Source organism: Chionomys nivalis, chromosome 10, assembly GCF_950005125.1.
Source record: "Chionomys nivalis chromosome 10, mChiNiv1.1, whole genome shotgun sequence".
NCBI classification, from domain to species: Eukaryota; Metazoa; Chordata; class Mammalia; order Rodentia; family Cricetidae; genus Chionomys; species Chionomys nivalis.
The window spans coordinates 59,247,193-59,391,371 of record NC_080095.1 but is presented as its reverse complement, the minus strand read 5'-3'; positions in this window follow the sequence as shown (position 1 = coordinate 59,391,371).

The following is a 144,179-nucleotide window of genomic DNA, read 5'->3' as shown; positions in this document are numbered from 1 at the left end:
GAGACAAAAAGGGAGAGCTTAGGCTGCAGGCAGGTAGGAAGATTTGCCTGCCATGGCAGTGGAGGAATGAGGGAATGGGCAGGGCTTCTCTGTTAAAGGGGCAGAACAGATCATTACATTCCCATCTCTTTTTTTATAATAAAAAGGCAGAGGTTAGGCACAATAGGTTAAAGAATTTGGGACAGCAGATTCCCAAGACTGCTTCCTGCCTATTTGTGGGTGTCGTCTTGTGGGAACCTGAAAAGCCTGGGTGTTGGTCACATCCTGTCATACCAGGTCCCTTTGTTCCTGTGAGATGTTTGTGGTATGGAAATATCTGGTATCTCTTACACATGTTTAAGCTGGATCCTTTAATTTGGCTCCCTAGAACTCACAAGAATTCTTTATGTTTGTGAAAACATAAGTTTTAGATATATGCATTGTATAAACAGTAGCATATTTATGTCAGAATGACTATGACAAATGTTTTTGCACAATGAAAAGTATCTTTAAGAATATGAAAGAAAGCATGAGAGAGATTTTGATAGCATGAACTTACACTCACACCTTTATAACTTGCAGGTACATGTCTTAATAACTTGTATTTGTATTTTACTGAAATGTATTTGGTAAGGTCCTTTTCAATTGACAAGACCTCTCAGCTGTCAAACTGCATCAGAGATCTTTGAGAAGAAAAATTTTACTTGAGGAGTTATTGATTAAAAAAATGACAGAGTACTTACTTGGTTGGCACCTAGAACTACTTCTCAGAGTCCTCTATGGTCGCTGAGAGAAGTATTTGCCTTTTGCTGTTTACTGTAGGGCTTGTCAGGCACAAGAAGATCATGTGGGCTAAGAAATCTGTAGGAAGAGGGCCTATCTTCACCTGAGCAGCTAGGCTGTCGATTCCAGCAATTCTGTTCACATCTGGAGACCTTCAGTTTAGATGAAAGGCAATTTTGCCCAGTGGTCAGCACTTGGCAGTTGAAGCGAACTACAGATGGTCAACGTTTTGTGCTCATTTGTCTTCTGTCTTCTTAGGAGGAAGTACAGTGCTGCTGCTATGAGCCAACCTGTCTCTTTTTGCTATGAAAAGTTTTTTTTTAATAATTAAATATCTAAACGGAATATTTTCCAGATCTCTGAGCAGTTGAGGGCTGCTTATCTGGTAAAACTAATGTATAGAATATGCTTGGAGAGCTGAGTCCATGCTTGACTGTACTGGCTCTCAAATTAACAGGTAGTATTCATACTCGTAAAAAGACAGAAAGAAGAAAAAAACTGCTTGCAATAGAAGGTTAATGGCAGAACTGACTATAGTGGAGAAGAGCTTATTATATTTTAAAGCAGAATGGGATTGAATATATAGTATTTTACGTAAAAGACTTCAAGTACATACCAATTTAAAACATGAGACTTATTGCTTTGTAGTCTGGTATCAGGATCCACTACCCACTGCCTGCAGCATGGACTCATGTCCTTCTGTCCATTGCTGTCACCCAGTGATCTGCAGCGTTTCTGACTCTGCAGCCACTTGGGGACCTGTATTTTATTTTTACCATAACAAACATCAAATGGTAATTATTTATGTGTTTCAGTCTTATTGCTTATTTCAAGTACTATATTTAAAAAACTGAAGCAAGAGAAATTTGTTTTGATCTTATACTTAATGGAATTTTCTTCTGTAATACTTGATGTTCTCCACTTTGATTCTGTTTACTATTTTTTATAATCTCCACTGAAGTCCATTGTTGGAGACCAGCTTTGACAAAATACCACTTACCAGGGTAAGGGCATGGGGATTAGCAGATAAGTAAAGAGTACAAAGAAGCTCATAAAAATAATAAAACAGAAAACAGGATAGTACTGGGAGGGAGTTCCAGTGAATACTGAAATACCCCGTGTTTAATTTTCCATAGAGTTTTATACTTCAATACAACAGAGGGAAGAAGACAAAAGACTGCTTTTAACATGATATAAAGGACAATCAGAACAGTTATTTGCTTGATACTTTGAAACATCAAGTCATTGGCATTCTGTTGTTTAGGCAGTGAATCCATCCTAGACAACTTAACCTAAAGGCAGCTACTCACAAGGTCAAACCTCCTATTTCAAAAACAGGATCAGAAATTTGCCAGAATATCTTGGCTATTGGCCAGAGTGGAGTAGATCTACTGTGTGGGGCAATTTAAAGTCAAAAAGACCAAGTAAATACACCCTGTGTCAGGATATGTAGCCATAGTTGTTGTCAACAACTTTGAGCAAGCTAAATCTCTCTGACCTTCAGACAAGGTGGAAATAGGCTCACGTTTTTGAGCTTCCACAGTCTATATTATTACATCTCATCATTGTGGTTGATTTCTCATGTTACCTTTTACAAAAGTTCTGGAGTTCACCTTTTCATCATAAATAAACATTAACTTATTCGTTGGTCAAAAGGAAGTAATATTCTACCACATGTTATAGTTGTTGAGTTGAGGAAGCATGTAAATACAAAGATGGTAATTTTGTTGGTGGTGAACATTTTATAAATGTTTTCTCTAATTCAATCCTGTCAAGCAGATTAATTTGTGTTAATGGAAAATGTTAGATACATAATGTTAGACTGAATTTTGTATTTAACAGTGGTTAAAATTGCCATTGGAGTTTATTTCAGCCAAAAAATTTGCAGAGATATTTGGAGGATAAAATAATACATAGCAGATATGACTCTGATCTTATATATATAAAACGAAAATACATTGATATGTATTATCTAAAAATAAATACAATTAGCATGGCATAATTGGCGAATGAAAAATAATCTAGTCACAGTAGAATAAATTAGTATCTTCTATTTTATGATTTTTAAAAATTATTTTGGCATATTCACTTCCTGGATAAATAACATGGGTTACATAAAATAAACCATTGTGCTGCTTTTGATTCCGCTTTATAGTAGAAAACTCATTAAAATATTTGTGCTGTGCATATATTAACTAACCAAATGTACATAAAATTAATTTATCAAAAGCAAAGCAGACTACATTCTATTATAGCAAAAGCAGATTGTGATGTACATTTTTTAGATTATGTCTCAAAATAACTAATAAATATTATAAAGCAGACTGTCCTAAGAACTCAAGTCATAGCATTGCTGGTGTGAATGGTTGATAGACTTAGAAGGTAGAAAAAGGCATGGCATGCCAGGTTTTCATTGTGTTGTTGTTTTAGATGTGTAATCCTGACATTTACATGGAAAATACCACTCAACATGAAAGCAAGGGTCTTAATTTAATTTTCAGGAACAGCTGGGACACACACCTTGCAGGTTTGCTTTAAAAGACAGCAATTTTTCTTGTGCTGTTCCAAACAAATTTTAGGATTGCTTATTGTTTTGTCACTGGATTTCTACTAGACATGATTTTGCATCAGTGTTAAGGGAGAAATAACTTTTAGGAGTAGACTTACAGTATCATCACGATAGGCAACCTTTTCTAAGGGATGCTTTCTAATCTAATATTGGAGAATCATACTGCTTATAAGAAGGTTTGCTTGCTTATAATCAATTTAAAAATTCACAAAATTATTAAGTCAAAATGATCAATTAAAATGTTATATCTGAATTGAATGAGGTCTTACTATTTTCTCTCGAAAACTGTGCAATGAATTAATGTACATTATGAATGTCCTTGTTTGAGTATATCTTGTCTGGTTTTAAAAAGAAAAGAAGAAACTATAGTATACCAATATCTAATAAATGCCAAATTCATTTTGATCTTTTCTTTATCTTTTCATTGATTGTCCATAATAATTCTCAGGAGGTATTAAATAGAAAGGTGGTATAAATTCACTTTATTTAATAGAAATAGAATTTAAATTAAAGTTGTTTTTATATAAGAATAATAAAATCTAACCAAGTCATTTGATTCTCTTGTCACTTACAAAATGTCTAAATATGATTGTTAGTAGTATTTAATTACAAAATGATGACATCTTTGTTTATATAGAAATCAGTATTAGATACAGGGATTAGGACTTGCATTTTAAAAGACAATAGTTTCTCTCTTTCTTCCTCTGTGTGTGTGTATGTGTGTTTCTTTGTATGTAATTTGTATCCTTTAACATCTCATTTTCTGTGTGTTATTAAATAACTATTAAATCATTCTTTTTTTTTTTAAATCATTCTTATATGATAAAAAAGGGAGAAACAAAATGACTGAAAGATTTGGGTCACAGAAAGACATATGAGAAGGTCATAAGCATAAAATATATGCAAAATACATACAAATATAAATATAGATATAGATAAATATAGATATAGTGAGGGGTATATAAAGTTGGAAGAACTTGTCGGAAGTAATTGCTATTAAGGGTATAGGGGCCTTGGAGAGGAAGAACAGTAGGTATGATGTTAAAACTCATTGTACACATAAGAGTTTCAAACTTAAGTAAAATACATTACATATTGTTTATGAGCACATATAAGTGTAATTCCCATTCTTGGTGAAAGACGTTCTTTTGCAGCAGATGGAAACAGCTACAGAAATCCACAACTTGTCAAAATTCTGAGAATTAGTGACATGTAGGTTCTCAACCTGGATTGATACTTCTATAATGCAACCTCTACATCTCTGAGTCTTGGAACACCATGGAGGAGGGAAGAAAAGACTGTAAAAGCTAAAGGACCAGGATGCTACAAAGTGCCCTAAAGACATGACATGGAAACTACAACTATGAAATATCAACTATCACTGCTAAACGACATTTTCATAGTGATAACAGCAGTTGACATGCTAGTATTGAAGGGAAGAATTATAAGGTCCCATTCATAGATGACATTCCACAAACACTCAGAACTTCTCCTGAAACAGGTTTATTGTATCCATATATCATACATTTAATAAAAATATCTCTTGAATCTTCAAAGACTGAAATTGTGGCAGACATTACAATGAAATTAATACCACCCATCCAGACAACTTACAACTATGTACTTAACCTGTTGTTCCAGTGCATTTTCATCCTGGTTGTTTTTAACCTGCCTTAAAGAAAACAATGTATCCAAACTTATTATGCCTTGGATTTTCCTGCATTCAGTTTTTACAACTTACGCTAATATAGATTTCATCTTAAGTTATATTTTCTTCTATGTCCTTGACCCAGAATAATGCCTGTGTTTTTTTCTGATAATTGATGACAACAGTAAGCATAATGAAAATAAAGAAAACAAACTTATGCAACTCATACATGCCATAAATGTTGAAGAAACCCATGTATAAAATTTGATAGTCTGCTTATAATAATGAGCACTTTGTGGTCACTGGGAGTCAGTTAATTACCTTTTTCCTATTAAAGATTTCTCTGAAGTACTCCCTTTCACATACCATATTTTCCATGCTGTTCAATAAATATAGGACAGAGTTCATTATGCATATGTGCATTAATTTAAGGCATGCACTCACAGACACAGGCAGACAGATCAAAGATGGTTCAGGATCCAGAAACTATAGATAGACAGAAGAAATGGAACGAAGTCAAGATTTTAAACTTGGCTTTGTTCCTGGTTCAATTAATCCAAGAGAAAATGCAGTATTTCCATTCCTTAAATTCAACACCAAAGCATTTTGATGCCCCTGAAATTATTGTTTACTGTAATGACTCAAAAACTTACACAATGCCAGGTATTCACCTTTAAACACAAGTAAATGCATGCATTAGTGAATGGGTTCAGAAAGTGTTGTGTATGTGCTTGTGTGTGTGTGTGTGTGTGTGTGTGTGTGTAAAATAAATGCAAAAGCTAAGATCATGAATTCATAAGAGTGTGGAAGTGAGTTGAGCAGGGTGTATGGAAACTGATGCATAGAAATAATGTCAAATAGTAGTAAAGTATAAATTTTGTGTATAAAACACATAAAATGCAAATTTAAAATTTAAGATTAAATCCACATAATACTTTATCTGTCAATGATATTTATACCTATGCTATATGCAACAAAAGTGAAAGCATTTAGATCAATTGAAGTGCATATTATTTTTCCTTACTGGAAGTGAAATACCACACATGTACAAGAATATCAATAAATAATTAAATATTTTTCAACATTTCAAATAATAATTCCCTCTATAATATTCATATATACTAATAACATGACTTGATGAAAACTTATTTATGGAAGCAGAACAGAATATAGATCCTGTTAAAGCAAACATTTCAAAAGAAATAAACATAGATCTAGGCAGTTCAGTGGCGTGAAATGTACCTAGAAAAACAGGCAAAAACTCACACAGAGAAGGACATGAACAAAAATTCACATAAAAAGGAAAAAATATTATAGAGCTGTTATCAAACAGAGCATTGATTGAGCTGCATAAAACAATGTTGTGAAATAAACCATACAAGTAAAACAAATGCTGTATAATACTCAACTGTTAATCTGAAAGAATTTAATTCATGGGACTTTAAGTTAGAACACTGGTTTCCACCTCCTTGGCAGAGAAAGGGATGAGAAAAAAAAATGATGAATGAAAAGAGCATCACAGTTAGGTGAATGAACTGTGTGATATACAAAAGAACCCAGTAAATATAATTCAAAATAAGGAGTGCGTACCCCGCGTTTAACACGATTTACTACAAATGTGAATCAAAACATTACACTAAATCCCTTAAATATGTACAAAGATTGTATGTCAATTAATTAAGTACTATTAAAGTTTGAGGTTATCTGAATCTGTGGAAGATCAGAGCATGGACAGGACAAAGCTTTGGCACAGTATCCCAAATGAAGGTTCAAAGCTACCCACATTTGTTCTCCCTCCTGCCATGAAAATGGTCATGTTCTAGTATGGAAGTTCTTATGTACAAAGGGCCATTTTATTAGCACTTGGTCTTCAGGTAAAAGAAGCCTGCTCTATAAATTTAAATTATGGGTATTTAAAATATCATCAAGTTACTTTTATGAATTTACTAAAATTAAATGGCTTATTTTTTTATTCTCTCCCTTTTGGACTTTGTATTTCCTCAATCTTTTTCTTTCTTTTTCATAACACAATATTTAAGGGGTAGAAAGTGGATTTCAGTGACTAAATAAGCTTCAATCTCATCAAGGGTAATTTGATGACATAAGTGAGAACACACTAATAGTAGAAAGACACTTAAACAAAGGTAGTAGTCTGTTATTCCATATGAGGTCAGAAATAAGAGGAATAATAGCGTAATTGCAGAAATACTTTAACTTACAGCAGGCTTCATAATACTACCTTGCAAAGTTTAATGTGGACACCATAATGGTTTATTTTAAGAGCAAATATGAGTAGGAAAATATTCTCCTGTAAAGAATAGATGAAATTCTTTGAGTGACAGGGCTAATTAAGGTCTAGGGGGAATTTATGCAAGGATAATAATAAGCAGAGATAAATGTTGTCTTAATTTACCCTCCAGGTTTGAAAAACGTGTTGATGCTGGTTTCACTAAATGAGCAAACCAGCGTTAAACCCCCTTTCTATATACAGTGACAGAAACAGTAATCTCTGTCCCAGATAGTTCAATCTCTGTAATTGTTAATAGATTTCTCTCTGCTTCCTTAAGTAGGTTAAGAAAATCCATTACACTGCATTTAAAAATAAAGTGTGCCGGAAATTCAGAATTTTTCTTTTATGCACTTCCACTAAGTTTCTATTTTGGTATGCTATGAGACAATTGTTGAAGACTAAAAATAGTTATTATCACATGTACTTTCTCAAGTCCAAAAGATATCTTGAGTAATAGAAATTATCCCATAAAGACATGGTGTTTAACTTTACTTACTTTCAGCAAGTATGATTTTATATAACTGAAAATTATAATAATAGGTACAAAGGTTCAATCTTTCTATGATACATAAATATGACAATTTGGCAAATTTAAACTGTTCACTGAAATACATTTTTTACTATATCAATGTTATATATAAAATTACACGCAAATACACACACATATACATATATATATATATATATATATATATATATTATACACTATTTTTTTCTGGTACAATTGGAGAATGTTATTAGAACTTTTAAAACTTAAAATCCTTTTTATTTTATTTTTGGTATTGCACAATGGATATTATTGACTAGAAACTACCACCTACAGTTTTAGAAACAGTGAAAATGGGTGTTAAATAGTGCAAAAAGAATGTCCTAACCAAACCATTGGCCACATGCTGAGATCATGTGAAAATTTTATTGTTACGAAGGGAGTTCAGTGAAGATGTATTTAAAAATTACAAACTGAAAACCTGAACACACAATTACAAAATGCAAAGCCCCTAAATTATATTTGCTCCTGATTTATTAATACCATAATCTCCCAATAGTTGGTTAGGTTCATGAAGTCATGTTATGTGATAATATCCACTGAAATCTAGCAGATAAGCTAATTTATAAAACTGTGGAATAGCGAATTTATTTCAGTGACACAGTTATATGTGTCTGTGTGATGCACACATACTTAACTTGCCATACTTTATCTCATAATGTATATAATTATACATGCATATACACATATACATACACTTATACATACATGCATACATACGCAAAGACACTGAAGTAAATGATAAAATAAAAATATATGGTTTTGTGACTGTGAATAACTTATGCCCACATAAATAAAGCATATGATCACACAGAATGCACTACTGTGATATATTTATAAAGTCATATGACATTATCACGACACTTGTAGCAGCACTCACAGAAACACAGACAGTATATTTTGGTCTCCAAAACACTGAAGCAAAGTTCTCTCCAGATTGGACAGAACAATTTTTTTAATACTTTCTTCAGTGTATGGAAGACTAAATACCATTATAACTGTACAAAAAATGAATAATACATAGTGTGTATATATATATATATATATATATATATATGCTTTCTAAAGATAGTAGCATTTATAAATTAGAATTAAATATACTTTTTGTTTGAGAAGTCCATAATTTTGAAAAATCAAAGTATCAAAAACGGAATGATGTCGGACAATTCTGTATTCTGTCAATTACGTTGTAAATAAATGCTGATTGGCCAGTAGCCAGGCAGGAAGTACAGGTGGGACAACCAGATAGGAAGTAGAGGTGAGTCAATGAGAAAAGGAGAATTCAGGGAAGGTGGAAGCCCATTCCTTCCCAGTCCTGTCCAGACACTGAAGAAGCAGGATGTGACCTGCTCTGCTGAAAAAGGTACTGAGCCATGTGGATAACATAAATAAGAATAATGGGTTAATATAAGTTATAAGAGTTAATAAGAAGCCCGAGCTAATGGGCCAATTAGTTTATCATTAACATAGACCTCTGTGTAATTTCATTGGGGCTAAGCGGCTGTGGGAACTGGGCAGGACAGAAACCCCAACAAGCAGGCCCTCATGTTACAATGGAAGACAATTGTAGAATAGAGAAAGGAAAAATGATAATTGATGTATAATATTATATAATCGTATTATAATCTCAAAATTAAAAACTGAAAAAATATAATCTTACATATTTCTGTGAGCATTTTATTGTGCAATGAGAAACTATGACTAAAATTTTATATTAAAGATAATGCTAAAAATACATGTCAGAAAAATAAAGATATAATAATCCTCTTAATAGAAGAAATGAGACAACAATTGAAATAAATTACTTTATCTTTCTCAATTTTGTTGTTCATAATACAATGTTTATGCTTAGTTGAAACAGAGGAAGGGCAAGCAATTGTAAATGATTAACTCATGAAAAACTATGCCTTATATACAAAAAGCTATGACTTAATTGTATGTTCGACATACTACCATATAGCTAGGGAACTTGAGGCGAAGGGAATATACTTTGGACTATGAAATTGTACACGTGATGATTGACAACTCTGTCACACCAATTCATAGGGCTCATCATGTATTCTGCTTTAATTCTCTACTATCAGTCAGTATCCATAAATTGAACGTGTAAAAACTAGACATATATGATAAGATTATTTTTGATAAAGGAAAATGCCCTGGTGGAAAGGACAATGGTATGTGGGTGAGGGGGCAGCACCTTAGTGATTGAGGAGCTCAATACAAAGTGATGGGGTGTGAGGACCCACAGAGTTGTGGGTCTGTACTACCTTTACTGGATCTCAGAGAGTTGAGCTTATTTTCTCTCTCAAAGTTGTTGACAACAGATATGGCTACAAATGAGAGATTCTAAGCTAGGATGTTATTAATTAATATTTTGGGTATAAAGATGGATCCACTCAACCTGGACCAAAGGTTGGAGAATTCAAACCTATTCCTTGTATCATGTTAATGAAGTCTGTTGTTGCCCCTCTTTTTTTGGAGTCAAATACGTAAGTGTACAAAAAAAAAAAAATTGAGGCAGAGTCAGTATTCACTGACTGTCCCTCCCAATGTTGTTCTGTGTTTCTGTCTCTTATTTCTCTTACATCTCTGTTTCTTTTGAAAAAAAACTAAAGACAGAAAACCAGCCTGGCAGTGTTGGAGCTTGCCTTTAATCCCAGCACTCGGGAGGCAGAGAGGCAGAGGCAGGTGGATCTTTTTGAGGTTAAGGCCAACCTGGTCTACAGAGCTAGTATCAAGACAGACTCCAGAGAAACCCTGTCTCAAAAACCAAACCAAACCAGACCAAAAAATAAATAAATAAATAAATAAATGAAAGAAAAAGAAAGAAAACAACAACAAAATCCACAAAAACAACAATAAAAATTAGTGTTTATTAATTCTAATTCTCATGTTCCTACTCTGTCCTTTGACAATGGAGTAGAAAAGTCACTTTTGTGGGAAATTTGAGAGCAGAACATGGACTTTGAAAGCTGATACTTTGGGTGGTCATAGTTGCCCATGATGGTCTGTGTTGTGTATTCTTCTCCACAGCCTTCAGGTATGAGAAGAAGACATTACTATCCTCATGACCACAGCTGAAAGAGGAGTGATCCAATCCAAGAGGTTTGTTTTTCTTTTTCTTTTTTTTTTTTTGACTATTTGCTTTTGTTTTTGTCTATAGGTAAATGTTTCATGCTCCAGTTAGGTTTTGTGGTGAAGCAGATACAATGTGAAGATTGAGGATCTTATGCCTTATGAACATGGGAATTTGCTGGTTAATGTGTTTTTTGTAGAAAATATTTAAACACCTTAGAGAGGCAGAAAGACAAACTAAGAATCTTTCAGTTTGTGCATCATTTATTTGTGTCATCAAATGCTTTAAACTTCCCCTTTAAAGGGTTTATTATTTTCTTAAGAATTATATGTGTGCCTGTGTTTATGTATATACACAGTAGTTCATTGCCCACAGAGGGCGAAAGAGGATATCTCATACCCTGTGATGGAGATATACATGGTTGTTAGATATATTAAATATTCATACTGCCTAATACTTTTTGAAGTTTATGCTCAGTTTTTAGTTCAAGCTAAATGTGTGTGCAAAAAAAAAAACATGCATTAACCTCTTTTAATACTGTTTCCAGATTAGCTGTATTTAATGATATTACAGTCATTGGAGATCGTGACATATTTAAAACAAAGTAAGTCAAAAACAATCACAAGGAATAATCAACATTTGAAAATTATCTATTTGTTATGGAGTCAGGGAACAAGGACTTTCGAGTGAGTCATAAAATGCTAATTACATTAGCTTTATTACAATTGGGATGTCACAAAAGCAGAAGGGCCAGTAAAACATTTTGTGGGCTGGTAAATATTTTAAATCTATTTGCATGGTTGACTGATATAATTTAATAAATTTGGTTTCAAAGAGTCCCTGGCCAAAAGCAGTAAAACATAATATGATGGCACAATAAGCCAACTAAAGAAACAACACACAAGCAAATCATTCATTTGATGTTAGCCATTCTGACAGGTGTAAGACGGTACATCGGTGCCCTTTTGATTTGCATTTCTCCAATGGCTAAAGCTGTTGAACATCTCATTAATTTTATCTCCGTCATGTGAGATTCTTCTGTAGAGAATTCTCTGTTTAAATCTGCACCCTATTTTTTAATTGGATCATTTGATATTTTAATGTCTGGTTTCGTGAGTTTGTTATATATTTTGAAGATAAGCCCTCTGTCAGATATGGGGTGGGTGATGGTATTTATCTATTCTGTAGGCTGCCGTTTTGTCTTACTGATTGTGTCCTTTGCCATCAGAAGCTTCTCTGTCTCAGGAGATCCAATTCATTAACTGTCAGTATCAGTGTCTGTGCTACTGGTGTTATGGTCAGGAATTAGTCTCCTGTGCTAACGCATATTTCCCACTTTCTTTTCTATCGGGTACAGTGTAACTGGATTTATGTTAACTCTTTGATCCACTTGAACTTGATTTTGTTCTGGGTAATAGATATGAATCTATTTGCATTCTTCTCCATGCCATTATCTTGTTATACTAGCACCATTTGTTGAGGAAACTTTCTTTTTTCCATTGTATATGAAGTTGAGTACTGTTTTTTTGAGGTCTGTGATGAGTTGTGTCGAAATTTTGATGGGGATTGCATTAAATATGCAAATTGCTTTTTTTTTTGGTTTTTCGAGACAGGGTTTCTTTTAAGATGAACATTTTTCCTATGTTAATCCTACCTATTCATGAACACAGGCGATCTTTCTATTTTCTGATATCTTCTCCAATTTCTTTCTTTAAAGACGTGTTGTACAGGACTTTTACTCATCTGGTTATAATTACCCCAAAGTATTTAGTATTATTTGTGGCTATTGTGATGGATATTGTTTATCTAATTTCTTTCTCAACCCATTTATCATTTGTAAATAGGAGAGCTCCTGAGTTTTTTGACTTACTCTTGTATCCAGCAACATTAAAGAAGGTGATTATCAGTTGTTGGAGTTTTCTGGTAGAATATTTTGTGGTCACTTATATAAACATATCATCTGTATTAAATATAAATGTTTGACTTCTTCCTTGCCAAATTGTTTCACCTTGATCTCCCTTTGTTGTCTTATATCACTCACTAGTACTTCAAGTACTATATAGAATAGATTTGGAGAAACTGGACAGCCTTTCCTTGTTCCTGATCTGAGTGGAATCAATTTGAGTTTCTCCCCAAGTAATTTGATATTGGCTGTTAGCTTGTTGTATATTGCTTTTATTATATTTAGGTATGCTCTTTGTATTCCTGAACTCCACAAAACTTTTATCATGAAGCATGTTGGGTTTTGTCAAAGGCCTTTTTAGTACCTAATGAGATAATCATGTGTTTGTTTTATTTTTCTTTCAGTTTGTTGATATGGTGGGCTATAAGTCTATTAAAATGATATGGTTCTAATTTAATTTTGGTATGTGGTACTGATCAACAAAATTGTCCATTTATTTAGATTTTCCTGTGTTAGAGATGATGAGGATTAAGGGAATCAGTCTCCCAATGTTGGTGGGAGTGTAAACTTGTCCAGCCACTTTGAAAATCAGTATGATGATTTCTCAGAAAATTGAGAATCAATTTATATTACAATATAACTATAGCAATCCCAAGTATAAACCCAAAGAATAATCAATCATAAAACTAGGACACTTGCTCAATTATATTCATAGCAGCGTTATTCATGATAGAACCTGGAAACAACTTAAATGCCCCTTTCCCAAAGAATGGGTAAAGAAATTTTGGTACATTTACACAAGGGATTATTATTCCACCAAAAGCAAAACAAAACAAAAAACAATGGCATAATGAAATTTGCAAGGAAATGAATGGATCTAGAAAAAAATCATCCTGAGTGAGGTATCCTAGACTCAGAAAGAAAAATATGCTGCGGGAGCTCCTTCTGCTCCTTCAGCCAATAGCCGTTGAGATACCAGCCCACATGGGCATGGTTTCTTTCTTTTTAAAAAGCCATGGAAGCCCTCCGAGCTCTCCCTCTCTCTCTTGCTCCAGGGACTAGACTCCTTTCCTGGCTGTCGTGTAGGATGGTGTTCTGTAAGTTTTTTCCCCTCAAAAAAGTAACCCTTTAAATCCAAACTGGTGTTAGATTGTTTTGTGCTTTATTGCAGATGTATCAGTTTCGTTTGGCATGCCACAATCATTTATTTTTTATATTACGATCCACCTTATACCATTGAAATAGTCTCCATCTTTTGAAAAATATAGCATCTTTGATGAGGAATGAGGATTACCTTTAACTTTGGGTATAGGGAATTGAATATGGAAAGCAGAAAATTTACTGGTCCAGGAATCTTGCAGTAGTATGCTACACTTTCATTGTGTCTCACCTCCTGACACAGGTAGTTGGCTATACATACAGTACAATACCTGCATTTCTCCTATTGAGTGCTATTTAAGACTAATCAAACAGCTGTTGCATAAAATCCAAGATTAAACAAATAAAAAATGAATGAAATAAATGAGCTTTTAAGTTTCAAAGAATGTTTGAATTGTAAAGAGATAGCAAAGTAAGTCAATAAAGGCTTCAATAAATACTTTATGACAAAATATATATGTGTATGTGTGTAATTATTAAGAGGTTAACAAAGGATATGAAAACAATGATGAGCTACTACTACACATTCTGAAGCCATACTAATAGGGATGACGACTGACCTTGTCATAAACTAGAAAGCTGAAATAATTGGAAGTATCATCCAGTGTTAATGATAATATAATGGTTAGACAGCTCATAAACATTTAATATGTATCCTAAACAAAAGTTGCTGCATCATTTTCTACTTATTTCCAGTAAATCAGAGGATGCAAATGTTAAATATTTATCAAGGTATGCACAGAGGCTGTGTCTCTAGTACCCCCAAATGAGAAAAGAACACTGATGTTCAGGAGGGAATGAATAATCAAATAAACATCCATGCAGTTGATTGTAAATGAGTAATAAAGTATACGATTAATGTTAGAATAGATGAATCAGAAAACACAGACACTTATGTGTTTGTCACATGACTGAAAGTGAAAGTTACTTCACTGTAATAAATAAGAAGCAAGCACAGTATAGGATCTGTGTGAGAAATAGAGGACCGGAGCTCCCATGGTGTTCTAACTTCAGGATAAGGAAACGTTTCTTGATTGTAGTGTTGTATTGCAACACTATCGAAACAATGTGGAAAATGTCATTAAATTTGATCTTCTACAGATGGGAAGTTTGTGGTGTTTTATTAAATAATTATGAAAAATCAAGTATTATGATATATTTATGGATATGTATATATTCATAAATATAAATTGATAAAATTGATGTTATTCTGGATTTGACAAATTGTATCATGTACTAAATGTAATAAAGTAATAAAGGGGATTCTTAAAAGAAGTATTTGTTATATATGCCAGTTTCTTGTAATCATCTCTAATTAAATTATTTTGCCTGCATGTCAGAAGAGGCCACCAGATCTCATTACAGGTGGCTGTGAGCCACCATGTGGTTGCTAGGAATTGAACTCAGGACTTCTGGAAGAGTAGTTATTATTCTTAACCTCTGAGCCATCTCTCCAATGGATTTTTCTAATTCAGTTTATCCACTATTTTTGTGCTCCTCCACTCACTAAATATACCCATAATTTACTCAGTTACAAAAATAAAAAGAGTTGTGATTTTCTGTCCACTCTATAGCTGCCTGTGATTCAATCTTTGAGAATTTTACAGTCTTTATTTTTTTTCCTTTTGTTTTTTCCCTTAGTCTATCCATCTGTAATTTTCACATTATGAAAATTACATCATCATTCCCTTGGGGCATGGAAATAATCCTCAGTTTCTCTTTATTCTTCAGCTTATTGTCTCTGGCAGCATCATTTCTACCATTGCTTCTGAGTATCCTGGGGATAAAGTGAGTGTTTGATACACCCCTTCTTAAAGTCCAGCTGCTTCTTAGTATTTACAAAGCTGATTACTCATCAAGAACCTCCCAAATGCAATGCATTGCTTAGCATTCTGATTTTCAACAAGCCAAACATTCAATGTTAAAAATCACATAGTAAAATTATGTGTGAGGCATCATGAAAACTTAAATTTGAGGAAAATAATCCTTTGCCTGATCCAAATCTGAGATCCAGAACACAGGGATTATAGAAAACCACACTCCTTAAATGCATTATTTTATGTATCTAATCTCAGCACTACATAAATAAGGAAGTTGGGTCTAGAACATTGATAAATGTTGCTGAATGAAGAACAGAGCTATTTATAACGTATTTTTTTTTTCAGAATACTGTTTTTTCCCCATGGATCAAATGAATTAAAAAACACAGTAACCTATTTTTAAAAAGCACTGTAATTTACATATTTACACCAGTAACAAGTCAGAGTGCTACAGACTGGACAACATTCTTCTCAGTTGAAAGATGAAGAAAAGCCGGGCGGTGGTGGCACACGCCTTTAATCCCAGCACTTGGGAGGCAGAGGCAGGCGGATCTCTGTGAGTTCGAGGCCAGCCTGGTCTACAAAGGGAGTTCCAGGACAGGCTCCAAAGCTACAAAGAAACCCTGGGGAGAGAAAAGTGTGAAGGAGAGGATGAGGGGAACTGGGGGAATCGGGGTGAATGGGGATAAAGAAAGGTTGGATAGGGGAGCAGGGAAACTCATACCTTAGGTAAGGGAGCCACCTAAGGGGTGACAAGAGACTTGAACTTGGAATGGCTACCAGATGCCCAGGGCAATGTCCCCAGTTAGTTCATTGGGGCACCTGAGGATAGGGAACCTGAAATGAACCTATCCTATAATCTTACTGATGAATATCTTGCATATCGCCATAGAACCTTCATCTAGCGATGGATGGAGATAGAGCCAGAGACCCACACTGGAGCACCGGACTGAGCTCCCAAGGTTATAATGAGGAGCAGAAGGAGAGAGAACATGAACAAGGAAGTCAGGACCATGAGGGGTGCACCCAACCACTGAGACAGTGGGGCCGATCTATTGGGAGCTCACCAAGGTCAGCTGGACTGCTACTGAAAAAAACATGGGATAAAACCGGACTCTCGGAATGTGGCGGACAATGAGAGCTGACGAGAGGCCAAGGAGAATGGCACAGGAACTTTCATCTGGCGATGGATCGAGAGAGAGACAGAGACCCAATTTGGATCAACCGTCTGAGCTCTTAAGGTCCAAATGAAGAGCAGAAGGAGGGAGAACATGAGCAAGGAAATCAGGACCACGAGGCGTGCACCCACCCACTGTGACAGTGGAACTGATCTATTGGGCGCCCACCAAGGCCAGCTGGTCTGGGACTGAATAAGCATGGGTTGAAACTGGACTCTCTGAACATGGCGGACAATGAAGGCTGATGAGAAGCCAAGGACAATGGCACTAGGTTTCGATCCTAATACATGAACTGGCTTTGTGGGAGCTTAGCCTGTTTTGATGCTCACCTTCCTGGGCCTGGATGGAAGTGGGAGGACCTTGGTCTTCCTGTAGGGCAGGGAATTTGGACTGCTCTTCAGTAGCGAGAGGGAGGGGGAATGGACTGGGGGGAGGAGAAGAGGAGTGGGGTTAGGGGAGGGGATAGGGGGGAGGGGGCAATGTGTGGGAGGAGGGGAGGGAAATGGGAAACGGGGAGCAGTTGGAAATTTTAATTAAAAAAGAATAAAAAAAAATATATAATAAAAAAAAAAAAAGAAATAAAAAAAGAAAAAAAAAATAATCTTTTAGAAATTAAAAAAAAAAAAAAAAAAAAAAAAAAAAAAAAAAAAGAAGAAAAACTAGAGAAAGATAAGGTTGCACTCATTTCACAATCTTTCTTTTTGCTTCAAGATTGTTACTACCTTTAATTTCTAAGTCATATTCATTCCACTTGCTGAAGGAACCTGCATCTGTGCCAGACTTGTGTGGGAGGCTTGAAGCTGTTCATACCCTTTCTCCCACGTTTTCTTTGCTGCTTTATATTCCTAGATTAGCTAACCTTCAAGAGGAACTGTAAAATTAATTCTATATTCCACAAAATAGAGAAAATAATAAGCTGCACCAAAATACAGAGAACTATAATTAACATCTAGATTCTAGACTATCACTGCAAGATGTCCTCTTTTCCTGCAGCAGTTATTAGTGAAAGCCTCCTCATAATGTAAGACATAATTCACTATCTAACAAACGCGGTTTAAATTTGATGCACAGAATTAAAAATAAATGACAGAATAATGGCATTTTAAAGGCAATAAAATTGAATTATTTTCTAAGTAAAAGATCCTAATTAGTTTCTCAATTACATTTTCAATCTTTTTTAGGTAAAAAATTATTGTAATTACTCATTCTGCTTCATAGTTTTAAACTCATTAAATATTAAAGTGATATTGCCAATTATCCTGTTTGTTTAAAGAGTAAATTATCATGAAAATCACTGAGGACATTCATCTCTAGAATCAAATAAGAGATGCATATTTCTGATGATGAACACTTTTATTTACTTATTTATCTGAGCTGAGACAAGCTTCGTTAAGACAGCATCGAGATGTCACTTATGTACATCAGTGTTCTATAAATTTAGGTGAATAAAATTGCATTTCCAATAACACAAAGTATACTAAACAGTAAAATATAAATTAGAATCAATAGAGTTATGGAAAACAAAAATAATTTATGAACAGTATTTATCTTAAGGTTTTCAATTTTTTTCAAGAATTTTTTTTCAAAGCAATATATGCTTTTGTGTTACTTCTTTTGTTTATGTGCTCTATTAGTGTGCTTATTCATTTTTTTTTGGAGGAAACTTGATGACCAAGAACATACAATTCAGGTTGATGCAATTGCAAAAGTTATAGAGAAATGATAGTGTTTGATATTCACTCTTAGTTTCAATTATTCAAAAAAAATCAATTTAGTGGTGTCGGGCCTGTAGTCCAAACCAGTTCTCTTGGCTTTGTGTGTCCTCTGCTGATATATAATATTGACACCTCTATCAATAATCAGAGAGAAATAGGAAATGAGATTACTAATTTATATCACATTTAAAATATAAAGAGAGAAACTCTGAAATACAAGAGTTATAAAACAAAAATACATGGTCACTATTGAGATGCTGGTGTGTGTGTGTGTGTGTGTGTGTGTGTGTGTGTGTGTGTGTTGATGGTCTGGAAGCCTCAGAGTCTATCCAGATAGTTCAGATCCCTATCAGCACTCTTTGTTGACCAAGAGAACTAGCTGATAATACCTTACGGGGGAAGTGAGGCCAGAGAAACACTGGCTGACTGCTCTTAAAGAAGACTTGTGCTTGATTCACTGTACCTCCATAATGACTTACAGCCTGTACCCCATTTTCCAGAGAACCTGATGCCCTCTTCTGACTTCCACAGGTAATAGGGACACACAGTATAAATAGATATACATGAAGATAAATGTACATACAATACAAAATAATATGTTTAAGATTATATAGAAAATATTATTTACAAGATGTAGAGAAACCAAACTGGAACTATATATTTTCAAGACAAAAAACTGCTTAGAAATCATTTTTAAATTAATTTTCTAAAATATTTCCTTGTTTGGCAGGAATGAACATGGAGTGATAGCCATTAATAACTATTAGCATAAGAAAATACAAGAAGAAAACATGTATAAGCTATTTATTGTAGCTTTTTCAGTAGAGTTTTTTACAATAATGCTACTGCAGGAAGAATATGAAAAAAAAGTAAATTATCTATTAATTTGAAGCAATCTTTTACAAAACTCTAACATTTGATTTCTAAATATACATACACATACCTATATCTATATTCATCTACATCAGATTTGAAGTGGTATTTTCAAATCATTGTGTGATGTCAACAGTATTCAATTTCATTGAAAAGCTCTTACAAAATCTTTGATAGAAATATCTTTCTAAATCTTACTGAGAAGATAATGACTGATTTTCATGTTAATGATATGACCCCAATAGAGGGCAATTATATCTGAAAGCAAATCAAATATTCATTAGCTCTGAATAAATTTGTTACTTAGCTACCATTTTGAAACTTAAAAGCCAATTTTAAATTTATTTTTCCAGGATGTTCTACTTACAAGTTAGTCCATGCTTTAAGAAGTTATTTCTTCGCAAATCTAACTTTATTATCTTAAGTTATTAACTTGTTTCAACATCAAATTTACATAAAATATTCATATTCAGTATGATGTATGAGAGGACCGAAGTACAGCATGCAGTTCTTGGACTGATAAAAGCATTTTATGTACTAAATTCTGTCTGATGGGACCATACCAAGAAAAATGATATTTAATCAATTGCTTTCAAGCCTGTAAAAGTTGGTCCTAAGTAGACAGATTCCATTTGTGAACAACCTTCAAAATGCAGGCATTCGGGGAATCTGCATGTATTAAATACCTGGGAAAACAGAAACCAGCATCCAAAGAATAACTATAAAGATATATTTCATGTTATTTTCATCTTTTTTTTTTTATTTTATTCTTTTTAGGATTTTTGATAATTACTGAAAACCACCCTGTGGTGACTATTACAAAGATACACTCTTATGACTTCTTTGAAATTATAAGACTTCTTTCCCTGTGTGCTTCCAATATTTTCTCCCCAAAAGGCACACATCAACTACTTTTATGAGCGATGGAAAACACTGTGAGTAGAGACTCAGCTCTCAAACTGAGCAATATCACATGCTCATCAGACTTTCTGAGTACGACTCTTTATTGTTCTTTAATTTTTATACCATATTGAAGAATTGTTAATCTTTTTTTTTTTTATAAAGACCATTTTTTACATGTTAGATATTTCCTTCTAAAGAATTAACAAATATATAATTTCTTGCTTGGAACAATTTATCTTGAACATAGCCTTCCTTCCTATCTTTCATTTCCTTTCAAGAATTTCTAAAGGGATAATCCAGGGATAGAGACTTTAGGACAAACTTTAGGAAAGTGTGAAGTTGTGGTTTATGTTGTATATATCCTCCTGATTATATATATAATATATATAATATATATACAAATTTATGTTGTATATAAATGTTTTATATTTTCTTCTGGAAATAGATTTAATTTACTAATGTTATGCTTCCATAAGCTTTACTCAGAATAACAAACATGAATATGGAAATTCACACTTTTTATATGAATACATATATTATATATTTGTAAGAACATGTTCATTTATTTAACAAATTGGCAAAATATTTTAATTTATTTAATGAATAGTAGTTATCTAAATCAAGATGTAAGACACTGACATATTTCAAAAAGAGTGCTAAGCTACTCATATTTTTTAAATTCCAGTACAACCTTCAAACAGTGATGCTTTCACCAAACCATTCACATTTTTGATCATACATTAGTAGTCAGAGCTTACCAATAGCATCATTAGGCTAATGCACAGATACAGGATGATAGGTCCATTTTATAAAAAAATAAACATTTAAAACAGGATGTTACCTACAATTTTGGAAATTTTTACAGAGCTATCCTTGTTATCAACTGAGAAGAAAAAAGCCATTGTTCAAACTATTTTCATAATATCTCACAATTCTTTTTGTCCTCCAAATATACTGTGGTTCAAAATAGTAGCTTGTATTCTAATTAAGCTATTGATCTGTATTTCATGATGCATTCTTTTATGCCAGATTTGGGGTAGCAGAGTAAAAAGTACTTCAAGTTTGAGGCCAGACTAATCTTTATGACAATTAAGTATACCCTGAGTTATTTTACCTGTATACTGCTACGAACAAGACTCCTAAAACAAGCTTTATGAACTATCTGTATAAGAAGTATCTAATGTAAGTTACAGGCTAGACAGAGCTACACAGATAACCTGTATAAAAAATGTAGTATCCTACAGGCAAAGTGTGTATATTTTGTTTATTCAAAGCTACATATGCATTATGGAATAAGTTAAAAGTAATTATCTCATGTTAGAAGAGTGATTCAGAGGCCCTACATACTTCATGTGCATGTCTATGATATCCACCACACTTCCATATCAGATATTTATGTTTCAGACAGATTAGCAATCACATGATTTTTATCATGCTGTCTAATCCAAATCTGGGGTAATACTGGATTCTACAAATGAAGGCATACCTTTTAGGAACTATGTTCAAACACTCTTCTTGCAAAGTGTGTGAATGTGGCTGTACTTTGTTAACTGTGTATGTTAACTTGAATCTACAGAGTCTCAGAAAATTAACCCCACCTTATGGATCTTGGCAAAACTGCACATTCAGGCCTTGGCAATAGTCACTGGAGTTTGGAATTGTCATGGAGTAGGTACATTACTTTAACAAAAACTAGAACATTTATATAACTTGCATTGGTGAGAAACAATGTCCACATACTACTTCTAGCTATAGTAAATGGCTCAATCCTTTGAGAAATTGTCAAAATTAAAAGTAGTAATTATTCTGACTAAAATTTCATTGTAGAAATTTAATCTGTGGAGTACACATGTTAATAAACATGAATGTACAAGAATTAAAAAAAAGAAAAATCCTTGTGTCATTAAAACAAGAGCTTGGCATGCACTTGTCTACTCTACTGCTTGTCTAGCCTGCATTAGTCTGTAGATTTGATGACTATCATTGCCAATTCATTTCATGTATCTATATATAATGAGTGTGTGTGTGTGTGTTTGAAATTTGGGAAATAAAATGGACTAAAATTAACATTTTAATAAAGTCATGTATTTCTCATTCATTTATGCTGTATTATTGGATCCTTATACTTCCCAGTTTCTGAGTTCTTCTGCAGCCCATTTAGACTAGTTAAGTGATTAGGATATGACTTTAAGTTTGCTTTTGTGTCTATTCTAGTATAGCACATCACCCTAGGATAGTGAGGTCCTTCTGCTGATCTTAGATTCCCAAGCACAATTCTTTTATTGTTTTTATTTATTTATTTATTTATTTATTTATTTATTTATTTATTTATTAAAGATTTCTGCCTTCTCCCCACCACCACCTCCCATTTCCCTCCCCCTCCCCGATCAAGTCCCCTTCCCTCATCATCCCTAAGAGTAATCCAGGTTCCCTGCCCTGTGGGAAGTCCAAGGACCACCCACCTCCATCCAGGTCTAGTAAGGTGAACATCCAAACTGCCTAGGCTCCCACAAAGCCAGTACGTGCAGTAGGATCAAAAACCCATTGCCATTGTCCTTGAGTTCTCAGTAGTCCTCATTGTCCATTATGTTCAGCAAGTCCGGTTTTATCCCATGCTTTTTCAGACCCAGGCCAGCTGGCCTTGGTGAGTTCCTGATAGAACATCCCCATTGTCTCAGTGTGTGGGTGCACCCCTCGCAGTCCTGAGTTCCTTGCTCGTCCAAGCACAATTCTTAATCACAGCAAAATAACTTGGTTTTATCAAGATGTGTTTCCTTGTATAATACTTTCACAAAGACTCGTAGAGAGGAGTTCTCAACGGAGGATTAATCTCTCATCCAGCCTCTCTAATATTAGTAAATATTGCTAGGGCCAGATCATTTTGCCTCTGACTCCTGAGAACGGGAATTACAAGTGTATGCCTCCTGTCCCGGCTAAAATATCAGGTTTTTATGCTGTGAAAATTTAAAGCCCCTTCCTCTATTATTTCTCTTATAAATTTCTAAAAATGATTCAGTGTTAATGATCTCCTATTATCATTTTCAAGTTCTTATTGATACGCATATAGGAAAATTCTTGTGAATCATAATTATTTCAGCAGCATTGCAAAAATTCAAATGAAAGGCTTCTTAGCTTGAAAATTACGTTACTTTAATAAAGTTCTTTTTCCTATTATTTCACATTTCATATTCTTCTTTAGATTCACATATGAATATATCCTGATCAGTTGCAATATTCTTTTGGGGGGGTTGATGAAATTTGTACAACACAAAATAGAGTCTAATGTAATTATATTACCTCCACTTCATGAATGTCTGTAACGCACAATGGAACATCAGAACAAGGTGACAGATGCAGTTTGTTCTTGCAGTGTGTTATAGAAGGCAACTATATGTGGAATGAATACGAACCAATAAAGCATCCAAGGGAAGAGTAGACCAAGAAGCCCATATATGGATCAGGTTGAAACACTAAGCTTTACAGAACTTGACGTTGCCTCAGGTTGAATGACAAGCTAAAGCAAGCTATTATATAATGTCAAAGGTAAAAGAATATTGTAGTTATTTTTAATTTATTCTTAATATATTTTTTAGATGTGTGTCGGACTTGAAATTCTGTACAAGTGAAATCTTGATTTATGTTGTAATGTTATAATTATGGAATTTAACAAATATTTAATGAGGTATTCAAACTATGAAGCCATCCAAAAATTATTTTTCTAAAATCTTAAGCATATTTAACAGATTTTCTAAGGTTAACTGTCATAAAGGTTTTTTTTCATATCATATAAATTGTGACCTAAGAGAGGGAGGCGGAGGGGAGTGGGGTGTGGGGAGTGGGAAAAGGGGGATGGAAAAGGGAGGCGGGGAGGAGGTTGAAATTTTTAATAAAAAAAAATAAATAAAATCTCCAAACATGAACTTATTATCAGAATAATCATATTAATACTGTGCAGAAAATATCTATTAGGTGAATGGAAAGTGACTGAGACATTAAGTTCTGTATTATAGGCAGAATATCCTGCTGATAAATCTTAAGAAGAAGTAAATCAAAGAAAAAATCATAGGCCTAGCAAGTTATGGATGACACCAATACATAACGCTAAACTAATTGAAAAGAAAATCAGAGAAAAAAAGTCTTTGAGGTTCCTATAAAAAGACAACGAAGTTTATTCTCTCGCACTTGTGTTATTCTCTGATATCTGTATGAAGGTGTCACAAAATTTCTTATTCTGAGTTGTTTTCTGACAGAACTTCAAAAATCACATGTCACTGTTAGCAATAAACAAAATTAAAACCATTCTAACTTTGTAATTATGACTGCTCTCATTTATGGGAAATTATTGAATGTAAAGAAATTTGAAAGAGAAAGAAATTATTTTGTTATACTCTAAAATGTCTTTCCATGAAAGAAATGCTCTTTTTAATTTAAGTTCAACTACATTTTTCATTAATTTAACTTAAAATCATATTGCTAATATTATTTAAATAATGCATTCATTAAGTTAAATAATTTTCATATTATTATATTTTACCTATGGGTTTAGGTATTTGTAGCATATAAATCAAAAGTATATTATAATGGTATATGTTGACATTAAACACATGAATAAATACACCCCATTCTATCATGAGAATACTTAAGACAAATGGCATAAGGAGGGTGAAATATGAAGAACAGCAAGGGATTTGTTACCATAGTCAGTAGGGTGAGAATTGCTCACATTAAGAAAACAGCTCTTGAGGCAAGGTATAAATTGAGTATGATAGTGAATGAGAGAATCTCTGAAAAGCTCCCTACTACTGCCCCCTTTAAAAAGGAAAAATAAGAACTGCAGAGAAAAGATAAGAAAATAAAAAGTAAAAAAAAAAAAAGCGTTTTATAAAAATGGAAGAAAAGCTGAATTACGATAATATAATGAGCATTACTGCATTACAATAGTCTGTATATTCTACTGAGTAATATAGAAATTAATTGGGAATATGCATCAAAGATATGAAATGGCATGTATATTTGAGGAGGACTGTTTGCCTGCCTCCTGTGTAACAGTACAAAGGGACAAAGATGAAAGGAGAGAAGTACACTTAGGGACAGATTGTAAGATTTCAGAAGTCTGAGTGGTAGTGATCAAACATTCTAGATCATCTTCTATAGGCGGAGGCTCTTCTTTTATTTCCCTGCCCCCCCAGACTTGAAATATCATACAGAAACCATTTTATTTACAGCACTGTTTGGCCAGTAGCTTATGGATATTTTTAGCTAGCTCTTACATATTGAATTAACCTATTTCTATTAATCTGTGTATCTTGCCAGGCAAGTGTAGACTTGCCAGGTAAGATTTTAGCTGGCATCTTTCTCCTTAGGTCACACATGGCATGTCTGTGACACTACCTACTCTCTATATATATATCTCTGTTCTAATTTCCAGTCTGTCTTTGCTCTGTTAAGCGATTAGCTGAAACAGTTTCTTTATTAACCAATGGTAATAAAGCATAATCACAGCATACACAGGGGAATCGCACATCAAACATACACTAGCAGGTATTTGTCAGACAACAAAAGTCTATCTTTCTATTTTCTATCAATTATCGTCAATCATTCAAGAATACACACACATACATATCATATACATATATATATATATCAGTCTATTGTCTGTTATCTTTCTGTACATATACCTATTTTTTAGATTTATCCCAATAAACACAGAAGAATATGCATATATATATATATATATATATATATATATATATATATTGCCCTTAGCATAATATCTTGGGTGCAATAATAGAATCATTGTTATTACTTATTTGTATAACTCTGTATTTTTTATTCCCTTTATAAAGAAAGAGTCAAAATACAAAATTTTAAGAGTTAGGCTATTTCATAATCTATCAATTGCTTGCATATGTAAATGGAAAATTTTTTTCTCAGAATGTTACTGAGGAATGCTTTTGTCTTATTGAAAATAAGCAAAAATTTTTCAAATTTGTGTGGTAATACTTTGTAATGTCATTTATAGAAGCAATTGATGTTGGAATGTGCAAATTTCTACCTGAGACTATTGACTTATAACTATTATCATACATTACATTTTTGGTTGGTTAATGGTTTCTTTTATTGAAATAAGAAGTTGTCTTGATTATAAGTGAGAACCACACTTATTAGTGGGCATAAGTGAAAATACTCAGAATGCAGTTAGGGACTATTTATGATTGGTAGTATGCTTATTGTAGGTTCTTCTTCAAGTTCCATGATTTGGTAGTCACCTAGGATTTCAGTACCAGTCACAACTTCCCTCTTGTAGAGTGTGAATTAAGTATGATAGAGAGATTTTTTGTTACTATCAAGGTATAGTTTCCACTATTGTACAATTAAGATTATTGTAACATGTTAGCCATTCTCGTGATTTATAAGCAGTTTAATTAGGTAGTACTGTTGGCTGATTATCTGCTTTTGCAGATTGCATAGCATCTCCTAGAACTAGGGAAGTTAGTCATTACGGAGGAACAATTCAGGTCAGTTCCAGCTCACGGGTCTGAATTTACCTTCCTCCTCTGTGAAGCAGCCAAGGGCTATAGCAATAGATTGTAATGTTTTCAAACCTCTTGGACAACTGACCAACAAATTTAATGAAGGCTGTTCATGCTTTGTGATAGGGTCCTTATCATATGGTCTTTGACTCTTGGGGTTATCAATGTCAGCCCAAATGAAAAAATATAAGGTGTTATATATGTATATTTTTATTCATTGAAGACCTACATGTATTGTCAGGTGATTAATAGTATGATTTTTTATCACTTTTTAGATATTCTTATTGGTACTTTACCATCCAATCTTGTTTTTCTGTAATTACCTATCTCTCTCCCTAATTAGAGCACTGTCGCACCCACACAGTTTTCTTTGGAGTCACTGTAGAAATCAGAAAAGTAAAAAGACTACATTTCCTGAGCATGCAGTGGAAAATCCCCAGAGCTAGGGCGTGGCTACTAGTCAAGGAGAGTGTTATATAAGCTGACTGAGAACAAAGTAAAATTGGCATTCTTGCTTCAAGAGTGACCCATGTCTCTGTGTTCTTTAATCCCTAACTGTATTTCCAGGTTGAATAGGTGCCACATGCCAACGTTTTTAAGTAATGAGCAACACCTGCATGAATATGACAGGAAATCATAATAGGGTAAATCTGGGTTGAATCAAGGAACCCCTTTAATTTCACCACTTTTCTGTTTTGATATTCATTTCAGAACTTTCATCTGCATTTTGCAAAAGTCTAGGACACTCTTCTACAACTGTAAGTGAGCACTGAATTTAATATGTATTTGGTGTAATCCATGTTTTTTTCAGGTTAATTTTTCTACTTGATTTATATTGAAAAATATCTCCAAGAGTTTTAAGACAGGAAGAGAATATATTGAGAGCATAGATTATTTTGATTATGATTTACCTACAAAATGAGTTAAATTGCTTCTGATCAACAAGATATTTAATAAGAAACCAGTTACTGGTGTGCATTTAACAACTAAAAAGGAGATGCATCCTTTCTTCCTTCTGACTTCAATATTCAAAATATAAGTTTCGTTCAAAATGAAATACATAGGATTTTGAATCATCTTCTTCTGATGAAGGCTGGATTTAGTATAATAAAACAACACTGAGCATGCTTAACATGTTTTATATTTTGTGTTTTGTTTCTTTTAATGACTCGTCATAAAAATACAAGAAAACTTGGATTAGAACAGAGAGGAAAATGGAGATTAAAAGCAACATTGGACTTAGGCTTTGGAATCATCATTACTCTTTCACATATACTGGCAAAGTACCTTGCCTCTCCTCTTTCTTATATTACTTGACATAGTGAAAATCACAGATTTAAAAGTACATAATGGCTTGTGCTTCCTGAAAATTTATATAAGACATATAAAAATGTGACTTTTGTAATATGCAGAAAATGTCATTTTCCTGAAGCTCAGTCAGTAAAGGTACTTGCTGTCAAGCCTAATTTCCCGATTTCAATTCCCAGAATACACTGGGTAGGAGAGAAGTTAATTCCAAAAGTTGTCTTTTAACATCCATTAAGTGCTCTCTCTCTCTCTCTCTCTCTCTCTCTCTCTCTCTCTCTCTCCTCTCTCTCTCTCTCCCTCTTTCTCTCTCCCTCTTTCTCTCTCTCTCTCTCTCTCACACACACACACACACACACAATTAATTAATTGATAGATATTTTAAATCTTATAATAAAATCATAAATTGTAAGTGCTTTTTCTATGAAAAGTCAGTACAAAATAAATATGAAAGTCATGGGAAGAGCTTTACTCCGTGGGTGGACTGTTACTGGCTTTTAGAGGGACTATCAGAGACTTTAGTGACACATAAAAGATAAGGGGAAAAATTTTAAAAATTGTTCAGTATATTTCTGGCAATGAGAAACCATGGGAATAATTTCCCTTAGGGAAAAGTATAGTTCAGCGTGCATTTTAATTTCATCTCTAGTAAAAGGAAGAAAAAGAAAACAAAGCAGATGATATTTCTTATACTTTACTAGAACTAGCTCTAATTTGGCAAAATAAATAAAAGATGACAACTCTGGAAACTTGAGCTGAACTACTCCTTTGGAATAAATGGTGCAAGTGTTCAGAACGTCAACTTTTTCACCTGAACTCATGTGATCTTTTCTCATGGTTTGTCCCCACTTTATACATCATGGTGTAGGTTCAGATTTAAAATACATTTAAAAAGAATACAGTATGACTTGATCATTTGGGGCTTTTATTGATCATTTATTTAAATAAGAAGTAAGGCAGAATATTTTACATGAAGTCTTACGTCATTCTTTTTTGAACTTTCTGCAAATTTCACCTCTTCTTTCTAATCTCCCAAAGCTTGAAGATGACTGCATGATAAAAGCATAATGAAAACTTTAAAATACAGGTTCTTTTTCCAGTGGGTGATATAAAAATCAGTAACATAATCTCTTCACTACTATATTGTGTAGACATTTCAAACAGCCACCATTGAAAGAACTGGGACTGTACAAACCCTGGGAATTCTTCTGGTTTTGGTGCTTAGTTGACACTTATGACAGTTTCTTAGCAAAACCAAGCATATTGTTAACCTTTCACATCTGTCCATGATCATTATATTGATACCCTCACAATCACCACAAGTGTGCCCTATTCTTTTTTAGTATTCCCAGTGAGAAACATGTAATGTACATTATTTCACTGAATCTTCAGGAATTTCATAGAGTATAGCTACAAAAAGAAAGTAAGGCTGTATAGTTAAATTCTCATTTTAATCTCAACTAAAAGTTTGCACTGAAGAATCGTACTCCTGTCCATATGGCTTCACTCAGGACATATGTGAAGACCAGATACCAGTTTAAACTGAACTTGGTGTGTTGGGAAGTGGCTTCTTGGTAACAGCAATTTTGACTTGTGTGAGAGAAATGAGCAGCAAATTCACTCTGTTGAATTTGCCTTTTTGAAACAACAGCAAAGTTCAAAAGAAGTTATTAGGAGTCATAATCACCAATGTTCTCTTTTCAAGAGACAGGGTCTGTGGGATAATGAGTGATAAGATACAGGATATAGTACACTTTATCCAGCTACCTCAAGTGTAAGATACTTGATCTGAGCAGATTAGAGAAAAACATACTAGAGAGTTAACATAAGGGCTAAGAATCAAACCAACACTGTAACTCCCCTACGCCAGTTACTAGAATATTAGATAAGATGATACGATGAAAACACAAACAACCCTCACCATAGATGTTCCTTCTTAAGGCCTGGAAGACTACTGAGATTTGTAGCTACATCAAGAAAAGACATTTACAGAGAAGCTTCTATTAAATTCCTGAGAAGAACTTTGAAATAGAAATTGTCAGAGGCAACCATTTGTTTCACTAAATGAAATTCAATAAAATATGGCATTTAAGCTAAAGAAAGATGGTTAGTGTGCAATAAGTCTGCATTGTAATAATCCTTCCAGAGATCATTTCTCCAAAGACAGTCATCCTGAATTAACTCCTGTGCTAAGCTGCTTACATGTAAGTCGAATTAGCTCAGCCATATTTTATTCAAACAGATCCAACAATTTGTACAACTAAATAATTCATTTTAATTAATATTTGGAATATTGAGTCAGCTTTGTTCAGTATCCAAGCCTTTTATGTTTCCCGGGGCTGCTAGTCTGACCATTTGATGATCACTGGAATAAGTTGGTTTAAGAAAGCACAGTGCTATTCTTCTTCCAATTTTGGATACTAAAACTGAGAACTGTGTTGTAAAGTAATTAATTCTTAGAGTTTTCAGAAAACTAAAACAAGCAGCCTCTTCTTTCTTAAAAGAGCATATGTGCTACATGTATATTTCCTATAGTTACTGTAGCCAACAGTCACTTGTAACAGGTGAAAAAATAACCAAAATTAACTTTTATAGCAATAAGAAAATAGTAAAAACTGGTAAACCAATTTCTTTAGAAGCAAATTCCAGAAAAACAAACTAACAAACAACAACAACAAAAAATTTTTGAGACATTTATATTGTATTTGTGAACCAATATATGACCTCCAGTCATTGCTTGTTTTTTTTTCTGTTAAATTAAAGCAATGGATATTTATTCAAATAAAGGATTTTTTTTATCATGATGATGTTGTTCACTGGAGATGCATACTAGGTTTAAACACTGCTAAGTTTGCAGAATGACCAATAAAATGAGAAGAGTAACATTTCCTCAGTTTCTACTGGTACTTAAGTTTATAAGCATAAGCATATTGTGGTTGAAATATGAAATGCTTCCTCCACATGCTCATATAGAGAATACTTGGTCTCTAGTTGGTGACCCTGTTTTGAAAGGATATGAAACCTTTAAAAAAGAACCTTGATGGAGTAATTATGTCATTCAGAGCAGGCTTTATAGCTTTCTTTAATAATATTTTTTTTTACAAAATACATTCCGACTATTTTTTCTTTTCCAGAAGTCACTTCATATCCTCCCACATCCTCACCAATCCAAATCCACACACTTTCTTTCTCCTTCTCATACAATTCAAACAGGCATCTAAAAATAATACAATAAAAACAAATCAGAATAAGACAAAAACAAGCAAATAGAAAAAAGATTCAAGGAAGAAGAACAAGTGACAGGTATAGATGAATAGAAATGCATTTTCACATACAGAAATTTATATTCTGATTCCAATTCATAGTCTTTCTGCTTGTCTCTGTATTGATCTCTGTCCTTCTCTCTGAGTCTATCTGTCTTTCTCTCTTTGTCTATAGCTCTCTCTTCTTCCCAAGTATGGATGAAAAATGACCACTCTGTTCCCTTAATTTGTTTTTGTAGGGGTATTCTATTATAGCAACAAACTAAGACAATATGCAACAGGATAAATAGAAAGTAGACTATCATGAACTATACATTTGGGATTTTTTTTTTTGCTTGTTGTTTTGCTTACTTATAATTACTATGAGATCTTCTGGTTGACAGCTGATGAAAAAAATCTATATTTATTCTTAGTGTGGTATAGGAGGTCCTTCTGTCTATGTGTTGCTTCATTGGTTAGTAAAAATAATTGTTTTGGGCCTGTTGATAGGGCAGAACTTAGGTAGATGGGGAAAATTAAATGGAATGCTGGGAAGAAGAAAGGGGAGTCAGAGAGATGCTACGGAGCTGCCGCCAGAGTATGACATGCTGAATCTTTAGCTGGAAAGCCACTGCCACGTGGTGACAAAAATTAATAGAAATGGGTTAAATTTAGATGTAGGAGTTAGCAATAAGAAGCTAGGAGCTAATGGGCCAAGGAATGATTTAATTAATACAATTTATATGTGCTTATTTTGGTTGGGGGGCAGGACGAGCAAGCAGCCTCCCTCCTGTTACATCAGCATTTTCTAAATATTTTCATACAAATAAATGATATTAAGAGAATTGTTTTATATAAATTACTGATTTGCTGCTTCATTTCTAGTTTTATTTCACATGTGTAGTTTGGGCTTTTCCCAGTTCCATGACCATCACATTTCACTATTATAACCTTCCCTATATTCTTCCAAGCAAGCAAAAGGTAGAACCCCAACTTAGAAACTAAATTACATTTTAGACAAATATCCCTAACAAGAGAACCTGGACAAAACTTATCAGACACGTAAGAAAATGTGTTATTTTGCATTACTAAAAGGACTGGTCAATATCAACTGTCACAGAAATGAAGTAACAGAGAAAACTAAGCTATCCGTGTATCTATTTTCTTAAAGACTTCCTGCCAGAGATTGCGAATAGTCTCCTGGTTCATCATCTAGTCATCCAAAAGCAGTTCGATAATTGACAAACTTCAGTTCAACTCTGGGAAAAGAAACACATTTTTTCTTTACATGATTGATTATTTTGCTGTACTCTATTCTAGGGAATTATTGTAATTTTAGGTTTTGTGGATTCATATTATAATCATCGTTATCATCATTAGTATTAGTACTAGTGGTGTTTTAGTATTTTAAAATTTTTGGTCCTTTTTATAATAGCAAAGAAGTTTATAAGTATTTTCATCTTGTTTTGATTTTTGTGCACTTTTGGCTGAAGTGTCTCATATACATTTCTTCACTGCAGACACTTCTTTGGTTTACTGATTGTCAGAGCCAGCACCATCTTATCATCATCACAACATCACCATCATCATCACCATTATTACTATCATCAGCATTATAATTGATGCCATTGTCTTGTCATCTTCATGAGAAAGGCTTACTTTTTTTCTACGGAACTTTGCTATTACTTCCAGAATCAGATCACGTCCCAAATATACCTAAGAGGCTCACACTGTCCTCCTTTCCATCTTCTGACTTTGCACACCCCCAAGCCACTAAGTACTTCATGCTGGGAATTGAACCTGAACAACATTTCTTCAGTCGTAAAATTACAGGTAAATTATTGATTTAAATTCAATGATTTCAAATGACAAGTGGCATAATTTATATTTGAAATGATTCTTTTCTTGTCCAACGGTATATGAAATGTTACCAATTTTAATACTAATTGGATAAAACTGGGATGAATAAGAATCCATTTAGGAAAGACAATGCCAATGATGTTTAATAAATGAGGGCATAAACTGAACTACACACCAGCAATGGTACAGTTTACTCATGTTCATTCATATCAGCAGTAACTCAAGGGTACTAGAAATGTCCCCAGTGGGCTCATGCCACCAAGAACATAGTATTAACAACCATAAAAAGGGAAGATATATAAATAAGTAAATAAATAAATAAGCCTTTTCATTATACCTAAAACCTATACAAACCTAGAATAAAGTAGTTGCTACCATCAAAAGGACTTAGATTTAAGATGTCATTAAGCCTATTCCCATTATTAACTTCAATTTCAATATAAATGTACCAATTCTTTATATATATATATATATGTAATCATATTATATCATACATGCATGTATATTATAAATTTAAATGAATTTTCACACAGAATTTTTCATTATCTTTACTGAACAATCAGCCCACACCATCTGTCTCCTTTATCACCCATACCTACCCTCTACCTCCTAACAAACCTTTAGTCTTATCATCATTTCTGTTCATTTTGTTTTGTGACCTACTATGTTAAAAGGTTTGTGTGTGTGTGTGTGTGTGTGTGTGAGTGTGTGACTATTACCTTAGAGCTTTCAATTTCTGCCTGAACTGTTCAGTTGTGTGTACCACACTGAAGGTAGATTTCCCCTCAACTATAACATTTTGAAAACAATTCTTCAGTAAAGAGGGGGATCTGATCCCCTCTCCTTTCCAGGATTGATTGCTGATGGGCCATGAACGTGTGGTAGAATCCGTACAGGTAATCAGCTGTGATGAGTTAAAAGCTGAAGGTTGTATCAAATCTAGAGGATGGCATTTTGCAGCCTGTTACCTTGTATCTTGACTATGTTCTTCATGCTGCTTCTTCTCCAAGGTTCCATGAGCTTTAGAGAGTGTGTTAAGGATGTCTTATTTAAGGCTAAGCCCTCAATGATCACTAATTTTCAGTATCATGTGCAGTCCGAAGTTTTCACATTCATCTCCATTTGTTCTAAGAAGAGTTTTCTTTGATAGTTCTGAGAGAACCTTTCATTTACACAGAGATTCATAAGTCAGCTTGATGCTATATTAACTTAATTAAATAGCAGTAATACGTTCCTCACCTGTGCCTATACCTTAATCAAACCCGGCTTGGTATCTGTACATACAGTTCTAGGCATGGATCTCCTGAACTCCTGCGGGAAAGCTTCAAATCCAACCACAGTGAAGTTAGTCAGCACCAGAATAGTCAAACCACTATTGTGTATAGACTTCCTGTACCACAAACTGGTCTTTAGCCTTTTTAGGGTTCACAGGAGGACACACCTAATGATATCTTTTCTCCTCAAGTGTCATGGACCACATCTTCAGACACACTGAATGGTATATAAGGGATGAAATTTCCAACCTGCCTTCTCTATACCTTACAACCTCTTGCAGAATATTTGATCGCACTGTAGGAAGATGTGTCTCTGTCATTCCTCATCTGCCAAAGGCATCTTCTGATTGGTTTAATAGAGAACATATTAGCCAATAACTAGGCAGGAGAAGATAGGCAAGACTTTCAGGCAAAGTTAGGAACTCTGGGAAGAATGTAATGTGGGAGATTTGCCAGTGCAACATGGAAGAAGTCAGATGTACAGTCTAAGGGAGAGGTAATGAGTCACATAACAGATGTCGATGAATATAAACAGATGAATTTAAGTGTGAAGAGAATCAGGAAAAGAATCAGGTTAACATCTCGGTGTCATTATTTGGGAGCTGGTAGTCCAAGGAAAGATCCACTACAACAACCAGGTTGTGCCTTCTTTAATATCATCTCACCTTCTGTTTATGGTGGGAAAACAAAAGAATAGAAAAAAATGTATGTTTATCTTGGGAGCCAGCAAAGCCTTCATGAAAAACTCTTGAGGAGGGATGTCACAATTATAAGTGAGTCCTTGAGTTCAGTAACTCACTGTTTCTAAGAACACTACCTTCTAGTGCAAGTGAGATGCCTAGTTGATTGTCTATTTGACACAACCCAGGGCTGTCTGAGAATGGAACCTCAATTGATGAAGACTCATCATGTCGGATTGGGCATCTCTGCATGTAAATGTCTTGATTGTCAGTTAATGTAGGAGGGACCACCATTATGTAAGTGGTCACATACTTTGGGAAAGTGTTTCTGAGATGGTTAAGGAGGAGGGGGAGGGCAAGCCTTCCATGGTCTCTTTTATGTAGAGCATTCTTCTATGATTTCTGCTTCAAGTTGCTGTTTGAATTTCTACCTCAACTTCCTTTAATGATGTACTGAACCTATCAGGTAAATTTAAGTCTTTCCTTCTTTGTAATATGTTTGGCTGTTTATTTGTCATAGAAAGAGGATGGATCTGGAACACAGAATAATACCTTCAATAACTCTAAGAATGTCTTTTCCATCTGATTACAGGATAGTAGGCCTTCATATTGTTTTGTTATACTGGCTATGTATGAGTTAATTATTCATTAGCTTTAGATACCCTCATCTTTCCACTCCTACTACCATGTACCATGTTTAGATGTTTCAAAAAAAATTACTCCCACTCTTCACTAGTGCCCCTATTATACTCATGAACCCTTCCTGCCTTCTCAGAGATTTCAGAGTTTATCTTTTTCTTTTTGTTTCTGAGGGAGATACAGAAATGTCCTGGGGTTTGTGGTGGTAAATAAATAGATCCACCAAGGACAAGAAAATTATTATTGGATACCCACTGCCACTGATGTAGTAAGCCAATCAAACAAAATTAATATATCCTGGTTTAATGAACAGAGCAAGGTGACCTTCAGGAGGGCATGAGAGGAATCACATGGTAAATATGGTAGCCAGATCTTAAGAGGCCTATAGGCATGGTCTTGAGAAACGCTGGGAAGGGGCTAACTCTTGGCAGGCTTTCGAGGGTGTGCAGGGTCTGGGGAGAGAGAGAGAGAGGTGGGACTTCCAACTGATCATCCCGGACTCTTTGAGTATATGGGTATCAGGGGCTTAGGTGAAGCTTCCACCAGAACAATTCAGACTTGTTGTGTATATGGTTGCCAGGGACTCAGGTAGAGCTTTCAACAGAACATTCCAGATTCTTTGAGTATATGGATGTCAGAGCTGATGTAGAGCTTCCACAGAACATATCAGACTCCTTGGTTATAGGAATGCTGGTTGATGTCTAGCTGCTTCCTGCAGGCATGGGATGATGTGCGGAGGGAGAGTCGGAAGTCAGTGAACTCTTACTCACCAGGAAGTATGGGTGCAGAAGCATTCAGTTAACTACCATCCTGGAGATATCAGGCATTTGTTCTTTGAGGAGGAGGGAGAAGGCAGGCCACAAGGAGAAAAAAATGATTGTTATCATCTAGCCCTATAAATAGGGCTGGCCATCAGTAGCAGGAAGAATCCCAGAAAGAGTGGAATGAATAAGTGTCCTGGTTGTGCAAAAGAGACAAGGAGAACGAGCAAGACATGAGAGCACAGCAGAGGTGCCCTTTATTGGGACATCTTGGAAAACCACGGCCCCTGACTATGTAGGTACCTTCTTCAGCCTGGAGAGATGGTAGCAGCATTGGAGGTTATAGCATTCCAAATCAAGGGATAATGTGTTCTTTGGAAGTAGATGAGAAATCATATCTGCTGTTTTCCTGGAGGTGGATAATGTCTCTATCCATTCTGTAACAATGTCAACAAGTTAGGAGATAATAGGGTTTTTATGAATGAGAATGTGTGAACACTTGCCAATATTCACCCAGTTGATATCTTCAAAGTTGTTTCAGGGGCTGTCACATCTGGAGGGCCTAGCTGGTGCAGGAGCTGGTGTTTCTGGGGGGGGGTCCCTTTTGGGTTTGGTATTGGCCCAGGCAGGAAAAGTGAACCTGAAAAATACACTAGAAAATGAGTGGGGTCAAAAACTGGGCTGTGGAGACTAATATTAGTTGCTATCTTGCCAGATTTTTTTTGACATAGTAGCAGAGTTCTTTTTCAGGAACCTGCAGGTGTCTGTAAGACAGCTGGAATAGATTTACATCTTGGTGTATAGCAAAGGGCTATGACTTTGGGTTAAAATACATGAACATTTTTAGAAGATAACCAGAGGAAATTTAAAACTCTGATCCTCTGAAGTTACATCTGAAATCTCTTAATCCTCACCTATAAAACCTGTAAAAGAGGCACACCTGTCTGTAGTTTTAACAGGAAACCTAACTAATGAATTAATGAGCTGCAAGTACCCTAGTTACCAAACGCCATCACATAGATCTGAAAGGGATAAATAAGTGAGCAGAAAAGTGATACCTTTCCAGCTACCTAGGCAATCCCAGCTCTCCCCATGATGATTGGGGGACACAAGTCTCAGAAGCAATACTTGTCTTTAACTGGCAACGCTTCTGGGGGGAAGGGATGTTGGAAAGTTGGAAGACCGGCTTACCTGTCTTGATAGGAAGGGACAGTCGATTCCCAATGTCCTGTTGTCCAGGCCAGGCAGACTCTAGGCAGCTGCGGTGAAAGACAGGTTTTTTTTTTTCCATGGTATGACTGGCTTTGTCACATCTGAAGCAAACTGCAAGGTGGAGGTATTTCTGAGGTCATTTGTATTCTTGGGGGAAATACAGAATGCGGCCAGAAACTGGTGTGTCTATCTATCATAAGAAACTTTTTATTAAATGCCATACTCTCAGGAGTATCAGGGTACCATCACCTGTCAGGTATATCTAAATTGGACATATTAGTTAAATTTAGGCGTACAGTTTACCTAATCAGTTACAGTTTACTCATTGACACTGATAAGAGGCAAGAAGATTAGAAGGAATATTTCAGTCTCTAGCTTTCACCAATGGTCCTGAGATTTAGAGCATAATCCTAATCTGTAGAAAGAAAAAACAAGTTTTGATACTGTAAACAATTAAGAGTTTTAAATCAGTAATATCAAGTGGTTTATTATTAGGTAACAAATCCTGGCTGCCTGTAAGGTTCATCCCTGTACATGAATGTTAAGGTACAGTTTTAATATCTCAGTAAGCCAACATTATTTTAAATCTTCTTTTATAAAGTTTGTTTTTAGAACAAAATAGGAATTATCAAACAAAAATATATCCTAACCCAAAGTATATTGAAGACAAAATGACTCCTTGGTGAGGCCAGTCCACATGGCTACTCTTACTAATAATGACAGTGAAGTCATATAACCTCTGCTAAAAGGAAGGAATCCATGTGGCCAACCTTTCTAAAGATGTGGGAAAGTCATATGACCTCTATCTCTGGCCTTAGCCAAAATGGTGCCAGCCCATGTGTCTGGCTAAACTTATAGTAGTGAAAGACCACTTGATCTTCTCCAGAACAGTTTCAATCTGGAGTCACCAGCCTTACAGATTTTAGAACAAGCAGACATTTACACATAGGCATAAAACAAGCATTTTGCGGTCATATTATTCACATATTTCCATCTGTACATACGGAACAGACAGGGCTTTGAATAGAAACAAAACTATTTCAACAAAAATATAAACAAATCTCTTCCCAGAAAACCGTGTCAGATGACTGACTTAAACATCTTACAGTAAGAGTTTACAGTATAAAGCAGTATAGAAAAGCATAGGAAAGACAGTTCCTACCCATGACACGTGGCAGGGCCTTGTCAGCTTCAGTACTAAGCTCAGTGTGACACTGGAGCCTGGAGAATGAGGCACTGTGGAGGGCAAATGAAAAAGCAGGAATAAACAAGGAAAATGGACTTGCTATAGGTCGAATAGGCAGGTAGAATTACAGTATGGTACTTTAGGAGAGCAGGCAGAACAGGCAGAAGGTACAGATCTATTACAGCAAGAATCCCTGCCTGGTCAGATAAATGCCACGGAAGCCTGTTGGGCAAAGTCAAACTGTGTACCTTTTGGCAGGCCCTGCCAAAGGTATGTCAATAAGAGAACACAGGAGGGACAAGATATTTACTGGGTTTGGGGAAAAGGAGCGAAAGGCCATCCCAAGGGAAATACATGAGAAGCAGGCAATCAAACTAAAAGGGAACAAGGGAGTTGGGGAGGGAAGAGCATGGAAATGAACCAAAGGTGGCACAGAACAGGATGGGAGGAAAGAGCAGGGGAACTGGGAACTGGGATCTCAAAGGGACAATTGGCAGAGGGCCAGGAGCCACGTGGAGAACACAGCTGGCTGCAGCCTAAGCTGGGGGTGTCCCAGGCTGTTGGGGGAGGGGGGGGGCAAACAACCATGTATTGGGCATGAAACCCAGTGTGGCTGCACCAGTCACCAGGGAGACAAAGGCAAAATTAGAGTGGGCATCCAAGAAAGTAACACGGCAGAGAAAATGGGAAAGCAAGTGGATGGAAGCATGAAATACTGGCAGGCAGAGAGAGAATCAAGGGGATGGCCCACAGGCAGAAGCTGGGAGCAGAGAGGAAGGGCAGAGAAGAGACAGACAGTGGAAACAGAAGGGGAAGGAATGTAGTACTTAAGAACCTGCCTAGGGTAGCTCAAAACAGCAGAAAGTGAGACAGCCCCAGTTTGGATATATTTCTGGGTGTCTGGGGAGCAAACATGAACCTGGACGTATCCTTTTAAAGCTGGAGGCAAGAGACGATGGCAGAGCATCCTATGAGATAGTCTGAGGCAAAAATTGTAGGAGGTTTAGGGTACCTCTGTGTGGGTTGTCTCCCAGACTAGGAATCCTAAGAGTCAGGGACTGTCCCTACCCTAGAAAGGGGCATTCATCTGGCACTGCAGTGATGTGGCAAGTGGACTGGAAGGTGGAAAAAATCCTGAATCCCATAAAGGCCATTGGCTTGAAATTGTTAACTCACCGAGCAAATCTGTCCAATGGCAAGGAAGGGAAAGTGGTTTTCCATGGCCACATTGTCACTGAAAAACTCAATTCTTCTTATGTTTGGCACAAAGATGATTAGTTTTGGATCCCTGCTTATTGGAAATCTGCTGCTATAAGGTAATAAGCTAATCAAACTGAATTAATAAATTCAGGTTTAATAAACAGAGCAAGACACTCCTGGATGACCTTCAGGAGGGCAGGAAGGGAATCACATGAAAAACAAGGCAGCCATATCTTAAGAAGCCTTGAACAGCCCTGGAGAAGGGCTAATCTTGGTAGGCTTTCAGAAGGGAAAGGCCACTGTTTGGTGGACTCACTGAGGGGGGGTCAGGGTCTGGGGGAGAGAGAGAGAGGTTGAGCTTCCACATAATCATTCGAGACTTCTTGGGTATATGGTGCCAGGGACTCAGGCGGAACTTCCACCAGAACAGAAATATGTCCCCAGATGATTGTTCTAAGAAAGAACTCTTCTCCATGACAAGTTTAAAGTAGGTTAGGTTGCAGATTTCTTTTTTATGGATGATTATTTTCTTAGTTCTCAGTCCCTGTGTGTAACTCAACCAATTGGCCGCTTCAGTTGGTCTGTATTGCTGGAGCAGAAGAATCCCAACAGTCACAGGGAGAGATTAAGGATTTTCCCAGTGGGCAATAAACTATTCTTTATGCTTTCCTAAATGTCTCATGGATTCTTATCACATCTTTGACATAGCTTGGGTAACTTACTAAAAATTTAAATGTATGAAATTAGGGTAGAATCTTACATTCTCTCCCTCTCTTCCTGTCTCCCCTCCTTCCCTCTCTCCCTTCCACCCTTCCTCCCTCCCTCCTTTCCTTTCTCTCTCTCAACTCCCTTCCACCTCCTCCCATGTCCCCTCCTGCTCATTCTCCCTTTCTCCTTTTGTATGTGATTCTACCATTATTTTAGATATCTGTGCCACCAGAGTCTCAAAGCACAAAGGCAAAATACAAAAAATAAAAACAAGGCCATCCTCCTATTGACTGAGTTATGATCCTTTAACATTGCGTTTCTAAGGTAATCAGTGTGGTGCAAAATGTATTTGGAATAGAGACTTCAGAAGGAAATAAATATATTTCTGTATCTTTTCTATTTTTCCCTCCCATCTTTTCCCTTATAGCTCCATTTCTTCATATTTATTGAGAATAAAATAATCAATTAACAAGCTTATATATGAAATAATTTTGAAAAAAATACAACTATTGACATTCATGTATACCTTTCTGTATTAGTGATGCTGAGTAACATAAATTAAGATTTTTTTCTTGGACCAGTCCTGATCCCTTATAAATCATCAGCTAGAAATTTAGGCAAATAAATGCACAGTAATAGGAATTCTAGGAGACAAACATCCAATCAACACAAGAAGTTTTTTGTTTAAAAATATTTTCCATTTTACAAATCAGCCCCAGTTCCCCCTCCCTCCCCTTCTCTGGTCCCCCACCTCTGCCCATCTCACCCACCGTCCACTCCTCAGAGGGGATAAGACCTCCCTTGGGGAAGTGAACAAAATCTGGCATACCAGGTTGAGGCAGGGCAAAGTCCTACTTGTCAAAATTATAATTTAGTTTTATTTCTCTTTAAATTACTAAAATTTAAGCAATATTTCTATATTTTAAAATTTGATAGCTATCCTCGTATTTTTTAAAGAGAAGTAAGGTGATCAAATATGCTAATGATAGATGCACTATTTCTATGAGAATATTTTGACAGAAGATGTGCTTTTTGAAAAATGAATGCAATAGTTTCTTACTAGTGTAAAACCATGTTTGATGGGGACAGGGATAACTGAACTGATCTTGCTCTGGATTCTCAGGCTGTTGAGAAAGAGAAGTTATAGTTTATAATAGTTAACATAGTGAATGGGAAATTCAAAGGGGAGACTGTTTAATTTAAAGTTCCAAAATTTAATGATACCACAAAAGAACTTTAGTTGCATTCTTAAGAAAATACACTTGCTTCTTATTTATAAAATTATCCTAGAAAGGAAACATGGTGGGTAGAGAGTATGAGTGTGGTGTGCATGTATGGGAATGTGAGTGTTCTTGTGCATATGTGTGCCGTATATGTGTGTTTGTGTGGGTGAGCTGCATATGTGTGTGTTTGTGTGAATGTGTTTGCATTGGGGTGTGCAAATATGTGTGGACGTATGTGCACCTGTGTGTCTGTCGGGGCTATGTTGCATGAGTGTGTGAGTGTGGTGTCTTTGCTTATGTGTGTGCATTTCTGTGTTTTACATGTACTCACAAGTTCATATATATGTGCAGGTTTTTGTTGAAGCATATACCTATGTGTGCACCTGTGTAAGCCAAAGGACAGTGACAGGTGTTTCCCTCAATTACCCTTCACCTTTTTAAAGGCGGTGTTTTTATTAACCTAAGCTCACAGGTTAGGCTAGACTTGTCCACCTGTCAGCCTACAGGATCCACCTGTCTTCACCCAACATTATGGTTACAGTGTGTGTTGTGTTGCCTAACATTTTCTCTGGGTGTCAGAGATTATTCTGAGGTTATTGTCTTACTTACCAATCACTTTACAAACTGATCCATCTCCTCAGACCCATGATCATGTCTTTACTTAAGTAATATAACTAAGATATATTTGATAAATCCTTGTCTTTTAATATGTTGATATTTGGTGATCCTGCTATCTGAATAAAAAAGCAAATTGCTGTTTTGCAAATTGAAATTTTACTAAAAGCCATATGAAATTGAGGGATTAAAAAGTCATAATCAAATACCCTAGAAATTAATACCTCCACAGTGCATCAAAGCCCACAGTGTATAATTCTGCAAAACAGTGCCAACGGCTCAGTTCACAATAATGATGCTCAGAGTAACAAAAAAAAAACAAAGCTGTAAACATGGCCTAATAAAATAAGTTATCTAGAGACGCAGAAAAAATGTATTCTGTATGAAATGTTTTGTACGGATCTCATGGGATTCCTTTCAGCTCCACAGCTAGACTGTCTTTCATAACTGGGGCTGTTCTCCTGGGATAACCCTGGTGGGTTTTAGCTTTGATAGAACAGAACAGAAGCAATGAGGATATGGAGCCTGATTGGATCCCCACTCCAGGGACTCTGCCTTGTAGGCTGCTCAGTAGAATTTCAAAACAAACAAAATGCAGGGTTTTTGAAATGTAAGTAAAATAGGCTTGAAAAATCAAAGGAAAGATTGCCTCTGCTTGGTGATATTGTTGCTGTTTTAAAATCAGTGTCCTAACCTCCCAACTCAAGTCACACCTTTGAGTTAATGACAGAAAGTTAATAATGATTCTCATTCAATTAGTGGATTCCGATTTAACATAGATTAGATAGTTAGTATTTCTTGCTCTCGGAATTACGGTATGGACTTAATATATTTACTCCTATAGAAAATACATTCCATAAAGTGGTCAGATAATTCTATAGGACTTCAGAATATAACAGAACAATAAGTCATGTGCATGCAAAATAGCACTTTACCAAACCTGGGTTATCTTTCATAGTAACTCATTATTTTTTTCATTGTATGGGACTTTCTACAAATTAACCAAGTGCTCTACAATTGAAGCATGGAGCTATATCCTTAGCCCATTTTGTACTTTAATAAAAGCTCTCATTGCATTTCCAAATGTGGCCTTGAACTTTTGCTGCAGTCCACGCTGGGTTAACTCAAAAGGCAGACCAAGCTGGCCATGAATTTGTGATTTTCTTACCTCAGTCATTGGGACTTTCTGGAATTATAGACCTCTTTATTACCTGGATAAAAAGAGACTCATACAATAATTTGTATTGAGCCATTGTGAATAAAGAATAAGAATCCGTATTCATGGCAAAGCTATGCATGAAATTAAACATTTACTTCAACATCATTTAGTTTCAAGATTTTCTTCTAGTGATAAGTTACTATATGCAATCATATACCAAGCACTAAATTTTGATTAAATTACAAAGAAAACAGAGTACCAGAAAACGTTGAATGTTTTCACAATACCAATACATGTTCATATTCATTGAAAACATAACAAATATTGGAATTACTTTAATGATAACACGTTGTTTGATTTTCTTCAAAAATATTTATGTCCATTACCTTTTATTCTTTATCTTGATAATGTTGCTGGTAATCTCATTTCCTCTGTCTTGCTAGCCTCCAATCTTATATACTATCATGTGACAGGAATTCGAAAATTTAGTTTTTTTTGTTGCTGTTGTTGGTGGGGTTTTTTGTTTACTATTTATTCCTGATTTTCATCCATATGAACTAATGGCAAAAAACTTTCGGATAATTAAAAGACTATATAATTCATAATTTTTTTATTAATTTTTTTACATCCCAACTGCAGTTCCCTCCCCCATTCTCTTTCCGTTTCCTCCCACAGCCTCCCCTGTAACACCCTTCCACTCCTCCTCCTTCTCTGTTCAGAAAGGGCCAGGCTTCACAAGGACATTAACAAACCATGGCACAGCTCAGTAGTTAGGAGCATTGGCTGATTTTCCAGAGATCCTGATTCAATTCCCAGCAGCCACATGCTGGCTCACAACTGTCAATAGTGGGATTTGGTGTTCTGTTCTGGCATTAAGCTGTACATGCAGATGAACAGTCATATACATAAAATAAATAACCTGTATTTTTTAAAGTAATACCCTGTTGTGTCTTCAAAAATAAAATGAATACTCATGCACAAATAAACAAAATGGAGAATAAGTAATAATATCTACAATCTCACATGCTTCAGCAAAATAAAATAGTAATATTAAGCTTAAATTTTTCAGTCAAGTTTTGAATTTAGATAACAAAGTGCTCTTAGAGGAAACATAGAGAAATAGTGAGGACAATTTGCAGTATTCAGAAAGAGTGAACTTGAGAGACATGGGTAAATTTTCATAGGTCAGTCAGGTGCTGTAAGTGAGGCTTAGACCATGATAAATCTCAAATAGAAATTTTGAGCAATAAAATAGTAGTTCACTAATAAGTAATTTTTCTTGTCATTAGCTTGGAAAAGTTGCTGCTGTATAACATTACCCATAAGTCCATAGATAGTTATAAAATGTCTTATATACCTTGATAGAACTTCCCATTCAAGAGGAAGAAGTGTAGAAAAAGAGGGGGTTTGCTGGACATAAGCAGGCATTGTCTCTGCTTGCATTGAGTGCAGTGTAGTCAACATTCATTTGCATATATCATATAACTCAGATTAGAATTTATTTTTAGGAAAGCACTTGAGATATATACTCAAAAATCCAATCTGAACTTTATTCTCTTAAAGTGAAACTTTAAGTTTCTCTCTCAACAGTGTTAATTTCCTGTTGCTCCTCATTGAGGGTTAGTGCTTTATGAGTTTCTTTATCCTTGTTGACATGTTAACTGGTACATTGTACAGATGATAGAATAGATCTTGTTTAGTTGTGTGTGTTATGTTTGTGGTGGCCTTTTTTTCCTATAGGTACAGCATACCTGCCATATACAGAAGAGACAATGTTACACCTGAGATTCTTTTCTTCTGGCACCTAATAACCTTTCAACCATATTTCATTAATTTTCTAAGAGCTCTGAGAGCAAGTAGAGTAGGAAGTCTGTCGTTCCTTTACCTCTGTTCTCCTCTAAACTCTCCGTATGCCGCTCTTAACTTCATTTCCTATTCCTTTTTTCTTTACAACTCACTGACCAATTAGAGCTGTCATTCTGTACGTCCACTGGTGCATGGATAATCTCCAAGGAAACAAATGTGTAGAATGTCAGTCTGTCTTCTGAATATGCATCCTTACACCCATAGATTGGTGCATCTCTCATCCCTTTTCAGTTAACAGAAAGACTCCCAATGAGTTTAAGTGCAGAGAATAATTACCTGTGACTATCGCAAATAGCTATATTTTGCCTTCATCACAAGAATAAGGGACACACTGAAAGAGAGAACACTATGTTAATTAGAGCCAGAAGTTAGGGAGAATTGCAGCAAAATAGTGACTTCTGAAAATGGTGGGGCTATTGGACCTATAAACTGACAGAAGCTGTGGATATCTACGTAAGACCTGCACAGTATCTTTTCAGTCAGCACTTCAACATGGGTGGGGGAGGGGTTGGTTAATGGTTCTGGAGGAATGAGAGCCAGTTTTCTTTGTGGTATTTTCTGAATATAAAACACAAAACACAAACACACACCAACAACAATATCAATAAAGAAAAAAATAACTGCATAATTGCATATGAACTTCAAGAATACATTATTGCATTATAAAAGGTAGAAAAATAGTGAATGAGAAGATATAGATATTGTTAACATTGAAATGAAGGGATGGAGTATACATTGTGGAGCAGGCCTCAGACAAACTAAGGCCTGAAGGACTACAATACTTGGATAATAGGAGAATTGGTTGTTGAAATGTTGTAATGAAAACTTGAAACAACAATATCAATTAAGATTAAACAACACATTTTCCTAAAAAATATCCTAAGCTTAATATTTCATAAGATAAAGTAGGAAATATAAATGTTTGGATTTGATTGCATTCATACTGTGTATGACGCAAACTAGGATATCCCCAAATGAGCTATGATAATTTTGTTCCTCTGACCGTACAACTCTAGTTCAAAAACTATTCATGTCTTTTTGATCAGCCATTTTAAATAATCAATGCAAGTCTGGCTTTATGGGTCATTGTCTCACAGAGAAGGAAAATAATCTTACTGCAAGACACAGGACTTGGCAATATTGGTAGTGTGAGTCTGAGCAGCATCCTTTAGTGCCTGGTACAAGCTGGCCTGAGTCCATCCACAGTCAGAACATTCAGGATGGAAACTTAACCAGCAAAGGTATCTCTACTAACAAAAATAAATGTTAATGAGATTCAAAGTGCAAAGTATTACATGCCTATTATTTAGTATATGTTACTTAATACACATTACATATGCTTACATATTATAATATATTTTATTATATAGCTATATATTCTATTTAATAAATATTATATATGGCCTATATATTTTATAATAATATATACGTATGTATTTTATATGTATAATAAGCATATATATCTTACTAATGCATTTGAATAGATCCACCAAAACAGAATCATTTTTGTGTGATTCAAAAATCACTCCTCCTGCCTTGCCACACTTCATAACACATTTTTTCAATTTTACTTCAATCTTTCTCAATTTTTCCAGTGTCCTATTAGTTCAAAAGGCTTGGTAGCATTTGTATTATGTTGTGATTTCATTCTAGTGAATGCTAGAGCATTTTTATTGAATTTCATGGCAAACAGAATCTACAAAGGGGAACTGTTCTTTACAAACAGTGTTTATCTTCTATCAGAGGAACACTGGGCATGCATCCAGGGACATTTCAGTGAGAATAGCCGTAAAGGGGGAGAACTTAACTCTATGTGCTTCTCCAAACGAATGCTATTGACGAATAATACACACCTTAGTGAGGATTCGCTGATGGAAATCTACTCTAAATTTTCCTGGAAACTACAGATCTAAGACCTGTGGTAAAATCAGGTGGATTTATATTTATGTTAGATAGATGTAATCCTTGGAAAACGACAGCTGTAGGATAAAGCAACAAGATTTAGATCTCTATTAAGTTTAATAAAAAGGCATTTTTGAATTTTCTGTTGTAAATTACATGAAAATAGGCAAATAAGCCATAGATAGTGCAAATTATCAGCACTGTTAGCAATTAACCAGCTCGCATCATTTTATTTATTGATTCAGGGAAAAGTACCATTTAGTGTGCAATTTAGTGGAAAGTCCATGCAGGGAAATAACAACAGTATGCAGACATGAACTTCTAATCCTAGGTTTTCATTCATTCTTAAACTAATTCTATACATCTGAAAACAGTGGGTGGCCCCTGCTGGCAGCAGGAGGAAGTGTGAGCTACTGCAGAGAGCTTGTTCATGAACTGCTTGAGCTGACTTAACATGAAGAAGCTCCTGTCACAAATGAAGCAGCCACTGGGAAATCCAGGAGTGTTTTTGGTTTAAGGTTGCACTGATTTTTGACAGAAACGTCTCAAGTCTTTGTTATTCCCTTCCTCTTAAATGACATTTCTCTTACATTTAAATCTCTTAAGAATCAAGAATTGAAGTCTTGAGGCTGCCAGGAAGAAACGTGTAAAAATATTGAGTGTCACATTTATCACTGATCATTTATTCTCTAAGCGCTGTTGCGAAGGATACCATTACTATTGTTTCCATTTTAAAGGTTAAAAATCTATAAAACTATTGACATTTTTAAACTTCTAAGCAGGCAATAATCACTACACACACACCTAAGACATCAGAATTTGTCTGACATTTAACACCCCAAGTTTAATTCTTTATTCCTCAAAATTTCCAGTCACTCGTCAATAAAGCAATGAAAAGCATATGGTTAAAATGGGTACAAGAGAAAAATAAATCCAGTTCTTAAGGATTTTTAAGTAATACTGCTTCTGTGACCTAACCTACTTTTACACTAATCTATTTTAATATGTTGGACTGCTATATGTTCATATGATTTTTAAAATGCAGTCAAAACACAAGGCAATGCAAGACTCAGGATGAGACAGAGGAGTGGGGGAGGGGTCCAAGGCCTAATGAATCAATTTTAATGAATCCGTCATCCAGAAGGCAGTGGTTTTAGAAGTACCATTCATAGCTCTGATTTCTTGACCTGGTTATGATGGATCCATGGTATATGGTAGCTGGTTTTATGGCTATAGGAGTGGAGAGAGTCACCATGTAAAGACCTGTCCAACACACCTTTTGATTACCCATTTGAACTAGGTGGTATCACCAGGTTAGAGCAAAGGGAAAGATGTGGTAGACTTGGAGTTCAACTATTTATCTCAGATAATATCATGGAAGGCCTCTATGGAGGACTGGAGATCATTTAGTAGATGAAGGAATGGTTCGAGTTCTACAAACTCCTGGTCTATGAGCCTGGAAAGCAATCGGGGATATCTCCTAAACATAATCTAATAGGGGATAGATTGTTACCTATATGTGGTGTAACAGCCTAAAGCAAAGCCAAAGGGAGGAAGTCTATCCACCCTTCACCATACTTTAATGACCGGCTATTTGTTGTTGTTATTATTATCATTATTATTACTAATGTTGTCAGATATCCACTAAAGAAGACTACTCAAACACTGGTTTAAGCCTATAGAAATTCTTTATTAGTGCTTTAGAACTACAGTGGGTGTTCAGGATTCCCGTGTAACCCCACACCATTCTTGAGTGAACTATTAAGCACAAAAACCATGTCCTAGGTTGAATACTTCGTTTAACAAGAAAGCTGGCCAGAGACAGAACTACGGAAGCCAAAAGCAAGGTAAGTGCATGATCAGACTTCCTCAGACTATGCACTCGATAGAGTAGGTTTTGGATTTTGTTTTGGTAACTGGTCCGCTGTATGTGGAAGAACTCCAACTTTACTTATTCAGGTCAATCTCACCCTCACTAAAAAATAAAAGAAGAATATAAAAGAATAAAAAGCATCAGTATATTTCATGCAGTTAGGTTAAAAAAAATTCAAGTAACATTGAAAAAATTTGAGCTGAGGTTTAAACAATCTGTAGAATACCTGATATTATGCCTTAGTCTACAAAGTCAAACTCTTGTGAAGTAGAGAAAATGAACCAGTACTTTTGTGCACAGGTTGTGCTGCAGATCAAGCCCAGACAACCATCCTCAACAATCCAGTAGAAATAGCCACACTAAAAGTGGAAAGCAGAAATGAGGGTCCTTACTCTAAGTTTCAATATTGGAAAGAGAGAGAAAAAAGCTAAGAAAAACCCTAAGGGCTGTCTTTGACATCCTTACACGAGGTCAAAATTTTAATACATTGTCAAATATTTGTACATCTGAACAGTCCCGGTCAATGTGTGGTTCTGAACATCACTATCCCATCATTATCTGGGTTTTATTCTCATAATGCAGAACTATGTGAAATCTGTTTCCAGAATATAACTTGCCCCTCTGGCTGACACCTTTCTCCTTCCCTGGAGAAATTGACATTTCTTTGAATCCATTGTTTTAATAGTGTGAGAGTGAAGTTTAGAGATATAAGAATCTCTATAGAAAGAAAATCCTCATTTTTGTCTGGCCAGTTACAAAGAAACTGACATGGAACTAAGTTTCATCAAGACTATGAGTGAAGACCACTAAAAAGGAACAGTAAAACACATTAAAAATAGAATAACAGGGACTTACCAGAAAAGAAGGACTTTACTGCAAAACCTGGAGAGGAATCATTTTTAAAGGGAGAGTTTACAACAAGATCTAGAGAATGTTCATCGTGGACAAGATGACTGGAGAGGCCCTGAGGAGAGAGCTGTCAGAGAAATCTTCTGACCAAAGGAAAACATCTTATTTTTACAACCTTTCAAGCAGTAGCAGCAAGTTTCACAGCGTTTGATTTAGCCTGGGTTTTAACACAAATGACAAGAAACATGGAGGAACAAGTACTAGGTAGGATCATAAATTGCGGTCTAAAAATCGCAGCCTAGAATATCATCTTAACTGTCTGTTCTAGGGCGGGAGTTCCTGGGAGGACCAGGCCTGATTTCTCAGGCTGCTTCATTTGGCTACTTAAAGAGACCAGTGTAGTACACAGATTGACCTGTAATCTGCCAGCACACACACTTTCTTTTATCAACACTATAGGCTTCATTTATCATGCATCTTTTCCTCTAATTTCTAAATTTCTGCCAAGATTAGTGTCCTCAGTTCTATGAAAAATATTTTCATTCGGACTGTAATTTCAAACATGAAATGTCATCTGAACATTAAAACAATAATTAATGACCATTCTGCCTCAATAATTTTTCAGGGGAATCTTCACAATGTTTGATTTGTTAATATTTTAATAGCAAAATCAAAATAAAGATATTTATTTAATGTATCTATATGGGGAAGAGGAATAATGAGATGAAATGGCCTATTGGTAGTAGCCCACTTTCACTAGCAATTAATGTTAGAGTTCATGATTTCGCTGCTTTCCTAACATTTCCTTAAGTTTATTTTCTCATTGCTCTTTTTCTAAAGTGTTCTTCAGAAATTAAGTATTTAATTGTATTAGGACTTTATAAATTATCTATTATAGGATAAGTAACTTAGAATAGATAGCCCTTTTTTGTCTGAGCTACCTTTTTGAAAGTTATATTCAAATCTGAAATTGCCATTTCATTTTATGTTAATGAGAAATATAAAATATTTGGGAGAAATTTGAATGCCACTTTGGTGTTCATAAATAGTGAAAACTCTTCTTTAATTTCGATCACCTGTTGTTGTAAGCATGTTGTCATTACCTGTGAATGTGAACTGGTTTGTGATTGTCATGTCTATTCTTGGTATATAAATGTAGCCATAGGTTGTTCTTGGCTAGCCCCTATTATTGAAGGCAGTATATACTAAGGACAAAGCATTGGAGCCAGCTTGAGCCAGATCTATCCTGAAAGTCTCTTTCCAAGGTCTAACTTCATAAAATACTATGTAAGTTGAGAAGGGAGGGGAACAATCATACAGTTCCATTGAGCTCTAACACATATGACAATTACCAGCATGGCTATAAAGGTGCAAGATATGACACTCATATGTTGGTGATAATCAACAGTTATCTAATTGGACTTAAGGCCTGTTATATAGGAAAAAAAATCATATCTGATACAGTAAAGTTAGTCATCCTCCTGGGTCTAATGAGGTTATGGACCTTAGAAAACAATTCACTACAATTAATTAAATCACCATAATTCTGTACTGTATTCTTAATCTTATCTAAGCTCCTATATCTACAGCTTAGAAAACTTGGTGGAAGATATTACAGTATGAGAGATTTCCACAATAGCCCAGAATGGAATATAGCAAAGGTTTATTTATTTGGAAATGAACTCACAGAAAAAGTAGCCATCCACAGTTCTGTGTGTGTGCTGGGAACCAGAAATGAATCCAGCAGCCAAGAGACTTTCGCATACTTTAAATCTGCATATGTAGTACATGAGCCCACACCTGAATTGGCCAATATCTTAAAGGCTATTGCTGAAGAAGTTGCTACAGCAGGAAGATAGGTGAAAAGGATCATAAGAGATAGAATACCCAGAAAATCTGCTGTGAAACAGTTTTTCCTAGAAATGACTGAATAAACAGGACAAGAACAATGACCATTTCAAAGAACATTATAATGTTAAAAAAGAAATTTTCATTTCTCAGCTCTAGACAAAAATTACAGGTAGTTAATGAATACAAATAGAAGGAGAATTATCCTCTCGAGGGAGTGGGTCACTTTACTAGTTAGTTGACCTAGGTAAAGTATTCAACCTTGACCTTATACACACCATCAACAAAATTTGACACACCAGGTTACAAATATGTATATTTCTAAACACACACACACACAATACACAAGCTAAAACATGCGAAACAAATATAATAATAAAAAAAACTTTCGTCTGATAGTGAGATAGTAGATGGGTTCGATGAAGAAGAGCTTGGAGTTGCTAGAGGGAGAAAAGACAGAGAGAAATGATATAATTCTACTTCAGTTAAAAATATTTATACTCTTAATGCCAAATTTAACAAAAACTGAAAGAAAATACATATGAAAGCAATCCCACCAGCTTTATCCAATCATCTGAAAATCAGTCTCCACTGTGATAAAGGTCAGTCTTGGAAGGTTGACCAGCAACTGGCGTATAAAATAGTAGCTTGAGCCACTTTGACATAAATGGAAAGATATCTTAGCATGTCAGCTTGCATAGTTGTTGAATAATAAAATAGAAAATTTTATCAGTTATCAATTTGAAGAGACGTGGACTCCAGGTTTATCACTCAATTTCCTTTACAGGTGATCTATGCGTGTCGGTTATATTGATAATGGGGCCTCAAGGGGTGATACACTGTGAAATTCTTCCCCCTTCCTTCTTTCCTTTTTTCCTCCCTTTACTAAACTTTCACCCACTATTTCCTTTTTGCTAAATAATATGCTATTTAAAAATTTTTAGACCCTGTTATTAAAAGCATCTTGTTTGACACAGAAAAGTTTGTAACCAAAGTGACAACAGAGTTTCTAAGCAATTTGTTTTAATTTTGTATATGCCTGTTAAATTAATCCTGCTTATATTGAGAACGTTCTTCAAAGAAATTGGAAACTTAAAATTTGAAGTAAGTAGAATATACAAAATCTTATAAAATCTTACAAAAGTCTAAACCACACCATCATTTTTACAATTCTCGATAGCTTCATAAAACTATGATAAATAGTAAAATTATATAAAAATTTAATTGTTTTTTTAAGAATAACGTATCCACATTAAGTCATGTATACTGAAAAGTTCAGTGATTACATTATAAACTCAAACACAAATGCATCTGAACACCATAATTTCAATGTCATATCAAATACAAATCATGTAGTACAGATTTCTTCCCATTATAATAATCAACAGCAAGAGGGAAAGGCCATTGGCAATGATCATCAGGAGGAAATGAAACCAAATCATCAATGGACAGAATGAGAACCTCGTAGAGATGACATTTCACAACTGTGGGTGTGTTCTACAGCAGCAATTCCTATGCACACATGTTCTTAGTTAGGTTCTTGTGTGTTATTTGTCTTTTGGGAGTTATGAATGTGGCCATGCTGCCAGCTGTGGAATGGTGACTGTGTGTGGTTCCATCTTCTCTTAATTTCCTCCTCCAGTTAATGTTTCTATTTCCTTTTCTAGATTCGATCTTGATCTTTAATTATGACTCTGTAATTGTCCCTGTGGGGAAACATCTGCTGGTGCTACCCATTTGTTCATTTGTTGGGTCAGATTCCCTGTGGACTGTGTTATATCTTGTTGACATTGAATTTTCTAGTTGCCTTTTGATGATTTTCTACCCTGAGGGTAACACAAGGATCAGAAATTTTAGTGGTCTCATAACCTATGGCAACTTAGATGATATTTCCTTTGTAAATGCCGTATTATTAGATTCATAAAATGACTTCAGTGAATGAGAGCTAGCAAATTATTTTACATTAGCAGTCTGGGCTGATAGTAATTTTACAAATCTAAGTTTCAAATATATGTTTTTGTTATATTGTTTTCAACATTCAAATTTTTCTAAGCCCTTTATAATTTCTATTGCCTAAATTGTATTTACCTTTAAAACTTTGTTTTCTAAAGATAATCTTATTTCTCAATGTTATATTCTTTCATTCAAAAAAATCAACATTACTTTGTCACATAATTAATTATAACAATTATTTCTGGGTCTCTAAGAAGAATGATATCCTTTTACTTGTATTGACTACTAAGTTTGTGATTTGTTCAAATATATGTTTTGTATCATCATAATAGTATTTTAATGTTGAATTTACATCATTAAAAATTTAAACCTTTTATTGAGATACAAAATTCAAAATTTAAGTTTGTACTAATTTTAATAGGATATACACATGAATGCCAATTCTATCATATTGTTCATCATTATAATATTCCACAAAATAACTTTGTACAAGTACTTAAAAGCATGAATTAATAAATATTTGAATCATAGATGAGGAAATTATTATTATTCCAATGGTTTTAGAGAAAAGTTTTATATTTTTTATGTTTTTACTTCTTGGGTTATTTTTGTTTGTTGTTTTGAAAAAGTTTTTTGCAATTTATCTTGGTTAGCCTGATTCTTACTATGAAATTTATTTTCCCAAAGGCATGCTCACCAGGTTTTATGGTCTTTCTAAATACAGTTATTCACAATAAAATCTTAGATAAACTTCAAATCCCTCATTAAAGTTAAATATTTATCTGAAACATATATGTGCTCTAAACTGAATGAAATTTATCTGATCATTCTTGGTTTCCTAGAAGAATCCGCATGGAGATATTTTCACAGTGGACACCCTTACACAGTAACTTTATAACCACAAACACTTCCCACACAGTTACTGAGGAAATTCATCAGGAACATCACACATAATCCTAAAACAAAGCTAAAATGGTCTTTTTAATCTAATGTATGTGTATTAACATAAATTTTCTTATTTAAAATATTTATTATGTTAAAATTAATTTCTTATTTGCACATTTGGTGGTAATAACATTTCTTTTACACTGATAAATTAAACAATACCCATTCTATTTTAGTGACTCAATTTAGTTTTGCTCATTTGCAATAAAAATATCCTGTCCCAAATTCACAGCTTGATAACACATGTACATAAATCACATATTCTCCAGCTGTTATTCTGATCAATTGTTATTGAATATGCAATCAAAAACTTTATATTTAAATAGTAATTAAAAAGGTTATTTTAAAAGATGACAGCTGATATATATGTATATATACATATATATATGCAAAATAAGTATTATACTTTCATTAATTTTCCCATTTTGATGTATAAATTCAACAAGAAAAAAATATATGAGAATCTCATGTTTTCCAGTTTTGTTTTGCATTGCCAAGAGTAAGAAATTTTGCAAATGAATAACAAGTTTATTTTTCTCTCTGTGATCCTATATTTTAGCTTAGGCAAAATTTCTGTTGATTTTTTTCCTTTTTCATATATGTTCTTCTATATCCATATATGCTTTATACTTTATTACTGCAAAATACTGTGTTTTCAATATTTAGTTGCCCTGCATGGACAAAATCCTATGTTCTGTCTCTAGCATTGTCTAAATGCAGTGCGGTAATCTATGCCCATTATCTCAGAACTTGAACGAAGAGAGACAAAAGAAAAAATAAGAAAAGATATAAAAGGTTAAAATTATTTCTTCAATTATCTGGACCATATGTATTTTTGCCATCTGTTTCATTATGTATTCAAAAGATACGTGGTATGTTATTTATTTAAAAATAAAAATGTGTATTTCATAATTTTAATAAATTTAATATCACATAATATTTCTACAAAGTTGATATGTATGTGTGTGAACCAATTAAATTATTTATGAAACAGAAATTTACTATGAAATGGATGTACCCAGGCATGACTAAATTAAAACTACATGTTTAGGTATACTAGGGAGCTATAAATGACAGAAATAAAGAGGTATAGTGTATGTTAATACTTTAAATCACTTTGCATTCAAGGTCTACTGAATCTAGGTACTGTCATTTTTATAGACAGTGAAGATTGAGTTTGTGGATGAAAAATTCCAGAAGAAAACATAGTAAGGAGACTGTTAGCAATAATCTAAAAATGCTATGGTGACCCATCTTATAGTTCTAATAGTATAAATATCTGTCACAGTATTTATTATTTATTTTAGCATAAAATATTAATATTTTCTTATTTTTAGAAATAATGGTTTAATTATTTGAAATTTTAAAAAAAATTAATAAGTTAAATAGATACCTGGTTTGAGTGTACCTCAGTATTAAAGTGTGTGCTTAAAAAGCCTTAAGTCCTGGCTTTAATAATTGATAAAATAAAACATAAAGGAAACAGAATAATAGAAAGGAGGGAGTAGGAGGGAGGCCTGAGAGGAGGAGATGAAGAAAAGCAGAAGACTGAAAACAAAGAAGGTGAGAAGAAAAGAAGCTCAGAATGTTTCAGAATAGTATCTCTTTTTTTCATTGAAAAAATTTCCACCTCCTCCCCGCCTCCCATTTCCCTCCCCCTCCTCCCACTCCTCTCCCCCTACCCCCACTCCATTCCCCCTCCCTCTCCAGTCTGAAGAGCAGTCTGGATTCCCTGCCCTGTTGGAAGTCCAAGGTCCTCCACCCTCCATCCAGGTCCAGGAAGAATAGTATCTCTTAGAATTTTTTTTTTAAATAACTTTAAGCTGAATTTCAGTTGCTCTTAGCAGAAGAAACCCTGACATTTGTTGTTACACATCTGTGCTTTGTCGATAGCACCCAAAGTAACACTGAATTGTGACTGTACATTTAATTTTTTCAAGTTCATTCTTTTGGGTTTTTTTTTTACTAGCTCTTGTAGACCAGGCTGGCCTCCAACTCCCAGAGATCCGCCTGCCTCTGCCTCCCGAGTGCTGGGATTAAAGGCGTGCACCACCACCGCCCGGCTCAAGTTCATTCTTTTAAACAACATAAACTTTAACTTAAAAGTTCCTAAAACAGTTATTAGAAACTATTAATAGTTATTCATGAACATAAAGTGTATATTTGTACATATTTAAGAGTATTGTTAAATTATTTTATGCCCATTTGATAAAACATAGGATTAAAATTTAATGCAATTCATAAGCATATTACAAGTAAAATGTAAAGCACTGCAATGTGTAATAAGCTCCAAATTTTAAGAAGAGAACAAAGAACATTAAATGTCTCATCTACGGTTTCATGTTTTTTGAATATTAAATATTCATTTTAATGTATTAATATAAAATATTTCCAATTAATACATGCATGGTCTTCTGCTTGAAATGGTTGGTTTACAAGGAGCTACACTGTAAAAAAAAAAAAAAAAAAAAAACAAAAAACAAAAAAAAAAAAAAAACTTATTCTTTCTCTCTTAGTAGCTAAAAATACCGATGGCTCCATGTACAGCCTACAGTAGGACTGTGTGTTCAGTTCTTTGAGTTCTTCTCTACTTGCTGCAATTTGCTATAGCTTGGGTATGCACAGGTTTTCTGTGTCTACTTCTGATAATTCATATATGTAACTGCCCTGCCATATTCCAAAGATGTTTCCTTGTAGTCATCCACTGTCTGTATCTCACACACTCATTTACTCTCTCTTCCACCATGATCCCTGAGCATTGGGTGGAGGCTGTAGAATACTTGTTTCCTTGATAACTCGTTATTCTACAGTTCTCTGTTCTCTGCACTTTGGCTAGATGTGAGTCACTGTTAATTACCATATACAGAAAACGCAATTCTCTCATAAAGTGAGAGATGCATTGTTCTATGCCATTATGATAAGTCTTTGGGAGGCAGTTTAGTACTATGACTGTTTAGCAGCACAAAAATATGAGGTTGTTTCCTGGGTTCTATGACCTGTCTAGCTCAATAATAGTGAAAGGTATGGGTTTCAGCCTGTGTAACAGGACTTGGATCCAAGAAAATATAGTTGATTATTTTCATGTTGTTCATATCTCTATTGCACTAGAGTGCCTAATTTTTAATGCCAATAACTACTGTAGCTTGAAGACTATATAGCTATCGAACAGGGTTTAAGACCCACTCATCAAGGGATCCTTCATTTTCATGAAATGGAAATCATAACAGAAGACTACAAAATATATAGGTCAATATAAACAATAAAAAAGAAAATGCAAGTAGTAGATTATGTTCTAATATTTATTGCTTCATTAGCCGTAGGAAATTGGTCAATTCTCTAGTACCAGGCATACTTTGTTTACTGTTTTCAAAAACAGAACAAAACGCCGAGCGATGGTGGCGCACGCCTTTAATCCCAGCACTCGGGAGGCAGAGGCAGGCGGATCTCTGTGAGTTCGAGATCAGCCTGGTCTACAGAGCTAGTTCCAGGACAGTCTCCAAAGCCACAGAGAAACCCTGTCTCAGAAAAAAAAAAAAAAAAAAACAGAACAAAACAAAATGTGAAACAAAAAGCCAACAACCAATAATACAAGGATAAAAGAGATTATATCACCTTAAATATCTTTCAACTTAATACTTCCCTGTGATTTTCAGACGCATCATAGATATATTGTAGGAACTCTTCCATTTAGTTATTTGTCTGTTTATTTTTCTTCTTTGTTTCTGATTTTTTTTTCTTGTTTTTTAAGACAGGGTTTCTCTGTGTAAAAGTCTTAGCCATCCTGGAACTTGTTCTGTAGTCCAGACTGACCTTGAACTCATTGAGCTCCACCTGCCTCTTCCTCACTAGTGCTGGTATTAAAGGCATACAACACCAACACATATCCTCTCTTTATTTTTATTACTATTTTGACACAGAGTCCCTTGAAATCATGTTGGCCTCCAGCTTACCACATAGCCTGGGATGGTCTTGAATTCCTGATTCTTCTCTCTGCATCTCCAAAAGTACAAAAATTATAGTCATGGATCACCATGCTTGCCTTAAGAACTCTTAAATTTATTGGTCAGCAACTTCCATATTTGCTAAGATGTAAAATCTCTCTTAATCAGCTTTATTATAGGTAACATAATGATAGTAGATTATAGTCACTGAATACATTAACACTTGCATAAATGCAGCCTTTTGTTTTGCTCTATAATAAATTACATTTGGTGAACAAAATATGATAAATTGGAAGTAAAATTGGAAAATATTTGCTTGCAAACATGGCTTTCCTTAATGAAGTCTTTGGCTTGGATGAAACAGTACAAATGTGTGAGATAATCAATGAACTATGAACTCCTACTGTGAAAGACAGTATTTTCTATTAAGTATAATACTAATATAGGAGAAGTGAAAGGTCAATATATCAAAATAAACCCGGATAATGGATAAATAACAAAGAATATGTACGAATCTTACTTTCATTACTGAGTTTTATCAAGGAATTGCAAATCATTGTAAGTTTTCTTATTAAAAATCACTTTTGAATATAATTTGAATAAAAAACACTTGTGATTGACTTTAAACACATTAATGTAATTAAGCTGAAACTTCCATATTTATGATTTTATTACATTGCATAAAAACATTTTATAGTTTCTTCTACCACAGTACATACAACATCTATATCAAATTTGTATTGCAAATTCAAGACTAATTTAATCTTCAAATCTACAATGAATCTTGGCCAGTTGCATAAATAGATTCATTAATTGACTGAATGTTACAAACACATGTTAATCTTTTCTTTTCCCCATGACTCTATAAAGCACTAAGAAAAGACAATGGCATTCAATTATCATAATTAAATTTGTATTAATATGTTACCCTTCGTTAATTCTGTGCTGTGTGAGTGTATTTTAATTAGAAATATAATCTAACACTTGAAAAATGCTTTCTTCAGTAGAATTTTACAGATATATAAGGGAAACAAGGGCAACAGCAAAATATATACACCACAAATAAAATCTCATTTGAAATAATTTCTTTTAATGACACAAAAATTGTTATAAACCTTATTTCATCTTCAGGGGGCATTAGCTCGTAATTAGATCTTATAAAATGGGATAAGAAATAAAAATTTCTTTCCCTGACACAGCATGCGCTTCAAGAATTAAATTATGTTTTCAAGGTTCTGGAGGAAAATAGTATAATCATATAAGCAATTAAAGACTGATAGAGTGATGAACTTAACAAAGAACCTCAGTTTCTATTTGAGACCCTCCCCTACTAATATTAGTCTATCACATAAATACTTAGTATTAACTTCATTATTTGAAGTAAATGATGGACTATATACACATGTATTCTGGGTTTATGCATGGTAGCCATGCCTGTTGGGGATAGAGTTCAAACCTGAATGGTTTCTTTGTTTGTTTGGTTTTGTTTTTGGTTTTGTTTTTTGAGACAGGGTTTCTCTGTAGCTTTGGAGGAGCCTGTCCTGGAACTAGCTCTTGTAGACCAGGCTGGCCTTGAACTCACAGAGATCTGCCTGTCTCTGCTTCCCATGTTCCGGGGTTAAAGGTGTGCGCCACCACTGCCTGACTCTGAATGTTGTTCTTAGTGCACCATTCAGCTTGTTCTTGAGGCAGGGTTTCTCACAGCCTGGAAATTTACTGATTAGGCAATTATTACTTACTGGCAGTGTTCTAACTGATTGATTCTGACTTCTTAGGACTGAGATTACAAGTGAGCAAATACGACATCCTGGCTTTTAGTTGATCTTGGTGCTGGGGATTGCTTGAGTTCCTTATGAGAGTACTGCAAGGAGTTCACCAACTTGACTTTGCCTTAGTACTATTTTCATTTATAATAATGCTAATATAAACATTTCTTTAATTATATATATTCTCAGCATTTTAAAATTTTAGTAATTGTCCATTATGTAAATTATATAGAGAGACAATTTTTGTTTATTGAGAAAGCTCTTTATTTCAATAGAATGTATGCTATCTTTGCAAAATATCTTTCCGGTGCTCAGAGTTGAATTCACAGCTTTATATATGATAGAAGAATATTGTGCCACTGGGCCACAGATTCACTCTTGTTTTAGAGATGGGATCTCACTGTGTAATTAAGGTTGTCTTTGTACCCATAAACATCCTCCCCCAACTTCCAAGTTCTGAGGTTTATAGACCTGCTTACCCTGCCAGGTCCACAATTTCTTTCAACTGTCAACTTGTCACAATACTTAAATCAGAATGCAAAATAATTGGTTTAGGAACACACAGTTGGAACTTCATGGGCAATCAAATTTCTTAAACACTTTTCCCTTGATTATGATACAAGAAAATATTATTCATGACCAATAGCAAGAAGCAATAAAAATTAGCTCATTTGAAGTTCTAATTGTATATCTATAACTCAGTATTGGAGGGAAGAAATAATGAGAACATTCCATCTGACATGTGTTAATTATATGTCATAGGGTTTTCCAAATAAATACTGCACTTAAGATTTAAAAAATATTTTAGGCTATAACTATGAAATATGCATTTATTACTAGTGAATATGTGATAAAAGATTTATCATGTTATATTAACCTTGGTAGAATTTATAAAGATTTTGCTGTTCTGTATAGATAGGTGGCCAACTCTTACAAGAACTTGTAAGTGCTTTTGTAATTTATTACAGTGTTGTGCAGCAAATTCCTCTGAAATTGAAACATTCTATCTCCCAAAGAAACTCCTTAATACAGAAAGTAAACAGCTCAAAATAGCTCAGGAAGTCTCTGAAACTGATCAGATTCCCTGAATTCCTCCTTTCCAAAGTAAGAAAGACAACTGAGGGTTATGCTGAGCATAACTTTTAGACAAACCAAGCTTTAAAGAAGATTGTGATTAAACCATCTGACTGGAAAGGGTCTAGACCAATTATGCCACTTAGAAAGGAGACTCTCCAACCTATTAAGCTGCTTTCATGCTGGAAAATATATATTAGGATCTTAGATTTGTGAACTGTCCCCCATGCTTGGTGACAGCTCTCTTTGTGCCATGTCTGCTTCAGTAAGTAACCCCTCATCTATATTCCTTTAAGTAACCCCAATAATATACATTGGTTCACCAAGTTGGACTTTGGCGTTATCTATTTTTCACTTTGGTATGTCACAGGCTCCATTTCTGGATTGAGTAGACGTATGTGTCATCTCTCCCCAGGACATATCTTCTCATGCAAGCAAGAGTAGGACACAAAACATAACGCTTGTCATAGTATCTGAAGCCTGGAAGATTCCTTCATTAGCCACATTCCTTTGTGTCCATTTTTATGTGTCCATGAGCATAGAAGAATATAAAATATGTCATTTGTCTAATAATAATGGTTCATGAAGAAATTTGTTTCAAAAGAACAGATATAGATTATTTTATCATATTTTAAAAATAACATTTAATCTGCATAGTAATTAGGTAGATGTGTGTGTGTGTTTATTTTTAAATAAAGAATAAAATCTTGGCCAATGTCTGGCAAATAACATTGCTAATACTGTTCAATGTCACATCAAAATTTTGACTGATTTTTATTTCTACTATTATATTTATGTTGCAGTGTATTTTTTGTTCGCATGTTGTATCTGTGTGGGCTGTTTTTAGGTACATGTATTTATTTGCATATGATGAAATCAGAGGATTATGTTCAGTGGGAGATGCCAGGACTGGCTTGTATCAACTCAACAACTCTAGAATTGCAGATACCCAAGGGCACATCCTTCATAGCAGTCATCAGTCACCAATAATTCCTCTGATAGGATGATACTTCGTGAATCTCTTTCCTATCAGTGCGGATATTGTAGATGGTTTGTCTTGTACCAGTTCTGCGCATGCGTTTCCCATTACTGTGAGTTCATTTGTGCCAATGTATTTAATTACCTTTCAGGACAAATGTCTGCTTGCTCCTGTTCTTGGAGTTTTCTCCTCCCCTTTTCCATGATGTTTTCTGAAACATGCAGATAGAGATTTATAGTCTGGATGGCATATTGAGAACGAGTACCCCTTAGTTTCTGATTCTTCCATGTTGACTAATTGTGGGTGTCTATATTGGTTGTTATTTAGGCAAAGGGAGAAAATATGAGAGGTGAGCTACACAGGGAGCTATGGAACTAAAAATGAGAAATTAAAGGTCAGTTCATTAAGATGCCCATTTAATAAACAGATTTTCCCCTAAGGGCTGTGACCTAGAAAAACATGGGTAATATTAACTTTTCTTTCTTTTTATTTATTTATTTATTTATTTATTTATTTATTTATTTATTTATTTAAGATTTCTGCCTCCTCCCCACCACCGCCTCCCATTTCCCTCTCCCTCCCCCAACCGACTCCCCCTCCCTCATCAGCCCAAAGAGCAGTCAGGGTTCCCTGTCCTGTGGGAAGTCCAAGGACCTCCCACCACCTTCCAGGTCTAGTAAGGTGAGTATCCACACAACCTAGGCTCCCACAAAGCCAGTATGTGCAGTAGGATCAAAACCCAGTGCCATTGTTCTTGACTTCTCAGCAGTCCTCATTGTCCGCTATGTTCAGCGAGTCCAGTTTTATCCCATGCTTTTTCAGACCCAGTCCAGCTGGCCTTGGTGTTGAGGCAATCTTTATACCCAATCAAAAAGTTTTTAATTACTCCATAACATGTGTACCCATGCCTCTATTTCATCAGTGGTAATATGTAGCCAGGTTAGTCCTTAACATATATATATATACATATATATCAAGGTAAGGCCACATGTTTTAGTTTTTGAGTACTCTTCTACATGGAATATTATTTTCAGTGGTGGTTCCTTGCACAGCTGTATGATGCTGCTCCAGGCAGTAACAGACTTTTTAATGAAAATCCCAATGTTAAGTGCAAGATTACTCCCCATGTGCAATTGCTCAGAGATGCCCTAGAATGTCCCAAATCAACACAGGCCATGATCATTTTTCTTGATTGACCACTGGGAAAAAAAGGTGAGACTCTATTGCAGAATTTGTCATGTAATTTTGTTATAGGCATAGAAAATTAATGTGAAACAAGGCTGGAGATTCCTCCTTGATGGCCAAAACTTTTAAGATTATAGTGCTGGGAGGTGTTATCCAGGCTACTGGCACAGAAAACACATCAGTACTCTTATTCAACTGTATACTTTTACTCTAATAATACCAATCTTGCAGGTATAAAATACCCACTGGAATAGCAGTAATATGACTGCTTGGAGGTTAAGCATCATATTTCTGATTGGATTAGAGTACTATTCCTCAGAAGGGAAATCATATCTAGTACTATATTCTCCTTCTAATACCTAAACCTAGCAATAGACCCTAGATAGCAACATACTATTGCTGTTTTAGCAAATGGACAGGCTATTAATCTGCTTTCTACATATAAAATGTTACAGTTTATGCCTGAAGATTAATGTTAATCTTAGCCTTGGGCAGAGAAGTTGCTGTTAACTTTGAGGGGTGGCTAATGAAGAAAAATATAACTGTTCAAAATATTGAGAATAAATATCTGTTGAGAGCTTAATCCACCCTAAAATGGACACATATGTAACACACACAGCTCAAGGCTTACATAAGAGTTCAAAAGAGGGAATGGATATATTTCAAATCTGATAATGAGGAGAAATAATACAAAATGATGCTTTTCTGGTGAAACATAGCTGTTGATGTCATGAAGATAGACCAGCTATGGATACCTGCTACTATTCAGGTTTCCACATGGCTGAGCAAGGTGCCCATGACAGCTTATTCCAACCTGAACTGCTATTAGATATTAATGGTTGCTAGGTGAGAGGTGGTATTCTCTTCACTGAGATAAATATTTTTCCTTATGCTCCACTAAGTAATTCTCTATCCATGCGGAGATACAGGACACTAATAAAATTTAGTAGGTTCACAAGATTAAAGTAGGCATAAAAAAAAAACCCTACAAACAGAAGGAAAAAAGGAAGTGAAGGAAGGAAGGAGGAAAACTAGTTGGGAAGAAGATACAGAATGTCATCAACAGTGGGAGAGTCAGACAGAAGGAGTGTGAGCATTCAACCTTACAAATGTGTATGCATTTTTAATTAATATTGAAAGCAGCCAACTTGCATTGCAGCTGGATATTTAAAACAATGTACTCCCATAACTTATCTGCATTAGTATGCCCTGTGGACATTTTAAAACGTTTGCAGAAACATGAACTAATTTTTAAATTGTTTGAGCAGAGTATATAGTGTCACTGAAGGGTCTATATTGTAAACATTTGCCATAGTTGGTAATAAGTTACACCCACCCATGGGAGCTATTGTTTGACAGAGCATTTAAAAGCATTTTATTTTCACCAGTCATTTAAACAGTCACAAAACAATTAGATTTTTGAATATTGACTAACCTTAATTCTTTCATAGTAATTTTTATAGCAAACAGTAATCTCTGTTATAATTTTTAATATGTATGTATTTTATTTTAATTTTTAAGAATTATATTATTTTTATTGCACTTATGTGTGTTTGCCTGAGTATATATTACTTTTGTTGGTATACACAGTGTCCAGATGAATGTGTCAGATACTCTGCAGTTGGATTTACAGGAAACTGAACTGCCTGATGTGGGTGCTGGGACCTGAATTGAACTTAGGTCCTCGAGAAAAACATCAATATATTTTAACCACTGAGCAATCATCACAGCTAAAATATGTGTTCTTTCATTATAAGTAATTGTGAAACATAATAATGAAATTCAGACTTATTAGTTTGTAATAAATAAAATCTTAAAAATTTGAAACTGCAATGTACTTTTTATAATTTTAATTTGTTTATAGTTTTATTTACTTTCTCTGTGTCTGAAGAAAGACTGAACTTAATGTATACATATTAAGTAGTAATAAAACTTGAGAAGAAAGCTAGGGCAATAGGCCTATTTAGAGAGGTGTGACAGTTTGCGGTGCCACTGAGTGTTATTAACAAAATCTATGGGTTCTCATTCCTTAAGGATAACATGAACTCGGTACAGAATATAGCTCTAAGGTCTCTGGACATCCATGCGACATAACACAATGAGGTCACTCTTACAAAGTAAGTCAATAATGGAATGTACTGTAACCCGATGTTTTGGGAAGAACAGAGTTCCAGAAGCTGATTGTGTGGCAAGATTCACTAACTTTATGTCAGTAGGAATTAATATCTCTCACCTTTCTTTGGAAGTTCAGAAAACTGTTGTATTTGCCACACGTAGGGTGAACCTAAATCACATTATTTTATTCATCGTTTAAAAAATTGGCATTTTTCACAAAAGGGAATTGTTAACAAGTATCATATTCTTATCTATGAAGTGATAATTTATCATTACTTATTATGCATTATTACATCAACAAGCACTAATTTAGCAACAAGTTTAGTTTAACACTGATCTAGGTGTGAAATATAAAAGGTTTTTGTAATCACTTGTAAATCAGAAAACTTTAGCTACATTACAAAGAATTATGCTAACAACTGCAATGTTACTGATTAAGCATATTTCATAATGGTGTTGGATGTAAAACTGATATTTTTAAGTCACATCTTTATATATAATGCCTTGGTCATCTGAACATTTACTGTAAGAATAGTAATATGATACCCTATGACCTGACTGCCAATGGCACTGAACTCATCACTATCCCAAAGTGAGATGCACTGCTTAGAGAAAAAACACAACTTAAAAGATGAGTTTCTTGTACTTTTCCTCAAATTATTTCTAAAAATCAGTGGAAACAGTAAAATTCTCTTAAGAATTAGATACTAGCCGGGTGGTGGTGGCGCACGCCTTTAATCCCAGCACTCGGGAGGCAGAGGCAGGCGGATCTCTGTGAGTTCGAGACCAGCCTGGTCTACAAGAGCTAGTTCCAGGACAGGCTCCACAGAGAAACCCTGTCTCGAAAAACCAAAAAAAAAAAAAAAAAAAAAAAATTAGATACTAGATAGCCCTTGGACATAGGCTAAAATAAAATACTACTGGTCTACAAACAAACAAAAAACCCTGATAATATATCTCCTTATATTCTGCTATACTCAGCGATCAGTGCCTTGCTCAGCCATCATCAGAGAAGCTTCCTCCTGTAGCAGTTGAGAACAAATACAGAAACCCAAGCCAGACATTATGCAGAAAATTAGAGACCTTGGAACATTCAGTCCTAAATGTAATGTATATGTAGTCAAATCCCTACCCTCAGAGCTCAAATAGCTCTGCGGAAGAAAAGGCAGAAAGAGTGTAAGAAAGAGGGAATAGAGGACACCAAGAAAACAAGACCCTCTAAATCAACATGATCACATTTCATATGAACTCTCAGAGACTGAGGCTGCACGCACAGGGTTTTCAAAAAACTGCACCAGCTTCTTTGTGTATGCATTATGACTTTCAGTTCAGTGTTTTCCTGGAAGATGCTTGAGTGTGTGATACACTACCATATTACAGTGAAGGAATTATAGAGCACAAAAGTACATGAGTTGGAAATACCATTTACCATAGATATAGAGTAACAAAGAAATTATAGAAGATAGGTTTGCAAAAAGATAGATTGATAGAGAATAGATAACTATAGGTAATTGATAAATGATAGATAAATGACAAATAGATAATTCAATAGATGTATAGATATAGCATATGATAGATAGAGGGTTGATTAGAACTCACCACGGCTTAGGCAAAAAGTTCCCTCCATAGGCATTCTGAAAGATGAATCATGATAAATAAGCTTCAGTCAAATTACAAAGTACTTGGAAACTGAAGTCCCAGAGGTGTGCTGTTGAGTGTCTCAAAACCTAAAACCCTAATATTCTGACACAGAAAGGCAGGAAAACCGTCTAATTCAGGCTATTACTCAGCAAATATAATACTATCTTTCCATGCCCACTGAAAATAGATCTTCCTTTCGCTAGTCACTGATTCAGATCACCACATATTATAGACATGTATGTCAGACATAATGTAAAATTACACTTTATCAGTTACTCTAGTTAAACATATGAAAAATTAGCCAACGAAGGTGTTTTTCTTTCATACTGTGAATCCCATATCTGGGAAAGATTGTCTACAAAAATGAAATATTTGTTATCTTAAGCACATTATTCTTAACATTATTTTGACAATCTAGACATTTTCTTAAGAGTAAGAGTCAATAGTTATACCTACTGTGACCCTCAACTATTTATATCACCCTAACACTAAAACTTATGGCCTAGATACTAATGTAAACCCAAAATATATTGCCTTTGCTTATCAACCACGTTGTTATACTCTCTAGAACAAAGCACAAACATTCTCTGATTTACACCTTCTGTGTAAATTTAATGATTTGTATTTATAGTAAAGTGTTAATAACAGACTCTAAATAAATAATACTTCTTCCAAACTTTCTCCAGTAGATGAGAAATTATAAATAGCACACATAAATGATACATGTGTCACTTCATAAAAATGAGGTGTAAACATTTGAATAAAATAAGATGTATTTTAAATCCAAATATTCAAACGAAAAATTTTATTTCCAACTGTGACCTGTTTTCTTTTTCCTATTTGATTGGTTGGTTTTTGTGATAGAGATTGAAGTAAGGTTTGTAGAAGCTAGGAAAGCCATCTGCTAATGAACTTTAACTGCAGCCTTTGGAGGTGGGGTGTTGACAGGGGTATAGAGCAAATTGTCCTTGAACTCACAATCTTTCTTCCTCCTTCTCCTTACTGATCGGATAGATTATAGACATGTGCCACCATTGCAGACTACTGACTTGTATTATTAAAGGCAACAGTGTACATCTCCCTATACATAACTCTATCTAAATAGATAATACTTCTTTGGGCTTAAAGTTAGAGAACAGAACATTTAGGCTTAGGTGGAAACAAACTGAGAAATTAATGATATTCTTACAATGTACAATTTTGCCTGCTTTTATATTTTTCTGATATGTATCTCTAAATGACCTTAACTTTGTCTTTTCAATCAAGTAGCACCCTAAAATGCATGTTGACAATAATGATGAATTCACATTTCTTGAAGAGGTGCCTTTCGTGGGTCCTGGTAATAAGATATAGAAAGAAAGATGGAGTGAAAGGAAAAACATAATATTAGGAATGGAGAACCCAAGAGACTTGAATGCTCATTTGTGTCGTTGGTAGAATCAGCAGTATATTCCTATTTCTATTGATCTTTGGTTGGTGGTCATTAGTGAAGGGCAATAACCATTTATATGCTAACCTATGCAAGGATTATCAAATTGAATGACAAAGCTGTGAGTTCCAAATATTAAAACTTGAGTACTTGGTGTGCAGAGTTATCGGCAGAGATATAGCAAGGTTTAGGTCACTGTGCATCTCATGTTCTCCCTGTGTGGAGTTTCTCTTTTCTTCATAGTTCGTTTCCTTCTATGAGAGTGTCCTACATATTAATTCTATAGGGAGCCTGAGCACAATACACTGTCTCACTGGGAGGATTGGATATCTGTGTCAACCATGCTACATAGTTCATTCATGTTTGTAATTGAAGAAGATTTTCATAGTGAAAAACAAGAGTAGTGTGATGAGCAAGGTATTAACGAATGAGATTTTGGAGAATTACATGTGAAAAGTAGTAATCCCTTACATTTTCTGTATTTGGTACATGCTAATTTTTTCTGTGAATTTTTCAGCTATGCTGTTAATTTCTTCTATCAGCAGTAGGTTCTCAGTTACATGTTATTCCACAACATTTACCTGACATCTGTACCTTAACTCTCATTAACCTGTGTGTTTGCCCTTTTTATTTCCAGGACTGTAATTCCCTTGGGTATAATCAGATTTGTAACTCCAATACTTGAGAAATAATGAATGGATAAAAACTCATTTATTTCTTGGGAGTTTCTTCCTGTCATATCAAGCTGAGTTGGCATTTATATAGTTATAAGGGATCTCAGTATGGACATTTATAATTATACCAAGAACAAGGACACTTTAACCAAAGCAATCTAATTAGAGTTTTAAGAAGAAAACTAAACTCAATGATAAGAATACAAAATTTCCTATATGCTCTTTTTGTCAGGGGAAAATTAGATTATTTTGTATTTCTCAAACTACTGCCTTACCTATTTCACGGACATCAGCATTTACTAATGATGTATATTCAAAAGATATTACTGATCTTTAAAAGATAGTACTTAAACATGGTCTATCAACATGACTGTGCAGATGTGAATTGAACAAGAACACAACCACTGAATGTCCCAAGATGAACACGGAAAAGTTTATGGGGCCTCAAGTGCACATAAAGAGCTACAGGCAACTAGAAAAGACAAAAGCAGGAGAGGTACTTTTCTTCAGGGAAGATAACAGCAATTGGTCATCCAGACCCAAACAGTCTTCTCTGAAAATATACATGCCTATAACACTATGAGACTGAAAAGGTTATATTTAGTAATATATATTTATATACACATGTGTGTGCAATAATAATTAGTGAAAGAAAGTACCAATTTGAAGGACATGGTATATTCTAGGGTTTTGAGGGAGGAAAGGAAGCTAGGAATACTGTAATTATATCTAATTTAAAATTTAAAATTAATTAGTCTAGTTGCTTAAAAAATACTGGAAATGAGTAAGCAATTACAGAGGCAATATGACAAAACAGTAAGCCTGCACAAATATATGTATTATGGATAGAATCAGATGAATATAACCATATAAAACATTATGTGGTGAACTGTAGGCTTGACAGGGGATAACAGCTATTATAACTGTTGGAAATGATTCGACATCGTTACTAATTCAAACTCATTTTATTCTAAATAGATACAATTCTTTATAAGAAGTCATCTGCTATTTTGAAACCCATATCACTTTCATTCCTGCTTGCATTTTGCTGCAGTAGAGGGTTTAACTGTTTCTTTGGCCTGTTTTCGCTATCTGTCTGGATTATTAAAATGTCATAGGAAGGTCATTTGTCTAGATTATGCTGCTTCATTACACAAATATTAACGCTACTTGAACAAGTTTAATCATTCTGCCTGCTACCTGCTCTATGCCTACAAAAATGTTCAAATTGCCAGAGTCAACATGAAAGGCTAGTGATACTAAATACAAGCATGGGCAAAAACAATGCCAATAAAGCATTCATCATCATTCATGGAAAATGATAGAGAAATATGAAACACATTAGTATTTATTTTCTCAAACACAGACAAATATGACTGCTGAATCCATGCAGAGAAATTTTATGGCAAGTCTTAGATTTTGTTCATGTAAATCAGATAGCTGAGATATTATGATGCCATGACCCTTAGGGATTCAGGAACGTGTAGGAAACAAATTTTTAAATAATGTCTGTTATTTCATAAGTAATTCTTATAAATATGTGCTTTTGAAATGTGTAACATAAATGGGGGCCTGCTTGTTGATGGGGATTTTGTCCTGCCTGGTACCCCACAACTGTTTAGCCCCAAAGAAAATCACACATAGGTCTCCATAAATTGTAAGCTGATTGGCCCATTAGCTCTAGCCTCTCATTTCCTAACTCTCACATCTTGATTAACCCATTTTTCTGATCTATGTTAGCCATGTGGCCCAGTACCTTTTTTTTTTCTTTAGGGGGCAGCTCACATCCTGATGCTTAAGTAGTCTTGGCAGGAGTAGGAGGAATCAACTTCCTCCTTCCCAGAATTCTCCTGATCTCATTACATCATTTCTACTTCCTGTCTGGTTTTCCCGACTATATTTCCTGCCTGGTCAATCAGCATTTATTTAAAACATGATTGACAGAATACAAACAGTTCTGCACCACTTCCCCCTCTTTAAAAAAAAAAAAAAAACAGAAATAAAAAAGGAAAATATCCGTAGTACATTTTTGGGAATATGGGCATAGTATTCCAGGCTACTTCCAGCTGGTTGGGGGTGCTGATAATCTTATGGGGATCTAAAGAAAATTTAGAGTTATGATCAAGTCCTGACTGAAGTATCCCTTGAGTCTTGATCATCTCAGGCAGCAGTGTTGAACCTGTTCTGGATTAAGAACTCAGACATCTGGGTCATCTATTTCTGCCGGAGATTTCACAGGTGGTCTTCCTTGATTTTTCTTAACTTTGAATAAATCCACAGCCTCTCATTTTTTGTGGAAACAAAAGCAAAATCTCTTCTCCAAAGTAACATACCTTTTGACTTCAATTTTGAAGCCAAGGTATATTCAAAATACCTATCTCAGAGAGACTGGCAACAAGATTTCATGCATGAGGCCACACCCAGATCTCCCTTCTTCCATCAAAGAAAATTCTTGAGCAGAGGAGTTTACTATTATAGAAAGCCACAATTGGTCACTATACAAAGAACTACTAGCTCTGTGATTCCCAGCACCAACTGATAAATGTACATCTCAATACTTAACAGATGAGGCTCAGGGAACATGGCAAAATGAGACAGAAAGATGTTAGGGCAGATGACAAGATGTCTGCTGAGATAGTTACAAGCAAGCTGCAGACATAAAGTTCTCAAGAGCATGGTCACCTTAAAAATTCCTACACAATGACAATCAACTTAAACACTAATCTGTATAGGGATATCCCAAGTTTTGACCTGTAAATGAAGGGCCACAGTCACTTAAATTAACTTCTGAAAGAGGCATAGCAAGTATTGCCAGGGGATGATGCCCTAATAAGGGTTACACAATATCAAGCTGTCAGTTCTAACCGTGTACACACATGGACAACAACAACAAACTCAGTTGGCTTTTCTCTTCCTCTATATTTCTGAATACTCCGTGTTGCATATGTAAAAAAAATGCATCACATTTATTGGAATAATTTCAGAAGTTCATAAATTCAAAAAAGTTTGTGGGAAACGCAGGAGGGATTGCAGAGAATTAGGGAGGGGTGGAAGCAATGTAAATAAAATACTTATTGTATGACATTTGTAAAATAAAACATTTAAATATATAAATAAATGCATATATCTTTTAAAATAAACATGTTAATAAATTTCCACTTTCATGAAATATATCATAAAAGGGAAAAAAGAACTTCCAGAAGGATAAATTTTTCATTGCTTCTCATTACACATATAAACAAATTTTAGTTATCATTTAGATGCCTTGAATATATTTGAATATAGTAAGTAAATATTGTGATCCTTGTTATATATTTGAGTGATGTGGTTCTGCTCATTAGTTTAATTCTATATTAATCTGAAAAGGTATAAGTGGGAAGGTCAATTTTAATTTAAGGATCACTAAGTGAAGTTGACAACTTTGATTGTGACATTTAACCTGCAAGTGCATAACATATTTGTAGACTAAAATGATAAATAGCTAACCATAAACAAATTACAAGTGTGATCATCAGAACCATAGAAGGTGGTATTTCTTGTGTCTTGTCAAATTGAAGCACATTGTTAATTGCTTCTAATTTTTCCCCATGATTTCAATAGCGCCACAATTAAGTTTGCATCTCAAATGTTAAATTACTGAAGTGTCAAAGTATTTTTTCATATTTCCACGTGAATTTTTGCCTTTATTTTTGAGATGGTATTTTAATTGCATTTCTCCCTTCCTTTTCTCCTTGCAAACAATTTCTTATACTGTTCCTTACTCTCCATCCACACATTTTTAAAGTGTTTTTGACATCCATTTTATTTACTGTTGAACTTTATCTACATGAGTACAACATTTACATCAATTCCACCCAATTTCTACCAGTATATCTCCTCCTATGCTCCCTTTCCTCTCAACTTCATCATTTCTTTTTAAAATTAATCACACACGCACACGCACACACACACACACACACACACACACATGCAGGTGTGCCCACAAGGTGTCTAACCTTGCTTGTCAAGGTTACTTGATTACATGTATGATCAATTAAATCTCAAGCTGCTGCTGGGCACATCTGTGAATGATTTTCTTTCATGTTTTATTTGAGCTGAGAAGATACAACCTAAATCATGGCTACACTTTCTGGCAGCATTCCATATAAATGATCTTGGAAGAAGAAAGAAGTTTTTGTTTGTCTTCCCTCACTCTTGATGCCAAGTTCATCCATAATCTTCAGAGGTCTTCCGTCAGTGGTATTCAGGATTCCAATGTAAACTGAAGACTATCAGTTAGAGCTAATGGGCCAGGCAGTGGACCTGTTCTCCTTGTAACAACTATCTGAGACTTTTAAACTTTTTGAGTGATCACCTAATAGGTTCTTGGCCTTTCTGTTGGGAGACAAGCATTGCTGATCTAGCCTAACCACAGCATGTAAGTCACTGTTTAAAGATTCCACTGGGCCTCTGCCTCTGTTTCCATCTGTTGTTGGAGACCCACATCGGAGCACTGGACTGAGCTCCCAAGGTCCAGTCGAAGAGTAGAAGGAATGAGAAAATTAGCAAAGAGGTCAAGACCATGAAAGGTTCATCCACTGAAACAGTTTACCTGAGCTAATGGGAGCTCACCAACTGCAGCTGGACTGGGAAGGAACAAGCATAGGCCCAAATTGGTCCCTATGAATGTTGTTGACAGTTGTATGGCTGGAGCAGACTGACGGGCCACTGGAAGTGGCACTGGGATTTATCTCTACTGCATGTGCTGGCTTTTTGGGATCCTATTCATGTATAACTTGCTCAGCCTAGATGTAGTAGGGAGGGCCTTGGACTGTCCAGAAAGCAAAGTTCCTTACCCTCTCTTAGGATAAGAAGGGGTGGGGTGGGAGGGTGTGTGGAGGGAATGGGAGGAGGGAATAGAATAGAAATTTGGATTGGTATTTTTTTTAATTATAATAAAAAAATTTCACTGAACAATCTAGCACAGGAACCATACACAGAATAGACAATATTTTCCTCTTTTGACAGCTATTTTGTCATGGTATGCACTACAAACACTATCTCATGGCAGAGGTCTTGATCAATGTCTCTTATCTATCCTTGCTTTTGACATTCCTTGAGATTTGTGTGTAGTAGCTGAGTTGTAGATGCGTCACTTCAGGAAAACACCCCATAGTCATCAGTCCCTGTATTTTGACCAGTTTAGATTTCTACAATAGTCTCCATCTGTTGCAACACAAGTGCAAGTGTCTTGAATGAGAAGAAACCTCAGAGCCTTCTTTTCGAATGTCTGGTCAGAATAATGTACACGACTCACGTAGTAATGATTATTGCCATTATCTTCGTTTGTGCCCCAGAACCTGAAGGTAAGAACTTATTTTTGAAGATACCATATACTTCAGACAAAGATTTTAAAGAACTGAACTAGAACTGATCCAGAATCCCTCTTCTTGAGAAGTAGCTCTCATAGCATCTATCGTAAAAAGAATTAAAATCTTGTCTAGGTGTAAACCTAGGAAAAACAACAATGGATAACATTCAAGATACACACAAAAGTGCAATAGGGGCACTTTTATCACCAGGACAACCAACCACCCTCATTTGATTTAAGACCCACTGAATAGGAGATAATTCCTTCCTGATACTGTAAATCTAGCCAACTAGTTATGATTTATGATGCCATGGACCTTAGAGGAGTTCTTACTTCTGCCATGTTCCTAAACCAATATAATTTTCACTTGCATTCTAAATACCTGTATTTAAATATGTATTTAAGGATAATTAAAGAGATATTAGAAATTAGGTAGCCAAATAAAAACAATACTAGAGTTTCTAATAATATTCCTGGTAATATTGTCAACTCCTTATTAAATATACTTTCAATTTTGAAACTATTGTTTAGGCACTAAATTCCATTATTTACCTTAGAAGTCTTTAGAGACTCTCTGAAATAAAATATTTGCTATATTAAAACCTATGAAATAATAAACTTAACTCCCTCATATAAGCTACTCTAAACTTTTGTGTCTTAAATTTGCATATCATGATTTGTTTTTATTTTCATATGTTAGTGATTAAGAATTTACTTGTATAAGGTACAAGTCCCGTATTCAATTTTTAATTAAGCTAATTTGTCTACAACATAAGTCTTATCGCACGTTATTTGGCAATGAAATACAGTATATTCTTGTTTTAGATTAATATTCACAGTGTATACATTTTTCAAATAGAGCTCTTAGTGTTTCAGGGCAAGGAAGTGTGCACCTGTGCACACACATTTTCCTATTTCATTATTTAAGGGACTGTTTAAATTGCAGTTAATCTAGAAATCTTTCTATTCATTTTATATTTTGTAGCTTAATGGAATATAGATTTGTATATTATTCCCTGAATTTCTTTGGTAACTTATATATATATATTTCCCTGTTATTTTCTGACTGTGTTAATCTCAATCATCTCTGTCTTACTTTTAGTTATATAAAGTTCTTTGATTAATTTTCTCAAAAAACTCTCTGAGATATTATCTGTTTTCTGTTTCTAATTCCTGTTCCTATTTCATTAATATTTTTACCTTGATTTTTATTATTTCTAGTTCTCTACATGATTTAGGTTTGGTTTGCTGCTCGTCCACATTTTCTGAGATCCATAACTAAGGCATTTAAATTTTTCTATTTCATTTTTATTTTTATGGAGGTATTTAGAGCTAAAGTTTTTCTGTTAGAACTGCCATTACTTTATCTCAAAGGCTCTGTTTTGTTAGAGTTTCTTTTTCCTATGAGTCTAGGAATATTTTGATTTCTTGTCTGACCCATTTTTCCTTAGTTTTGGAATCATTTAATCTCCATGAGTATGGCTATTTACTGGGAATTCATTTGTTGATTTTAAACTCTATTGAATTGTGGTCAGACATTTCGTACATAGAATCATTTCAGTTTTTCTGACTTTGCTAAAATTTATTTTCTGTGTTGGTATGTGCTAATTTAGTGAGGCTTATATAGGCTGTGGAGTAGAATATAATTTTGTTATTTGGGTAGAATAATCTGTAGATATGTGTTAGATACATTGGATGTATTATGCCATTTATTTCTGATATATCATTGTTAAGGTATTATTGATATTACCTGACAATTAGAGAAAGTGGGGTAAGGAATTCACCCATTATTATTAAAATAGAAGTTAGTTAATCTGTGCTTTTTGTTAAATCCAATAGTAAGGTTTTCATATTTCTTTGACAAAGTTTATATTGTGCATTTTGATAGTGTTAAATCCATCTCTACTCTTAAGTCTGGACTTGCCTTCATACCTAATAAACTTTGTGGCATCCATTTTTTTTGTTTGGTTGGTTGTTTTTTAACCCATTAAGTCCAATTTGTACTGCTTACACAATTTTACAATATCCAATCTCTATGGGATCATTGTTCACTTGACACGATCAACACTTTTAAAAAAGTGAATCTCTCTCTTCCAGAAGTTATAAATTGCCAAGAGCATCTTAGGTACTTATCCCCACTCCATGTGCTGGGAATATGTCTGGTGTGAGCTACACAGGATTGTGCATGGTATCACAATTGCTGTGGATGCATGTGTGTAGCTTCCTTTCTGTGAATGGAGAATGCAGTATCTCTATATTTATCCACTTCTCCCAAGCAGTGAACTGTTCCAATCTTTGTTCTGTCTTCCACCAAGATCCCTGATCCCTAAGAGGAAAGGATATGATGCAGATGTCCAATTTAGGTCTGAACATTCTGAAGTATCTTATTTTCTGCGCATTGTCAAACTGTGGATCTCTGTGTTTGCCACTATCTATTGGAAAACAGGCACCTTTGATTATAGGTGAGACCTGCATTAATCTATGGGTATAATGAATATTTGTTAGGACTAAATTTAATAGTATTTCTATGTAGCAAAATAGTGGTAATAATTCACCCCTGAGACTTAGAACCTGCCTAGTTTCAAATCTTCATCTGGAAATGATAACAATGAAGTATTTCAACTTCCAGAGAAATGCATAAATCTCTTCAGAAAAGGACTGGTTACTCTTGTAATGTCGGTACCACTTTTGCATCAGTGGGCAATATCTTGCCAGGCTACATATATTGTAGTTTGAAAGGTTCACAATTAATAACTCACTCTAGAAACTGGACTTTTTATTTGTTTACACCGTGATATCTAATAGTGGCAGTTTAAGAAGTTTATGCAATAGTGGATAAGTTGTCACATCAGTTTTTTATAAAAGAGACTTTAGTATTATTTATCTCCTTGTTTTCCCTCCTCATTTCTTTCCTCCAATGATCAATTTCATTCTAACTTAACTCTTTATATCTCATTAATTCTATATAACATTTATGTCATTGGGTTCTGTCTCCTCTCTGTTGAAAGGCCGCGGTATTCCTTAGCAATATCCTATGGATAATCCAAATGAAACATGCACTTCTCATGACTCAAATCCAACATCCAAAAAGGAAATACATCATTTCTAGATCTAGGTTTTCTCACTAATAATGATTGTTTCCAGTTCCATTCATTTTATTGCAAATTTTATAATATTGATTTTCTCTGTGTAAATATGCAACTTTGGTATCCATTAATCATTTGGAACTTCCTCCATTTTTCTGGCTATTCCAATGAATGTGGAGGAGGAGGTATATTCATGCCAGTATCTAGGGTCCTTTGGATAGTTTCCAAAGAGTAACTCAGCTAGGTCATATGCTTATATCTACTTTATGTTTTCTAAAGAAACTCCACACTAACTTTCATAGTAGCTGTAAAAATATGCACTCTTACTAACAGCAAATAAGAATTCCCCTTTCTCTAGATCCTCAGCAGCATTTATCATTATTTATTTTTCTGATCTACACCATCATGACTTAGGTAATATGAAATCTCAAAGCAATTTTAATTTTCATTTATCTAAAGTTTTCAGATGACTTGTCATTCAGTTTCTTTCTGTTCAGTTTTACTTCTAGTGAGTAGACATAGAGATAGGTCCTTTAGTATAGCCCATGCTTGTTTAAATTTCGTATATAAATCCAAATTCACCTATACCATATTTCTCACATCACAGTTCTATTTAAATTAAATGTGAACACAATTTGTACACACACACATACACACACATATATATATATGTGCAACTAAATATTACAGAAACAACTCCTGTATATAAAAGATTCTGAGCAGGAAATTTAATTTTATGGTAGTTTCTAGTTAAAAATCATGATTTCATAGACTATTTTCTTACCTTTCTAGCCTGATTTATGGAAATTCAATTCAACATGGTTTTACTTGTGGTTCTTTTTTCTGCCTTGCTTCACTAATTCAACATAGTAAAATTAATAATTCTAATTATGATGAGCCTTCAGCTTGCATCATCATTTCAAGACAAGACACGATTTGTCTTTACAGATAAGGCGATTCAAGTTCTGAGCTCATGCGTGTAAAGGACATGAGATGAGAGGACTGTCAGGCTCAAGGGGCCAGAACTGCTGGATAATCCTGTTCTCCCATACTTCATGTTTGAAAAGATTCTTTGAGGGGTTTCATTGTGTTAGCCTCGGTGAAGAGTCTACTTATTTTTTAGCTGACAATGAAGTCGTTTACTCAGAATGATTACTTTAGGGAGCATATTTTCAGCATATGTCAACACAAAAAAAATGATGGTACCATAAATAATTGTGATAGATTGTCTACATGTTTGATTTTGGTTTCAAACAAACTCATCTTTCTGCTGTTATATTTAGAAAAATGCTTAAATTGTTTGCAGTATGAGCTATTTGTATCCAGCTGTCTTACTAAGTGTTGATAAAGATGAATTGCTTTACCATTTTTCATGTGTTTACCACCACCTCACTCACTTGCAATCAAACATATCATTCCTGTCAGCATTACTGATAATTAGCTTTAGGAGACTTAATTCATTGCTTTCCTGTTATCTTTTACGAAACATATGCAATTTGTTGAGAATGTTTTATTTGCTGATAGTTTCAAAACCTTGTGTATCTTACCTATGTGTGTGTGAATCTGTGTGGGCTCTTATATGCATAGTGTACATGTGTAGGCATGTTCTGTATTTGTGTGTTTGTCTGTGTGTGCATGTATGTGTGTGAATGTGCATGTGTGTGTACATGTGTGTGTGTTTGTGCATGTGTGTGTCCATATGCTCCATAGCAGAGGTATGGAAGAAAGTCAAAGAAAAAAATACCCAAAGCCACTTTCTCACTCTCTATTATGGTTTCTGTATGTTAAACTCAGATTGAAGTGCTTAGCCCTCATGACTAGTGTTCTTATCCACTGTGCTGTCATCCCATCCCATTCATGTATCTTCACTGTCTCCCTGATGTAATTCCTTCGAAATATGTAATGGCATATTCCTTTTATATCACTTTGCACATGTCTCCTTTTAAGTATGCATCTAGCAACTGTCAATGAAATTACTATTCATGTAATATCTATCTATATTTCTGTTTGGAATTGTGTAAAAATATTGCTAATATTTATTATGTAATAGTAAACAATTTAATTTGTTATTTTCTCTGTCTAATATGTAATATGTTCAGTAAATATCAGATTCACTCTTCTGTTATTATTACCTTCTTAGACTGGATGTCAATCTATGTCTAAGTCTTAATTTTAGGAAATTCACAGTTTGCCTAATTTCATGTTTTCCTTATCAATTATTCTAAACATTCCTATTGATAATTCTTTATTAAAACTAACTTTCCTAAAACATTTTTAAAACATATGGACCATTCACTTTTCACCAAGTTGACTGAAAATACGGCAGGTAGTTCTGAGGTATGCTATCCTCTGACTCCAGTTTTCCACTACGTATTGTTTCAAACTGACTCCTGTTGTTCCTAACAAATTGCTCATTCTTACCACTTAATTTCAATAAGCAAGAATATCAAATTATTAGGAATGATGGCATTATTGATTAAAGTATTCAAAAAATGGCACTTATTCATTTCACACACTATACATTCCAAAAGGACATTTCCATCCAAGTACTGTATGCACTTCATGCCAGGCACACTTGCCAGGCAATTATTGCTTGACCTCTGTTTAAATGAGAGACCCAAGACTAGACAGTATAAATCCTTCTAAGTTAATGCATAGAAATATGCTAGACCGCACTAAAAGATCTAGCATCTCCCATTATACAAGCTGTGAGGTTTTAAAACTTGTGAAATGGGAAGAAGAAATTCTATTCATTGAAGGGAATTTCAGTGACATGATGGAGTGCCATAATCTAAACCCCATGAGCTCTCAGTTGACCCTCCTGGGTCAGCCCTACTGCTGCCATATGTTCCTGGGCTGGTCACATCATAGGTCTTCATATTCCGGAAGTTTCAAGTTCAATAGCAATGCAGGCTAATTTCTTCTTGAATGCTTTCAATGGTTTCTCATCAGTCATCCTTGGACAGAAGTGAGGGTCTTCCTGCCATTTTTCTGTTGAATTCTCATTTGGATAGGGTCCTTAATGCCAGCAGGGAGCAAGTCATCAACTTTATTTGCATCAGCCAAAGGGTCAACGTGGATGTTCTGATAGTGAATATACAATAGGATTCCATTTCTTCTGTAGAAAGAGCCCAAGGAAGGAGGCTTCAATTAAGATGAAGAACATCTGGAAGCAAGGTATGCATAGAAGGGGGCAGCTGAGTGTTTGATGATAACTCAGGGACTGAAGCCTGCGAAAGCTTATGATTTCATACAGTACCATTAATCACGTCTCAGGCTCACTATTGTTTCCTGAGCTATTGGAGTTTTTTTTCAAAACACCTTTGTCTATTCTAAATATTAAAAGCAAACTCAAGATATGCAAATTCATAACAATACTCTCTCCAGTCTTTAGTATAATGTTGTGCAGAGCATTAATAAAATGGAAAACTTACAGAACAGAAGCTTATAGATCAGTGGCGTGTTCATTCGGTTGATTAAATGGCAGCTTCATGATGTAGCCTCACTTTGCATACCAATCAGGCAGAGCTCTCAGCCATGACTTTGGTGAGGATTACTTTGAGTGCTTAAAACAAGTTTAAACCCAGTTGGAATCTAGTCCGGTTAAGTTAAGGTGTTATCATTACAGGTGTAGGTGAGATGGCACTGCCAATAAATTTAGGCACTTGCTGCCAAGTCTAACAACCAGAGTTTAGTCCTGTAAAATCCTCCTGGTAGAAGATAAGCAACTCCTGAAGAAAATTGTCTTCTGACTTGTAACATACACACACACACACAAACCCATACACAAAAAAAATAAATAGTTGAAAATATTTTTCTATTGCATTTATTCAACTGAAAATTCAAGCATGAAAGTAGTTATAATAGTAGATTAATATTTAATGCTCAAAGTTTAAGAGATTTTGAGCCAGAACTTGGCCAAAGAAATGAGGCTGTCCTGAAAACTTTGAGGGAGAACATTCCATGTAAGCTGTCTGGAGGACTGGAAGTCAGGGTCCTCCCAGGTGAAGGCACATAGGAAGTATGAGTCAGGGAGTAAAGGAACAGTAAGAAGGCATCTTTTAGGTCCAGACCAGTACAGCAGAAATGGCAGGAGGGACGTTAGGCAGGAGATTGCATGGGTTGTTAACCACTGGGTAAATTGGAATAACTGCCTCATTTGTGAGGTAGAGGTCTTGAACCAAATAATAAGCGCCAAAAGGCTTACACACAGGAAGGATGGGAGTGTTGCAGAGTGAGTCGATAGAAATTAAAAGTCCTTAAGATAGGAGACAGGTGATAATAGGCTTAAGACCTCAGCAGTGGGTTTCAGGAATGGGAAACTGGGGTCTGGAAGGGAAGGATGAAGGGTCTTTAAGGCAATCTAGGACTGGCTGCTGGTGAGCAGCAACCACAGGAGTGGAAGTATTCCATATTTCTTCATTTAAATACTTTGACTTGATCTATAATTAAGTGTTTGATAAATGTGCTAAACACATACATTGATTTGAAGATAGGTAAATCTTAAATAATGTCCTAGGAAAATGGATATCTTTGTGTAGAAGAATTGAAACTAAAGACCCATATTTCTTGCTTCTTAAATTTATATTGATTTATGGTTGCATGTCAAGGATCACATATGTGTTATGAGAATGGTCTTCTATCTCAAGTTCTTTTAAAAGACCAGACAACTGATGGACCCCTTACACTGTTACATTTTCTCAAGAGAAGTCTGCACTTATTTTGAATTAAGTTTAAGGACCTACGGTATATTCTGTACTGCTAATATTATGCTCAGTCTGTGAGGACTCCAAAAGACTGCCAGGGAGACTTGCCAGGCTCTCTAGCAGATAGGGCTGAGACAGAGCCTGTCCCACCAATCTTTCTCCGGGGCTGAGCAGAATGGTAGGTGTCAACGACCCAGACCTTCCCCCGCCCCCCCAGCCACCTGGGAGAAACACAGTTGAAAGTCTCTCAAAGCAGGATCTCATTTAATTGTATCAGGAAGGAACTTATATAGGGTTGTGATGGGGGTGAGAGACTTGAGATGGAGAGATAGAGTGAGGAATAAGGGCCAATAATATCCTGCCACATTAACGGTGGCTGGGCAGAGGCAAGTTTAGGTTGGACTGTGCTGAGTCACTCATATGTGGAAGTCATAGCCAAAGACAGCTCTCCAAACTCAAGCTAGGCTCAGGAAGTTACACTGGGTCTCATGCTCTGGCCTTATGAGGCCCAAGAGATACTGACTCACCGAAATACAAAATCAAGGTTTATTGTGTGCACAATACAAGTCAGCAGGGACCTCATCAGTGAAACTGGTGTAACAGAATTGAGAGAAGGTTCCCCACCCTTATTGAGGAATGAGGGGAAAATAAGGTTGAGGTGTAGTATGTCGAAGAAGAATAATTTTAAAAGTTATTAATTTTTAAAAAAAAACGAAACATTGACCATATTGAATTATAGCCCACAGCAGCCACAACAACAACAACAAAAACTCATTTAAATGTGCTTACATCTAAGATAATCTCTCTAAATATCTGTCACATTCCCACGACTGTGCTAGAACCCTATCTTCAGACAAGTGATGACCTGGGACAGCGTGTGACATTGACGCAACGAATGAACAGTGACCCTGATTCAAACAAGTGACCACTGATAGTCTGGGCAGTTTTTATTTATACAACTTCACTGGTTTTCTTGAACAGTTTAACAACCAGATTTATTTGATTAACCTCCTAAAGATAATTACAATAACTACCAGTTTTTTCCTTTGCTTCTTTCGCCTTCCGTGGCCCAGTTTTCCCACCAGTAACCATTGTCTATATGATTCATTGCTCTAATGTTGGAAACATAAGCAGTACTGCAAGCAACAAAGTTTCTAACTAGATGCAACTATAGGTAGGGCAGCATGCCCGATTGGCAGCATTTGAGGTTACAGCATGAAGCAGTGAGGAAATGGTTTTTATTTATTGCTTAATATTTACATCTAGTAGGGTCTGGGTTCTCATAACCAACTCACCAGCCGAAGGTGAATCAATATACCAGGTTTTTATATTTACCCTATAGGCAACTTAAACTGGAAACTCTTTATCTCATATCTTTCTCCTTTGTTCTTAGAGCATTGGTCTTAGAGCATTGGCACAGCTCCTAGAAATGAGAGAACTATGGGGTTTTATGACACTACTTCACTCGCTGTCACTAGAGTGCTCCCATTAACTCCAGATATCATCTGTTTATTAGCATTTCTCCAGGACTCATGGTTAAAATCATTCTCTCCAGAACAGTATGAAAATATGTAATATTAAACTTTGACCTAGTGTGTGTTGGAATGTGTTAGACTTTTCTTAAAATGTCTAAATTCATGGTCACATTTGAAACATCAAATTTTTAGGGACTGAATCAGGTTCACTGTATATTGCCCAGTAAGCAGTGATGCTTGTAATGCTATTTGTTGCTGAGTCAGTTCCGGCCATTCACTTAAACCTTTGTAAAATTGTGTTAAAGATATCTGTAAAGCATCCCCCTTACTTTCCACATGTGTTGCTTTCTGTACTGCTTCATGCTTATAGAAGAGAGATTTGGTTATGAATAGACACTCACAGAAACATTTACAAGGACAGTCACATAAACCCAAACACAGACAAACATACAGGAAGACAGGGACATACAAAGAAGCATTGAAAGATCTATAAGATAACCTACAAGCAACCTCAGATTCAGACTCATGCAACAGACAGACACACAATAGGAGACACAGGGAGTATGAAGTAGAAAATTCACATCTAGTTTAACTCTTGGTTAATTTGACACCAAGAAGTGCTTGAATTTTGTTGTTGTTGTTTTGTTAATGCAATGCCAAAGAATTGTTGAAAACTTGGAGTGAATCACTAATGCTTTTATTTCACATAACTTTGACTACTATCACCAACCATTTGAAAGGATTTTCATGTCTGATACGGGAGTTTTGTTAGTTTAAGATTCTTGTTAGGATTCTTGTCTATCCAAGTGTCTTCAGTTCCACATATACATTTATGTATATGTATTTATGTGTGTAAATGTATATATACATATCCACACGTGCACCTATATACACACATTTATATGTACTACACCTATGCATGTATATATATACATACATGCATTGATATGTATTGTGTATAATATTAAGTTAATATAAAATATACATAATTCCCTGAATACTTATAATCTCAAAGAATTTATTCTACATCATAATATTTCTATTAGAACAAATTTTTTGTTCGCTGAAAAGTTGAGAAGATGTATAGTTCCTGCCTTCCTAACTAATATCCAGTAAATAGAAACAACTTCAATGTCCCTCAACAGAAAACAGATAAAGAAAATGTAGTACACACACTCAGCGTGATGCTTTTCAATTGTTAAGGATAATGACACCATGAAATTTGCAGGTAAATGGGTTGACATAGACTATTATTTTCAGTGAGGTAATGAAGACCCAGAAAAAAATGTTATCTGTTGTAACCATGCAATATGGAATATCCACAAAACTGACAAAACTATGAAGGAAACATAGATGTATATATTTGGAGAGAACTACTGGGGTACACGTGATATGAATGGTAAAAGGGAATGAGAGGATTCTCCAACTGGGAGGAGAGATGGAGGGCCATACAGAATGAGAATAGGGGGAGGGAAGTGGGGGGAGGGCAATATTTGGGAGGAGGGGAGGGAAATGGGAAATGGGGAGCAGGTGGAAATTTTAATTAAAAAAGAATAAAAATAAATAAATAAGTAAAAAAAAAGAATGAGAAAGTAAGAAAACTACAAATAATACCAAGTTTTTTGGTAAAGTCTCCAAGAATCATATTATACATAATAAGATTCCTATTAGGGCAAATTTTTATTTGTTGAAAAGTTGAGAAAACGTAGAGGTCCTGCTTTCCTTATGTTTAGGAAATTATACACAAATATCTTTTCTTTAGAGATTCATAGCTTCCCTTTTGGTAACATCCCTCTAGGTATAACATTTCTTAAAATCTATGAGCATGTACTGGCATTACCCAAAGTCTATAGCTTACATTGTAGTTCACGCTTGACCTGGATTTATATAAACGTGTATGGACATCTATCCATCATTATATTATAATACAGATGAACTTCTCAATGGACTTTTCTGTGTTCTGCCTGCTGAGCCTTTTACTGTAACTCCAGGCACATTCTAAAGTTTTCTATTTGCTTTCCAAAAAGCCACCTAGGCGAGATGAAAAAAGCATACATGCTTTACCAAATTGCTTCTTTTACAAGTATATCCTAATACCTTAACATATGTATTTTAACTGAACTGAAAATTAAAAATGAGTAAATTTAAGCATTAATACAAAAATCATACAAAATTTAAAAAGTTACATTTCATTCTTGGTATCCTCTTTAAAATTTTGTTTCTGTTCAGTATCTAAAGCAGAACCCAGACAATTATTTGTCTGTGTCTATTTAACTTACTTCTTTGTTGCACTGGAGATTCTGTTAAGATATCTCTATTTTATTTTGATACTTTTCATGTTGGGCATTGTTATATTGCATCTACTGACAATTTTCCATCCAACTCCTTCATCTCAAGTTGCTGGAGATATGCAGCATCATGCTAGAAAAGAGATTTATTATACAAAGAGATCACCAACAAAGACTATAAATATCTGAAATGCATTTCTCCAGATGTTTCTCCTCAAACTATTCAAAAGAACTGCACAAGATAGTTCTCATTCTATTTAATAACTATTAATTTCTTGTCCATAGTAAGAGATTATACTTATCTGGGAAAAAAAGGGCAGGATTTTGGGATTGTTATTTCATTTTTATTATTTTCTATAAACCAAATTAAAACTGTGGGCATCAGCGTACAACGTAACTAACACTTTGTAAAAGCACTTTTCTCATCTGACCCTTTTTCTATTTTGTGGTGAGAGATGAATTTTGTGTAGCTCTCTTTCTTTAATATTTGATATAATATTGGTTTTGGAGAATTTCATACACACATACACTCTATTTTGACCATTTTCAGTACCCAAACCAACTCTCAACTCTTCTTAGATATTCTCTCACTAATATCCCCACCAAATCCATATGTCCCCTTTTGAATTTAATAGCACACTAAGTCCAAATGCTGTAGCCCATATACACATGGTGTGGGGCTACCTCCACAAACTGGCCATCATGCTGGAGATGACAACCTGTTTTCCCTTTAATGGTCATCAACTGCCAATAGCCCTTCAGAAAAGGATAGGGGTCTATGTTCCTTTATCCCATTCACTACCACTCATGCTGAAATGGTCACGAGCTTGAACTTGCACAGGCCACCACACATCAGCGATTCCATGAATGCCTGCTTCTGTCATGGCTGGAAGACATTGTTTTGCATGATTTTCCCCTGAGTACTATCTCTTAGAATCTTTTCCCTCCTTTCCAAGACGTTCTCTGATACCTGAAGGGAGGTACCATAACATCCCAAGTGCTAAGTACGATGCTGAAAAAAAGAAATATTAACTCATTTCCTGTTGATACTATTTCTCTACTACAGAAAAACCACAACAATTAGGACACTGTAAATTGGGCTTTAGATGATACTGTTAAAAGTCAAACAACAACAATTTGGAAATATAGATACAAATTCCTCAATCTGCTCAGAAATTGCTTTCTGTGAATAAAGGGCTTCCTATAGACAACATCTTCCAGGCTGGTTTAACTCAAAATTTGTGTCCTTTTTTGCCAGAGTTGACTATAGTCTCTAGTCTCATTCAGTTTGAATCTGCTTGGGCTCTCACTAGCACTGCTTCTGAACCATCTGAAGAGAACAAGGTAGTAGTGGATGGAGGTGCTATCCCAGCACTCATTTTTCTCTTGACATCACCCCATGCCCACATTAGTGGGCAAGCTTTAACACTGCAGAAGATGATTCAGTTTTCCAAAGCTAAGTTATCAAATATGGTGCTGGTAACACACTGTTAGAATGTCTGTAATCCCTGGCCTGCTGTCGTTGGCATGAATTAAGATGTTAAATATAATTGTGTTTTAGCATAGCTAAATATTATGTGCAAGGTAGTAGTTGCAGCTTTACATACCTTTCCATATTTCATGGTGCTAAATCTACTTTTAAACTTCCCGATCTCATATAATGTTCTCAGCTGAAATGATTTCTAATTAAGATTCTTTTAATTTATTGACTTGGGGTTTTTAAATCTAGAAAATTAAAGCAAACTCTAATTTCAGGTTACTTACTAATAACTTCTTGGAAAATTTAAAACGTGGATTTATTTATAATCCTTTGTCCTTAAGTTCAAGCAAAACTCAACAAAAGTAATTAAAGAGAAAAGTGCAAAGCCTATTTCTTCCCACTGCATACATAGAATTAAAAGTATATGTCTTTCGTGAAACCCACTGAATTGTTTTACAGAGGCTATCTTGGAACTGTAGAACTAAAGATTCGCCTATGTTTCTATTATGAAATGAGAAGTTTTTACTTATCATGTATATCCCAAGTAGGAATTGGATTTTACAGATTTATTCATTTTCTTTATTATACAACAATAACCGAGGATCATCATGAGTAGAATATACTAACTTGATGTGTTAATATACAGGTACTTAATGATTTAATATGATATGTGGATATTTATTTGCATGAAAAACTTTAGACTGAGTTAAATTTAAATCATTTAGATATATTTTCTTGCCTTCAAAATAAACAGAAACTGTTTCAGGTCTAATCTTAAGCCCTCATTTTCAGTAACTTTAAGAAACTTTAAACATAGTCATTTGCAACATGTGCAAATTCAGTGTATCTTTGTTCCAGATGAGGGGCATACAATACATCACTTGCTTTAAGATCTTAATTTCCAAAAAAATGTATTTTAATATAATTCTGTTATTTTTACAATATTTATCTCATGCACAAACAATGTCTGTCAAGCTATTTACATAGAAAAAGAAAGAAAACATTATTGTGAAAAAAACTTTTGGGATGAAGGAAATTTGACAGTGTTGGGAAGAAGTTAATAGTTATAGATTGAAATGGTTAAAGAAAATTCTAATAAAAATTATTAAGATACCAATTAACTTTTTAAAAGTTTTATCTTTTATAGTTTGGTAATTTTGTATAAAATATTAAATTAATGTAAGGAATAAAATGTAAATTTTAGAAAACATGTCCATTGGATGCATGAAATAAGTGCAGGGAACGTGCCCCTACCTGCCATTCTATGGAATTACTTATTTCATGGTCACAGTGAAAGTCTGCTGCTTCTCTGGTCTACAGTGAAATGTGAAACACACAAACAAACCCATGTATTCCAGATACACACAGAAACACAAAATAAAACTTTTCCTAACCAATCTCAATAATGATGTGTTTTATAATGTATCATAAGTCTAAGTGTCAAAGATGAAACTGTTGATTTGATTGAATTAATGTGAAAATTATCTTCATGCTTAATAGATGTGTTCTGCCATGACTTTTCTCTTCCTGTCTTTGTCCTTGTGTAGACACTTGTTCATTCCTGGCTGCTCAGTCCCAAAGTAAACATACAGAAACCATATTATTTGCAATATTGTTAGGCCTATTAGCTTAAGTATATTTTTTTACTTACTCTTATATCTTAAATTTACCTATTCCTATTATTTTATATTTTACTAAGAGGCTTATGGCCCACCAGCATAGTTCTGGCTGGCAGCTCATGTCTTTCTCCTCTGATGCCTCCATGGCTTCTCGTGACTCCACCTTCTTTCTCCCAGCATTCAGTTTTATTTTCCCCACCTCACTCTACCCTACTGGATTACAGGCCAGGGCAGAGTTTTTATTCATTAAATAAAAGCAACACATATACAGAAGGACTTCTCACACCATCCTTGTGTCTCTCTCCCTTTTTCTTCAAGTTGCTCTGAGAAAACTGCAATGACTATTATAGATTGACTCTGCAAATAATACCACATTTAAGGTTTGGTAGGTTAAGAATCATGATATGAACAGGGTATTTAATTCCAGTTCATACAAAAGAAAAAAAAACATATTAAATCCTGAGTTATCAGAAACACATTGTAGTAGACATAGCTAAATGAAAGTCATAATGCCTTCAAGATTTAAATTGTAATTCTAGAATACTAATACCTCCCTTAGTTCCTTTATTATTCAAGATTTTTTATATGTCTTGAATTTTTAATGTTTTTATTTGAAACTGAAAATTATATTTTCATGTTCTCTGAAGAATTTTGTTGAGAATTGCACTGAATCTGTAGACTGACTCTGGTAATGTTGTCATTTTTGTCATATTAATTCTAACTATCCATGATCATAGAAGATTCTTCCATGTTCTGATATTTTTTTTCATTTCTTCCTTTAAAGACTTGAAGTTTTTGTATTTTTTTAAAGTCTTTTATTTGTTTAGTTAGAGATACCCCAAGATATTTTATATTATTGAGGCTACAACAACCTACAGAATATATTTATATTGAGGCTATTGTGAAAGAAGTTGTTTCCTTGATTTCTTTCTCAGTCTGTCATTTGTATATTGGATGGCTATTGTGTATCTTGCTGCTATAGTGAAATTGTTCATGAGTTGTCACAATTCTCTAGGAGAGATTTTTTTTTTTTTTTTTTTGATTTTTTGAGACAGGGTTTCTCCGTATCTTTTGGTTCCGGTCCTGGAACTAGCTCTTGTAGACCAGGCTGGCCTCAAACTCACAGAGATCCACATGCCTCTGCCTCCCGAGTGCTGGGATTAAAGGCGAGCGCCACCACTGCTCGGCTAGGAGAGATTTTAAGGTAACTTATACAACCATATCATCAGCAAATGAAGATAGCTTGAGTCCTTTCCTTCCTTTTTGCATTCTATTAATCTCATGTTTTCTTTTTGCTCTAGCCTAGACTTCAAATACCATGCTGAATATGCATGGAGAGAACAGAAAAAGCTTGTCTTGTTCCTGAATTTAGTGGAAATATTTTGAATTTTTTCTCCATTTACATTGATGCTGCCAATAGACTTTCTGTACTCCGACTTTATTACATATGTATGGTGGGGTAGAGCTATTTTATCTCTAATATCTTTAGGACTTCTATTATTAAGAGGTTTTGCATTTGTCAAAGACCTTTTCTGCATCTAATGAGTGAATTACGAGTTTTTTTTCATCTTTTAAACTATTTATATAATGGATTGACAATTTTAGAGCAGTTTCATGAGCTGCAGGAAATAAAATATATTCATTTATGTTTGAGTAAAATGTTCTGCAAATATCTGCTAGGTCCATGTGTTTATGACACTAGTTTCAGCTAAATGTCTATTCTAGTAGATCTTTCTTTTTATTTTATTTGGTCCTTTATCCTTGCAGATTTTAATATTATTTCTTTGTTCCATATATTTAGTATTTTGAATCTTATATGTCATGAGTAACTTCCTTTCTGGTCCAATATATTTTGTTAAAAATGAACTCTGTTTGACTCAGGTTTATCCTTCCTCTATTAATATTATTCATATATTTTATCATTTCTCAGTGTCTCAGATTTCTTGGCTGATCTGAGACTGCTTATTTTTAGAATGTGAGATGTACTGAGAATGGGGTCAGAGAAGAAGGGGAGCCCACAGCAGGTGGTCTGCAGTAAACTGCAAATACAACCTAGAATTATAATCTTAGAGCATGAGGAAAATTGATGATCACCTATTCTTACTCTTGAGAGCCATGGACCTGATCTCATCTAATGCAGTCTTTCAGAATGTTTACCTGTGTTTGAATTCCATATGACTATATTATCACATGACTTATAACTACTTTTGGCAAAGTTTAAGTTCTTTAGCAACAGAGATATCTTAAATAGAGACACATTTATTGAATTTATACCCAGCAGAATGGGGCTTTTTTTGGCTAGAAATGTTTCTGAGAATTATTAGTATTTAATATTTTAATTGCAGAATATCCTGGTTTCTCATCTTTTTTTGTGGCTTGTTTCTTTAGGAAAGATGTGCTTTACATTTAACCAGGGTGACCTATCTAGTATCAAATGCTAAACTTCTCTAGATTCTGCCTATTTTTAGAATTAAGTCCTAGTGTGGGTCCTAAGCTCTGTGAGACGGTAGGAATTGAGACATTTTTCTTGGGCTGCAGAGGGGGTCCACTGGCTTTCATATTTAGTTTTGCTAGATGACTAATCAACATCAGCCTTTGAATATTTTCTCTAGAACATCAATCGCCCCAGGCAACGTCCCTAGAATTCTGCTTAGCTGTAATTACGATTGCCTTCATATTTATAACCCCTACAATAAGAACAGTAACTAGTGTATTTCTTTCCATTAATATAGCAATTTATTTTGGTACCTTGAGAATTTTAACAATTGCTCTTTTCTTTTGTGCCAGAGGCTACCTATGATTCATCTGCTACCAAAGATACAGTTCTTGCCCTAGCAAATAGCAGGTGATTCAGAGGGTAGGTAACAGTTTCTGTATTCATTTCTCAGACCACTCAGGTCCTGGTTGAAACTAGAAGAGAAAAAAGTAAAATTGAATGGTGTTGCTATCAAAATGAGGTGCATCCACAACTTTCAAGGTAGAAGAAAGGGGTGCCAAGCCTGATAGGGAACCCGATAGTCCTGAATTGGGAGGGTTGATCAGCCTGCAGGGGCAGGTATGAAATAGGCCTTTGCATGGTGATGAAGGATGTGTGCCATGGCTCTCTGCACAGGAAAGCTTCATTAGAGGTTTAACAACTGAAGAATGAAGCTAAGTACACTAAGACAATATGAACATCAGCCATTGAACCTCAGAAGAACTGGTAGATTGTCGTGCCAGACATCCCTCCACATATTTAAAAAAAGGATTTATTTTCAACACTTCTTTTTTTCTTATTTTTATTCTTTTTTAATTAAAATTTCCAACTGCTCCCCATTTCCCATTTCCCACCCTCTCCTCCCACATATTGCCCCCTCCCCTCACTCCCCTCCCCCTATCCCCACTCCTCTTCTCCTCCCCCCACTCCATTCCCTCTCCCTCTGGATACTGAAGAGCAGTCCAAATTCTCTGCCCTGTGGGAAGACCAAGGTCCTTCTATCTAGGTCCAGGAAGGTGAGCGTCCAAAAAGGCTAAGCTCCCACAAAGCCAGTTCATGTATTAGGATCGAAACCTAGTGCCATTGTCCTTGGCTTCTCATCAGCCTTCATTGTCCGCAATGTTCAGAGAGACCAGTTTCAACCCATGCTTATTCAGTCCCAGTCCAGCTGGCCTTGGTGGGCTCCCAATAAATCAGTTCTACTGTCTGGGTGGGTGCACCCCTCGTGGTCCTGATTTCCTTGCTCATGTTCTCCCTCCTTCTGCTCCTCATTAGGACCTTAAGAGCTCAGAGCGTTGCTCCAAATTGAGTCTCTGTCTCTATCTCGATCCATCTCCAGATGAAGGTTCTAAGGTGATATGTAAAATATTCATTAGTATAGGATAGGGTCATTTCAGGTTCCCTCTCCTCAGTTGCCCAAGGTACCAGCTGGGGACATCTCCCTGGACACCTGCGGATTTTCAACACTTCTAAAATAAAAATCTCACTCGAGTATTTCCAAAAGCCCAAAGCCACAAAGAACAGATAGCAAGATATTGTAAAAGTCTGGGCAATACTGGACCAAAATTGCGGATACTCAGAATATGGATGGGAAAGAAATGCCGCGCTTCTTTCCACTTTATTGCTCTTGACCATGAAGTCATATACAGAGTGTGTTAGAAATTAATTTTTGTACAAAATATATGCCTGTCTCCTTTCATTTATCCACAACAATGCATGTCCATGGATTCTTTGCAGTTTCTCTTCTCTTATGTCTGATAATGATACTTTAAAAAGAGTATGTTAATGATTCTTTAGGAATTTTATATATTTACTAGATATTTATTTTGTGGTGTGTGGCCACACACTATAGCATGTTCATCATGCCAAGAGACATACCCTAAAGAAAATTAATTTTCCCTCCCTTAGCTTCTATCAATTACCATTAGATCCTCAGTTAGTGGTAAAATGCTCACCCTCTGCCACATTTTACCATCTAGTACAGTAATTCTCAATTTGTGGGTTAAGACCCTGTTGGAAAACTTCTGTCTCCAAAAATATTTACATTATGATTCATAACAGTAGCAAAATTACAGTTATGCATTAGCAAGGAAGATAATTTTCTGGTTGGAAATCATCACAACATGCGAATTGTATTAAAGAGTCATAACGTTAGGAAGATTGAGAAACACTGCTCTAGTTGTTCTCGTCTTCTCATAGTTCTGAAGAAGCCATTGTGTTGGTGGATTTTATGTCAGCGTGGTTGAGGCTAGATTCATCTGAGAGGAGGGACCCTCAGCTGAGAAAATGCCTCCATAGGGTTAGGCTGTAGGCAAGCCTGTTGGGCATTTTCTTAATTAGTGATTGATGTGGGTGGATCCATGTGATGTGGTGATACTAGGTTCCTTAAGAAAGTCCAATTTGTGTTGCACATACATTCACTGGAGCATGGTCCACACCCACTGGTTACCCCTTTAAAGAAAATCTAGTCCTTCCCTACCTGTGCCCATGCCAGAGCCATTAATTGCAGAGAACTACACTTCAGCATCCTTACCACAGTCTTTAGGAGCTCTCTATGAAGAATTTCGGAGTATGAGGTTAGGAACTGTCACAGAAGCTATCTATGTGCCCCTTTCTCAATTGTGAGTCTCCTGTCATTGATACTACTGCAAAAGTTGCTTCCTTGTCATTTACTGCCAGTAGAAGCATGGATCATCAACTCCCGCACGGTTTCTGGTGACAGTGCTGTGCTATGGATATCAGCATAGTTTCCTATGAAGGTACAGACCACAGACATCAACAAGTCCCTCAACTACAGTCCAGGATACAGATAGCATCATAGCTCTCAGCAGCAGCACAGGGAAAGGGCATCGGCATGGCCTTAGGTGCCTGCACAGGTCATTTGCATCTACATATTACCTCCCCAGCAGCAGGGCCCATAGGACATCAATGTGGCTTCAGGCTGCAGCACAGACCACAGACGTCCACATGGTCTTTGGTAGTAATATGGGCCACAGATATCAACATTGTCCCCAGCTGTAGTAGGACCGTAAACGCAGACATAACCTTTCTGATAGCAGCATGGACCACATATTATCAACATGGCATGATGGGGCTACACAGGCCACCTACTTCAACACAGCACCCAGCTGCTGTAGCACCATGGAATCCACACGAACCGCAGGCTTCAGCATCTAGGAGCAGCACAGACCTGATAAGGTGATCCAATCCAGAAAGTGACTCATTCTTTATCTCAGACATCCTGTCATTGCCCACAAGCAGGGTGATCATGCAGCAAGGCAGAGTGTTTGGGGACTGAGTCTGCACAAGTTCCAGGCTGCTGCCCACCACCCTCTCAGCCCTAGCAAGGATATGTTCTCCAGTCCTCCACAGCCTTCTATCACACCTGTCACTCCAGTCGAGTCCTTAGCATCCCAACTTCCCTCTTGAAATTCACAGCCCAGTTTCTCCATCCTTCGCATCTCTCCATTGTATATGTGTTCCTTTTAATGTCATTTGAAACAGCAGTGTGAATTTTTTTTTCCCAACTAGCTTTACAAGCACATCTTCATTGCAGAGACATTTGTCTTGTTCAAGGTTTCTGGTTTCTGAAGCACCATAAAAACTGGACCATTTTCAAGACTAGTTTCTGATATCCTGTTGTTGGCCAGCATTATGGTGATTTGCGGCTGGGTAGAGCATCCATCCAGGGCTACTTAAGTCCAAACTCCTGGCTTCCACACACCTCCCTGCCCAAGATTTCTGCTGCCTTGGGGTTCACGGGGAACTCTCTGCCTCGTGTGACTCTGTTGTGAGATCTTTCTTCCCAATTTTGTGAGTCCACTTTCTAAAAGAATCTTCCCATGAGATTTGCTTTTCATTTGTTTGCAGTTTTTGTTGTTGTTTTCTTAGCTGTTTTGGAGATATTGTAGGCTCTGCAAATTTTTCAACCACCTGTATTACACTTAGGAGCCTCCATGGGTCTTGTAGTCTCCTTGGAACTACAAGGTGGGAATTGGCACGCACCATCATTTTTATTTTCTTCCTGGTCATGGTGTTTTATCACAGCAACAGGAACCCTACCTAAGACAGATGATAAGAGAGCAAGCTGCTGTAACACATTCAAACCTTAGCCATAACCCTTCTAACAGAAACAGCCCTGGCCAAATAATCCATCCACAATAAAAGAGCAGTCTATGTTCTGTTGCTCTGAACCATTTCAGAGGTGGGACATCTGCCCTGAACTTTCTGGTCAGCCACATTGTATAAAGAGTTAAGGTGTTTGCTTAATTCTTGGTAGGCATAGAACTCTATGCTGTATAACATATGGGTCAGTGTCACCTGAGATGTGCTTCTGTTCTTCTGGAAGGGTAAAAACTATGGTTCTCCACAATCGGTCATGGCACCGAAGGTTAGTACATTTCATTATATTCAGGCACCAAATATTTGGGAGCCCAAAATTCCTCTTGACCTCTCCCTGGTGTCTTAGGGTTTCCATTTCTTTGACAAAAGACTTTTACCAAAAATCAAGTTGAGGAGGAAAGGGTTTGTGAGGCTTACACTTTAGCATTGCTTTTTATCACTAGAGGAAGTCAGGACCCCAGAGACAGAATCTGATGCAAAGGCCATGGAGGGGAGATGCTTACTGGCTTGAACAGTTCACCTTCTTATAGAACTCAGAACCAGCAACACCATCCACCATGTGCTGGGCCGTCCCCTGCTTTGATCACTTAATGAGAAAATGCCTTACAGCTGGATGATCTCAATGAGGCATCTCCTCTGCTAAGGTTCCTTTCTTTCTGATGACTCTAGCTTGTGTCAACTTGACACACACAAAATGACCCAGGACAACCCACCAGTATTACTTTTGTTAGGACTTCCTAATTTTCTGGCATATGCACCAGTATAACTTCAGTAATTTCTTTGCTAAAATCTAACCATTTCTCAATAAACTATTTCACCAAAATGGCTCTCAATACCAAGAGCTCTCTCTCTCTTTCTTCACAGTGGCTTCTTGCTGTGGTTCCTCAAGTCAATTCCAGATTTACAGATTGTCACTTTATTAAAGGCAATGGCTATCATCTTGTGCTATACATATTGTTGTATCCCAACAACAAGGTTATGCTCAAATGTTCTTATCATTTTTCCTCCCTAGACTCATATCAACTTCTCCCAGGAAACTTTCAAAACTGTGTCACCTGACACTGCTAATTTTTATATAGAAAAACATGACACAGAAGCTTTTAAATAAAATGGCACCTATTCAGTACAGTATTGAATACAGTTGGCCTTTGGTCTTAATGAATGCAAGTTCCTCTGCACCCTCTTTCTTGATTAGTAGCTGCATTTGGCACTCCTACTACATATTCCATGTATCAGTCTTCAGTCTGTGTTCTCTCTTATTCTTTGCAGCAACAGCATCAATGAATCACAGAAAAATAATCACAAAATGAAGTGGAACCATATTGTCCATATATTTACTGTTTTGTAGCACCATTGTTTTGTTGGAAATAAAATATAACAAATATTTATATATCATTTTGTGACTATCAAATGTAAGTATTATAAATTATCTAGAAATAAAGATAATGAGGAAAATGTCAAAGAATAAAAAGGATATATATGGGAGGATGTATGTTAGGATATTTTTTTTTTTAAAAAGTCTCCCATTGTTTTTAAAGAACTTAAGCATATATAGACTACACATCTGCATCAGGTCCCATGGATGTCAAGGATAATGCTATTCAATTAGCAAAATCTTAATATATTAAATGAACATAGGAATCCCTCAAAAAAGTCAGGGACAAGATGCTGAGATTCAGTGGTTGCTAAGGGTTTAGCTCTAAAGAAAGCATTTGTGCAACCCTCTCCGAGGCTCAGGGAACATTCACAAGCAGGCACACAATGCATGCAATATCCAGAGAATGGAGTGATGGGCGTTATTATCCTCTAAACCCTGCACATTCATTGTAATCAAGAGATGACAAATGGATCTACACAAGAGAGGTCCTGTCAACGACAGTCCTGGAAGGGGAAAGGTTAACAAGGCTTTAGCACTTACTGCTGTACTATTGACCACTGACAGTTCTTGGCATCTGAGGGAAGTGTTGTCCGGAGGTGTTTAATCTACTGAGGATCCCACCAGGATCTAATGCATAGTCTGCAAAATGCATGTCAAACAGGCTAACCTGGTTATACTCTGTGATTTGCTAACAAAACAAAACACAAGTGGAGTGTAAAGAGGTGTAGTGGAGAGGAAAATAAAGGGTAAGTATGGTCAGTATGCATTATGTAGAGTAAAACTGTCCAAAAGCAAATGTAATTAATAAAAATGAAGTACTGTATCAGTGAAAAGTTATTATTTTATCTTTAATTTTAAATCAAATGAAAAATATGAATGAGTATTTGAAGTAGATTGGTGTAGTAACATTATACTAAACTTGAAAATGTATATAAGGTTTAGATAAAGAATAATCAAATTAAATTGTCATTAAAAATAACAGCTTCACCCTTGTAAGGCACATTACCAGGCAAATTGGAACCAAGGCATTCTGTGTGCCCCTTTCCTTCTTGGTTTTCAAGAAAAAAAATGTTATTTGCCTATGGTTTTATTTTATTCCTGACTTATCATTGTATATTTAAAATAGCAATTATTATGACATGAATCTTCCAGCTACCTAAAGACTTTTAAAAGCACTTTCTCCAGTTTAAAGGTCCTCATGTACACAACTTAAGAAGACAATTTCAAACACAGAGAAAAGAAAAACCTGCCTGGATCTGATAAAATCACATTTCACGTGTAAGAGTGTTTCACTTACAATAATTTATTCCCCTTGTGCATGTGATTTCAAACACTGACAAAGTTAATGAAGCTGGAACACACTGAGGAAAACGTTCACATAAAAATTATCTCTCCACTCACTTTCTCTTTTTGAGTCTACCGGTTTCAAGAAAACATATAAGAAAGGTCATGTGTATTAGTGTTCCCGTGCCTGGATTATTTCTCCTAATATAGGCACGGGAACAGGGGAAAAAAAGACATTCTGTGTGAACAAGAAACTCCATTTGAAAGTTTACGTGTTCTTCCAACAAAGAAAGTCCCTGAAGTAACTGATACATTAGTCCTGAACTTAGGACTTCATGGTGTATACATGACTGCGGGCATGATATATACATGACTGTATGCCATAAACACATCTAGTATATGTCAATTAAATATATAACCAATGATCTATCTTTAAATAACATATTTTTCAGGCAAACCATAAAATAGTTTAATATAAATAAATCATAAAATTAAGTATTACATGAAGAAGACTTCTTTATATAGATTTATTAACTAATCTAAGGCTTAGAATATAATAATTGTTATAAAACACTATGAATTTCCCAAAACTTAATATTTCAAGCATACAAAAGTTATCTACAAAAACATTTAGAGCGATGAATTGTACATTTTGTGCATTATTACTATACGTCTCATTCTTGGTAAGATGGCCCAACAGCTTCCTCTGCTTATTTGCCATGTGTTTGTTATTATAGCTATTTGTAGGAGCCGTAAAGACACCAGTTATTTGTAGCCTAAAGACGACATTTCTCATCTCACTGACAGGAAACAGAAATGAAGAGTATTGGAGAAGATGACAAACATGCTTGTGTGCATAAACAAACCAGAGAACCATGTGTGCCTGAGAAAGAAAGTCTCTGTGTCTCAGCAGCTGGAAACTTTGGAAGTTGTGTGGGAAAACCTGTAGGAACTGTAAGGGCATACAAATGTTTGCTCCAAGACACATTTTCTCATGTTCATTTTCATATAATAGCGATTCTTATTTCATGCAGCTTTACCATTCTAAAGTATATAGTATAAAGTATTTGAGAAGCCAGCTTGGTGAAAGAGCCACACAGTTATGGACCCATACTGGGTATAAATGATGATGCTTTTTGAAACTGCTTTTGTAGCCTCTTTTACAGCATCACTAAACTAGAGTTCATACAATGGTCTTTCCTTTGCCTCTGTTAGGATAATTGCTCAGATAAGTTGGTTATAAAATAGGTTTCCTGCTGACTGAAATACAACTTAGTGGTACTTATTTACTTTTAAATTTTAACTACTAAAATGCACACATTTAAATTAACCATTTGAAAGTATGTAAGGATAGAGAATTATATATATTTATTTTTACCTAGCGTATTTAGCATATATTAAAAAATTCAAAAAGCTTTCATTATACATTCTGTAAAATAAAAACAGAAAGTTCAATTGTTTTAATTGCTTTTTTAAAACAAATTCCCTTACAGAAACATTCACAGTGATTTTTCTTTATTCATATCATGTTTTATGCTCAAAGACGATCACATTAGCATTTTAATTCACGCCCTTTCTCTAATCCTGAAAGGTCTGGTTAAAACATTCTAAAGTAAACACAAATTTAATATATATATTAGTTGTTTGTTCTCTGATAACTTCATACACGTGTGAAATTCATTTTAATTATACCCACCCTCTCATCTTCCTCCCACCCATCATTTTCCTATCCAGCTTCCTATGTGTCCCTTTCTCTCATGTATGTCTTTTTAATATTTTGTGACTGAGTTAAGGACCATGGCTTGTTACTGAATCACCAGAACATGGTGGACTCACAAGAGAATCGTCAGCTGAAGACGTGGACTGTCTCTTTCCCTAAAATACAGGTACCTGCTAGTTCATTGGGTAGAGACAGGTCCATATAATCAAGTCTCCCACATCTATTACATGATCTTCCCTGATTGATAGACTTATAAATATCCTGTTTAGGAATTAGCACTCAGTACCTAGACTAACCTTGAACCTTTAAACATTTTTTAACATTCTCAAAATTAATTTTACATTCTGTGTAAGGAAATGATTAAACAATTATTTATGTTTCTACAATTTTAGATTGTAGAATGCTTATTTCAATACACAATTTAAAACGTTGGACTACATGCCATGCCTATTACTTAAAATATCTTTAATTTTAGTAATACAATAACATTTGATATTCGCCTAAAATTAAATTATGTGTGTGTGAGAGCTGTGTGTGTATATTTAATGAAACTATGCCATTTGCAGTGACAATGCTCCCCAGAATAGTCAGAGATAATCTAACAAACAGTAACAAGACATCTAGTACTATGCATGAGAAACCTCCCTTAGAACTGATAGAATAGTCCAAGCATCGCCCAAAATAATGTAGGCTATTGGTCTGTTGCTCTTGGTTGCTTAGAAATGTTGAAGATGAATCACTATTGCTGAGACACCATACAAGTAAGAAGCAGAACTCAGAAGATTGCAGCTTGATGTAACCTGAAAGCCTCCTTCATTTGATCTCAAACTAGACATAGTATCACAAAGGACTATGCAAGCTGCCAAGGAAGGGAAGCATACAATAGTCCTAACCAGTTGTAATACCTATGAACCAAAACAATTACCAGAACGGCAATATAGCTCCATAGATACAATAATACACTCATATCTAGATGTTAAATAACAACTGTCTAATTGAACATAACCCTCTCATTCAAAAGGAGGGAAATCATGTCTGATACTAGAAAGCTAGTCAATTCGTGGACCTTATTAAAGAGTGTACTACTAAAATTTCAATGTGTCTTCTGTGTGACAATACTTAAAGTTAGTTATAGTTCAGCTCTCCTTTGAGATGGTTGAAAGGGGAAGAAGAGTAGTTTAAAAAGAAAAAAATATGAAATGAAATTCAGGAATCAAGAGATGGGAGCATACAGATTCCCTTCAGGAACCATTAGCCCTACATGAGGAACATTTGTCTCTGATAATGATGATCACAGATGGGATGCAACTGCAAAGGTTTCAAATTACAGTTTCAACAACTGATGAGTTTCCAAAATTTCACCTTATGTGAGAGGTAGTGTTTCATTCCCAGTACCAATTCCTGGGAACATACTCAGAAGTAGAGCACATGACTAATGTGGATAAGTTTGTGGACTGTATCCTCATCACGACAAAAAGAAAATTGTCACCAAGTTACTGTCTCATTCCACTTAATTAAAACTTATTTTTCTTTCAATGATGTCAATCAAGAATTGCGTTATGATAGTAGTGTGGAGACAGTGAAGAAAATCTTTAATTCCTAATGTATAAAATGGGCTGTATTCTCTAGTCCTTATAGAAGTATTATATACATTGAATTCACACACGACAAAGGCACAGAGCCTGATGTATCTGATCTGATAGAGACAGATGTGTCATTTTTAATTATTATGCTTTGGGAAAATCTAGTCTGATCATAGTATTTGTGTAGGTTCTCTTTTCTCACTACAGGGCAACATATCAGAGGCACAATTTTATGAGCATTTGTGGCTGCTGTCACACTAGAGATGAAAGATCACCAAGGGTAGCACGCATGGCAATATTTCACTCTCTCAATTGCAGAAAAATGACCTGCCACAAACTAAATATTTGCCAAGTGAATGGACGGAATTATGGGGCAGCTCTTCCACCCAATATTTCAGTGTCTGGGAGACATTTACAGTGATTCTCACTTGTGTGATACTCTTGAATTCCTCCATCCCTCTCAGTGAACACAGAGGGGATGAACAGACCCAGTCCAGAAAGGCCTCAAGACTTGACGTTTCATTTCTTCTAAACTCACGCATCTAACCATTTATAGTTCACAGTTATTGAATGTAAAAATACGGAAATAGAGGTCAGCCTGGTCTACAAAAGATTGTTCCAGGAGAGACTCCAAAGCTATAGTGAAACCTTGTCTTAACCACTCCACCCAAAATATGAAAATAAACAAGTCATAAATTTTTAGTTTTGTGCCACTATAAGCAGCAGGATAAAATAAGATTTCAGTCCACAGTGCCTTTGTTGTGTACCCTGCCAGTCATCAAGTAGCCATATCTGTTATCAGTGACTAATTCCCTTACCTCCTTGGGTTCTATTAAGATGCATAATAAGTTAGAGTCATTGGAGAGGAGGGAACCTGAGTTGAGAAATGCCCCCATAGACAGGCTGTAGGCAAACTTATTGGGTATTTTCTTGATTAGTGATTGACAAGGGAAGGTTCGGGCCAATGGGGGGCCATCCCAAGGTTGGTGGTCTTGGTTTCTATTAGAAAACAGGCTGAGAAAGCCAGTAAGTAGCATTCTTTTGTGGCCTCTGTATCAGTTTCTACCTCCAGGTTCCACTGCTGTTTGTGTTCCTGTCTTGACTTCTTTGATATTAAATAGTAATATGAAACTATGAGCCAAATAAAACATTTCCTCTTCAACTTGCTTTTTGTCATTGTGTTTCATCACTAGGAACTTTAAGAATACATATGTGTGTGTGTCTTGTGTATGTGTGTTTTGTTTTCATATGCATGTATGTATATATGTTACAAAACACATATTTAGTTTAGTTAATTAATCAGTTATTTAGTTAGTTAGTTAGTCACATGCTATACTGCTAGGGGTGATAATGCTTTCTTCAAGAGCCATAATTTGCCTGACAAAATTTCCAGTAGTTAACCTCTTTTCGATTTGTTGGTCAGGGATTTCCAAGGGTTTTCCAAATCAATATAGGCTATGGCTATTGCCCTTGGTTGTCTTCGAAAACCTGAAAGGAAGTCGCTACTGCTAAAGGCACACACATACTTCAGGTAAAGACTTGGGAAATTGCATTCAAAGTGACACACAAGTTTCTGCTATGAGGACCACTTTTCACTGTTCTTGTTCGTGCTATAAATTCTGCCAGGGGAGAGAAACAATCAATAGTCTATCCAGCTGTGTCAACTACAAAACACAACAATAATCATTATGACAACATATCCTCAAAAGTTCAAAAGTAGAACTTATATCTTGGTCATAACCAACAGCTGTCTAATTGGGTTTAAGGTCCACTCAATAAGGGGAAATTCCAGGCTGACACTGTAAAACTCACCAACTGTCTATGAATGGTGAGGTCATATGTCTTAGAGGAGAATCTACCATTACCAGTTTTCTAATCTAGTACAACTCTTAACTGGATTCTATATAGTTTTCCTTATGCCAGAGACAATACATCTGCCTTCCCTCCTCAAAGGCACTTCATTTTGCAGACGATGAAGATCATTAAAGGAAGCTGTGATAGCTCAAAGTACATAGAACTGTATTGCTCTCTGTGCTTAGCATAGCATGGGTTTGAGAGTGGGATAATTGAGGCATCCTTCTTTACTAGGTTTCTTCTCACTAATGGAAGACTCTTTAAGTCTGGTTCAGAATACTTGGTGAGTACGTAAATTTGAATAGTGTAGTAGATGGTAATTTTAACATGAATAATGAGATTTAGATAAAAACTAATTAATATATTATATGAGAAATAGTTGGCAGAATTTTGCTGACTGGTAGAGGTCGCAATCTCCCCATTTCCTGACAGTTTATCTCAATAGATGGGCAACATGGGACTCCCTTACTCCAGCAGAACTTCCTGCCTATACCTGTCTTTATCTGGAGAATGGTCCTGGTCCTGGGGGATTTATCTGAATGTTGTCTCTAAACCAGATGCCTAATTTCTCTTTAGCTTGAACCCTGGCATAGATTCTTGTTGGAAGCCTTTGTTGCACATACTTGGCCCCTTATAATAGGAACATACCTTCTAATGCAAGTTAAGTGATGTCCTTTCCACTGTCCCCAACCTTAGTATTTCCTTTTATTCCTGTAATAAAAGGTAGTCATAACCTTAATCATCTCCCAGGAGAACTGTCTCCATCAGCTTACAAGCCAAAGGACCATGCTCACTGGTGTTGGCTCACTCCACACTCCCGGAGTGGGTTGAGATAAATAACTACTCTGAAATGAAATATCACAGAATTGTTTGGTTTTTTGCTGAGATTTTCATAACAACTTAAAATTGAGATTTTTAGTATTCCATAAATAAATAAATCTATTTGGTATTATTGTACCAAAGAAAGCATACATATGAACTTGTCCATATTAGGATCCATGGTCTAAGTTGATGAGGATGACTGACATAAATTGATATAAAAATCTGTATCAACAGGAATAAGAAATGAGAGACGATGGAAGCCACCTTAGTGATATGTAACAAAGTAAATAAGACAGGGCCTACCATAAAAATTATACCCTTAATGACAAAGCAAACCAGATAATCTCCTCAATATGCTTGCCATTGCAGATCAGAATTTCAGAAGAAAATTAAGATACTACTTAATGAAAAAAAAGAGGAATAAGAAGGTTGAAAGATCTGTATTACTTACATTATAGCATGAAGAAGTGACAGTATTTAATTAAGTTTTCTGTGTTGCAAATTTAATGAGATAATAAAGAATAATTAAATATGCAAATACAAACAAGATAACTATTATATCTGATGGAATAAGTACCAAAGCAAAATATTTTGAGAGCTTAGAAATTTAAAACAGAGGAAATATTAACTCCCCCAAAACAGATGAAAGCAGACTATATGTATAAGTTGAAAGAATTTTTCTTGTTTTTATTAAATCTTTGAAAATTTCATAATGAATTTTGATCATATTCACGTACCCAGGTCTCCCTAATCCATCCTCACTTACTTTTGCAGTAAACTTTGTGCCCTAATTTGTATTTTATAATCAACAGATACACTCTGGGTCATTCATATACAATTTGACATGTGGACTTTACTCCCACCGGTGGCCACACCCGTAAAGAAAACTGACTCTTCTCTCCCAGCACCTAATACCTACCTTGCCCTCATTTGCTGTCTGTGAAAGAACTGTGACCTGCTTATACCTCAGGCTGTCATAGACTATGTCTATGTCATAGTCTATGTCATAATCTATGTCATAGACTGTCTCTGCTATTGTTACTAAGGCCAAGGATTTGTTGCCAGACAAGACCCAGGAATCCATGGAGAAACTTCTATCATTTCTCACCTCATGGACACAGTATTACACCAACTCCTATAACTTTATATACTAGAGTAGCACTTTGCTCAACTTTTGTCAGACAAACTTCTTTTCTACAACCAGTGGCAATTAACACAGAAACTCAAAATTCGTCAAGTTGCAGACAATGAGAGATTACGAAATACTCAAACCTAAATGGGACTTATATATCACACTCCCTTCTGCCAAGGTGTGGGGATCATTGCGAAGGGTATGGTGGAGAGATTGTCAGAGCCATAGGTGCTGGGTGTGATGGTTTGAATGTAAATGGCCCCCATAGGACTCATAGAGAGCGCCACTACTTGAAAGGATTAGATGTGACATTGTTGGAAAAATATGTCACTGTAGATGGACATTGAGGATTCAGAAGCCCATGCTAGGAGCAGTGGCTCTCTCTTTCTGCCATCTGTGGATCCAGATGGCAAACAGAGACTACTGCTGGACCCTGGACACTGATATGTTCCTTTGAAACAGCCTGGGCCTCCATGACACTGTGGTCCCTGTGCCAGTGCAAACATCTCAGATCAGGTAGCCCTGGTGATAGCACAGACCTCAGATACCTACATAACTAAAGGTTGTGGCCCAGACCCCGGATATATGTGTGGCTCCTGGTGGAACATAGGCCATGCACATTGAGAACGTGCCTATGATAAGACGTTGGGCCCAAATATGGTTGTCAGTAACAGTCTGGGCTTGGATGTTACCATGGCCACAAGGGGCTGAATGGGTCATCCAGATTAACATGCTTCTAGTGGCAGTGTGGCCCTGGTATAAAAGTCATATGATGATTATCACCAAGTGAAACAATACAGGATCCAATTAATTAATTCATGGAAATACTCTACTAAGGCTACCTATATAAATACTTTCATCTAATAGCCCATTGTCTTTTTGACAATACTTTCTCTTCTCCCCTCCCCTTCAACACTTTCCCAAGGTCCCCATGCTCCCAATTTACTCAGAAGATCTTGTTTTTTCTACTTCCCATGTATATTAGATCTATGTATGTCTCTCTTAGGGTCCTCATTGTTACAATAGAATTCTTAAGAAAAAAATTAAAAAAGACGAGTTACAGCAACAGGTTCATGAGTTAGATGTAAACATGAGTGGCATTCCAAATTCAAGTACAATTTGAGCTACAAAGTATGAGGCTATCTCAAAAAAGCAAAGCAGGAAAGAATTCTTTTCATTACAAAACTGAGCCTGTGAGATTTATTTATCATTAAAACACATACAGTATGTTTGAATGTAGTGTTTACTTACTTCTAGTTAAATTACACCCACAGAATGTCAAATTCACAAGTCTGCTTTGCCTTGTCTAGTATTACAAAGAAAAACTTCAAATCTATTCTCATACTTTTGAAGGCATTTTTATCTACTAATATTGACTTTATTTCATCAACTAAATCTACCATACTGAACAGGTATAGTGACTTTTTATGTATTCAATCAGAAAAAAATCACATAAATTTTTACAGAAAAATATCCCTTGCATTATTTTTACTCCATTTCTGAGAATTTTTAACATCTCCATTTTACATAAATGAATAAAATATTGGGATATTCAAAATTAACACAAATGTTCACAAATGGAAGAAAAGGCATGCATGAAATTAAGTTTTCCTGTAATTTTAATCCTTAAAACAACATAAGAAAGATGACATATTTTAATTCAGAATCTCAGTTGCCTGGTATACTTTTATGTATGAATACCTTCAGACTAGACTAGAAATATATCACAAAATAAAAATATTGACATATTTATCAAAAACTTTATTTTTGTAGATGCATTTTAAGCTACTTAATGACTTCTAGTAGACAAATAGTAGGTGATTTTTATTACTTTGGCATGTTATTTTCCTTGGAGAAAATTCTTTGTAACTTAATTTTTTCCCGTAATGAAACTTCTGGGTCAAAAGATACAGCTCCAAAAGACAAAATTCTCACTTGTGAAAATTATGAATTTGAATACATTTGCATCATAAGCCAATGTGTGTGGAAATATGGGCTGTGCTAGACCGATCTGGTTGTGCTGCATTTCCAAGGCCAGCTAGGGCTGATTCTGCTGAATCACAATACCCATATATAAGCTGACCAACAGCATGTCACCTTCTTTAGTTCTAGGATTTATCATATTCTCTATCTTTCAGGCACTGTGACTGTACCATTTTTAAAATGATTACATTAAAGCATCTTAAGGTTTTATTTCTTATATTACATTGAAACTGAATAAATAATATGTATATATATATTTAAAATTCTATAATATTCTATAATCTATAATTCAAGGATAAGTTCTTAATGATAAAACTATTACACAGATGCTAGCATTCAAACTCAATACATTGAGTCATTATGCTGTTTTATTACCTGAAAAGTTTTGAAAAGCAAAAGCTAGAATCATCCACTATTTAACTGATTTATATTAAGATAAAGAAACATGTGTATTTATTCTCTTCTTAAAATTTTACTTGACTAGGTTTACATTTTCTGGCAAGAGTTCCCTCCAATTTAGCAGATCTTAAGTATAATTAGATAGTAGCTTGTTACTCATGAGCTGAAAGTGCCATTATTGCTCCGCAGAACAATAATCTTGTCATGCTGTTGTTCTTTGTTGTGATTTATGTGCATCAAACTGGGTAGGAGTGTTAATTAGTTTCCTCTCTTGGCAGCTTGCATAACAACGTTCAATACTAACAGAGCTATTATTCATGGAGAAATTTACTCCTCGGTTCCATCTTTATTCTAAGTTCTGTTTGTTAAGTCTATGGTGTCTTCAACAATTGAGTTCCATCTTCCTGTTCTGGGAAGCAGTCAAGGGCAAGGTTAGTGGTTGTAGTCTTCTGTTGTGGTCTCTGTTACACAGTGAAGCTTCCTTAATAAGTGGTGAAGACTGCTCTTGCACAGGAATGGAGGTTTTTAGATGGTTATTAAACATTATGCTGGTTTAGTAAATTCATAAGTGTGGATTCTCCTCAATAAGCATGATTGTGCTAGCATGTAGTATTTAGCTATCTATCAATTGTTTTGTTGATCTTAGCTATTCTGACTGGTATAATTTCATATGTATTTTAATTACTTTTATTTTTCAATACTGTAATATATTTACATCATATTCCCCTTACTTTCCTCCTTCCAAATCACCTCATGTTCCTCTCCTTACTCTCCTTACTCTTTCTTTTTTTTTATTTTATTGAAAAAAATTTCCACCTCCTCCCTGCCTCCCATTTTCCTCCCCCTCTCCTCACTCCTCCCCCTTCTGCCCACTCTTCTCCCCCTCCCCCCATTCCTTTCCCCCTTCCTCTCCAGTTCAAAGAACAGTCAGGGTTCCCTGCCCTGTGGGAAGTCCAGGGTCCTCCCCTCTCCTTCCAGGTCTAGGAAGGTGAGCATCCCATGCTCTTGGGTATGTAGAAATAACATAGTAAAATGGCAATATTATCAAAAGCAATCTACAGATTCAATGCAATGCCCAACAAAATCCCAGCAAAATTCTTTACAGAACTCAGAAGAACAATACTCAACTTCATATGTAAGATTAAAAAACCAAGATCAGTCAAAATAATACTGAACAATAAAGGAACTTCTGGAGATATCATAATCCCTGACTTCAAAGTCTACTGCAGACTACAGAGCTACAGTATTAAAAACAGCCTGATTTTGGCATAAAAACAGACGGAAGGACCAATGCAACCAATTCGAAGACCCAGATATCAATCCACACCCCTACAAACACCTGATTTTTGACAAAGAAGCAAAAAAATATTAAATGGAAAAAGAAAGAATATTCAACAAATGATGCTGACATAACTGGATTTTAGCATGTAGAAGAATAAAAATCAATCCATGTTTGCCATGCACATATCAAAGACCTCAATATAAAACCAACCAAACTGAACCTCATAGAAGAGAAATGGGAAGTACACTTGAAATCATTGGCGCAGGAGACCACTTCCTAAATATAAGCCTAGTAATTCAGACCCTGAGAGAAACAATAAATGGGACCTTCTAAAACTGAGGAGCTTCTGTAAAGCAAAGGAAATGGTCAACAAGACAAAATGGTAGCCTACAGAATGAGAAAAGAAATTCACCAACTTCACATAAGTCAGAGGGCTGACATCCAAAATATATAAAGAACACAAGAAATTAGTCATAAAAAGAATAAATAATCCAATAAAAAATGGGGCACAGACCTAAATAGAGTCCTCTCAACAGAGGAATCTAAAATGACTGAAAGACATTTAAGGAAATGCTCAACATCCTTAGCTATCAGACAAATGCAAATCAAAACAACTCTGAGATTCTATTTTACTGCTGTAAGAATGGTCAAGATTAAAAGCACTGATGACAACTTATGCTGGAGAGGATGTGGGATAAAGGGGACACTTTTGCATTGCTGTGGGAGTGCAAATTGGTATATCCACTTTGGACATCAGTATTTCAATTTCTCAGAAAATTAAGAAACAGTCTACCTTAATACCCAGCAATACCACTTTTGGGTATATACCCAAGGGATGCTCAATCGAACCACAAGGACATGTGCTCAACTATGTTCATTACAGCATTGTTTGTCATATCCAGTACCTGGAAACAACCTAAATGCTCCTTGACTGAAGAATGGATAAGGAAAAAGTGGCACATTTACACAATAGAGTACAACACTATCGAAAAAAATAAGAAAATTTTGAAATTTGTGGGCAAATGCATGGATCTAAGAAACATCACTTTGAGTGAGATAACTCAGTCCCAGAAAGACAAACATCATATGTATTCACTTATAAGTGGCTTTTAGACATAATGCAAAGAATAACCATTCTACAGTTCATAATAACAGAGAACCTACACAACAAAGAAAACCCTAAAAGAGACATACAGGAAACTAATCTACATGGCAAGTAGAAAAAGACAAGATCTCCTGTGTAAATTGGGACCATGGGGACCATGGGGACCATGGGGACCATGGGAGAGTGTAGAAGGGGAGGGGAGAGGAAGAGAGGGGAATGGAGAAAAATATATAGCTCAATAAAAACAACAAAAAAATTTTAAGAAACACACCAAGGCCCTTGAATCTTATGCTAGCCTGGTATAGTACATTGTTTCAGAATGGAGCATTCAAACTCAGTCCATTATGCAAGCTCTACATTCAGTTTGGTATTTCTTAATTCTCATTAAGTATATTGCTGTGCTTATAGGAATAATAGACACTATTATCTTCTAATAATAATGAACATTTATAGTTTGCAATAATGGAATTAAATTACTAAAAGTATCTGTGTTGAAATAGACTATACATTCGGTGTTTCTACATTTAATTACTAATAGAGTCATTAAATATCCATGCATTATTCAGAGATCATCGTATCTTTTTTAGTATCTCATTTTCTACATATTAATTTAATGGTGTGTGCCCTTTTCTTATTTGTATGAATTATGATGCACTGGTCTTTGTTCCAATAGATTGCATACCATGGAGATACTTTGTTCATATTATTTAAAATATGTGAAATAAATGTAGGGAGTCACTATTCAAGAGTCAGCAGTTCTATCCAATTTCCATTTTATTTTTAATTTTTTGGATAAGCTAAAATTTTCCATATTATGTAATTTTTGTGTCTCATTAAGTAACAGAAAGGAAGTTATGTGCATTGGTTCGTTGTGATTATCCTCATCTGTTTCACTGAGGCAACCTCAATTCTAACCAAACATATTTCTCCACAAACAACTCATTTTCACCAGCATCCAAACATTTTGGCAAAAAATGTATAATTTATATTGAGAATTTTAGCTATATAAACCTGCTATTAAGCTTTCTACTTTGGAATTTTTTCAGTTTTATTTTTTACCCTTTATTGGAGGAAGTAAAAGGGTATATATTTTCCATTCATTTTTTTTCTTTTTACTGTATAATCCCACAAAATATACAAATTTGAAAACAGGATATTTTTCATGTTTCTCTCACCACTAAAGAGAAATTCCAGCCAATTTTTTGTGAATATGTGAATAGTAATTTTCTTTAAACCAGATGGTGGTGCATGCCTTTAATTCCAGCACTCAGGAGGCAGAAACAGGCAGATCTCTGTGAGTTCGAGGCCAGCCTGGTTTCAGGAGTAAGTTCCAGGACAGGCTTAGAGAAACCCTTTTTCAAAACAAAAAAAAATTAAACAAATAAAAAGTATTTTTAAATATGTATACCATATTTCCCCCTTAAATGTATTTTGAAGGTAGTGAGAATTTATGATATGGGAAAGCCTGAGACCAAGAAACACAGGTGTAGCTGCTTGCAGTAGGTCAACAGTCATGTGACTTCTGATCATAAACTAATTTAAAAGAAAAAAAACTAAGTTAATGAGTAAGTCTAAACACCTGGTTATCAGATTTCTCAGCCTTCATCAATGAAACTTTTTTTTTCTAACTGATGGCCACTAGCAAAAAACACAACCAGTCAAAATCAGAGCCATGCTTTCCAGGCTACAAAACAATTCCTGCAGGGAACGATAGGGAATATAGAAGAGAGGGCTGAAACAACTCAAGTGCCAGTTTGGTGTGAGATTGTGTCTCCTTGTAATGATAGAAGCTACACCCATGAAGTCTCACAATCATGATTGCCTAAACATGAGGTGAACATGGATGACAACAATAGATATAGCAAAGCAGATGTGCAAAGAAAATGAGGCCGCGACCCTACATGAAGAGCTACAAGAAACTAAGGAAAGATGAGTGCAGGAGAAATTGTCTTCCTCAGGGAAAAGCACACCAATTGGTTCTCCAGTAACATATGGTCAGTCCTGAAGACATATATGCAAGTAACTGTATGCTCATGGTTAAGGCTGTACTTCTCTACTTAGGAATACTTGCCTATACATTGACATTCACATAAGAGAAATTAATTAACAAAGAAGCCATGACTCTGAAAGAGAGCAAGGAGTGGTTTGTAGAAGTGTTTGGAGGGAGAATACAGTAGGAGACCTGATGTAATTAGATTATAATCCCCAAAATGAATTATCTTAAACATATCATAACAGACTAGGTTCCCAAAAAGCCAGTACATGCAGTAGAATCAAAATCCATTGTCATTATGATTGGCTTCTCAGTCCGCCCACATTGTCAGCTACATTCAGAGAGTCCGGTTTGATCACATTCTCATTCAGACCCAGTCCAGCTGGCCTTGGTGAGCTCCCATTAGCTCAGTTCCACTGTCTTCGTGGGTGGACACACCCCTTGCGGTCCTGACTTCCTTGCTCATGTTCTGTCTCCTTCTGCTCTTTATCTGGGCTTTGGGAGCTCAGTCCAGTGCTCCAATGTGGGTTTCTGTCTCTATCTCCATCCCTCGCCAGATGAAGGTTCTATGGTTATATGCAAGATATTCATCAGTGTGGCTACGGAATAAGGCCAGTTCAGGTTCCCTCTCCTCTGCTGCCCACGGACCTAGCTGGGGAAATCCCCTTGGATACCTGGGAACCCCTCCAGAGCCAAAACTCTTGCCAACCCTTAAATGGCTCCCTTAGTTAAGATATCTTCTTCCCTGCTCCCATATCCACCCTTCCTCCATAAATGGATGGAAATAGAAAGCACTTTACTGAGTGAGATAAGCCAGACCCAAAAGACAAGTATGGTATGTACTCATTCATTAGTGGATTCTAGCCATAAACAAAGGACATTGAGCCTATAGTTCGTGATCCTACAGAAGCTAAATAAGAAGGTGAACCCAAAGAAAAATATATAGTTATCCTCCTGTATATTAAAAGTAGACAAGATCCCCGGGCAAAAGTTGGGAGCAGGGGTGGCGGTGGGTTAGGGGAAGGGGAGATGGAGAGAGAGAAGGGAGAAGGGGAGGATTGGGAAGAGCTTGGGAAAATGGGATAATTGAGATTCTACTTCACTTTTTAAAAATGTACCTAAAAAGGCCAATAGTGGTGGGACATAAAAGGTACATTATTGAAGCCACCTAGACATTAATTAATGACCAACAAGACATAGAAACTCAAGGAGGTATTCAAACTGTAAGGGCAAATAGAACCTAAATCCAGTAGAACAGAGAGAGTGGGCAGCATTGTCGTGTTCCTGATTTTAGTGGGATGGCTTTGAGTTTCTTTCCATTTAATTTGATGTTAGCTGTCGGCTTATTGTAAATAGCTTTTATGATATTTAGGTATGACCCTTGTATCCCTAATCTCTCCAAGACCTTTATCAAAAAGGGTGTTGAATTTTGTCAAATGCTTTTTCAGCGTCTAATGAAATGATCATATCGTTTTTTTTCTTTCAGTTTATTTATATGATGGATTACATTGATAGATTTGCATATGTTGAACCAGCCTTGCATCTCTGGGATGAAGCCCACTTGATCATAATGGATAATTTTTCTAACGTGTTCCTGAATTCGGTTTGCCAGTATTTTATTGAGAATTTTTGCATTGATGTTCTTGAGTGAGATTGGCCTATAATTCTCTTTCTTGGTTGGGTCTTTGTGTGGTTTTGGTATCAGGGTAACTGTAGCTTCATAAAAGGAATTTGGCAATGACTCTTCTGTTTCTATATTGTGAAATACATTAAGGAGTACAGGTATTAGCTCTTCTTGGAAGTTCTGGTAGAATTCTGCATTGAAACCATCTGGTCCTGGGCTTTTTTTGGAAGGGAGGTTTTTGATAACAGTTTCTAATTCTTCGCGACTAGCAGGTCTATTTAGATTGTTCACCTGGTCTTGATTTAACTTTGGTATATGGTACTTATCTAAAAAAATGTCCATTTCTTTTTTTTTTTTTTTTTTTTGGTTTTTCGAGACAGGGTTTCTCTGTAGCTTTGGAGCCTGTCCTGGAACTAGTTCTTGTAGACCAGGCTGGCCTCGAACTCACAGAGATCCGCCTGCCTCTGCCTCCCGAGTGCTGGGATTAAAGGCATGCGCCACCATTTCTTTTGCATTTTCCAGTTTTGTGGCATACAGGCTTTTGTAGTAAGATCTAATGATTCTCTGAATTTCCTCTGTGTCTGTGGTTATGTCCCCCTTTTCATGTCTGATATTATTAATTTGCGTGTTCTCTCTCTGTCATTTGATTAGTTTGGATAGGGGTTTGTCGATCTTGTTGATTTTCTCCAAGAACCCACTTTTTGTTTCATTGATTCTTTGGATTGTTTTCTGTGTTTCTATTTTGTTGATTTCAGCCCTCAGTTTGGTTATTTCCAGTCTTCTACTCCTCCTGGGTGAGTCGGCTTCTTTTTTTTCTAGAGCTTTCAGGTGTGCTGTTAAGTCTCCAATGTATGCTTTCTGTTTTCTTTAAGTGGGCACTTAGTGCTATGAACTTTCCTCTTAGCACTGCTTTCGTAGTGTCCCATAGGTTTGAGTATGTTGTCTCTTTATTTTCATTAAATTCAAGGAAGACTTTAATTTCTTTCTTTATTTCTTCCTTGACCCAGGTGTGGTTCAGTAGTTGACTGTTCAGTTTCCATGAGTTTGTAGGCTTTCTGGGGGTAGCATTGTTGTTGAATCCGTGGTGATCCGATAAGACACAGGTGGTCACTAAAATTTTTTTGTATCTGTGAAGGTTTGCTTTGTTACCAAGTATGTGGTCAATTTTCGAGAAGGTCACTCAATGCTTTCACAATAGTTGCTTATATTTCTGTGTTATTCGGTATGCTATATGATTGTTTCAGTGGTCAATTTTTTTTCTTTGCTTTTCTTTTTTTTTCCATTAAAAAAATTTACACTTCCTCCCCTCCTCCTATTTCCCTCCTGCTCCCCCACTCACCCTCCTCTCTCCCTCTCCCTCCTTAAGAAAGGACAGGGAACTCTGCCCTGTAGGAAGTCCAAAGCCCTCCCCACCTACCTCCAGGCCTTGGAAGCTTTGCATCCAAATAGACTAGGGTCCCAAAAAGCCAGTACCTGCAGTAGAAACAAGTCCCAGTGCCTTTACCAATGGCTTCTCAGTCAACCCCCATTGTCAGCCACATTTAGAGAGTCCGGTTTGATCACATGCTCCTTCAGTCCAGGTCCAGCTGAATTTGGTGAGCTCCCATTAGAACAGGCACACTGTCTCAGTGGGTGGACCACCCCCTCGCGGTCCTGACTTCCTTCCTCATTTTCTCCTTCCTTCTGTCTTTCAACTGGACCTTGGGAGCTCAGTCCGTTGCTCTGATGAGGGTCTCTGTCTCTATCTCCATCCGTAGCGGGACGAAGATTCTATAGTGATATTCGAGATAATCATCAGTGTTATAGTGGGGCAAGGCCAGTTCAGGCACCCTCTTCTGCTGCCCAAGGACCTAGCTAGGGACATCCCCGTGGACACCTGGGATCCTTTCTAGAGCCAATTCTCTTGCCAACCACAAAACCCGGTTTTATATTTTATTTGTTTAGGCATTTTATCTTTATTCTTTGAGAAGAGCAAGCATTATATGGCAATCAAACTTCCTTCCATATATTTGTGTAAATCTAGGACTCAATCAGTATTTTGTGTATGATAATATCTTTATGCAAAAACAGTGAATATTAAATCCTTGTATTAAATAATGAGTTAAGTAATCTCTGATGTTTTTAAGTAGGCCACATTTTTGCCAGAACATAAATCAGCTTGATCATTGTTACTTTATCTGCTTTGTAATATTAGTCAGGTCAAATGAATTTACACAAGAGAGACAGTGTCTTATGATCATAGCTGAAATCATGATAATATTCATAATCCATTGCTCTATTTTCAAAAGACAATAAATTTGAAAAGTTTTGTAAGCCTTCATGTGTCTAAGTAAGATATTAATAATGAAAATAGGTTTTTATTATTTATCAGCTATTTGAACACAGAAAGATTTATAAAACTAAATTTAATAAAAAGATATAAAAATATAAACAAAGATTATTTTATCAGTTTCATAAAGCCCCTACTTCTCTTCCGGGAAATGTGCAAATAGTTTTATATGTATCAATTCAATTAGTGTATTTCATATGTAAGGAAAATTAATAGCTCTCCTTCACTTATGATAATTAAGGCATATGTTATTTTGCTCCATTCCATGGTTAATAATAAAGCATAAGTTTGAGGGTACAGTGACATTTTCTTAGACAAAAAGCTTACTGGAATGAGCTTGAAATGCATGTAATGAATTTTCTTCTAGTTTTTCACTTGAACAAGTGTGTAAATAATATGTTAGTTATTTTTCTTTTAAATTATGATATTAATATGATAATAAGATCTGCCTGAAGACTTAATGTCCAAAATGATGTGAGTATGCAAATAGAGCTCGATTCTAACAACTAATTTTGTAAAGAGTTAACTTTTTTTCATTATCCTTGATCCTATGTAAAAATTTTCTGAACATAAACATGTAAAGAAGAAAAATACATACCTAGTCATGCTTTAATATTATTCCTGTGATCCAATAATTTATATGCTGAGGAGGAATGTACCTTTGATTTAGTCTAAGATATGTAGTGAGCCTCTCACAAAATAAAATAAATAAGTCAAAACACTACAAAATTTGATGTTAGATAATAAGAAAAGTGGGTTTATTTCACTACCCTTTGCCCCATTCACAAATAAATACTAAACAAGTAAACATAGATAATAAATTAAAAATTATCTTTCTTTTAATCTTGAATCTAGACAATTTATATTGAATATATATTATGCTCTAACCACCTATTACACACATTATAAAAGTACCTAATGATAGTCAAGAGTATTCTTTTTATGAAAAGAAAGATGTTCTATACAAATAAGAAGATATTACCAGACCATCAGTGACTTAGGAATAGTTCAATGGTTAAAATGCTCTAATTATGAACATGGAGACATTAGTTCTAGTTCCAGAAACCATGCAAAAAATTCTGAATGAAATATCAGCTTTTCTTGATGGAAGACAAGTAGATTTCTGGGGCCAGCTTTCAGCAATCTATGTGACTGGTAAATCCTAATCTGATGAGACTCTGTTGATAAACAAAGAAAGGAGAAGAAGAGAAAGAGTTTCTGAGGTGGTTTAATTATGTTTAAACACATTAATGGATGACCTACTCTGCCACAACTATCTTTGCAAAATTCCACTTATTATCACTCAGTAGACGTTGACAAAGTTAATGGAAATGGTATTTTCTTTCTCTTTGTGTCTTGATCAATAATTTAAATAAACTGATATAAAATAAGATTTTAACACACTGATATTAAGTAATTTTTCTAATCCAAATAGCATTCTTTGTTAATGATAGTACACAATCAAATTCTTCAGCATTCTTCAGTTTGTTCATTTGTCTTTGGTTTCATGTCTATTCTTGTTAGATTTACCTCCGTGTTTGCTCAGCCACCAGTATCTTTCAAATCTACTCAGAGCTAATTCATGTTCCATAAAATTTTCCCATAGAAATAGAGTTCTGAACCTTGTCAAACTTAGAATGTTCTATTTTCCTGGATTAACTCCTTATGATTCTCATTCATGTCCTCTGTTAACTTCCTAAGGTTAGGACTTTGTTCTAAAAACTAGACTTAAAAAAAAGTCCATGATACAGCTTAGCTGGTAAGAAGCATGCTGTCAACCTGGAAGAACTGATTTCTATTCACATAGTTCATTTGGTGAAGGGGGGGGGCGCTAATTCCCCAAAGTATCATGTCTGTGCCGTGGTATATTCAAGTCCCAGTCACACCCCATTCAACCCTATCCAAATAAAGAAAACACTAATAAAACTGTGGATTGTTATCAGAAAAAAATGCAATTTATGATATAGAGAGTATTTTATCTTTACCTTGAATGTTTTAATTAAAAAGTAAGTTAAATATTGAAAATTAATCTGTAACTATTAGGTCTCGCTTAAGGCATATTTACCAAGAAAAAATGATTTGTATAGTATAAATTACTACAAATGAGCAAGAAATCTTTAGGGTTATGAGGGACCTTTCTAAAAGCCAATGGATTAACAGAAACTGAGAGTTTCCCTGGGGTAGAAAATCTATTTCTTGTACTTTTATCATTGCATGTCACCGTTATACTACGGGAAGGGGGATGGAACATAAAAGAATAGGGTCATGATAACCAATAATATTGTTGTAATCTACAGTTTAACAGCTTTTCTTGTTTAATGCCACAGCAGTGGACAAATTATTCAATAAAATTTCCATAGGTATTAGAGCTGTAATGCTACTGTGGGGAAGAAAGGTGAGATTATCAAAGGAACAGATCTCCAGAGACAAGATAAATAATCTTCTACGACATGACTAAAATAGGGAAATATCATGATTACAATGGGGTTTAGGAGAGAGAAGGTTTGGAGTTGGCATTTTGAGAAACTCTTCAGACTTATTGTCTTTTGAAAATAGAGCAATGGATTATGAATATTATCATGATTTCAGCTATGATCATAAGACACTGTCTCTCTTGTGTAAATTCATTTGACCTGACTAATATTACAAAGCAGATAAAGTAACAATGATCAAGCTGATTTATGTTCTGGCAAAAATGTGGCCTACTTAAAAACATCAGAGATTACTTAACTCATTATTTAATACAAGGATTTAATATTCACTGTTTTTGCATAAAGATATTATCATACACAAAATACTGATTGAGTCCTAGATTTACACAAATATATGGAAGGAAGTTTGATTGCCATATAATGCTTGCTCTTCTCAAAGAATAAAGATAAAATGCCTAAACAAATAAAATATAAAACCGGGTTTTGTGGTTGGCAAGAGAATTGGCTCTAGAAAGGATCCCAGGTGTCCACGGGGATGTCCCTAGCTAGGTCCTTGGGCAGCAGAAGAGGGTGCCTGAACTGGCCTTGCCCCACTATAACACTGATGATTATCTCGAATATCACTATAGAATCTTCGTCCCGCTACGGATGGAGATAGAGACAGAGACCCTCATCAGAGCAACGGACTGAGCTCCCAAGGTCCAGTTGAAAGACAGAAGGAAGGAGAAAATGAGGAAGGAAGTCAGGACCGCGAGGGGGTGGTCCACCCACTGAGACAGTGTGCCTGTTCTAATGGGAGCTCACCAAATTCAGCTGGACCTGGACTGAAGGAGCATGTGATCAAACCGGACTCTCTAAATGTGGCTGACAATGGGGGTTGACTGAGAAGCCATTGGTAAAGGCACTGGGACTTGTTTCTACTGCAGGTACTGGCTTTTTGGGACCCTAGTCTATTTGGATGCAAAGCTTCCAAGGCCTGGAGGTAGGTGGGGAGGGCTTTGGACTTCCTACAGGGCAGAGTTCCCTGTCCTTTCTTAAGGAGGGAGAGGGAGAGAGGAGGGTGAGTGGGGGAGCAGGAGGGAAATAGGAGGAGGGGAGGAAGTGTAAATTTTTTTAATGGAAAAAAAAAGAAAAGCAAAGAAAAAAAATTGACCACTGAAACAATCATATAGCATACCGAATAACACAGAAATATAAGCAACTATTGTGAAAGCATTGAGTGACCTTCTCGAAAATTGACCACATACTTGGTAACAAAGCAAACCTTCACAGATACAAAAAAATTTTAGTGACCACCTGTGTCTTATCGGATCACCACGGATTCAACAACAATGCTACCCCCAGAAAGCCTACAAACTCATGGAAACTGAACAGTCAACTACTGAACCACACCTGGGTCAAGGAAGAAATAAAGAAAGAAATTAAAGTCTTCCTTGAATTTAATGAAAATAAAGAGACAACATACTCAAACCTATGGGACACTACGAAAGCAGTGCTAAGAGGAAAGTTCATAGCACTAAGTGCCCACTTAAAGAAAACAGAAAGCATACATTGGAGACTTAACAGCACACCTGAAAGCTCTAGAAAAAAAAGAAGCCGACTCACCCAGGAGGAGTAGAAGACTGGAAATAACCAAACTGAGGGCTGAAATCAACAAAATAGAAACACAGAAAACAATCCAAAGAATCAATGAAACAAAAAGTGGGTTCTTGGAGAAAATCAACAAGATCGACAAACCCCTATCCAAACTAATCAAATGACAGAGAGAGAACACGCAAATTAATAATATCAGACATGAAAAGGGGGACATAACCACAGACACAGAGGAAATTCAGAGAATCATTAGATCTTACTACAAAAGCCTGTATGCCACAAAACTGGAAAATGCAAAAGAAATGGTGGCGCATGCCTTTAATCCCAGCACTCGGGAGGCAGAGGCAGGCGGATCTCTGTGAGTTCGAGGCCAGCCTGGTCTACAAGAACTAGTTCCAGGACAGGCTCCAAAGCTACAGAGAAACCCTGTCTCGAAAAACCAAAAAAAAAAAAAAAAAAAAAGAAATGGACATTTTTTTAGATAAGTACCATATACCAAAGTTAAATCAAGACCAGGTGAACAATCTAAATAGACCTGTTAGTCGCGAAGAATTAGAAACTGTTATCAAAAACCTCCCTTCCAAAAAAAGCCCAGGACCAGATGGTTTCAATGCAGAATTCTACCAGAACTTCCAAGAAGAGCTAATACCTGTACTCCTTAATGTATTTCACAATATAGAAACAGAAGAGTCATTGCCAAATTCCTTTTATGAAGCTACAGTTACCCTGATACCAAAACCACACAAAGACCCAACCAAGAAAGAGAATTATAGGCCAATCTCACTCAAGAACATCAATGCAAAAATTCTCAATAAAATACTGGCAAACCGAATTCAGGAACACGTTAGAAAAATTATCCATTATGATCAAGTGGGCTTCATCCCAGAGATGCAAGGCTGGTTCAACATATGCAAATCTATCAATGTAATCCATCATATAAATAAACTGAAAGAAAAAAACCATATGATCATTTCATTAGATGCTGAAAAAGCATTTGACAAAATTCAACACCCCTTTTTGATAAAGGTCTTTGGGTTTACCTTCTTATTTAGCTTCTGTAGGATCACGAACTATAGGCTCAATGTCCATTGTTTATGGCTAGAATCCACTAATGAATGAGTACATACCATACTTGTCTTTTGGGTCTGGCTTATCTCACTCAGTAAAGTGCTTTCTATTTCCATCCATTTATGGAGGAAGGGTGGATATGGGAGCAGGGAAGAAGATATCTTAACTAAGGGAGCCATTTTAGGGTTGGCAAGAGTCTTGGCTCTGGAGGGGTTCCCAGGTGTCCAAAGGGATTTCCCCAGCTAGGTCCGTGGGCAGCAGAGGAGAGGGAACCTGAACTGGCCTTATTCCATAGCCACACTGATGAATATCTTGCATGTAACCATAGAACCTTCATCTGGCGAGGGATGGAGATAGAGACAGAAACCCACATTGGAGCACTGGACTGAGCTCCCAAAGCCCAGATGAAGAGCAGAAGGAGGGAGAACATGAGCAAGGAAGTCAGGACCGCAAGGGGTGCGTCCACCCACGAATACAGTGGAACTGAGCTAATGGGAGCTCACCAAGGCCAGCTGGACTGGGTCTGAATGAGAATGTGATCAAACCGGACTCTGAATGTATCTGACAATGAGGGCAGACTGAGAAGCCAATGATAATGACAATGGATTTTGATTCTACTGCATGTACTGGCTTTTTGGGAGCCTAGTCTGTTTGGATGCTCACCTTCCTAGACCTGGATGGAGTGAGGGCAGGTAGGGGGAGAGCTTGGACTTTCCACAAGGCAGAGCACTCTGACTTCTCTTAGAACTGGAGAGTGGGGGGGGGGGGAGAGAAATGGGAGGAGGTGGAAAATTTAAATAAATAAATTAATTAAAAGAAATGAGCATCTAATTTTTAAAAAAGTGAAATAGAAAAACAAAATAGTTTTTCTGACACTTTCTATTATTAATCTAGTTTTTTTTCAATATTTTTCTGAGTTCAGCTCTGCTGAGTTCCTTTTTCTTAGCATTATTTTTCTCAAAATGCCAACTCCAAACCTTCTCTCTCCTAAACCCCACTGTAATCATGATATTTCCCTATTTTAGTCATGTCGTAGAAGACTATTTATCTTGTCTCTGGAGATCTGTTCCTTTGATAATCTCACCTTTCTTCCCCACAGTAGCATTATAGCTCTAATACCTATGGAAATTTTATTGAATAATTTGTCCACTGCTGTGGCATCAAAAAAGGTCAATATATTTTTAGTTTAGTTTAACCAGATTCAATACTGCAACATGCTAGACTATATATTAAACTCACTTAGGTGACTCTTTATTATTTTGGAGTGCAAATAAAGAAGGGAAAAATATAGTGTTGTATTATCATCATAGGTTGTAGAGAAATGGGAATGAGATTGGCGAAACTGAAAATGTGATTAAAGGAATAAAAGAAAATTCATGTCTTCATTACTTTTATCTCCTTAAACCAATAAGCTTTGTGATCAAATATTCAGACCCAGGAAGTAGGCCAAGTTTCTAGGTCTCCCAAATATTGAGGAAACCAGGCTTACATGAAAATGTATTCGAATTTAATGAAACATATGAATTTATACTTCAGAATTCTGAATGATGAGATGTAGCAGATAATTTCTAATAGAAAGTATTTTTCTTTTCTTTAAAAAATAAATAATGTAAGCTGTTTGTGCTGTAATTTGTAACTTAATTCTCATAAATCAATTATCAAGCTAGTTTTAAAACAGATGGTAATAATAGGCAATTAGGCTGAACTATGCCGGCCTCTTTCCTTGCTCTCTTTAGCTGTTATATCAATTCCATGGACAATTCTGTTCCATACATAAAGACTCTGTACTTCTTACATCTGTCTTCCAACTTGACAAATTTCCAAGATTATTTTCATTTCTTTGAGACAAGACCAAGAGTGTATGTTCTTTGCCCAAGAACTTTTTAACCCTAGGTTGATGCACAATCTAGCCACAAATAAAATAAGTTGTTAGTATAGTACACTTTGTCTTTGCTGTAATACAGAAAAAACAAAATATTTTAAAGGGAAAAAATGATTCTACATTAATTTACTTTCATAAAAGATTCATGTATCTTTAGTAACTATTTAGGCCAAGAAATTGATACAATATTTAGTAGCTGTTACTGGTTAAAGAAACAAATTTTTATAAGCACACATTATTTTCTGAAAACCAAACAAAAAAAAAAACCCAGATATATCTAAATCATAGATATACACACCAGAATCCAGGACAAATTTATGAACCGTAAGTATACTTATATGTATTAACTAATTTACTTATTTAATACATAAAATACACATTTGCAGTATATTCCGGAAACTGTTTTAGTCTTAAGAAAAACAGCAAGACACTAAAAATTTAAAAACCAGAATGTAAAACTATTATTTCACCATTGTAAATATGTTCAAATCTTAAATATATTTAATTTATTGCTAATATAATGAACTTCATGATGTAAAATGTATGTCAATAGTAGTCCTTTATATATTAAATAATTTTATATTATTGGATGTAAAAATATGTTTACGTATAATATAATATATAAATTTCTTATTCAAGCTCTTTTTATTTATGTCCACTCATTTGAATTTTAATAATTACTGTGTTACAGTAGTTTTAATAAAGCACACTGCAATAAAAAATTTAAAACCAGAAATTTTGATAAATTGAAACTCCTAAAAGTGTAATGCTTTCATAATTGGTGGAGGGTAATTTGATGGACAAAATACACTCATTTAGTAATAAAAGAACTGACAACCGATATCAAATTAAACATTTAATAAAAACAATACGGCCTCAGAAAAGAAAGCACCTTTATAAAACAGCACTGGGAAAACTGGATGTGGGCATGCAGAAGAATAATATAGACCTGCATCTATCACCATTCACAGAAACTAAATTCAGAAGGACCAAAGACATAAATGTGAAATATGAAAAACTAAAGCTGCTAGAAGACAGTATCAGCAGCAAGCTTCTGATACAGGTGTCAGACTTTCCAAATTAGACTTCATTTGGCCCAAAATTCTTGCTTCCAATGACACTAAACTTTATAAAATTAAAAAAAAAACCAAAAACCTTTTACACAGCTAAAGACACAATGAGTTAAAGAGGAAGCCAATAAAAAAAAAAATCTTCAATATGTGAAGAACTCAAAAGACTGACTGAACGCAAGCAAAGCCCAACCCCACTTTCAAAAAAACATGTTTCTGGACAATAAAGAGAAAATTCTCAAACAATGAAAGAACTGGACTAGGGAATTTATCAGAATATGTTTATCATCTGTAGCTAATTTCTAGAAAATTGCAAAAAACGAAAGAAAACAACAGAACTTTGAGATTTCACCTTATCATCATCAGATGGCCAAAATTTACAAAACAATGAAGACGAATGATGGATGAAATGTGGAGAAAATGAAAGCTTTCCTCATCATTGCCTGGATTTCAGACTGTCTAGCCATTTTTGAAATTAGTTTGGATGATTTTCAAAAATCAAACAATAAATCTGTCATATGCCCATGCTACATTAATCTGTGGAGTAGGAAAAGACATCCCACTCCACAGTTATTTTTCATCTATGCTCATTGGGGCTCTATTTGCAATAACTAAGAAATTGAAACATCCTAAATGTACTTCAACAGATTAATGGAAAAGTATGGTATATTTGCACTATGGTATAGTATTCTGCTGTGAAGAAAAGTGAAATTATCAATGTTACATATAAATGGATTGGCCCAGAAAAGATGATACTGAATATATTAGTCTCAATCCAGAAAATCAAATATGACATGTTCTCCATATTCCAAGAGTTCTAGCTCAATCTTCTAATGTGAGTGTGTATCCTGAAGTAACTACAGAAACCAGGAAAGTAAAAAGGGGCCATTACAGATTTCAAATATAGGAGACAATATAGATTAGAATAGCAGGGTATACATAATATGAACTTAAAAATGAAAGAGGGGGCAGTTTTGTAACAGTGGAAGGAGATAGATGAATATAAAAGAGGAGTATAAAATAACAGTAAAAATGTCTGGGAACATCAAAATTATACTAACATTACTCTACCTTAAAAGCTATAATAAATGTAAATTTTTATATAAACTTTGAAATCATAGTTTAAATGAAAGTTTCACATATGGACTGACAATGTTTCTTCCAAACAAAGAACATCTAACAAAACCCCCAACGCATGAGAAGCCTGTTTTAAATTGTTGGTCTGGGTTGTCCAAAAGTCTCCCAAACATCACAAGTTACTGTTATTGTCATGTGTTGCTACTCAGAGATGGAAATTGACACCCTAATGTGTAAGACTGCATATATTTCAAACAGTGAGTCCTGAGGTCTTTGAGCTGGGATTGACCTTAAATCACTTCCCTATCTTTTCTGTAACCATAAACACTTCAGAAATGAGTAGATCTGTGTGAAAAGTCTTGTCACATAACAGAAGTCAAGCTCTTAAAGGAGGGACAATTTTCAATGTACTCAACCAACATAATCCCCAACTATATTCTAAATAGTTATTATTATAGCCATTGTAAGAGTCAATAGTATCCATACAGCTTTCTAATAAATCCTTAATTTTCTATTACAGAAAATATTATTTTAGTCACACTTTAAAGATATGAAAATACATTGAGAGAGCACATTTTTTATAATTTATGCTTTTTATATCTTAAAAATTTATTAATTTAAGAACAGACTGTGATAAGAGTACTCAGACTACACTTCATCTTAGCATAAAGCTGTGATTAAAAATAATGAAGGAATGTGGAGACATTTGAATAACCCCTGAGACATAAATGGAAATATATATAATTCAAACTGAAAGTGACCAGTAAAAAACAAATAAATGTAAAACCTGATTCTATGAAAAATAAGTTTTTTAAGATCTAAAAGTACTAAGTTCAACAGTAAAAATATGAAAGTACATTGAAAATAAAATAATAAAAACAAAATCAAATATAAAATATACTCCTTAGATCATAAATATAGTAGGTAGATGTTTGTTTTGTTGGTTTGTTTTTTTGCTTTTTTTGAGACAGGGTTTTTCTGTGGTTTTGGAGCCTGTCCTGGAACTAGTTCTTGTAGACCAGGTTGGTCTCGAACTCACAGAGATCCACATGCCTCTGTCTCCCAAGTGCTGGGATTAAAGGCGTGTGCCACCACCACCTGGCCAGTAGGTAGATGATTTAATGGAATTATTAAATACTAACTTCAAGTCAAAATGTGTTGCTAGAGATATTGTTTGAAATTAACAAAATGGCCATTTTAGGTGTAAAGTTTTATATAAAATTGTATATGTATGACTAGTAGTTAGTCTCCAAAGTAAATGAGTAACACTGGGAGACAAAGAAATCTGTACTTCACAGTTACATGTGTGATTTGGAACAGAAAATAGTAGAAGATCCAGTCAGAATGTATAGAGTACTTTAGAAATTCTGTATTCTATAACCCACCACTTGTTTGTATATAACAGCTTCTACCAAATGACTGCACAGCATATCATTTAAATGCATAATATGAAACTTTCCAAATGACAGTCTTAACTGAATAATAATCATTGAAGTCATACTGAGTATATTGTTTGGGCACATTATATTAATTTAGCGATCATTGATTTAAAAAAAAACTTTTAGGAATCTAGAATTTTCACATCTAAAACACATCTATAAATAATTCTTCACTTAAATAAAACTTGAAGATAATTTTTAAAATCTCTTCAAGCTGGGAGATAATGATGATTCAACACATACTTCGTATTATTGTGTTAAAGTAGCAATTAGATACATATAAACAGCTATAACCATACATATTAGCTATAGCAGAAACTAATAAAACATTACTTTGGTAAATATTCACTTTAATATGATAGAAAACTTAATCAACAAATTAAGTCAAAACAAGTATGAATAAAAAAATTAGGATTGGAAATCAATAATAGCACTTGAAGTAGAAAAACTATACAGTACACATAAATATAGCCTTTTCACTGAAGTGTTCAATAACATTTATAAAGTACATCAAGTCTAATAAAATGAAAATTGTAAATAAACAAACCACTTATCAAGTAAGTTATCAAAAAGAAACATCATTATAAATCTTTAGACATTATTTGAACAATAAGGAAACACAATGACACTCCATTTAAGTGAAAGATGAAACAGATACATTCCGTGAACAAAACAAATCATCCAAGTAGATTCTAGAAAAATAAATGAAACTTTAAGAACCTTACTTCACTTACAAATAATGAAACTGAAATTAGAAGCTCACTTCCAAAGACAAGTTTAGATGCACATTGTTCCACTATTAAATTCCAACAATTATTTAAGAAATATCAAGATACAGTGAAATTGATTTTCAGGAAATACTGAAGAAGGGGCCACTTGTCAATTCCTGAGCTCAGTGCTACACTAATATCAATCTAGAACAGGGTATCCTAGGAAAGAGAAGGCAATGATTATAACCTTTTTTGTGAAACATTAACTACCAAAGTTCCTATATTTGGTATGCTGGAAAGAATTCTGTTGTTGATTGATTACAGATATTGCATAATAATAAATAAGTAGCTAAAAACTGTAGGCCAAACATATGCTTACTTCAGCCTTATACCAGAAGAAATACAGCATAAATTCATAAGTTGTGCGGAAAATTCGTGTGCTAGAAACTCTAAAAGGGCATTATTTTTACCTTATTCATTCATGTTACAATAATTGGAATATTACAGATGAAATTTTGATGATTAAATGTGTGCCATCTAAAGCTGCACGTACTTGCAGTTATGCTCTTAATATTTTAAAGCATATAACTTACTGATATGTGATAATAAGGGACATTTTGATATAATAGTAATTAGAAAGTTATTATGTTCCACCTTTATAACAATATCCTTGCATGACAGAGACACTGAAGGTTGTATACACTGCGTTGCTCTGCTTCTGTTATAATTTTCTGAGAGGGATCCACTCTGTAACCCACTCTATTCTGGAAACCAATCTGTAGTCTAGGATAGCCTGGAAGTGAGAGCAAACCTTCTGCCTCAGCCTCCTGCATCTTAGAATTACAGGCATGAGCAAACACACCCAGGTAACTTAGATATTTTTAATTAAGGGAGGCTACTATACCTTTGTTAGAGTAAGTTTGCATATTCCTATAAAATACTTGCTTTTAATATGCAGGAAAAATACCATTTTCTCTGTGATATCTCATAATAGCATATATACATGTAATATTTGATACTCTTAAATGTAGAATCAATACCAAAGAATCATTCTATTCTGCATGGTACTAGAATTTAAAATTATACTGCTAAATTTAAACAAGAATTTTTAATGTTTTTAAATAACTTTTAGCTCAATTTATCTTTACCATTGATTTTTAACATTGTAATTTAATTTTGAAGTTTCTTTCCTCCGTTCAAACTCTTCCATATTCCTCTCAAATATTTCTTTTGAATATTTTTACATACGTGTAAGTGTAGAATAGACACAAGAGTGCAAGTACCTTCAGAAACCACATGCATTGGATGCTGCTGAATTGGGAGTTGAAAGAACTTGTCTTTTTTATTGTATAATTTTTTTTTTGCCAAAAATCAGGTGTTCATAGGTGTGAGAATTACTATCCAGGTCTTGGATTTGATTCCATTGGTCAACCTCTCTGTTTTTATGTCAATACCAAGCTGTTTTCATTACTGTAGCTCTGTAATAGAGCTTGATGTAAGGGATGGTGATGCCTCAAGAAGTTTTATTATTGTAAAGGATTGTTTTGGCTATCTTGGGATTTTGGGTTTTCCATATGAAGTTGATTTTTGTTCTTTCAGGGTCTGTGAAGAATTGTGTTGGCAAATTTTTATGCTAACTAATCCACAAAACACAGGCAACAGATAGCCCCACTTGACCAGACCCCAAAGAAGGGAAGCACACAAACACTACAAATTAAAAATAACAGGAATTAACAGTCACTGGACATTAATATCTCTTAATATCCGTGGGCTCAATTCACCTATAAAAAAACACAGGCTCAGAGAATGGATACAAAAGCAGGATCCGTCCTTCCGCTATATACAAGAAATACACCTCAACCTAAAAGACAGACATTACTTCAAATTAAAGGGTTGGGAAAAGATTACACAATCAGATGGATCTAAGAAACAAGCATGTATAGCTATCCTAATATCTAACAAAATGGATGTCAAACTAAAATCAATCAGAAGAAATGGAGGACACTTTATATTTATCATAAGAATAATCCATGAAGATGAAGTCTCAATTCTGAACATCTATGCCCCAAATACAAGAGTGACCACATATATAAAAGAAAAATTACTAAAGCTTAAATTGCACATCAAACCCCACACACTAATAGCAGGAGAGATTTCCACACCTCACTCTTCACAATGGACAGGCCAACCAGACAAAAACTTAACAAAGAAATAAGAGATGTCATGACTCAAATGGGCTTAACAGACATCTACAGATCATGCCACCAAACATAAAACAATATACCTTCTTCTCATAACCTCCTGGATCCTTCTCTAAAATTGACCACATACTCAGTAACAAAGCAAACCTCAAAAGACAAAAAAAAAAAAAAAATTGGGATAACCACCTGTATCTTATCGGATCACCATGGTTTAAAGTTAGAATTAAACAACAGCACTAAGTGCAGACAGCCTACAAACTCATGGAAATTGAACAGTGCTCAACTGAACCACCCCTGGGTCAAGGAACAAAGAAGAAAGAAATTAAAGACTTCCTATAATTTAATGAAAATGGAAGCACAACGTACCCAAAGCTATGGGACAGTGTGAGAGCAGCGCTGAGGAAAGTTCATAGCACTAATGCCCACATAAAGACAGTGGGGAAATCTCACACTAGGGAATTAACAGCACACCGAAAAGCTCTAGAACACAAAGAAGCAGACTCACCCAAGTGGAGTAGAAGACAGGAAATAATCAAATTGATGGCTGAAATCAATAAAAATAGAAACGGAGAAAACAACATAAATAATCAATGAAACATAATCTGGTTCTTTGAGAAAATCAACAAGATAGACAAACCCTTATTCAAACTAATAAAAAGGCAGAGAGAGAGAGAGAGAGAGAACATCCAAATTAGCAAAATCAGAAATGAAAAGGGGAACATAACAGCAGACACTGAGGAAATCCAGAGAATCATTAGACCATACTACATAAACCTGTACTCCACAAAATTGGAATATATAAACAAACTGGACAAACAAAAATTACATCTAGACCAGTTTAACAATTTAAATAGACCTATAAATCGTAACATGCAAGGAAATTAAGACAATCATCAAAAGCCTCATAACAAAAAAAAAAAAAAAAAAAAAAAAAACCACCCAGGGCCAGATGGTTTCAGTGCAGAATTCTACCAGAACTATAAAGAAGAGCTAATACCTATACTCCTCAAAATGTTCCACATAATAGAAACATTGTCAGGCTCTTTTTATGAGGCTACAGTTACCCTGATAGATGACACCACTGTAGATAAAAGAAGTTTTGACCCAAACTTTTCTAGTACCATTATTGGAATTTCAAATGTGCTTAGTATAGTATTTTTAGGATATTCTACTCCTTATACATTTAAAAAGGCAAAGCTTAGAATTAAATTTGATGTGATTTTGACCCTACCTAGGGAGAGGGTAACTTAAAAATTTCAATTAATTACGTATCTACCCAGGCTATGGTTGTACCTACTATATATATACACACATATATATATAAATTTATTAATAAGTTTGTGATTATATATATGTGTTCACATTTTCTAGAATACATAGTCATAGAAAAAGGGAAAATGAATATATCTTAATAAGTGTAATTTTTATTATCTTTTCACTTAAGCTATCTATGATATTTTGCTATTGGAATTTTTAAATATTTTTATTTAATCAGATAAGCATAATGGTATACTTATTAATTTTATTGACTTTTCTTTTATTTTTTTTACAATGTTTTCCCTATTACAACTTCTCCCAGGTCATCCACCTCCTACCCCAATGAACTTCATGTTCTTTCTTTTAAAACAAAACAAACAAACAACAACAACAAAAAAAAACCACCAAAACCTGACATAAACTAAATTGATGAGACAAAGAATGACAAAATACATGCACAACAAACAAACAAGCAAATACAAAAAAAAAATCAAGAAATCTATTTTGTGTTGGCCAACAACTCTCAGAGAGTGCCTGCCCTCAAATGTTATTGATATAAACATTTACAGTCCATTGCCAATAGTGATTTTTGCCTCTCCACTATCAATTGCTAATAGGTTCTTTGTTTTCTCTTCCCTTTTTTTTTTAAAAAAAAATGTATTTATTTATTCTTTCTCATATATTCCATGGTGGAATTTTAGGGTCACTTATGTACACTATCATACCATCTACAAATAACTGTACTTTGATTTCTTTCTTTTTAATAAACATCCAATTGATTTTCTTCAGTTGCCTTAATGCTTTAACTAAAACATCAAGTACTCTATTGAATAGATATGTAGAAAAAGGACAATCTTGTCTTGTTTCTGATTTTAATGGAATTGAGTTTCTCTCTATTTAATTTGATGTGGGCTACAGGCTTGCTGTAAATTGCCTTTATTGTGTTTAGCTGTGTCCTTTATATCCATGAGCCTTTTTTCAAAGGCTATTTCAACATCTAGTGAGGTGGTTGTGTGTGTGTGTGTTTGTGTGCATGTATGTTTACAGTTTTTTTTAATTATAGAATTACATTTGCTGATTTTTATATGTTAAACCCTCCTTGCCTCTCTGCAATGAAGCCTTCTTGATCACATTAGAGGATCTTTTAAATGTGTCCTTACATTCAGTTTATAAGTATTTTATTGAGCATTTTTGTATTAATGTTCATGAGGAAAGTTGATCTGCAGTTCTCTTTCTTTATTGAATCTTTGTGTGCTTTGCGTATGAGGGTGTCTGTGGCCACAAAATTAATTTACTAATTTTTCTTCTGCTTCTATTTCATGGAATAGTTTGAGAACTATTGGTGATAACTCTTCTTTGGATCTCTGGTAGAATTCTGCACTAAAACACTTTAGTCCTGGGATTTTCTTGGTTCAGAGACCAAACACTGAGGAAGATATCAAAATATGGCATTATCTCCCATCCTCATGGATCTCTGGGTCCACATAGTAAAACTGGTCATCCTTCCAAAAACCAATCTAGAGATTTAATGCAACCCCCACCCGATATCCAACACAATTTTTTACAGACCTACTTGAGGTCTCACCATCCCCAATTTCAAGTTTTAGTACAGAGCTATAGGAATAAAAAACACGAAGAATTAGCATAAATACAGACAGGTTCATCCAGGGTTTGGAAAAGACCCAGACATAAATCAACACACTAATGAACACCTGATTTTGGCAAGTGAAAAAAGACCCACTGGAGAAAAGAAAGTACCTTCAACAAAAAATGCTGGTCAAACCAGATGTCTACATCCAGAAGAATGCAAATAGATTCATGTCTGTCACCATTCACATGACACAAGCAAGTGCATCAAAGACTTCAACATAAAACATGACACAGAACATGAAAGAACAGAAATTGGGGAACAGACTTTAAAGTATTGGCATAGGAGACAACATCTTGAACAGAACACTGGTAGCATACCCTTAACATCAACGATTCATAAATGGGACCTAGTGAAACTGCAAAGCTTCTGGAAAGCAGAGGATGCTTTCAATCGGACAAAGCACTAGACTACAAAAAGGGAAACTTGGCTTTTTTTTTCTCTATTTAAATCCTTCCATATACTACTTCCCATTCTCATTCCTATCTATCTATCTATCTATCTATCTATCTATCTATCTATCTATCTATCTATCTATCTATCTATATGCATTTATACTTATTTGTAAGTATAACCTAATAAGTCTATATAATTTATTTATTGTATATTGTCAAATTTAATTGTACAAAATTATGGGATGCTGTGTGTGTTATATGTGTGGGTTCTCAGGAGGCCAAAGTGACCTGGATCTTGAACTTCCTCATACCTACATACTTGTACACACACACACACACACACACACACGCATGCACTCGCAGACACACACACACACCAATAACAAAAATAAAAATCTCTTATCAGATGAGATCGGGCGCGTTCAGGGTGGTATGGCCGTAAGACCTTCGTCTTCCGGCAGGGCAGAGAATTTGGATTGCTCTTCAGTATCGAGAGGGAGGGGGAATGGTGTGGGGGGCGGAGAAGAGGAGTGGGGATAGGGGGAGGGGAGTGGGGGGAGGGGGCAATATTTGGGAGGAGGGGAGGGAAATGGGAAACGGGGAGCAGGTGGAAATATTAATTAAAAAAGAATAAAAAAAATCTCTTATCATATCCATGTTTATAAAGTTGTGTCTTGGAAAAATTCTGACAAATTTTCAACAATGGTTGTTGTTATAACCAATTAAATCACACTACATGAATTTAAATATTACTCGACCATTCACAAACCATGTAATCTTATTAAAGTTAATTAACTTTCATAATTCAGTTTTCAATCCAAAAAAATGTGGATATAATGGTGTCTGAGAATAGTATTGCCATAAAGATTAATTTAATCCACTTAAAATGATTAACACAGAAATTATTATAATATAAACATTAATATTCATTATTAACCATAAATACTTGCCATTGAATTTAATTAAAATATAGGTTATCGTATTCTCCAAAGATACTGTTAGTCTATTTTCAGTTATACAGTTTAAAATCTTATTCTTGGATCAGAGATTGAGAACTTAACTAATCACTTAAATATTTTAGTAAAAAAACAATTATTATGAGAATGCCACATATCTTTTCATTTTATATAAGTGCAAACTTAGAAATCTTTGAATCATTCAATGTGCTTACCATCCAAGAAGGATAAAAAAGGGAACACTCTCACTCTTTATATCAGCACCCCTTAAATAAGGAAGTAGTTTTTCCACAATCTATTTTGTATATTTTATTGGTAGGTGATTTTGAAACAGCGAACTCAAATATAAATAAAGAGCCAATTCACACTTAAACACAAAAGTTTGTCTTTATGAAAAGTTATTGTGTTATAACAACTACATTGCAACATGATATATAATGGTGATTGGTTCAAAGTTCAGGAATTGGCAATACCTGATTCCACAAATAGGAATAATTAATTTTTAATATGTACTTGAGGTCAATCCATAATAAATCTCTAGATGTATATTTCCTTAGATATTGTGTGTGTGCTGCGTGTGTGTATTTGTGTGAATGTGTATGTCTGTGTGCATATGTGTGTAGGCGTATCTGTGCATGTGTGTGTATGATTATGTATTTGTGCATATAGGTGTGTGTAGGACTTCGTGTATGTAAACTTGTGTATGTGTATGTATGAGTGTGTGCCTGTGAGTGTGCATGTGTGTATGTGTAGATGTGTGTGTGTATATGTGCCCATGTGTGTATGCGTGGCTACATGCATATATACATGCTTAGAGTCAAAGAACTGTTAAACTCTTGGCCAGTTCTGTTTTCAATTTTACAAACATCAGCACAAAAAAAAGCATGTTAAATTTGCAGTTTTGAGCAACAGACCAATGTGTAAAGATCTGTAACCTGTAGGCAGAAGTTTCTGTACTGCCTGCCAATTCCCAAACAGCCAATACAATAACTTATATAAATTATAATGTTCAACCAATAATTCAGGCATATTACTAACTAACTCTTAAATTTTATGTTAACCCATATTCCTTATGGTCCACACACCTTCAAACACCTAATTTTTGACAAAGAAGCAAAAAAATATCAAATAGGAAAAAGAAAGCATACTTAACAAATGATTTTAGCATAACTGGATATAAACAAGTAAAAGAATGAAAATAGACACTTGTCTATCACGATGCACAAGCCTCAAATACAAACAGATCAAAGACCTCAACATAAAGTCGCCCACACTGAACCTTATAGAAAAGAAGAGGGAAGTACACTTGAATGCATTGGCACAGGAGACCACTTCCTAAATATAACCCCATCAGCATGGACACTGAAAGAAATAATTAATAAATGGGACCTCGTGAAACTGAAAAACTTCTGTAAAGCAAAGGACATAGTTAACAAGACAAAACAACAACCCACGGATTGGGAAAAGATCTTCACTAACCCCAAAAAAGACAGAGGTCTGATCTTCAAAATATTCAAGAACTCAAGAACTTGGTCGTAAGAATAGCCAAGATAAAAAACATGATGACAACTTATGCTGGAGATGTTGTGGGGTAAAGGGAACACTTCCGCATTGCTGGTGAGAATGCAAGCTGAAACAGCTCCTTTGGATGTCAGTGTGGCAATTTCTCAGAAAATGAGGAAACAACCTTCCTCAAGACCAAGTAATACCACTTTTGGGTATATATCCAAAGGATGCTCAATCGTGCCACAAGGACATGTGCTCAGCTATGTTCATAGTAGCATTGTTTGTCATAGCCAGAACCTGGAAACAACTTAAATGCCCTTTGACCCAAGAATGGATAAGGAAATTGTATTACATGTTCACAATGGAATACTACACAGCAGAAAAAATAACATCTCGAATTTTGCAGAAAAATGGATGAAGCTAAAAAACATCATTTTGATTGAGGTAACTTAGACACAGAAAACAATTATCACATGTACTCACTCATAGGTGATTTTTACACATAAAACTAAAAAATCAGCCTACAAACCACAATACCAGAGAATTTAGACAACAATGAGGACACTAAGAGAGACTTACATAGGTCTAACCTACATGGGAAGTAGAAAAAGACAAGATCTCCTGAGTAAATTGGGAGCATGGAGACCTGGGGGGAGGGTTGAAGATGGAAGGGGAGAGGCAGGGAGGGGAGTAAAGAAAAAGATAGAGCTTAATAAAAATCAATAAAAAAGAAAAATCTCAAACTGTCCTTTAAAAATTTTTTAGGGGGTCTTCCTCAATCAAACTTGATATTTCTTAATCTGGAATGAATCGATAGCCTCTCCTGTGGAAGTAAAAGCATAACATCTGCCCCCAAGTAAGGTATCTTTTGACTTAAATTTTGAAGTCAAGATACTTTTTAAATACATAGGTTGGTTGGATCTAGCAGTTTTTATAATACAATGTCTATTAGCAGCCAAAAAAAAAAAAAATCAAGGACAACACAATAGCATACAAGACTCATCTTTATGTGGCTTATTATACTTTTATTATTCTATTCCTTTTTAAAAGAACTTTCTCTACCATTTTTCTATTCTCCCCCAAGTCTATACATATTTTTAGACACACTACAACACATCTAAAGGTTTGTCATCTGAATCTGTCTTTAATGTAACCTTTTCTGTCTGCAGGAGCAAAATCCCCAAACCTGCCATGCAGTATGCTAGCAGAGATTGTGAGGGTAGCTTAAGCCTGCAGGCTGCAGTTGGGAGAATGCTGGGAGACACCACTCTGCACTGCCACACCTGTGGGAATAAAGAAACCAGCCATGCTGCTTAGTTCACTTGGAGGCTGTTGACTGTTGGAGGTTGACTCCATTTTGCAGACAGCTGTTGGGAGATGTGTATCTGTGCTGAGGCTGTCATGTTTTTTATTGGGAGACTAGGAAGTTATGTTTGTTCCTGTTTTTGTATGTTTATTTATATTTATATTTATATTTATTTATTTATTTTGTTTTTTCGAGGCAGGGTTTCTCTGTAGCTTTGGAGCCTGTCCTGGAACTAGCTCTAGACCAGGCTGATCTCGAACTCATAGAGATCCGCCTGCCTCTGCCTCCCGAGTATTGTGATTAAAGATATGAGCCACCACCACCCGTTTTCTGTGTGTTTAGAGCCTTTGTTTAAGCTCTTTCAGATTTATGTGGAAATTTTTGTTGAACGTTGTTTGTGTGCCTGTAATCTCAAGGAAGAACTTTAAGACACTCTTGAAAGTGGCATGAAAAAATTTAGTAGAATTTTTTAATACATTAGTGACAGAATTTACCAAAAGCACACTGTGAAATGAATCTGAATGTTACTTGGTTGAGGAAAATGTTCCAAGTGAAAGTTTCCTGAAACCATGTCAAATACTTCTACCGGACATAATACTTTAGTATTTATAAATTGAGTGTTTGTGGTGGCTTTGTACGACACGAATATAATAAATGAGAGCTGATTACATCTTGAGAAACTATGCGTTGAGAGAGATGAGCCACTCCCATTTATAGTAACATATTAAAGATACTTGCAGTTTCTCACAAATTGATGTATCAAGGGAGTTTAATTCTATTTCTAGGGATTCTTACCTTGTCATAAGTATAAGGAAAATTGCTAATAAATTAAAGGTTCATTATCACTTGGGAATTTTTAACTTGAAGTAGTTACACTTATTTTTTATATTGTTTTGCATGGTGCAAGGGCAATATTAACCAGGATTAGTATTATATCTATCACTGAGAAGGACTCAGAATTCATACATACATCATATATACTTAAAAGGCCTAAAATATTATCTACTTGTCCTGAGCAGTGTACTTGAAGCAAGTCTGTCAAGTTGAATATATCATATTTGATATTTTCCAACTTTACACTGGAAAAGAAAGATATCAGTCTCCACTTTAAGACAAAGTGAGGTGATGAGACAAGGAAGACATTACCATTGCCATATTTTTGCAGAAACAATTGTGTGTGTTGGGTTGGCTGCTCTTGTGTTAATTTGGCCCTGACAGACCCTGTACACTAATTTATTTCTTCTCTCCAGTTGATACTGACTTGGTATTGCTGAGACATATTAACGTGAGCCAGCTAAGCAGCTTACTGTAACATGAGTTAACTTTGGGCATGTTTTGAATGGCAACATTAGCTTTATCTTCCAGTGTGTCCAGCATTTGCTTATGATTTATCCTATATAAGTTATATTTTTTCAATAGGAATCACATATGGCTTCATATACATCTCAACCAGTGAATCATTTTGTGTGATATAGACTCTACTTTTGTAATTATAAGTGGATATATGTTTCTTATTAATGGCATCTTGAGCATGATAAACATTAAAATAATTATTATATTTAGCATACAGGAAAGAAACACAAACATCTATTATAATGTAGTGGTTTAAAATACTATAACCATCAAGTTTGAGTTTTTTATTTTAACTAAAATTAAGAAAATTTTCAAGAAACAATGTATTTATTTCTTTGTTGTGATTTGACAGGTTATTTCCATTTGTATAACAGAAATTTATAGCTGAGTAATCCAGACGTAAGTGATACTGACACTAAGATTCCATAGCTTAGAGAGCTATTTCATAGTAAGACAAAAAACTATGACCTATAAGTAATCCTAAAACTTATCAGTGGGAAACAAAATTCAAGAATATTTTACACAGTAACTTGAGGCTTTAAATTATGAGCAAGAGGAAATATGGAAATATGGAAATGCATTGTTTCTAGAGAAAATATTGGAAATAAAGTGCAAAATAAAGTTTTGTCAGCTTATTCAAGGAATAATATTGGAAAGTTTTGTTACTTCATGCTTATTCAGTCTCACTTCTTATGTATCTTGTTCACCAACCCACCAACTTATTCAAACCTCAACCTCCAAACTGTCAAATAAATTACTTTTTTTTGATATTCCTAAAGTCCCAGGCTACTATACCTAACTAGCATTTTCTGTATCTAAAATGTACATAAAGGAAATAAAAATGTAATGCAATAATAAAGTATTTTCAGATAGATCAAATACGGCAATTATTTCACATTACATACACATTTGATCATTTTGTAAACCATTTTTATATATTGCCTACCCTCTACCTAAAATTTTTCTCTTATAAATTTTCAAACAATTGTCCCAATTTTTAAAGCAATTTAGAAAAATGATAAAAAGCGGAGATTGTTGACACCACCAAAATTTAGGATTTAGGTCTTTAATTTCAACTAGGTAATTGAAAGACTTAAGTTAATAGGTCTTTAAAATATCATTATATATATTATATTAATTATATTATATTATATTATACTAGTGATATAATCTGAGAACGTTTTTGGTATTAATGTACATGAAGAAAGATTTTTGTAATGTCTGTTTTTGTTTAATTTTTGTTTTCAGAGACAGGGTTTCTCTGTGTAGTCCTGATTGTCCTGGAACTCATGCTGTAGACCAGGCTGCTCTAGAAAGCACAGAAATCCACCTGCCTTGCCTTTCAAGTGCTGGAATTAAAGGTATTTGCCACCAACCTGCCTGAAGAAAGAATAATTTAATATAGTTTTTAAAAGAATAACTCAGAGTTCTCAAATATTGCAGCACAGTGGTTTTTATTGTTACTGTGGATGACTTGCAATAAGCTTACATAAATCAGTAATAACTGAGAATTTTTCACTGTTTGAAGAAATTGAGCTGAATTAAACTGAACGTGAAGAACAATAATCTAATTCAGTTTCATACATTCTTTCCACATCCTTCCTGTAATTTTGCCATCTAATGACACTGCTGCATATGGGAAACATTTTGCCAGGAAGAACTTATTGGCCCTGTAGGAAGGCAAACAATATTATATAGTAAAGACATTGTATATAGAAAAGTACAAGGGACACACACACACACACACACACACACACACACACTTTTTATGTCATTCAAGTCCAGAATCTAGGATACCCTATAAGTGATCTAAGGTTTGTTCTTTATATACATATGTGTGGGCATGTCCATTTGGTTTCTGGTTTGAGACAATCCTCAACAAGTGGTAACTTTATAATAAACAGAATTTGTTTCAATATCCTTAGGATGGAGTTTCATAGAGAAAAAAATATACCAAATATTTAAAATGGTATGTGTTCCTTATGTAATATGCAAAACAATAGAACCTTAGAACTAGATGAACATGTGGTCCAAAATAATACAGAGTACATAAAAACTGAAATAAATCAAAGCAGGATCTAAGGATATACATCTGTAAAAGAATCAACAACTCATTTAATGACATCTGGAGAAAAAATGAAAGCAAGATAATTTTTCTAGGGCAAAAGATATTTCAACCTATTGTACCTTGGATTCCAATGTCTACACATAAATTTAACTACCACTTATGTAGGAAAATAGTTGCTTCTTCTTTCAAATTTCTCAGGTCCAACTAATATCAAATAACTAAAGTTATTTCACAATATATTAAAGAAAACATCAGCTTAAAATTTCTTCTCTTTTCTTCTTTAGTGGGGAGGGGTTTTCAAGAAAGGGTTTCTCTGTGTAAAAGCCCTAACTGTCCTGTACTTAACTCTGTAGACCAGGCTGTCCATGAACTCACAGAGATCCATCTGCCTCTAACTCCCAAGTGCTGGGATTAAAAGTTTACACAGCCACTTAGCCTTATTCCATTTTCTTAATATTTAATATATAACATCCCCTGCTTCTTAGATTAATTTTGCTGAATTTGATAGAGGTGAGTTAATGTCCTGAACCATCCATTTTAAGATTGGCCATTGGGGAATGTTTCTACTCTGACAGAAGTATACCTTAATACATACTAATGAATTACAACCCAAGAGATGAGAGTAAGTGATGTGAGATTCCTCTCTGTATGCTGTGAATATCATTGGTTAATAAAGGAACTGCTTTGGGCCTATAGCAGAGCTATAGGGGAAAACAAAACCGAATGCTGGGAGAAAGGAGGCAGAGTCAGAAGCCATGGAGCCACCGGAGGCAAACACATCAGCAGAGGTGCCAAAGCTTTGCTAGTAGGCCACGTCCTCATGGTGTGCAGAGATTAATGGAGATAGGTTAAATTAATATGTAATAGTTAGCCAATAAGAAGCTAGAGCTAATGGGTCAAGCAGTGATTTAAAAAATATAGATTCTGTGTTATTACTTCAAGGCCAAGTGGCTGGGATTAACAAGAGGCCCCCTCCCACTACAAGTAAGAACAGTGAGGATATAAGTTTTAAAATAAAAATTTCTGCTTGGAATTTCACCCTATAGTCTTTCTTTCTATTTGTTCATTTCAAGACAGAAAACAAACTTGATTTTTTTTTACTTCTTTTAAATGAAGGAAACAAACTTGGGTAGAGAAGTTATGAAAGTAAGATAAATTTATGAATTTTGAGGACAAAGGACAACTTTAAGTTGTGTCTCTTCTTACCATGTGAGTACCAGGAATCATTCTGAGGTCAGAAAGACCTAGTGGGCAAGTTCCTGATGCCATTTTTCCAAACTGCAATTTCAAAATTTTCAAGCCATAAAGAATATCACCAATGTATAAAAAGGAGTTAAAAAAGCATAACTCCTTAATTAACCTTCTGTTTTTTATTCAGTTATTGGTAAAGTACATCACTAGCAAGAAAATTTTAAATGTAAAATCAAATTATATATTTGTATTTGGAAAGATCTAGACCTCACAAAGAATTTTACATTCTTTTAATAAAAGACACACTCATTTTCTCCTAGTTTTTTAAATAAAGAACTTGAGAGTGCAGGACTTCATGAAAGAAATATGAAAGACATTTTTACTTTCTCAGTGATATTCTCTGTTCCTCTTACAAAGACAAAATTATATTAAGGTTCATATTATTTTTTCCTCTTATAAAACCAGAACTAGAAGAAATTTAATAGAATTTGTAGCTTTATAAAAGAGGTAATATTTTTAACTGTTTTTATCACTGGAATATCTTACTTATATGAAATAATAATTCTTTTTTCTTTTGTTTCCTAGCTCAGTAGCTAAATGTGATACTATTTATGGGCAGTTGGTTTAATTTAGTGTATATATATGAATACACACACAAATATATATATATATATATATATAAGTTCACTTATCTAAATTTTATAAGTAAAATAAGGCACTTATTGCCTTAACATGTGTCTTTTAAACCCCAAACTTTGATTTGTGTATAACTATGTAGTATTTGAAATGTTTAAATAATATAAAAAATATAAAAAGTATGTTATCACAATACAATCATTCTTAAACAATCATCAGCATATCTGTAGTCATTATAGATGCCAGCTTATGTACAACAATGTAGACTTTACCTGATACTTTTGGATATTTTATGAATAAAACTGAAAGTTTCCTGGAGAATCATGGAGCATCTTTTCTTAGGGTGAGGAATTGAGGCTGTTTGACTCAAGATGAACCTTCAAATTAATAGTTACCAGTAACCTCACAAAATAGGTAGAAATGATTAATTTTCTTCTTAGGGTTGTAAGTTACCAAATACCAAACTATTCCTCCTTCTTTCTGCTGAAAACTGCATCAAAAGGAAGAGTAGATAATGATTTTGATCCTATTCTCTTTCTTAACAAATGAACAACCCTTGAAATTTCCTCAGAATTTTATGTAATGAAGAAATTAAGAGAAAAAATGTTCATTCTTTTTTTCCTTCAAACCACTGCAATGTCTACGATCATGTCTTCATTATTACAGAGATAGGTGGATGATAGGAAGATATATAAACATGACTATAGTTTATTCATCATACTAATTAATGATTTGAAAACTATGTCTTTTAAATGACCATAAATAAAATTTATTTTTCTCTACATAGTGTACAGTTTTAACAAAAACAATAGCAACTTTACCCAATAAAATTGGTTAAATTGAAAATATGATGAATGGAAGTAGCAGGTTGAAGATGCTACCCATTAGACACAATGTACAGGAACAGGGAATTGATTCAGTTGTTACAGGCACTTGCTAGTCTTCAGAGAATCTATGTTTATTAGCACCCAGGTTATGCAGGCTCAAAACTGCCTGGAACTCCAGCTCCAGGAGATCTGATATTTGCATGTGACCTCTGCAGGCACTGCTAAATATGACATAATCCTCTCTCTCTCTCTCTCTCTCCCCCCTTTCTTTCTCATATATTCACACATGAAATAATAGCAAAATAAACAATAATGAATTTTTTATGAAGAAAATATACAAAATGTCAGAAAGTTCCATAAGAGGTGTTCTATGATAGATAGAGTTTCTGGAAAAC